The 142,785-nt window shown below is 40.6% G+C and overlaps 7 protein-coding genes across 10 annotated transcripts in view; 6 read left to right on the top strand and 1 right to left on the bottom strand.

Moving 5' to 3' along the window:
- The window catches only part of vill (villin-like), a 13,413-nt gene extending 2,804 nt beyond the window's left edge, over positions 1–10,609 (top strand). The window contains exons 3-21 of one of the 3 annotated variants that reach the window (XM_044339890.1): positions 1,308–1,391; positions 1,550–1,624; positions 1,781–1,980; positions 2,342–2,450; positions 2,796–2,906; positions 4,216–4,421; positions 4,509–4,587; positions 4,703–4,801; positions 4,999–5,152; positions 5,277–5,377; positions 5,530–5,667; positions 5,791–5,949; positions 6,193–6,372; positions 6,501–6,646; positions 7,132–7,276; positions 8,201–8,389; positions 8,721–8,789; positions 8,950–9,285; positions 9,498–10,609. In XM_044339890.1, the coding sequence (XP_044195825.1) occupies positions 1,308–1,391; positions 1,550–1,624; positions 1,781–1,980; positions 2,342–2,450; positions 2,796–2,906; positions 4,216–4,421; positions 4,509–4,587; positions 4,703–4,801; positions 4,999–5,152; positions 5,277–5,377; positions 5,530–5,667; positions 5,791–5,949; positions 6,193–6,372; positions 6,501–6,646; positions 7,132–7,276; positions 8,201–8,389; positions 8,721–8,789; positions 8,950–9,285; positions 9,498–9,611 (2,694 nt within the window). In that variant the 3' untranslated portion in view covers positions 9,612–10,609. The remainder of the gene's footprint in view (positions 1–1,307; positions 1,392–1,549; positions 1,625–1,780; positions 1,981–2,341; positions 2,451–2,795; positions 2,907–4,215; positions 4,422–4,508; positions 4,588–4,702; positions 4,802–4,998; positions 5,153–5,276; positions 5,378–5,529; positions 5,668–5,790; positions 5,950–6,192; positions 6,373–6,500; positions 6,647–7,131; positions 7,277–8,200; positions 8,390–8,720; positions 8,790–8,949; positions 9,286–9,497) is intronic. The other 2 variants (XR_006399801.1, XM_044339891.1) reach the window with 2 other exon arrangements.
- Positions 9,985–28,731, bottom strand: plcd1a (phospholipase C, delta 1a). Of its 2 annotated transcripts, none has more exons than XM_044339893.1 (15): positions 28,539–28,731; positions 22,564–22,722; positions 17,606–17,834; positions 17,252–17,381; positions 16,918–17,146; positions 16,088–16,289; positions 15,069–15,213; positions 14,814–14,966; positions 13,576–13,728; positions 13,321–13,477; positions 12,482–12,598; positions 12,183–12,361; positions 11,785–11,920; positions 11,379–11,528; positions 9,985–11,132 (listed from the first exon to the last, which is right to left on the bottom strand). In XM_044339893.1, exons 1-15 carry the CDS (start codon positions 28,567–28,569, stop codon positions 11,044–11,046), a joined length of 2,259 nt encoding a protein of 752 aa, XP_044195828.1. In that variant the 5' UTR covers positions 28,570–28,731; the 3' UTR covers positions 9,985–11,043. The 2 variants fall into 2 exon arrangements, with proteins under 2 accessions (XP_044195828.1, XP_044195827.1); XM_044339892.1 differs by lacking the exon at positions 28,539–28,731 and adding an exon at positions 25,065–25,258.
- Positions 28,732–31,295: 2,564 nt separating this feature from the next.
- On the top strand, positions 31,296–43,973 carry dlec1 (DLEC1 cilia and flagella associated protein). Its single transcript, XM_044340347.1, has 38 exons — positions 31,296–31,410; positions 31,498–31,638; positions 31,764–31,920; positions 32,082–32,195; positions 32,270–32,454; positions 32,883–33,106; positions 34,283–34,367; positions 34,468–34,555; positions 34,854–35,027; positions 35,181–35,317; positions 35,468–35,560; positions 35,760–35,850; positions 36,007–36,169; positions 36,428–36,620; positions 36,853–36,929; positions 37,116–37,278; positions 37,363–37,459; positions 37,582–37,712; positions 37,847–38,008; positions 38,123–38,253; positions 38,473–38,623; positions 38,871–38,987; positions 39,119–39,234; positions 39,348–39,533; positions 39,612–39,679; positions 39,778–39,929; positions 40,032–40,147; positions 40,247–40,317; positions 40,997–41,217; positions 41,426–41,584; positions 41,677–41,799; positions 41,935–42,029; positions 42,189–42,273; positions 42,386–42,583; positions 42,692–42,856; positions 42,981–43,131; positions 43,542–43,659; positions 43,760–43,973. The coding sequence occupies exons 1-38, from the start codon at positions 31,327–31,329 to the stop codon at positions 43,878–43,880; spliced, it is 5,103 nt and encodes a 1,700-aa protein (XP_044196282.1). The 5' UTR covers positions 31,296–31,326; the 3' UTR covers positions 43,881–43,973.
- A 4,798-nt stretch (positions 43,974–48,771) lies between these two features.
- On the top strand, positions 48,772–89,561 carry map3k22 (mitogen-activated protein kinase kinase kinase 22). Its single transcript, XM_044339706.1, has 18 exons — positions 48,772–49,182; positions 61,323–61,406; positions 62,106–62,150; positions 68,611–68,720; positions 70,482–70,519; positions 73,894–73,993; positions 74,731–74,847; positions 75,245–75,359; positions 76,994–77,127; positions 77,430–77,503; positions 79,282–79,343; positions 81,010–81,081; positions 81,642–81,806; positions 83,396–83,544; positions 83,660–83,791; positions 84,870–84,999; positions 86,337–86,514; positions 87,285–89,561. The coding sequence occupies exons 2-18, from the start codon at positions 61,388–61,390 to the stop codon at positions 87,511–87,513; spliced, it is 1,869 nt and encodes a 622-aa protein (XP_044195641.1). The 5' UTR covers positions 48,772–49,182; positions 61,323–61,387; the 3' UTR covers positions 87,514–89,561.
- Positions 89,562–91,121: 1,560 nt separating this feature from the next.
- cry-dash (cryptochrome DASH) lies at positions 91,122–97,544 on the top strand. Its single transcript, XM_044339868.1, has 14 exons — positions 91,122–91,309; positions 93,192–93,364; positions 93,725–93,818; positions 93,921–94,051; positions 94,144–94,292; positions 94,748–94,836; positions 94,954–95,027; positions 95,141–95,230; positions 95,554–95,633; positions 95,719–95,778; positions 95,908–96,065; positions 96,277–96,396; positions 96,600–96,776; positions 96,982–97,544. The coding sequence occupies exons 1-14, from the start codon at positions 91,247–91,249 to the stop codon at positions 97,087–97,089; spliced, it is 1,566 nt and encodes a 521-aa protein (XP_044195803.1). The 5' UTR covers positions 91,122–91,246; the 3' UTR covers positions 97,090–97,544.
- A 334-nt stretch (positions 97,545–97,878) lies between these two features.
- Positions 97,879–102,018, top strand: myd88 (MYD88 innate immune signal transduction adaptor). The gene is made up of 5 exons (XM_044339869.1): positions 97,879–98,428; positions 99,113–99,238; positions 100,349–100,526; positions 101,057–101,148; positions 101,263–102,018. The coding sequence occupies exons 1-5, from the start codon at positions 98,119–98,121 to the stop codon at positions 101,415–101,417; spliced, it is 861 nt and encodes a 286-aa protein (XP_044195804.1). The 5' UTR covers positions 97,879–98,118; the 3' UTR covers positions 101,418–102,018.
- A 552-nt stretch (positions 102,019–102,570) lies between these two features.
- oxsr1b (oxidative stress responsive kinase 1b) lies at positions 102,571–140,120 on the top strand. Its single transcript, XM_044339587.1, has 18 exons — positions 102,571–103,111; positions 110,062–110,174; positions 115,967–116,075; positions 122,738–122,879; positions 130,201–130,256; positions 130,527–130,636; positions 131,092–131,193; positions 131,349–131,482; positions 131,808–131,856; positions 132,764–132,829; positions 132,932–133,054; positions 136,193–136,228; positions 136,524–136,718; positions 137,022–137,077; positions 137,227–137,279; positions 137,659–137,727; positions 137,913–137,977; positions 138,651–140,120. Exons 1-18 carry the CDS (start codon positions 103,042–103,044, stop codon positions 138,723–138,725), a joined length of 1,623 nt encoding a protein of 540 aa, XP_044195522.1. The 5' UTR covers positions 102,571–103,041; the 3' UTR covers positions 138,726–140,120.
- The last annotated feature ends 2,665 nt before the right edge of the window (positions 140,121–142,785 follow it).

Here is a 142,785-nt window from a genome sequence, read left to right as displayed (position 1 = left end):
GTGATATTTTATCCCTCTAGCTGGAGCAAATATTGGAGTCTGAGGCAGCACACAGTATATGAGGCCTGGTTATTTCTCTGGAGAGTAACTGCAACAACAGTTCCTCCAGCTATTTGACAACCGCATCATGCATGCATGCATTTGCATTCATGTTATGTTACAAGCAGTATAACATCCCGACAAGCCCGTTTCCTCACAGCCTGTCACTATTAAGCCTATATTCTTGGCTCAGCTGGTGATGCACTGTATTTGCTTATCAGTGCTGTTGTTTCCGATATCTGAGTCAAGAGGCTGTGAGCACCGCTGATTGCAGAACTTGTATGTTGCTATGGCGGCAAGCTGACACTCATTAAGGGGATTAGAGGTGTCTCGCTGTCAGAGATGCAATCTTTTGAAATGGTTCACTTGTTGTTTTACAGCCATCTGTTTCCAGTGAAACGATATGGAACTTGAGGAGGTCTCAGAAATGCAATAGTTTCTGTTTGAGTACTTTAGAGAGGTTGCTATTAAATATGTGTTTTATAATGAGCTATTTAAGATTCAAACACATATCTAATCATGTGTGGCCATAAAGTTCTGTGGAAGAAATATTCAAATCATTTACCCAAAGCACTTGAGTAAATGTACTTAGTCATGTTCCACCAATGACCAAAAGTTCTTATAGTCAGTCATAGACATCACTAAGTATTCCTCTAATTTTCTGTGTTTTGCTCACCCTCCTTGATTATTTTTCACTTGGATGTTTGAGCTTCACGGTGCAGAATGATGTATGTGCAGAGTTTGACCCTAGAAGGCTGATTTCACATTTATCTGCTGAAGGAGGAAAGTTTCACTGTGCTCACTGAAAATCTGATTTTAAGGCGTGTATCTACAGTACAAACATGATTTGTGACATCACAACTAGTTAGGAAGCCAGTCGTGGTCCAGCATACAACTTACACAAGTGTGATGAAATCTGAAGCCTCCGGTGAGCGCACAAACACTAGAGAGAATAAATTTTACATTGAAGTAGGAGACTTTGTGTCCGGCATATTCATAGATTTTTTTAATGAGGGAAAAGGCGTAGATGTCATTTTAAGGATTTTAACAAGGTAACTGATTTTTGTGTGTGTGTGTGTGTGTGTGTGTGTGTGTGTGTGTGTGTCAGAAACAAATTATTATTCAAAGCTACTTCAAAGAGTATTTTTTTTTAAAACATGTCTGGAGGGGATTTTTAAATATGTCAAAGCCTGAGATAAAACAGTGTTCAATACATGTTCGAAACAAAAGCAAATCTCATTGTTTTCTGCTTTATATGTTTGTTTCAGTTCACCAGAATGATGAACGATGACAATAAAGACGCATTTAGAAATGTCAGCCAGAAGCCAGGCCTGCAGATATGGACCATCAATGTGAGTCAGCCTTAAATAAACATCATGCAATCCACACTATTGTGTATTTAGGCATTTTATTTGCTCTACTTCAAGTAGGGTGTGGCATGCTCAAATCGTATTATTTGTGGAGGATTTCATAGGATTTCAATTTGAATTGTTATTGTTCTCCTACTCAGAACATGCAGATGGTGCCTGTTCCAGCCCAAGGCTTTGGTAACTTCTTTGAGGGAGACTGTTACATTGTTCTTCATGTGAGTACAACACAGGCTGATTTCCCAAGAGGCTTCACTGGCTCAACATAAATGCAGGCATGTGATTTATGCATGCCTGTATGAGGTTTGCAAGCGTGTATCTGCATCTGAGTGCTGTTTCTGCTTCTGTGTTTTTTTTTTAATGCATACCACCAGATAAGTCAGAACAAGGGCTCAGGACAGACAGCTGACATCCACTACTGGATAGGAAACACATCTTCTCAGGATGAGCAAGGTGCAGCAGCCATCTACGTCACCCAGCTGGACGAGTACCTGGGCGGTAGGCCGGTCCAGCACAGGGAGGTGCAGGGAAATGAGTCGCCCCGATTCAGGAGCTACTTTAAAAATGGCCTGATGTGAGTCAAAGAACAGGGCTTGTATGTGAAGTAAAACAGGGTGGTGACCAAATAAAGAAGGGTTGTCACACAGATTATGTTGTAATGAGACATGAGACATGGTTTACCCCACTAATCCGTCTGTATGAAATCATTATGGCACAAATTACACTTGTTTTGTTGAGGCTTAGCAAAGAAAAACACTATTTTCCTCTCACTCTGGTTATTAACCTTCAAGTTTTCATTGTGTTAGGTAACCCTGAGGTCTAAATCAACAACACAAGAAATGTTCTTAGGTGCTATTCTGTCTCTGGCCTGCTTGTTTTATTACATTTGAACTTTGATCCTGTAATGTACACCTAACGCCAGCCTCTGTCCACAGCTACAAAAAGGGTGGAGTGGCCTCAGGTTTCCACCACGTTGACACCAATGCCTACAATGTCTTGCGATTGCTGCATGTCAAAGGGAGGAAACATGTCACAGCGTCAGAGGTATGCAGAGTAGAATATGTGGGGCTATGACAGGGATTCACGCTGTCTGCTCTGTGTCTCCCACCGGAGCTATCACAGACTTCACACAGCCACACTACAAGGGGAGCTGGCACTCCCTCTTAAACAAATTATGGCACGCTTGTTGTCATAGCTGTCAAAGTGGGTGATAATTGCCGAAGGGGTGCTATAACTGTGTGGTCTTTAATTGATATTTTCATATGTTAACAGTAGCTGTTTATCTCAGAACATTTTTTATTGATTTTATGACAGCATTTACTGTTCATTTGAAAAATGGTCAATCATTTCCATCTGGCTTGTTAAAGTTTTTTGTGTATATGTGTGCAGGTGGAGGTGTCATGGAACAGCTTTAACAATGGCGATATATTCCTGCTGGATATGGGGAAAGCCATAGTGCAGTGGAACGGAGCCCATAGCAACAGGAGAGAGAAGCTCAAGGTAATCTTCCACTCTGAATGCTTCAAAAAGAACATTTAAAGTAGAAATAGTGAAGGTAATCATTATACAGAATGGCTCCTTTTACATTCTTATAATATTGTTATATTACTTGATCATTATAACTGATGTATTAAGCAGCACTTTAAGGTTTGAAGCTGGTCGTAGTGGAGCAAATTACAAAACTTTACATACTATTGAGTATGATATTACAACAGTGCAATGTAATGCAAAGTATTGGTATCAAATTATACTTGAAGTACCAAAAGTAAAAGTGGTCATTATTCAGAATGGCCCATTTCAGAATAAATTATATTATTTTATTGAATTCTAATTATTCATGCATTTATGTGTAGGCATCATTAATGTCACAGCTGGTAAAGGTGTGACTAATTTTAAAAATACCTCAGAATGTCTAGTTTATTATATTTAGTATTAATAATCAATATCTGCAATGTAACAAAGTAACAGTAGCTGTGAAATAAATGTAGTTGAGTGAAAAGTATAATATTTGTCTTCAAATTATAGTGGAGTAGAAAAAGTAGCATAAAATGGAAATAGTCAAGTACAAGCACCTCAAAATTGTACTTAAGTACAGTATTTGATTAAATGTACTCAGTAAGATTCCACCACTGGATATGAGATAAATGTACTGTAAAGTACACAGTTACTGTGGAGTAAAAGCTACAGTATTGTCCTCCATTGTTTAAGTAGTATTATATGGAAAAATACCACAAAACTGTACCTAAGTACAGTACTTGAGTGAATGTATTTAGTTTCTTTACACCACCGCAAAGAGTCACATGTATCCAAGTGGACATATAAAATCTTAATTTTATGTGAAAAGACACAATTTACAATTGAATTTTACCACGTAGGAATGGGAAATTTTGCATTACTATAAACGTTGTAATATTCTAATCTAATGTGTTCTTCTAATCTGTAACCTAACGCAATAGCAATTCATTCAAAATGAAATCAGGGAAAGTAAAAAGCAATCATGTACACACATAGTCATTGAAAAGTAAGAACAGCAAAATTTTTGCTCTACATATTACACTTATAATGCAAAGCATAAAACAGAGAAGGGGAAGGAAGTTGGAGGGAGGATTTCCGAGGCACCACAGACGGCTGAGTATATCATTCAATCCATCCATATTTATATAATCTCTCAGTCTTAGTAATGAAGTCAGTCTTTCCGTCTTGTGGATGTCTAATGATCTCAAAGCAATCATCTGTTGTAAGTTTATCAGTCTGTAAAATGTAATTGTTTTAAAATGTGTCTGTTTTCTCCTCTCCTCTCCTTTTCCAGGCAGTCTTGTTGGCTCAGGACATCCGGGACAGAGAGAGAGCTGGCCGTGCTCAGATCGGTGTCGTGGAGGGAGGAGATGAGAAAGACTCACCAGAGCTGATGAAAATCATGACGGCGGTGCTCGGCCAGAGACATGGGCCGCTGAAGGAGGCCGTTCCTGATGACAAACCTGACCATGTGCAGAACACCACTGTCCGGCTCTACCAGTAAGAACACTTTATTGATCCATTGCTTACATCCACAACATGGTGGGGATTTGTCTATATTGTTTTTTTTCTTGTGTTTCTCCTCAGTGTTTTTGAAAACAGTGGGAATCTAGTGGTTCAAGAGGTGGCCACGCAGCCTCTAACACAAGACCTGCTTCACTCCTCTGTAAATAGCTTTTATCCTTTAAACATGTTCCATAGACACTGTTTTATAGAACATGGGTTGTATCTCTTTTTTAAATTTTTCTGTATTATCTCTTTTTCTCTCATTTCTTTGTCAGGACTGTTATATTGCAGACCAGGGAGGTTCTAGTGTGATGGTGTGGAAAGGCAAACAGGCCTCCAAGGAAGAGCGGAAAGAAGCTCTGAACAGGGCAGTGGTGAGTATACTGGATGAAGAAAGGCAGTACAGACCAGTCCTTACTCTACATAAGGCAGCTAAATCTCAGTTTCCTGAAAAGACCTCTACATATAGAACTTCACAAAATATTCTCTTTTGCCAGGGTCACCAAGCTAAATAGTAATAATTAATCAAAGTTATGAAAGATGCTCTTTGTTCACTTATCTTCTCTACCAGGGCTATATCAAAGCCAAGAATTACCCCTCCAGTACCAGAGTGGAGGTGATGGCCGAGGGTGGTGAGTCGGCGATGTTCAAACACTTGTTCAAGTCCTGGAGAGATAGAGGCCAAACGCAGGGTCTGGGTACCACCTACAGCGTGGGAAAGATAGGTAACCTCTGCGTAACACTTATTTAAACCTGAGTCAGATAACATATTTAAATTAACTTTAAATTAACTTCTCTGACAGCTGTGTATTCAAATAAGTAATTTTCATATGATCATCGTCCCTCCAGCAAAGGTAGACCAAGTGAAGTTTGATGTGATGGAGCTTCACGCTCGCCCTGAACTGGCAGCACAGCAGCGAATGGTGGACGACGCCTCTGGAGATGTTAAGGTGCAGTGTTAAATGCAGCATTATATAGACTATGTCAAAATAAAGATAAACACACAAGGCAGACTTTTTAACCTTACTATCAACACTCATTTCCAAATGAAAGCAAAAACATTAAAAATATTTTAAATTTCTGTCGATCATGTCTGTGTCAGGTGTGGCGCATTGAGAACTTGGAGCTGGCTGAAGTAAATCCAAGTACATATGGACAGTTCTATGGAGGAGATTGCTATTTGGTGCTGTACAGCTATCAAAGAGCAAACCAGCAGCAATACATACTCTACATGTGGCAGGTCAGTATCATCACAAATAAATCATTTTTCAGCTTTTTTAAAATATAATTTTGATTGAAAGCCATCTCTCTCTGTTTCTGGATACACTAAAAACGAAGAGCTGTTTTGTCTTACTTACACCAGGGCCGTCATGCCACTAAAGATGAGGTCACAGCATGTGCATACCAGGCTGTCAATGTTGATAACCAGTACAATGGAGCCCCGGTCATGGTCAGAGTGGTCATGGGAAAGGAGCCTCGCCATTTCATGGCCATTTTCAAAGGCAAACTTGTCATCTTTGAGGTGTGATTTTTCTCACTGAAAATTAATTTATGTTTACCCAAAAAATCTATATTTTATTGCTACAATAAGAAAATGTTATTATTTCTCAAGGGGTAAGTTGTCCTTCAAGAAGCCATAAAGATATTAATCCTACTTGGTGACAATATTACTAAAACTGCACTCATCAAAGCAACAATTTAATGAAAGTTGCAAGAACTGGATGTTGTTGATTTGCATGTGTGCGCATTTTATGTATACCTACAGGGTGGCACAGGACGACCCGGTGTGGTCAACCCTGAAAGCGATGCCAGGCTCTTCCAGGTGAGAGGGACCAGTGAGCTGAACACCAAGGCCATTGAAGTGATAGCGAGGGCATCATCTCTCAACACCAACGATGTTTTCGTGCTGAAGACTGATAACATAGGCTACCTGTGGTATGGAAAGGTACGCATTTTGTTATGGGACAGTATAACAGGCTGACCTGAACTCCCTTAAAAGATTAAAAATGTGCATTTATGTTTGTGTGTTTGCACTGTCACACAAATCCATGTTCGTTTGATGTCTGCTTCCAGGGTTGCAGCGGGGATGAGAGGGAGATGGGAAGAGCCATGTCTGATGTGCTTTCCAGACAGGACAAGCAGGTGGTGATGGAGAACCAGGAGCCAACTGAATTCTGGGTAGCTCTGGGAGGAAAGGCTCCCTATGCCAGTGACAAGAGGTAAACACAGACAGCTGCAACATCACTCCTTTGAATTGGGCTTTTATGCTTTTTATGCCTTATTGTGACGACCTAGAAATCTCAGGAGAAACTTGATTTCATGCGTAACAACACATCCGCTTTGTAGGATCTCTCACTCTGTAACACTTCAGCAGCCAGATGCTAAACTGGCATTCTCCCTGTTCATTTTCCCTCCCTGCTATTGGCCATGTGGCATGAAAGCAAAAATATAACCATTAACAATAACCCACAAACAAGGATTTGTTTTCAGAATGCGTCCAAAAGGCTCATTAATCATATTTTGAAACATTAATAAGCTTACATTTAAATCTGCATGGATTATTTTTACATCAAGGTCACAGGAATATGCCCAATGTCATCTGAAGCTAATGAAATAAAGCATGCACGCACACACACACACACACACACACACACACAGATCAGATTATACATTTGTAATGACGGTCAGCTCTGTGTTGTTTCAGACTGCAGAGAGAGGAGCCTCCTCACAGTCCCCGGCTGTTTGAATGCTCCAATCAGACGGGTCAGTTTCGGATGACAGAGGTGGATGACTTCGCCCAGAGTGACCTGGACGAGGAGGATGTGATGCTGCTGGACACCTGGGAGGAGGTGAGAGGTCAAGGGGCCTCAACCATCCTCTGCTAGGGCCTTGGAATTGGGAATTGAAATTTATGAAATAAAACAGCAAAAAAAATATGTAAAGAAATTAACAAGGGCCACATTTTCTGAAGACAATTTAAGTGTGCTCGCTCATGCTGAAAATTGCAGCTGTACTGTAAAGAGGTTGACATTTTGGAAAATACTCTTCTATTCTTGCTGAGAGTTAGCCTTAAGTTAGTAAGGAAGTAATAAAATTTTATATTCACAGCACCTTTCAAAACCAGAGTTACAAGGTGCTTCATAAAATGCAATACCATAAAATATAGCTGCAATTTCAGCATACATATTTCAGCATAGAGAAATAGAGATAAAGAGAACAAGACACACAGAAAATAGAATAAAAACAGGGATTTCAAGGAGTGGTCAAACATAGAGATATAAAAAAGTGGTGAGAAGATTCATATCTGTCAGTTAAATATGAAGCTACAGTACAGCCAGGAGGCAGTTAGCTTAGCTTAGCATAATGAATGGAAACGGGGGGAAACAGCTAGCCTTATTCTGGCGAACTCACCTGCAAACCTGTCATTTTTACACTTATGTTTTCATATCACCTAAAATGTTAAACAATTTCTTTAAAGCAGTTGTCTGTTGAAGATTAAGAGTTAAAAGCAGGTGAAATCAATTTAAATGTACAGTAAGTAAGTTTAAAGCCATGTAGGCAGAGAAATTGTCAGTTTGTATGGAGGTTTAAAGTAGTTAGCAGCGAGCAGTTAACTGTGAGCTGTATGACAGCACTTAAAAGTTGAAATGTCAGTCAACAAGTAAGCACTTAAACAATTGAACTGTCAGCTGAGGAGTAGATGTTTATTCATTTTCTTAATTTGAAGTTCTTCAAATTAGTTCCTCTTGTTTTCTTTCTCAATATCACCTCAGATTTTCTTGTGGGTTGGAAACCTAGCCAACCAGCATGAGACCAAGGAGGCGTGGAACAGTGCCCAGGAATACCTGAGGACCCATCCAGCAGGCCGCGACCCCGACACACCCATCATCTTAGTCAAAGAGGGACACGAGCCTCCCACCTTCACCGGCTGGTTCCATGCATGGGATCCTCATAAGTGGAGTGTGAGTTTATAGGCTCTCTCTGATCTCACTGGGAGGCAGTGGAGTGCTTTCATCAATACAATAATGCAGCATGGTGAAAGCATTTCAAATCAATAGTCCATCACATCAGCATGTCCATCTTTGTGAGTCTAGTGACTATAGAACAGAGCCACACTGGTATGAATGAACACAATGTCACATGAATACTGTGAATAATCTTGAGAACAAATCATCTCATAAATTAGGAAGAATATACAGTCACATGTGGATGATTTCGTGGATTGTTTGAAGATGATGAAGACTCTGCATGCTCACTAATTTTCAATCCTGGCTGACTTGATCTTCTCAACAGGGAGGCAACTCCTATGAGGAGATGAAAAAAAAGCTGAGTGATGATGCATCTCTCTCACAGATCACTGTTGTAAGTGATTGACTAACACTAATCCTACTACTAATTGACTAAATGTACTAATATCACATTTTTAATAACTACTAATGTCTGTAATGTGTCACTAATCTGTGACTCTTTAACAAAATCTGCCAGAAATATGATTTCACAAGCTCATTTGTCATATCTGCAGGACCTGAACAACAGTAATCTGAATAAGAGCCCTGCTGGGATGGGTGGGGGTGGTTACAGGGCTCCAGGGGGCCCCAGGAGCTCCTCTCCAGGCTACAGGGTTTATGGAGGTGACCTGTCCCCCAGACCTTCTACTCCCAATAGCCCGTCTACCCAAAGGTCACAGCCTTCTGTGTCCATGACCTTTTCCCCTTCCTCTAGCCTTACTCCATCGTCCCCAGCTGGCAGAACTGTGTCCCCCTCTCCTGGAGGCTCTGAGATGTATCTGAACCCTGACACCCTCATCAACAAGTCTCCCAGTGATCTGCCCCAGGGAGTGGACCCAAGCCAAAGGGAGGTGGGTGCAGCTTTATGGCTCTGGTGCAAATGGCACAAAAGCAACAATCTAATTATGTGATGGGTGTTATTAATCGTGTGAATGTTGCAAGGTTGGCTGTGAGTCAGTGGGAGGTGCTAAGTATGTTGTAATTAGGATTCATGTAATAACACAGAGCGTGCAGCAGAGGTCAGCCTAACCGTTGTCTGTCCTCCCCTGTTCTCTGATTGCAGGACTACTTGTCTGATGAGGACTTTGAGAACCTGCTTGGCACCACCCGCTCAGACTTCCAGCGCCTGCCAAAGTGGAGGCAGAATGACTTGAAGAAAAAAGCAGGACTTTTCTGAGAGAGATTAATTATGGGATTACATGGAAACGTTGTCAAACCTGAGAAAGTTTTCTGTAAAGCAAACTGAAAGGCAGCATTTTAGCTGTTGTTGAGAATGACAGGGCTGGTAGAAGTCTTCATCATTTCATCTACATATTTTTTAAAATTTAATGACAATGTTTTCAACCAACAGCCAAGTTATAGTGATTAAACGTGCTAAACTATTAAAGCTTCTTTACACGATTGTGATAAAAATCATACATTTAATGGGCATGACTTACTTATTAATGGTTATGCTTTATGTTTGATCACTGATCAAGTTTTCTCTGCATAATGTTGTCATTTGCCATGTGTAAATCATTATATTATGAATAAACACAAAAAGCCTTCCATCAGGAACTCTCCTCATTTTATTTGAGAAATACTGCAAATGCAGAGAAGTGACATGACATACTGAAAGCACTGACAGTCATGAGTTTGTCACAGAAAAACTGCTGTAGTTAATTGGATGATGAAAATAATCAAGTGTGATTTAAACTATTAGGGTTTGTTTGACATTAAATGTTTGACAAAGTTAATTGAGTTCAATATGTTTAGAGCAAAGTCATGTACAGTGTATTGCTTGATATGTTCCTCATATCAATAGTCAAAAAAAAGGAAGTTATAAAATATTTTAAGTCTGAAAAAAATGAAAATCACATTGACAAACATTATCTGCAGGACACTGCATTTATAATGAATGAACACACACACACAGACACATACATACTATACATGTGGCTCTCTCTCAATGGGCAAAACATATACTGTTGCTACAGACTCCAGTGATAAACATAATTATGGTATGAGACAATTTTCAAAACAATCAACAATCAAGATTTGTTCTAGTCACAAGAAAAAGGATATAAAATTAAAAAGGAGTGCTTGTTGTGTTGCTTGACAAAAACAATGTTTCCATGAGCACGAACTGTATGATCCTGATGGAAAATATCTCAAAGCCTCAGGAAACCTATAAAATGCAAATACTTTTTAGAAATAACAGCCAATATATCTTAAGCTGAGACTTACACTTTACTCTTCCAATTATTCTCCCAAATACAACAAATACGGTATAATGCCTGTCTTTAAATATTTTCCTAGACTGCTCATTCACCTCCTATTCATTCACATTTTCATTCATTCTGGCTTTGTTACTCTACAAGAGCTCTTACCAACCTGGCTGAGCAAAGGCTCATTTCTTAAAAAGCTGAAACAACAGAAATGTGTTACAGACAACTGTGAGTCAGCAGATATAGCTTGGCAGATGACCAAACGCTTTTCTCCGCGAAGAGGCGTCTGAAATATTTGATCAGAGTTATATTACTGAGCTTTAAAACTGGACAAATTCCTTTACAGTTTTAAAAAAAAAATGCTGCTGCTGGCATGAAGGGTTTCTATACACAGCCAGCCTACTAGGCGTCCAGGAGCATGAGATGCACAAAGAGGCCAGCAGAGCAGATGACATCACCTCTCTTGGTGAGCAGCGGAACATGTCGATACCCTGGAAACAGGAAGTGAGATTCAGCTTTGTCATCAAAAAACCACTATACACATAATATAGCAACAGACAAAACACAAATACTGATTCATATGAGTTACGTAGAATTGATAGCAGTTCTGGAAAATTAAAAATAACTACACTGAACTTCACTTTTTTATCCTGAAATAAGACATCTGCTGTTTAATGCACTTTTCGCATTCTTGAGTTTAAGTAGCGCTTAATGCTGTTTAAACTGGACATCCTTACCGTTCTGTACACTGGTGAGCGGTAGACAGTAATGCCCGATGTGATCATTCCCCGATGTTGTGTCGTAGTCCTCCACCACAAATTGCACCATGGCCAGCTCTGGGACATGGATTTCAAACTGGAAGTTCTGATTCCACATGGGGTTGAACCCTGCAGGGGTACAACTATCATTCAGATGGTGCAACTTGCTAATAATATTCAAATTTTCTGTCAAAGCATGTGACATTTTCTCTAGAGGGGAACTGATCATTCATGTAATAAAAAAAATCCCAATTAATGTATCTAAAAGGACATGTTTTTGTTCACCTTCACCGTCAACAGAACTCCATTTACATTTCTCCATAATTATCTGTCTGTCTGTATGAATCTATGCATTTGTATCTATGTATATGTATGCTGTGCTCACCATTGTCTTCAATGTAGTGTGTCTCCATGCTGGCGATGTCTGCTGACACGCCGTGGATCTCCACTCTCACCAGAGGGTCCACAATGGATTTCAGTTTGTCCTTGTTGAGTTTCGGTAACTGTTGAGCTGAGATCACCTGTTGTATTGGGACACCAAAAGCACACAAACAATAATGTAACAATACAAATACCGAACAAAAACACAATTACATCTAAGCACTACTTATTTCCTATTTAATCACTCCAGTCACTGATTTGATTTAAGGTAGAGATGATGGTCTGCTTACATGGTACAATAAAAAGATAAGTACATGGTAAATACAGAACTATTTCAAATCAAAATTCTAACACAAACAATTTTAAAAAATCTCAGTTCCTGTTTCAGGATTAAGACCTCACCATGACATGAAAGATCTTCTTATTTAGCCACGGCCCTCTGGTAAGTTTGTTGGGATCAAACTGAGAGGACAGGCTTCTCTGGAATTCAGGTTTCAGGATGTAGCCACATACTCCATTTGGTAGAAACCGTCCCTGGTTTAGATGCATCTCCTTGGAGGGAGTCTGGAAGTTGAGCGCCACTGAAAAGCAAGTCAAAGAGAAGAGGGAGGTGAATTATTACCAAAAATTGAATTATTATCTGCATCTAATATTAGTGATAATGAATGGCTGAATTTCTGAGTACAGTGATGGGAGCGTACCTATCTGGCAACCAACGTTCCACATGGGCACAGGGTTGTAGTTCGAGGAGTCAGTTCTGGTGCCGGCGGGGTAGATCCTACTGAGCTTGTCCATGTTGTGATGGATGAAGGCAGTGGCTACGAGAACACAGTTACAAAAGCAGATGCTTTACCATGCTTTTTATACTGTGCTCCAAGATATATTGATCAAGTGTGCTGCTGTCGTGTCATTAAATAATATATTTTTATCATCTCTTGCCAAAAAGAATGAGGTTACTGATTTCAGTTCTAGATCTAAGCTCAGCCTTAAAGTTAAAATGCAGACCTCATTTTAGATTAAAGCAAAACTGTGTTGTAGTTCTAGTGTTATGAATACGGGCCACTTTCCAATTGAAGATAAGAGTCTGAAATCACAAGATAGACTATAGCTACACTGCCAACTTAGAGATTACGTTTTGTTTCCCACATTATAAGATATGTTACGAGGTGAATGCTTCTTGTTGAGCACTGTTTAGCTTATGTAAATGGTTGGCGTAGATAATAAACACATTGATTGATTTAAAAATGGCTTTTAGGAGCCAGCTGCCGTCACACTCGAGTAACCTCGACGCACTCAGCTGAAAGTTGCCAGGTAACATGGTCACCGAAACAGGTGTTTTGGTTTAACCATTGATCGTGTTATGTGGTGACTTTCAGCAGAATGTGTTGTGGTTGTCGTGGTGACGGCTGCTGTTGAAAACACAAACAGAACATGTAGGTGTCCTCCTAAAAGTCTTAAATGTGGGTATGGGCCCACCCATAAAAACCAAATGCCCTGCCAGTTACTTTGCTGTGGCACCAGGACTGCTGTGCTGGCTTACCTGAGGTTTCAGCCAGGTTGAATGCTTTAGTCTCCTTGAAGGAAGACATCTCGTAGAAGGTCTGTTTGTCTTTGGCATGTTCAAAACCATTAAAGTGGACACTCTTGCAGTAGATAACAATGTCTGACAGCTCTTTGGCAAGCTTGATCTTCGAATTCTGAAAGGAGTTGGGAGAGGCTTGGTTTGCTTTTTGTATCTTAAATTAATCATTGCTTTTGTTATTTCTTCAGAAATATTACTAAGCACTTGACACACCTTTGTGGGTTTGGCTTTTTGTCCATTCTCTTTACAATCTGCAGCCTCATCCTCCTCAGACACAGTGTCTTCCTCCATGGTGCTGTTATTGTTGAAGGCAGCATCCAGTTTGTTCGAGCGTTTTCCCTTGATAAGGAACTTGCCCTTTAACTCCTGTAAACAAACAGCTCATTAAAGACATCATCTGACGTGCGATTTCTAAAGGCTGTAGATTTTTATTTTGCAATGGCAAAAAGTATGTGGTGACAGCGAGTAACGCCTCTCAAACAGCCAATGTCAGAAAGGAAAGTGTTGTGTAATGCACAATTATAATTTCCTTTGAGGCAGACAGTGCCACAGGCATCCATCCCATGGTTGCTACATTTGAAGACACTGTAAGTGCTGGGGAATGTCACTGAAAGATGATTTGGCACGCTAATATTTTCTCACTTTGTGGGTCACACCCAGTATTGAGGACCTTTTTCAGTTCATCCATCTGGGGGTAACAAACGTCCTTACTTTCATGAGATATAGATAATGATCAAAGATTAAAGGAGGAAAGATATAAAGAAGATGTGGAAAATAGAGAAAGAAATGGATAGTTAAATCTTAATGGAAGAATGGTTAAAGAACAGTTCAGAGTGTAAACCGCATTACCTGATTGTACCAGAAAAGGAGTAAATTAATATCACGTTTAATGTCTTAAATGAAAACCAGCTGTGTGCATTCCTTACATGCCTGCTGGAGAAACGCTAAATACCAGCCCCTGTTCACACACAAATGAAATTCCAAATGCTGAAAACCTCTCTATAAAAACAAGGTGTTCTCTCAGACACTACAGTCAGGTCTTGTCACAACTCATTAGTTAATCAACAACTGCTGTCCAAACTTTCAATAAACAAGCCAATAAAATACAAGACAAAAGAGCTTGCTTTGGTTTACGACATTATCAACACAGAGGGGAGCGGCAGCTTGAGATTGGTAAAGTTTTGATTGCATCATAGTGGTTTATTTGAATTTTTACTTTAATCTCATCAGTTTCCTTTCCCAGACAAATCTAATAGTCCAGTTACAGTGAACAGGAAAGTGAAAAAAACTGGCAGAGTGGTTAATTAACTTAAGAGGAGGAAATTTTTAGGTGTGGTCTTCCTACAGTATTAGGGGTTTGTTTGAGAGGGTACTTGTAGCGAGGCTCCACACACTGTGAATCTTTATGGACTGTAATGCATTTCAGTAGGCTTAGGTAAAGAGCCACACACCTCAGGTGAGGGGAGGTTGGTGGGCATGGTGCCCCCAAGAGGCTTTGTGACCAGCGCATCACCCAGGATGGCGATCAAGTGATGGGCCATGAGCTTCTGTTGGTCCACGCTGCAGTGATTCTCCAGGGACAGGATCACTGGGTAGTCAGATGTCTGGGAAACAGAAAAGTGAAGCTCAGAACTTTTCTATAATCATGTAATCATGAGAACAGTGATCAAAATTAAATCCTGTCCCACTGGTAATAGCTCACATACTTTGAAGGCGTAGTCTTTAATGGCTTTGATGACGTCTCTGAAGAGCACTTTGGATGTGAGCGTGTAGCCGTGGTAAATAACAGGCTCGCCGTTTGCCCCATCCCAACAGTCAAGTTCCACACAACGACAACTCTTCATCAGTGCTCTGCAAGGAAAAAAAAAACCTTCATGACCACCTGCACTGCATGCCACAGAGATCACCTTTGAATTGTCCATCTTGGCTATTTTCCACCACAGAAACTTTTCCAGGAACCCTAATAGGGATGAAACTTGACTTGGATTTTTAGCAAACAAACCTTGTGCCAGTTTTGGTTTCTGGGCAATAATTCCTGCCCTTCCCTGCTTAAGAGGTAGTACTTTCTGAAGAAAATTAGCTACCAGTTGGCAGTGCTAAATGTCTCTGACTGGTCAAACATAAACCTTGAGACCGCTGAAAGTTCTCAACATCTTTCATTAAGACTGCAAGCAGGTAGTGGTTGTTGCTAGTATCAAAAGTGGAAATTAGATCTTTATTGTTTTATAATGTTATTGACGTTTTAAAAGGTTGTATAGCTTAGCTTAGCTTCCCGGCTAGTTAAAAATAAGAGTGTGATAAACAGAGAGAGAAGAGAAATTAGAGAGCCAGTGAGCAAGAGCAACTAGATAATTTTTTAATGTTGAGTATTAAAGAAAACATTCAGAAGGTCATTAAGGTCACTACTTTGCAAAGAGGTGCCAAGCCAACAACCAAACATCACACAGTCATGCACAAATAAATGTCAAAGAACAACCCTAATTGTGTATTAATGTGTTGTGTGTGCTAAAATTGCATCTTAAATAAAGCAATTGTTCATTCATAATAATTTAGTTCCTGATTTAATTCCACAGTTTAGTTTCTGAGGCTATCTGGTCAAAAAGGAAGATATATCTTTGCAACACAAGGTAAAAAGCATAAAAATTCAAGATTGAATTTGCTAGAATGACGGGGTAAAGTTGCTCCTCTGTCCCTGATTAACCTGCTTGTTGTAAGAAGTCGTTACCGTATGTAGGCTTCCGTGCTGCTGGGTCCTCTGAGCTGGTCTTCCATCAGGTATGTGTTGTGAGAGGATGAGATGTAGTATTGGTTGAGAGGCTGGCTCATGTCCTGGTACACCTGCTTGTGGGCTGGGTTGAAGATGGAGCCCTCCTCCTGGTGGAGGTACATCAGGAAGCCGTCTTTGGTCATGTGCTTCTTTTGCTTTGCTGAAGTTATGGACGGACAAGATGAATATATGACATGAACTGTTTATGTACCTATTATATATGGATTTATGGCAAAAGTTCAGTCAGGAAGACTATCTTTGCAAGCATAAACCTGTAGTTTTATTTCTCATACCATCATGCCTTCACATCTCTCATGCATGCATCACTCATAATTTCTTTTGCTGTCATTATCCGAGGCTGTCAATTGAGCTGTCAGCTGTTAACATCAGCTGGTCACATATATCCAATAGCACAGAGACGCACCTCCATTGTCAGCCTATCATCGTGTGGCTGTCTTTTTAAATATGTTTGTCTCCACCACCTCCCCATAACTGCCAGTCTTCGCAGATTCATCAGTGCATCACTTCATCAACCTCATCAACCTTATGAGTCTCAGTGGGATTCATCAGCCACCACCACCACCAGTGTCTGGACTCCATGGGAGGATTTATCTCACTGTCGCTCGATTACAAAATCTCCCTGTAGAGTCTAAGCGCCAAAGACTGTTGACAAGACTAATTATCAATACCATCTGTACAATAAACATTTATCTTTACTTCATTCACTTGTCTCTCCTGATTGAAGTAGTGTTGTAGAAAACCCAGAAAGACCAACAGTGTTTCCATACCTGTTGCATCAGGCTCGAATTTTTCGATCAGTTTGCGAGCATACTCCACGGACACCGGCTCTCTCTGCTCGGTCAGGAGGAAGCTCTGCAAGTCCTTGTCGCTCATTAGACCCTCTGTTTGAGCGTACTTCCCATAGATCACATCTATCTCCTGCCGTTGGGTCAGCATGTCATAGAAAAGCTTGATCTCCGAGCCTTCCAAAGTGCCTGATTTGGACGTGTCACATTTCTGTCACATGTGACATGATAATTATGAGAATCAATCAACCAGATGTACTAGATTTTAAGTTTGATGAACTATAAGAAGTGAATTAATTTTCTGAGAGGGACATACCTTGAAAATTTCATCTGCGTAGGTGTCGTCCACCTCAATGTTGATCTGTCGCAGGAAGTGCTTCAGCTCCTTCAGGTTCATGCGGTTGTCCTCGTTCTTGTCTGCTTTCCGCATGCAGTTGAAGAGCCAGCTGGCATTTAGATGTAAGGATTCGATTTCAACTCATTTTAGTTTTAGCTATAAAACTCAAGCAGTTTTTGCAACATCTTAAATCTGCACTAATAATGAACAAAATAACAAATCTATGAGTGCCAAGGACACATAGCAATGTCTCCTCTCAAGACTGCAACCAAAAAACATTTGAGGAACATACTTCTAAAAACCTTTCCCATTTAAATATTTTGTCAAGGATACTGCTCGTTCTTCTGCTGTCTGTTGAGGTTTTGCATGTTGTTGATGATCTTCTCCAGGCCGCCGACCCATTGTTTCGCTTCGTCCCTATTGGCTGCCATCAGGTCGAGATTCTTCCCAGGGTTCTTAAAGATGATGGAGAAGCACCGCTCTTCATCACTGGGGTCAGTGTGTTTCTGAAACCCCTCAGACTGACGGCCTTTGCGCACTGAGTCAATGTCATCAATGGAGACTGTTTGGAAAGAAGAATTGGTTTGTTGAAAATTCTGGCATTTGAAAGGTCACCCAAGAGTTTGTTTGTTAATGGTTAGCGTTAGCAGATGTAAGCCCTCAAACACTTGAAGGCAAAAGAGAGAAGCCTAAACAAGTCTGAACAATGTTTGAGCTTGATGTGGAAATGCAAACATAGGATTTGGAATCAAGTCTCTGTCTTAAAAGTTTCACTTAGAACAGTCAAAAATGTCCAGAAAATGAGAGAAAAGCAGTCTCATACTAGTAGCCTTGACAGCAAATAATTTATAGAGCAGGAATTCTAAATTAAAGGTGCCTGCTAACTGCCTGCTCTGTCATAATAACTGTTTTAATAACGGCTTTAGTAGAAACATAGTTTTGAGTTTCATATTTGGGCACAACCATGAAGTAGTTGGCAGTCACAGTTGTCCCTTGAAGCATAACTTCAGAAATCTTCCTTAGAGAAGACACTGCTGGCGGCAGACTTTTCGTCCCGATGGGCACACCACCACAGGACGCCAGAAACGGTTTTTAAATCTTATCAACAGGAAGGGTTTTGTTTCTGTGTGGGAGGGCGGTTTGGTAGCCTTCAATCACAATGCAACAGATAAGAACATACGTTCATAACTGTTCAGCAACTGTCTACAAGCTCACGGAGTGTGTTGAAGATGGTATAAGTCTCCTCATATGGAAAGAAAGTAATCTTAAAGCAGCAATAACTGATGTTTTTTCTACTTGGGCGCAGTGGAAAACACCAACATGGACATAATATAACCTTATAAAGTTGTCGTGGCAAATGAGTTGCCTTCACACCCAGCAGACATGAAGCAACATTAGCATTCATTTGGAGTGGTGTTTTTGGAATGTAAGTCCAATAGTCCAACAACTCCTACAGAAAAATATCTGTGTGTTTAGTTGTGAAGTGCTCCACAGTGTCCAACAGATAGTTGCTAATTTGTCTGTATGCAGTTTGGTGTCTGGCAGGTAGTGTGCAGTGGGTTTATCACAGCTTCATCATTGAAAACTGCTGCCTGCTGCTGCTGGAAATAAGGTTGACAAGGGTGAGGGTGAACCAAAACAGTAAAATTGTGGGTCATAAAACCAAAACGACAAGCTAAAAGATGCTAAAACGCTCCTTAAAGCTGAGGGGAACTGCAGAGTTGGGTGATAATTTTCTGTGGGTTCGTCCCTATAAGTGACCCCAATCACATTACATGTAGTTATTTCATACATTGTTAACATAAAAATATTGCTAAGTGCAGCTTTAGAAGTATAAATAATTTATTTACTGCGACACAGATGAAAATTTTCTCTTCCAGATTTGTGATGACAAAGACGATCTAAAAGAAAAGGGGTGAAAAATGGATTGTTTGCTAAAAAAACAAAACATTTTGAAAATCTGCTGTGTGGTGCAATATCAACTTTTAACTGAATTCCTTCTTGCTAAATATCGAGGATGCAGCTACTAAACACATTACATAATAACAGCAGCTTGATCCAGAATCTTGTTTACCACTGACTGTATTTCTGAAACTGAGAAACTGTGTCTGGATAGTTAGGCTTAAATAGCCCTTTGAGACTGGCGAAGAGATGCTCTCAGACATTTTGTTGTTGCGAGCTGAACTCTTGAATTCTTTGGCAAAACAAACACATTCCATGGAGATTTGACGATGGCAAAAGAGTCTGATACACTCTGGCCTCTTTTGAGCTCCTTGCCTCATACACTGACACACACGGGCAACACATGCACTCATAAAATAATATGATTGGCATTTCTAAGGATAAAAATATTTTGTTTTAACAAAAAGATATCATATACTGAAGGTCTCTGCACACACAGCCTGTTTTTACCCATACATTGGGGGCCATCTCTATTGTTGTGCAGCTTAATGTACGGAAGAACATGCACGACCATGCATGATGTAATCACACTAAATGGCAACAACCGCCCTTGTAACAAAACACGAAAGACTACAGGCTTAGCTAAGAGGCCATATGTTGTAGCTGGGTTATAATCACAATGTTTCTACCCTTTACCACCAGAGGTTACAGAGTCTAATGAAGAGCGAGCATTGTTCTTGAGAGAATCTGAGCCTATCTAGGGGCAGAATGAATCTAAAGGTCAGACTACTTGAAGAGAAAAACACAACAGTGGGGGGGCGGTGTGGTGAAACACACCCAAGGCTGGGTGGTGCACACTCAGCTGACTGCTGGATGAACAAAATACCTTGGAAGCGCTCAGCAGAAGAAGAGTGTCTGATTAATCTGTGCATGCATGTTATCCCCAGCAAAACAGACGACTGTAGAGGAGTTTAGGGTTGTGAATTTGGACCAGTTTCAGAGAATCCCATCTGGACAGATGAAGTCCACAATGCCCAAGTCATGTCATCCGTGTCAGGCCGGCATTGCTTGAATACCAGATGAAATTTCACACAAAGAGATTATTGTGCCGGCCCCGACAAAGTTCATGTTGCTGTTTCTAAAACTCTTTTCTTCAAAGGAGGACAGTGAAGAGAATAATTCCCCCTGAGGTGGTGGCTAATAAGCCATGTCAGTATGTGTTTGTGTGTGTGTGTGTGTGTGTGTGTGTGTGTGTGTGTGTGTATGCAAACTTGACCTTCAGGTTAATCTTCAATTTGGGGTTGACTACAGTAGTGTCTTAAGAAGTGAGTTGAGAAAATATTAACAAAATAAATTTTCAGGAATGACATGCAAAACTATAACCACCTACTTATCCTATCTGTTAGACGTGTTTGAATATGAGCCCATGAATGCTGTTTAGTCAAATATTAATTAATATTATTAATGTTTGACTAGATTTATTTGTAATTATCACTTCCTTCTCTGTGACAAACAGCTGACAGGCAGTAAAATGAGGGAAGTAGCTCATGAGACATATGTGTAAACTTTATAGTGGAATACAAAGCCTCTGATGTCTACCTCATATAACCCTGGCAGTGCATGTGTGTGTGTGTGTGTGAATGCTATCGAGGCAAATGACAATCACTGATTGTGGGAACGAGGGTGGGAACTTTAATCACTGGATGCTTTTCAAAAAAGACGGAGCAATAAAACCGAGCTCACAGTCTGTTGGGACTGATGGGATGTCATCCAGAGATTTTCTGTCACTCATTTACAAAGTATGTAGGTGTGTAGGATGGGTATCAAAAATGAAGTACCAACCAAAATGTGTCCATACTAGAGCTGAAACAAATACTATTAATCAATCAGTCTACTGACAGAAAATAAAGTGGCCACTATTTTGATAGACAATTAATAGCTTAAGTCATTTTTAAGCAGAAATGCCAAAAATTTAAATTTTGATGGGCTTTTTTTTTTTTTTTTTTACAGTGTTCTGTCATCTGATAAACACAAAAATAATTAATTAATCAAGCTTAGTCGGTGTGTTTACTTTTTCTTTAATAGATTTTTAATCGTCTCTATTCTTTTTTTATAAATGAAAAGAGTTAAAACATGTTTATATTTCTAAAACTAAGGTGCAGAAAAATGTATTGTTATCAGTACCAAATTTCAAAATGTACTAAAAATTCAATAAAAACATTTAAGAAGATATTGAGTCCTCCATTCACCTCCTGACATCGAGTCAGAACCAACAGTTTGTCTCAGTGGACTTAATGAAACACTCTATTCTTAGATCCTTGATTTGTTCAAGGAAACTCCATGAAAAAAATAGAAAAATGTGAGAAACTTCAGAAAGAGCAGCACGGGAGGAACCCTCTTACAGGATAGACAAACATATGAAAGGTGTTGTGTATCTGTGTATCTTCTGTTGTGACAGAAGTAGCAGTAGTTGAATAACGATCTGGAGAAGCAGGCCAACAATATGTCATATGACTACCCGCTGATAATAATACTGTACCTTTATGCTTGATTTGACAAATGCAGCATCAGATGACTCTCATCCAAAAAGTGGTCAAAAACAATACGTGCTACCCTCCCACATGCTCTTATGTAAACGCACTTTAGAGCTGATTGGCAATTGTGGCTTGTTAAAGCCCACAGGAAAGCAATAAAACATGCAGCTTATTTCCGTAAACAAGGAAATGCCTGAAAACTAAAGTGTCCAGTTCTGCCCATCTGTAAGCACTTCTGCTTATGTTCAAAAAAAAAAAGAAAAAAAAGCATTGCCTCATGACCGGGCACATGACCGTATTGCTCGATGTCATCTGTGTGTGTGTATGCTGAGTGTACATTGAGATGGAAAGTGTCAGTATGGGGAATATAAGGCGCACTGCTCTGTCTTTCAGTGTTTGTTCAAGGCTCTGGCTCGGGGCAGAGGTTATCAGGCCTGGTAGCTGCAGAGGACACACACACATGTATTCGCACCCTGACAGTGGATCACTGCACCGGAAATCACAGGAAAATAATCTCTTTCACACACACATGGACAAACATACAGCCAGCATACACACTAGTATTTTCCAGTCTGGCCACACCACAGTATCTGTGTGAGTTGTTTCCATTTGACCAACACCTCTCACATATTCTCCACTACTGGAGGGATTTTAGGGGTGTGTTCGCGTGCGAGCTATTGTTGAGATCAGAAAGGAGAGTGGAAAAATGGAAGAAGAATGTACAGCTCATAAAACACTGGGATGAGCTACAGCCCAAGTGTAATAACTTACAGAAACTTGAACTCAGAAGGATTGTAAGCACCATCAAAACAGGTATGCCAACAAATGATTCATGTAGCAGAAGATGGCACTCACAAGTCTGATTTCTCTTGAATGCTTTGTGGGATTCCTGCCACAAGGTCTTGCAGTCTTCTTGCAGTTTGTAGAAGCGGTTTCTCTGCCAGGAGCTTGAGCGAACCTTGACCAGTTCCCCACCGACAAGCAGGAACTGTAGGTCTGCATCACCCTCCAAACCTGCGGGAGGGAATATGAAATTAAATATCTGTTTGCTTAAAAGTAAACACACAGACCAGCCAATGTCAATGTCAACTTTTGACACCGTACGTTATTCAATGCTGTAGCGAACAATTCTTTTCATTATCAATGAATCTGACAAATATTTTCTCAATTGACTGATTATTTTTGTGGTACATCAAATGACAGAAAACTAAAAAAAAAAGTAAACCAGAGCAAAGTGAGCTATTCAATGTGACATATAGTTTCCAACACTACCAGCCTGTACTACTCAGCTAGTGTACAGTGTTAAATATGGAAGATTTCACAACGGATGAGCAGTGCAACTGACTTATCATTCAGGTGATTATGACTTTCTGGGAAGGGTGTGATGAGTGATTCATAATTCTTGTAAAACATTGTATGAAACCACAACAGGACAATGTTGGCAGGTCAATGTTTAGTTTATTTGTTTTACATCTCTGCAGATTAGATGCAGGGATTACTCAGTGTATGGGTGGGGAAGAACTTTATTCACATAGCTTCTTGCATCACACAAACTTAAAATGGCCATTATATGTTCTATTAGAAAAAGGACAAATAAGTAATGTCCCTTCAGTAAGCAAAGGGCATTTGAGGATAACGACTTTCACTACAACTCGTTTGGGACTGAGTCAGGGTCGTGGGCAGAGCCACAACATTACCGAAATTTTTTTCCAAGACTGTACCACAGACTCACAGAGCCTGTTTATGAGCGTCTGGCCTCTCTGCAGGCAGCTCAAAACCGCCTCTGCTCAGGCAGGATTTCTGCCGGGGGTGCAACTCTCTCTACGTCATCTCCTTTTTTTTGGGGGGGGGGGGTGAAATCTAATTTACCGTGAAGAAAAGTTGTATATTTTTAGTCACTCACAAGCTTTATGTTGAGAAAAGAGAACGGCCACAAATAAGTTTCTGATTTTCCCAAATCATAATCGTGAGTCATACGGTTATGAATCACATAAGGGAGCTCTCTTCCTTTTTTTTAGTAGTATGTTTCAGATGCAAGGCTGCATAAGATCCTGACCTTTACAGTATACCGACAACACCCCATAAGGCAAGCTAGGGCTAGAAGATGGCAAGAGTTAAGGTTGAATAACAGGGATTAATGCCTCTGAGGTATGAGCTAATGATAAGGTTCAGAGATGCATGTTTTGCTGTTCCAATAAGTTAATAAGAGCAGTTGTGAGATGTATTTCACTTTATCTTTATTTAACTAGGATGTCCTCTTGGGATACATTATCTGACTGGGCAAAAATACAGTGTAGACTAGATTACAGAGTCCCATAAAACATTTATAACCCTCACATATATCACAATAGTGTGAGACCTCAGTGGTATAAAGGAGAGCGCCTGACTGTTTACAAACATTCCTAATGCATAAAATACATTTTGGATGCAGCATTTTAATATCTGTTACTGTAAGAGGACATTTTTTCTAAATTAACTTTGTCTTGTGAATTATTGCAGACAGGACCAGGGTGTGTACATGTACAACGAAAATGCAGTTTTGCCAAGTTCACCACAAACACAGCTGTTTGAAGCAGGAGGGGGAGAATCATTTTACAGAGGCAGGACAGGAAGTCTTCCAAGAATAGTTTTAATTGAGATTTGAAGTTTTAAAAATATACGATACACTTTTCAAATGCACAGGTGCTCCACAAGTCCAGTTTATGAATGCCATATGATAAAAGCTGACCAAAACAAACAAGCTGCTGCAATATGTTGAAAAGATGCCTGAATGGAAAGTTGAATTCTCATCACATTCTACTGTCTGAGCCAAGCTCAGTGGCTGCAGATGTGTATTATTCACTGAGGAGAGCTTTATAACACTTTGCAATTTCTTGCTCTGCTGTCCTCTCTTTCAAATTTCCTACTAAGAAAGGAAATCATGCAGATAAAATTTAAAATGTGAGATGGAAGGCGCAAAATTACTAAGAAATTGCACAGAGGTGCTCACCCTCTGTTTATTAAGCTCCTTTTGAGGTTTAAACGGTTTCCTGTACCTGTCGCTTCTTCAGAAAGACAAAGCAGACATATAATTTTGACCACAACATACCAGCCTATAAGCTGCAGCTGCTTGTGAAAGAAGAATTCATCGCTCCAGGCAACGAGGAAGCCTTCATAAAGCCTCTTTACTGCACGTTGTCAAAGCACTACATATGCTGACTCCCAGCAACAGGAAAAAGCAGATTATTCTAAGAGATTATGATTATGAAAAGATATAATCGGTGATTGCTGTCAAGATTGAAATCTCCCCACATCCAGGTAATGTAAACATTAGGTGTATACACATATGCACCTTTAGGGGGTTGGAGGGGACTCACCTAGGCGTTTTCCGTTCTCCTTTGCAACTTTTCTCACCTGCTCCTGGAAAACCTGTTCCTCGGATTTCGTCCTTTTCAGACGTTTGCGTAAGCAAGACATTGCGGACTAACTTTATTTTTACAGTAAACACATATATATCCAGTCGGTATTTAATCTGTACTCGCTGTGGAAAAGAGGCAGGCACCACGTAGCCGCCCCCAACCTCCCTTCTCTCATGGGGCGGGCCTACAAACTCATGTATTGCTTGGTTATAGCCGCTATTCGCTGCAGCTGTGACCTACGCGAGGGTAATGCACTTTGTCTGGTATTTTATTCTCACTTTCAGTCTTAAAGGGTGACTGTTAAAACATAAAGTAGCAGACTTACATCTCTGCTCTGTTGCTGCTGCTCAGTCCAGAAATGATTTTCCAGTCGTTAAAAGAAAATAAATACACATATTGCTTAACGACTTAAACTTACACTGAGCAAAGCAATGTTTTGCTCAGTTGACATGTCTATGACTAGGCCCTAAAGCATGCACAGTGCATTTTGCGTCCAAACATACTTATCAGACAAAATAGTGAAGTATTTATAAGATAAGAAGATAAGATAAGAAAGAAAGACATCTCCATGAACCATAACAGTAAGTAAAAAATAAAGTAATATAAAATAGGAATAATAGATACAATAAAATAGATCTGTGTGTGTATATAGTGTATGTATAAGCCCAACAAGCTACATGCACTCATACAGCATTTGGTTACATTATTTGGACATGTTTTTAAATACTAACAGAACGAATGAGCTGGGAAATATCGCCATCCAGTGGTATAAAAATACATGAAGTTAGTTAGTTAGTCTGATTGGCCTACTTGGAAAATAATTCATAAACTCATCAGAAAGATAACAGAGATAAACCCTGCAAAAAGTATATTATAGCATACAAATCTGTGTAAAATATGTGTAAATCACAGATAATCACCACACAGCACTTATGGCTATGGTTGCATGTATTTCTTTCATGCATGCAGGTGTAATTTCTGCATGCATGGATCTTGGCAACAGAAACATGTCACCAAATAAAACCACTGCGCCTACAATGAATATCTAGACTACAAGCTTGCTATAAAGGACAACAAATAGCAACCAGGCAACACTGACAATTAGGTTCAGATAAATGTTGGGAAGTATTTATCTGACGCCCATCCTGCACTGAAACAACAAACATTTGTCGTGGTAAAGAGCACTGATGTTTTTCCAAGATAGTCTGCATGTCTCCTCTGTGGGGACACTTCCAGATGTTTTTATTTTGATTATTCAAGGAAGTAACCCGCCCTGTGCTTTGTCACAGCTTTAGTGATGATATTTGTGTGCAAAGTCTGTTGTTTACCTTCTTTTCTGTGAAACTGCAGCATATTGGCGAGTAAAATGTTCGGTTTGAGCGACACCTGTTCTGGTCATTGTTTGAAGCTTCCTCTATGTAACAGTAACTGTCAAGTTTGCATCATCCAAAACATCAGTGTGGTCAGAAAGGCTACCGATGGTCAGCTTGTTGTCTTGTGTGTTTTGTTTTATTCTAGTGGCATTTCCTGTCCTGCCAGTGGAGCTGCCCTGAGAGTGGAGCCGGAACCAGAAGCATCCCCACAGAAGAGGTCTGCAAACAGACTGTCTTGAAGATGAAAATACCATGTAAAGTGATTGACTCTGCAAATATAATGATACATACTGATTGAATAATTATAGGCTATCAATAGCAGTATTACCTAAATCTTGACTGTATTGATTTATTCTGTTCATGTAACACACAGTGATTAACTCTTTCATATATTTATTGATTGATTCATAAACAAATTAGACTACAGTTCATTGATTCAACAAACACTCCTTATTGCTTGAAGCCTCTCCTCCCCTCTCACTGACACAAACAAATGCACTGTTCTCCATTTATCCACAATGTCTAAGTCACCATTCCTCTTTGCAGACAGACAAACTATTTAACTGTGATCAAGTGAATTTCATTTGAAAAGCTGACAGTTGATAGCCTATTTGATCACACTGATGTTTTTGGATAATGCAAATTTGCTAGTCACTGTTGTGTAGAGGAAGTTTCAAATAATGATCTCAACAGGTGTCGCTCAAAAGCATTTTACTCCCCAATATGCTGCAGTTTTACAAGAAAGACAGTAAACAATGGACTTTGCACACAAATATCATCTAAAGCTGTGACAAAGCACAGGGCAGCTTACTTCGTTGGAACTTGAAAATAAAAACATGTCTGTATCTTTCTCTCGTTACAACGGGCGTGCCACAGGGATCCATTCTGGGCCCTGTCCTGTTCACCATTTATATCAGTGAAAATTGTCTCTTCCCTGCATTGTTGCCAAAATCATCTTTACGTAGACGATAGGCTACTATTTTGTACTGTATTGCTGATTCCGTTTAGTTAGCCATCACGAAACTGCAACTCTCCTTTCATGCAATGCAACATTCTCTTAACTTAATACATCAAACAAAATTCATGGTTTTCTCAAGATCCAAAAGCATAGATTACTGTAATCTGCATATCTCTAATGTCAATGGTTCAAATATTGAAAGGGTTACAGAATACAAGTATCCAGGCATCTGGCTCAACAACAAATTTGCATTTAAGTACCTAATTGGGACTTGTTGACAAATTATGACAAAAGATTGCTTTTTTATACAGAAATAAATACAGCTTTCCTTTGATTTGTAAGAAGAGGATCAACGAATCAACTTTCCTATCAGTTCTGGATTGTGGGGATGTAATTTACAGACATGCTGCTGCCTCCACACCTTGGCCCTTAGATTAAGCTCACCACTCAGCCCTGAGGTTTATTACTGGTGATAACCACAGTACTCTCCACTCTATCCTCTATATGATAAGGTTGGTTGGTCTTCTCTGACTGAGAGACGCAATAATCATTGGTGTCTGTATATCTATAAAGCCCTGGTTGGAAAATTACTATTATACATTACATCTACTGTATGTTGCAGAGACTGGTTGGTTCTTCAAGTACCTCATGCCAGGACTGATCTTGGAAGGACTACTTTGACTACTTTTAGTATTAGTGCTACTGACTCATGGAATCTCTTGCAATATGACCTAAATCTTAATACTCTTATACATCTTGGACACTTTAGAAATGTACTTAATAACCATCCACTACCTGCCTGTAACAGTTTTAACCGATTTTGTATGTTTCTGTTTTCCATGGTAACTATGTTAACTGACTCTGTTGTTGAATCTGTATGTTTGTATTTTCCATGGTGTAATCTCGGCATCATTGTAAATGAGAGTCACCCTCATGGATTTCTCAGAGAATCTTAAATAAAAGTTGAATTGAATTGAATACAGGCTATGATGTGTCTATGTAAAGTAAATGTATGTTATAGGGTAAAACTGACCAGCTGCAGTTTTTAGATACAACAGATAAATAGGCAGTAAATCTTTGCATCTCCACTGACCAACTCACCGTGTTTCACAGCTGTGCCATTCTGCTCCATTCTGATCTCAGTCCAAATAAATCACCATGCGCAAGGCAAAAGTCCACTTTTCCTCCCAAGCAGTGCCAGCTATATGACAGCAAAAATCACAACTGTAAAACAAGTCTGTTACTCCTATGTCTCAGGAAAGGAGAAAATCCAAACTGTGTCCCCCTCTGAGCCGACCCACACAGTGCGCAGTTAATGCCAGCCCATCAGGCTCTTATGCACCCTGAGTCCACACCCACTGCAACACCGGTCTGACAAGTACGCCACTGTGCTTGCTCTTATGACTTTCATTCAGCTCCCTGCCAGTGGAAACTACACCTTTGGATGGAATGCTACAAATTATAGATTAAAATAGATACTTGAATAAAGTTCAATGTAAATCTTTATAAGATAACATTGAAGGAGCCTTTATTACTGTACATAGTGTTATTGTGTGATTTTACAAGGCATTCTGCCACCTATAGAATGGGATTTGATTTGTTTAGGGTGTTGCCATAGTCTGGTACAGACCTTCCATTTATAGCCTGAGGTGTGGTCTTGCCTCTCCCCCGTATCTTTTTACACCACACAGTTAATGTTTGGAGCCTCATCACTCCACATCACACCATGTTTACAGCCATCATTGTTGTAATACCTTAGGTCTTAACACTAACTACTGACAGTGAGTAAAGCCCTCATTCCTCGACAGAGAGTGCTTGGCTGAATGTTGATTCAAGCACCAAAATATGTGCTAAAGCAACAATTCAAAGCTAAATAGATCAGGATAGATCAGGTGGTGATTATCATGCATGCCTAGCTCATCTGTTATGAGCAAAAAATCCACTTTTTGGCCAATTATTAAAGAGGTCTTGGTATGTTTTTTTATTGGTGTCACTATAATAGTAGTATACTTGGCAGGTAAATAGTGTTTGTGCAATGCATTGGACACAGGAGCTTCTGTTCTCGGTAAGAATGTAATATACAAGGACTGAGACAGATCCCTCTTTGTGCCTCTTTATTATCAGTGTCTGCCAGCCTGTTCTGTCCTATGAACTCTCGTGCTGGGGCAGGCCTTGTGAAAAAACAGCTCTGTCTGGCAAACCACGAGGAGCTACAAAGTGGGCTAACAATTGCCTCTTTGAGATTCCCACTTGAGCACCACATGAGCTGATCAGCAGTCGGAGAATTTGTTTTGGGTGTATTTGCAATCTTGGCCTCTTAAACAAGCTGACTGTTGTGGTTTTTTCTATATGGCATTATATGTGTTGTTCCATTTAGGTTGTTCTTAGCTGCTCTTTTTGTATATGGACAATGCTTTGAAAATACTTTGCATGACTCAGTCTGATAAAAACACAAGACTCTTTAGTGCCTTCTGCATTTTACAAGTTTGCTGTCTAAGTAGTTTCATGTAAAAGGAATCACATGGGAAACAGATACGGCCACACCTCATATGTGAGTACAGTATGCGTGTGTGATTGTTATTAAACATGTTGCATCTGGTCTCATGAGGCATTCTGGTTCATATGTAGCAGTATAACAGACTGAGTATTTGAGCTGCAAGTAATCAGGTAAACATACATAACCTCAGGTAAGGCAAACTCTTCATTTAGACTATTTTAGTGAATTGAAATGATGTTTTATCATTAACTTAAATATCTTGTTTTATTCACAAATTTCAGTTTGAATATTGTTGCATGGTGGAGATGTTTTGTGTGTGTATTTTTGATGACTTATATGTCTTATTTTCTGATAGAAAACTAAAACTATATTAGCTTAATCCCTCATAAGGTGCAACATACTCACGTTTGAAGTTAGCAGCTTATTTCACACTCAGATCTTGATTTATAGAATTAATACGATTGATGATTTATTATTTTCATGACTTATGAACATAAAGCTGAACACCTACAGCTAATGGAGGAATAGCTTAATTGCCACTGCAAAGGATGTCAGTGATCGATAGGTAAAATTACTTTGCTGACCTTATTGTCCTAAATTCACTCAGTACATTAGAGCCCACCCCTCCTCTTCCTTCAGTTCTGTCCCGTCTGAAACATTCATATCCTGGTACCATAAATGCGTTAGTTGATTATTTCAGCCATGTCTCAGAAATGGACAGAAAGTCCAGATTTGAGTTAGACAATAAATTAATTACCTTACAATACTTCTGATGTTTAAGTGTCCACCAAACAGTCTCCTCGGTTTCCCATAGTACTTTAACGTTTGACAGTTTGAAATGTTTTGGATATCCTCTGCTTCCTCACTGTAGGCTATTAACATAATATTAATAACGTTTTGTGAGAAAAAAAACGTCGCTGTACTACAGGACTGTACAGAAAAAGACAAATTTTGGAAAGTGAATTATCTTCACCAGGTAGAAGGGGACTGTAAACGCCTCTACAATACAAGAACAACTGCTCAACCATCAATACGGAGTGTCAAAACGTACAAAAAAGAAATGAGAATGTTAAAACTTTGTTTGTTTCTTGTTTTGGGGACACAAAATACAATTTAAAAATGAAATATAGTGGGGTTTTGTTTTTGTTATTATTATTATCTGTGATTCCTTCCTGGTGAGCGACGGAGCAGGCGTGTTGGGCTGTCGCTATGGCAACCAGATGTACACCAACACGGCTGAAAAGCAGCGAGCACTTGAGGACTTCAGTAACATTTAACATTAAGCCACAGCTCTAAGTGTATATTTTCTCAAAGCGGCTGTCTATAGCTAATTACATCAGCTAAAAACTAAATCAGCTAAAAACATCAGCATTAGCGTTAGCTGAATCAACCATGCAGGAGGAATCCGAGACAAGAGAAAAATCCCGGTTTGATCCGTCAGTGAACAGTCACAGACCCGCGTCAGGGAAGTCGCAAGTAAGATGCACACCTGATGGCCATTTATCGGCTGCTCAAGCAAAATGACTTTCATGATAAAGCTCCTCTCTCTTCCTTGTACACTAGGACATCTCTCATGTTTTAGCAAGTATTTTCAAGGACCTTTACACGAAAGACATCATTGGGAAGGACACTCTGTCCAACCTCACGAAGACAAAGAAGGGAAGAAGCAGCTATCATGACAGATATGTTGAAGAGCTTCAACAGGTAACACTTCAATTCAAAGCTGCATACTTGGAAAAACGATAATAACACAGAAATGTAATTTTTTTATTATAATATGACTGTAGAAATTGTAATCATCTTTGTTATTGTTTTTTTTCATTATATAGATTCATTCAGAATACAGCCAATGTATAAAAGAGGCAGACATGCTGGAAAGTCATATAATTCAGGCCAGAGCTCGGGCTGCGACCATAGAAAGCCAGGCCTATGAGAGGATGAAAGAGAAGATTGGAGATGTTGATGATCACCAGGGTCTCCTTACGGGTGAGATGCAAGTATTTTTATGAATTCATACAATATATTATACTGCTGTGAAGTGCTGTGCTGTTTTACTGAAGTATTCTTTGTTGATGTCATTTATGAATATGAACTCTAACTACTATTTCTTTTGTAATTCAGCTCTATTTTGTATGTCTTTTTTTCAGTCGAATCCGCCTTTTCCTGCTGTGTAGATGGGGATCTGCTCAAAAAGAATGACCTGATTTCCCCCCAGGACTACTTACCTACACAAAAACCACGGGTGGAAGCACCAGCAGCAGGTACCTGACCCTCTTTGGGACTCATCTTAAAGTGCCAGTGTCTTTGGACTCACTATTTTACTTTTTCTTGACAGTAAGAACAAATCCTGCCAGACCTACCTTCACCTACACCATGCACGTGTCCAGGGAGCCTCAGGATGATGGTTATACTCTGATTCCCAGTCAAGAAAAGACCGTCTTAGAAATGCATGAGTCAGATCTCAGCCTGACTCTAGAATCCAGCTCATATACCCCAAAGAGGATGAAAACACCCAATGAGGTGAGGAGCCAGAAACTTATATCCTCTCAATTGGACAAAGTTATCAAGACTGATATTTAGGTCCTTTGTGTGCTACTACCACTGACACTAAAACAAATGTGCTATATCAGTATTATTCATTTTTAATGGCAGTAGTTTGTTAGAGGTGGTATTTTTTTATTAATAATGAACTTATTCAGTGTTTCTTCTAAATAGAATTTTTAATATTATAATTGATACAACAAAAATCAATATATAAACAATCAAAACAAAGACTTATTGGAATAAACCAAAAATGGAGCCAACAGAGACAAAACAGGACATAAAAACAACTATTTAGACATTCATCCAGGTTTTGAGATTTTTTTACATCTGGCAAGCTTGAGTTCCTATAAATACAGATTATAAATCATTGTTAATATCTGTCAATAATCTCCCCTGTGTTTCAGAAGCCAAACCAGACCAAACCCAGACCAAAGTGGAAAGATGAGCCAAGTGCAAAGGATCGGGCAGAAGGCTGGGAGAAACTTAAGAAGCTGAAAGAAAGGCACAGCTTCCTGCGCAATCCACGCTTCCTTCCTCCAAATGCACAGCAGGGTGGCACATCCCTCATCTGCTCCAGAGCCAAAGCGGCGAAGACAGAGCACGGGAGGAAAGGGAAGGAGGAGCAAAGGTGCAATGCCTGAAATGTGCTGAGCATGCAGGTCTTTTTTTCCATTATCCCACAGTGAATGCTCATCATTTTGTCATAGGGCAGACAATATAATAAAGGCAGGATATTGACATAGAGTATATCGACAATGTGCTATATTTGACAAAATACAATAGCCCTGGGTTACACAATACCTCTATAATATTAACTGCAAACACAAATACCCTTTACCTCAGTACATGCAGCTGGACACCTTTTGTGCTGAAGTAGAAATGTGTAACTTAATCTGACTGGCATTATGTAATTTCTCATGTGGTGCCTCGGCCATGTTGTGTTTCTGATCATATTATTTGTGGTTTAGTTAGCTTATTACAACCAAATCATCCAAAGCCTTTTAAATTGCCTTATTCACTATGTATTGTAGATAGAAGCAGTTTGCCTACACATAGTCCGATACCTAATAAGCCAGAGCGGACTTTCCCACCACTTGTATTAAAACATCTCAGAGCATTTTGCTTTGTGACTGTTACATTACATTCTTAATTAAATCAGGCCTGGTTCAAATAATGTTTGCATACAGATTGTGGGGGTCAAGTCTCTCAAATGCATTTTTGACACAGCTCTGATCCAGAGAAAAACACAGATAGAAGACCATCTGAATGCCAAACGAAGCACATCCTACAATGAGAGCAAAGTATACATTTACGACAGGCTGACTCATACTGCCTGTGGGTACAAACAGTGCTGGTCGCAACTAACTGCTGGATGATGAACTATCTGGCTGCTGTTATAATCTGCACTGAATATCTGGCACTGAATAATACTGATACGTAAATTGTGTAGGTGTGACAATTTTACAGCTGTAATTTGTTTCACTGTAGTCTTTGTCTTCAACATCCAAAGTTGTTCAATATATAAAGTAAATGTGTGTATGCAGGGATAGGCAATTTTTTTTGTCAGTTTTGTTTTTCTGTGTGAAGCATACAGTATTAGAGCAGCTCCAAGCAGAGGGCAAAAACTCCTTGGCAGATGAAGAAAGTGCAAAAATCATAAATGCTTGCTTTGTGGTTTTTCGTGTAGGACTCAATGCTGGCGCTGGTAGCTTTTTACCCAGCTCACCACTTCCTGTGTGACTATTTTTTACTGAGAGCACACAGAATACTCAGGTGTTGTGTTTGTACTCTTTCTGTCTGACAGCTCCAGTGATGATCCTGTCCCAGTCTTCTTAGCAAAACCCTCAGTAGTGTTCTTCACAGACTACAGCGTGGGACATGTGTATGAGGTAAGTTTCTGACACTGATATTTTACCTGCACTCTAATCATAGTCAGTGAAATGATAAGCAGTAAAACATCCTGTCCTGTCTTGTCTGGTCTTGTCTTAGACTACACTGGAGCTGCAAAATCTGACTTCCTCAAGCCGTCACGTCCGAGTCATCCCCCCTACCACCTCTTATTTCTCTATTGGCCTGGGTGAGCTCTTTCTTTGGCTCTGATTGGACTGTATATAGCCTTCTTATAGTAGATGCTTTGCACTGCACAGTGTGTCAGGTATCAGTGACTGTATCACAAAAGAATGCCAGAAAGTTTTGACAAATACAGTCATCTCTGGAATTCAATTGATGTTTTTTTTGGCAATCCAGTATGTGAACACCAGCACCACCTACTGTAACAAACATGTATGAAAAGATGAGTGGGATACAACTGGATATAGAGAGTTACACTAGCTCAATGTGAGACGAGGGGTTGTCATTTTGGTCTGTTTTGGCAGGGAGATTCCCCGGTGAGGGCGGTGTTGTTGCTCCAGGGATGAGTTGTAAGTACACAGTGCGCTTCGCTCCAGACTCTCTGGCGGACTACGAGGACTTCCTAGTGATAGAGACCCAGGCTGAGCGCTTGCTTGTGGTCCCCATCGAGGCCCGACGACCCCCTCCTGTACTCACCTGTGAGGCTCTGCCAACCTTATCTTCCTTTTAAGTAGCCTCTAAAAGAACACAACATTTTCATCGTAATCCTCCTTATGTCTTCTAATTAAGTAGGAAAAAATTGTATATGCTGTATATTGTTATGCCTTGTTCATATGACCTAATAATTGCAGTACCTAGAGTTCTGGACTGTGGTTATTGCCTGATTGGAGGAGTAAAGTTTGTTGAGTTCCTGTGCCAAAATGTTGGTCTCAGCGCTGGGACTTTCTGCATTATCCCAAAGAACCAGTGGCCAGCCTCCAACCTCAGGGTAAAAATCTATGTGACAAATTGCCCAAGATAAAAATACAGTTTTATCTCAGTGATTGGTAACTTTCAAATATAATATTTTTTTTATTGTAACAAAGAAGGTAACCTTCATGTGCTTGACAAATGTTCCGTTTTTATTTTCTTTATATAGTCGGTGGTGAGGACTTACTTTTCTGAGCAGCCGCCCTTTGCAGTCAGCCCGTCTCTCTTTGTGCTGCAGCCAGGAGAGGCCACTGTAGTGGAGGTGGGTCTGATGTGGAGGTAAATTAAATTTACATTTGACACTAAAAGTGATAAGCAAATACAGTGCTTTTTCATATATTATTAGATTATCATAAAACCACACACAATTTATATATACCTCTTAAAGCCTTCCTAATATACTTCCCAGTTTTTGAGACACAAAAACGTCTATCTTTGTGTGCACATGTGTGTCTTTGCAGGTTGTTTTCTTTCCCACCACTGCTGAGAGGAGTTGTCAGGTGTTCACTGTAGTATGTGACAACTGCCAGGTGAAAGACATTTCTGTTGAAGGTGAATCTTTTCAATGATCAGCTAAGTTTTGCTGCCTTATAAATGAGTCTTCAGAATTCCCTCTATTGTAAGATCAGTTGTACTTCTTTGGATGTTGACCCCCTGCACTTTCTCTTTGTGTGTGTGTGTGTGTGTTTGTGTGTGTGTGTTTCCCAGGTGAAGGCCAGCTGATTGCTCTTGAGCTTGTGTCTGTATCTGGAGAGAAGGAGCCTGCTGTGGTGGGAGAGGTGCATGACCTCACTGCAGACCACTTTGTCCGTTTCAGTCCGTGTAACCCTCACTCTGTGCAACAGAAGAAGCTTGTCATCAGAAATAATGTGTAAACCTCAGTTTTATATACCTTCCTATCACAACACTGGAACTTTTTTGTGATTATAACACCTCTCTTCTCCAACACAAATACGCACAACATCTGCATTCAGTTTGACCACAAAGTAACATAATGTGTTAGAAGTTGCTTCAACCAAGAGCTGCTGCTCTGCCACTTTTTATAGTTGCACATGAGGAAATTACTTCATTAACTGTCATATTACATCTCTCTCTCTCTCTCTCTCTCTCTGTCTTACCGGGGATGAAGCCACTTGGAGATGCCTTTTCACTGGCAGATCATGAAGCCCAACCTGCACCCTCTGCTTCCGGGGGAAACCCCGAAGCCCTCACATATTCACTTCCACCTGGCCACAGATGGTGCTTTCCATGTGAGCCCCCTAACAGGCATACTGGCCCCCTGCCAGGACCAAGAGTTTTTGTTCACCTTCTCTCCTAAGGAGGTAAATAAGACTCAGAAAACATTCTTCAGGGGTTTATTATGTCACTACTTATGCTTAAAGAACGCAGTATTTCTTATTTTTTAATGTCATCAAGCAGTACATTCATTTTCCTGAACACAACATAGATAATAGTGCTCTCAATGTCATAGTATGCTATATGTCAGAAGGAAATATTTCTCAGAAACCTTTCTCATATGTTACACATCATTCAAAATCTTTGTGTTTTCTTAAGTTGAAGGATTACCACAGTGTCTGTCATTTAGTCCTGAGAGACGTCCCCCATCTGCCACCAGAGCCCTGTGACAATGGGTAAAGTTCCTGTTTCCCTGTATGAACCATGGTACAAGTGTGTTCACTGTAAATATTCATGTGTAAAAATGACACCACAAGGTCATCACATACGAAGTGCTGACATCACATGTTAAGTTTACTAAACTGAAGCTTGGCATACTTTTCATCTAACAAATTGTTGGATTGTGTGTGTGGGAAATCTAGCGTCCTTCAGCCTGTGTGCACCGGCTCCAAGGTGAGCGATGTCATCGTCATGGATATAGAGGTCAAGGGGTCAACAGAGCCCTACCAGGTCCTACTGGAGCCCTATGCTGTTGTAATCCCTGGTGAACTTTTTATTTGCACAACCACACGGAGGCAGTTCAAGGTTATTGAAATTACTGTTTCATTGACAGACATAGTTGACACATAAAAGATACAGTTACAAATGGTGTTTTCTTGTGTGTATCAGATGTGGAACCACAGTAAAACCTGTGTCTTTTTTCAATGGGAGAGGATGAACAGCGGCTGCCACATAATAGAGGTGGAGCCCTCTGCTGGTAAAATAGGTGTGTCACACAGTACAATGATACAGACATACAGTATCCTTCCATGAAGTTTAAAATGAAGGATGAATTAATTATTTTTTCATTGTTTTATTGACTGATTGATTTGTGTTTGATGGGTCCAGAGGAGAATGAGTGCTTTGATTTTGACCTGATTGTGACCGGAGGGAAACCAGAGAGGGTCGTGACCAGTGTGGTTTGCCACATAGAGCATCACCATGAGCCTGTCACGTTAGCTGTGGAAGTCTCCTTCAAGGTGAGAATTAATCATAACACTATCACAACATTACTAAAGTGTCGAAAATCCACATTAATGCTGTGACATGTTCTTTGAGTGTAGCTTGTCTGTGAGCTGTGACCTCTTTATGTTCATCATGCGGTGTTGGTTAGGGTCCTATAGTGACCCTCAATGTGCCCAGTGTGGACTTTGGGCTCATGAGGCTTGGGGAGCAGACCCAGACCTCACTGCTCCTCACCAACATCACCCAGCTGGAGGCTTCCTGGACACTGGAGGAGAGGCATAACAGTCAGCAAGACCACCAAGACACACAGGTACAATAGACCAACATGGCAACACACCTGTGATAAGATAACATGTATTTTATAGTTAGATTCATCATTAATGTGTACATTAACTTCTATTATATTGTCTGTATTTGTCCTTAGATATTAGTAGAGCCATGCAGAGGTGTGCTGCCTCCTTTGGCTTCTTGCAGTGTGGACGTCGTCTTTAGACCACATTTCTGCCAGCAGTTTGAAACAGAGCTGGAGCTTACAGTGGAGAAGGGAACAGGATGGTGAGGCCTCTCAGCTACCTAAAACTTTATTGTTCTCTTTAAGATTTACCTCAAGATGTAGATTTTCTTGTTACCCAAGCATTGTGCCTAAAGGCAGCTGGAACTGAGAGGCTGTCAAGTGATGCAGAGTGACAACAGCCGTGATAACACTATCAGCAATAATGATCTGTGACAGAGCTCTGTTGATAACAAGTAGCACTACCTGTGTGTTCTTTGCAGTCACCTGTCAGTGCGAGCAGATGTGCAGTCTCCTCAGGTGTGTCTGCTAAACTGTGAGCTGGTCTTCTCTGGACTCTACACTGGAGTTCCTGCCAAGGGGGCAGTCACTCTTTTCAATCAGACCCTGCTGCCTTCACACTTCACCTGGATGGTGCGTGGAACTACTTTTAACATTCATCACCACTTCATTTACTTTATGAACATGAAATGATGTAGGAAACAAAGCCCTGACCTGTAACAATGTTTGTGATTATGTAAGGTTGTTTGATTACATGTTATTAATGGGAAAATGTGGGTTTTTTTTTCATATCTTCCCCATAAATAAGATGGACAAAAATTGGGATCTCTTTCAACATAATTATTACTTGGTGAAGTCATGTTGACATTTTCTCCTGCAGGCTCAGCTTCAGGGTCCACAGGCTTCACTGTGTTCAGCCAGTTTTGATCCTTCATCTGGTACTCTGGGACCTAACACTAGCATGGAGATCACTGTCACCTTTACATCTCACAGAGATGTAAGTACCAGTCTACATACTTGAAGCTCATATGATTTGTCACCAAAGACAAAAAGGTTTGAATGTATCTCATCTTTAATCTACTGTCACAAAATCTTGTTTACTTTGCTTTATCCTTCCTCCAACTGCAGCTGACTGAGGTGGCCGCTCTCTGTGAGGTCCAGGGGATGAACTCTCCCCTTGTTCTTGGCATCGTGGCTTCCAAAACCAAGAAACTCAGTGTGTCATTTTCTCTGCCCAGTGTCTGGTAGTTACGTTGGCAAAAACCTTGTATAAGAACACCTTGCAACACCATCTGCTCCATAATTGTTCAGTAAGTCAGTTGGCACACAAAATGTAATTGCTGTTCTTTCCCTGTAGCTCTCCCGCTGATGATCAGAGCCCCTCGGCGCTGGAGCTCAACTTTGGACATGATGTCATTTTGAAGAGGGCCATTACCAAGCAGTTATTGATAACCAATCAAACCGCTATCCCTGCACCTTTCACCATAGAGGCAGAGTATTTCACTTCTCATGCCTCAAAGCCAAATAACCAGTCAGACAAAAGGTAAAGCAGCTAACTCACTGACCTAAAGAATGATTTTACTATATTGTAGATATGACACAGGTTGCATTTTAAACGCAGATGTACATACATCAAGAAGCCCCTTCACTCTGTTCAAGCTAAGAAAGTAGAAGAAAAAGCACATCAGGGTATGCTTATCTTTTTATTTGGGCTCACATTTTTAATATGAAGTAGTATAAGGGCAGACGTGGAGGTTCTGAATCTGTATTTCTGTATCCATTGGCAGAGTTTGTGAGCAGCCTGCTGGCTCATGGAAAAGGTGCAGCATTCTTTGTCCTGCCAAACACGGGGACACTGGGACCATTTGAGACTCAGACTGTGGATGTGACCGCTTACAGTGACATGTGGGGGGAATACAGAGATCACCTCATATGCAGAGTATGATTCTTGTACTTAAGGATTAGAAATGACTATAGACCTGTTTCCTCTTAATTTTTTCAGATGAAGTTGAACCTTTCCCTCTCTGTTTTTCTCCTGCAGGTGGGCGACCTTGAGCCCACGCTCATTCCCATGCAGATGACAGTGAAAGGCTGTCCGCTCTACTTCCAGATGACAGGCCCGCGTCCAGATGACCAGAACCAGGGACCAATCATACGGTCTGTTTATTTTTCTATTTTTTGGCTTTAAAAAGAGGTTGCAAACATTCGAGTAGTAACAGAGACCTTTTGGTCTGACATTCCCGTGCACATCATTAGGTTTGGTACTCACCTGTCTGGAGGTGACACAGTGTCTCGTTCTCTTCGCATCAACAATCCCACCATGTTTGGTAAGTATAATCATAAAAGACTTGGTCTGGATTAAGAACATTACTGACAGGAATAAGATGAACAAAATGTATTTTAACGCTGGTGCTTTAGTTGGTTTTACTCCTGATTTATTAGAAAAGGTTTTGGAAGAAAGAACCAGGAGGAGTGTTCAAACCAAACTGCAGTTTAAAGGTCTACCCCCCTGTATTGTCTTTTAGTAGTCTAAGAAAGTATGTTGAGTGTCTGGTTACAAATGTCCAAATGCTCCATAGAAGGAGTTAGGTGTTTTGTGCTCACAGTTGTGAAACTTATGAATGACACCTGACAAGTGCTTGTTTTCTGAGATATTAGTTGTTTTGTATTTTTAAAATAATTTTTAAGGTTTGGTTTCATATTTATTGCCTATTTTGTTGTTTTAAGGATATTACTAATGATCTGCCTTTCATATATTAATTAATACATTGTATTTACATTGCTTTTTGTTCATTTTAGTGGCTAGACAGGCTCCTGAGTTACACTGTGTCCTCTCAGAATATGTGTTAGTTTGTGAGTTAGTGTTATTACTGCAGTGTAATTTGTCTTTCACGTGTTTCTGCTGTGACGTCCCTGACTTGTGTCTCTTTTGTTGTCAATGTGTATGTGGAGCCAAACTAGTTTAGTTAATAAAGTTATCTAATCTAAATCTTTGTTTCCTGCCAGATATTCGTATGGACTGGGAGACCTATAACGTAGATCAGAACGATCGTAAGCTGGTGGATGTTTTGGTGGCATACGGGGGCGCCTTGCCCCTCAAGGACGCTGATGGCAATGAAATGATGAGCAGAGCAATGAGGCTTTCTGACGGGAACATTCAAACAGCCTGGGAACGAACTCACACCTCAAGCTCTGAGGGAACGAGTGGCTCTTGCCAAAGTGTGACAGTGAGTACATTAACACCACAACACAGACACACAAACAAGTTCAATGGCATACAATAATTTTATTACGAGGTGGCCTCTGGGAAATTCATATGGCTGTGCCAGTAAATGGACCCACATGAAATGTATATTTTATCATTTTATTGGCTTAAAACCAGCTTACGTCTATCATTTTATTGGCTTAAAACCAGCTTACGTCTATCAATTTCAGGATGTGGAAGGGGAGGAATATTTAACCAAGAATGCCTGTGAGGAAGAGGAAACCTGTCTTTATCCTTGTCATGCCAAGAAAAAACTCTTCTCTGTCCACATTCGACCTCATGTGGGCAGCCTGTCCGATTACCCATACTGCATCACGCCGCAGCAAATAGTACGTTACTAAAATTTTAGCCACACATGTATTTTACCACTGAGACACATCTGAATAAGTATCTGTTTTCTTCCTGGTAAATGTGTCTTAAGGTGATTCCAGCAAAAAGCAGCGGCACCATCCATGTATCTTTCACCCCTTTGACTCTTTCCCGGTCAGCTTGTGAGTCCAAATGTGTGGGCTTGGCTCTTGGCTTCATGAGTCTAGACTCAGAGGTAACATGCTAAATATACTAAAAAGTGTGTTTTACTGTCAAAACTGAGTAAAGGCAAAAAGTAGATGACTCTAATGCAGCATATATTTTGTATTAAACAATTCTAGTATTGTGTTGTTGTCGTTTTGTGTTACAGATGGCTGCCTGTGTTCCAGGTAAAGTTGGAAGGGTTCAGGGTTTGGATTTGGAGCCTGTCAGAATGGATCTACTAGCAGTCGTTAAGCCTGCAGTGTAAGCAGTTGCAATCATACTATTTATGTCCCCAAAACCCCTGATGCATCCAACTCAATTTATGTTTCCTAAATTAAAATCAGCTGAGGTCAGGCAAAAGCAGCTCAGAGGTGGTCTGATTAAGTTGCATATCTTCCTCTTGGCTCCCTGTTGCTGCAGGCTGTTAGTGCAGATGGAGGAGGACAAGGGGGTGCTGGAGTTTCATGCCATGGCCGGTGATTTACTATTGGGAGAATTGGAGGAGGTCAGTACAAGAAATGTACAACACTAATCAGCAGTGTTCAGACACACTGAAGCGCACGTATGAGGTATTGATCCCGAGGGCTTACGGTATTTCTGGTTGTTTTGTTCCGCAGCTGTTAATGCGAGAAGTTGAAGTCATACGGACATTTCAGCTGAGAAATACCTCTGAGATGGCCCTGCACTTCAGGCTGGAAACTCAGCCTCCATTTTTAGTGCTCAAGCCGCAGCCCCGAGCCCGTAGTGGCACCTCCAGCCACCCGCCTACTGGTGACAGTCAGCCTCTGGTGCTGCAACCCCAACATAACATGAAGGTGTGATGAGGAGGGCTGATTTTGATCTAAAAGGATTTTCCATTATCTTGTTATACTTGATAGCAACTTTATTGACTGTAACTCTTATTCTTGTCTTTTAAATACCAGGTGGAAGTGGCCTTCAACTGTTCCCTGCCTCTTGTGCTCAAAGCAGACCGGCAGGCAGATGAGGACGTTCCCCCTGGGGTGACGTTAGTCCACAGTGCAAGTGGGCAGAAGAAGCTGACGTTCCAGCAAAACCTCCTGATTCACTATAGCAACAATAGCCTGCAGGTCAGTGACTGTAGAAATGAATGTATAGAAGGAGAAAGTAAAATAACACTGTGTAATCATTTGTAGGTAATTGCAAAACTTTCACATCTCAAAAAGTTAATTTCATCTTGTGGGCTCTGTTCAGGCAGTGCCTCTCCGTGCCCATGTGAATCTTCCAACACTGAGTCTGTCCTCTGACAGCATCAACTTTGGGTTCTGCTACGTGGGGCAGACGCAGACCAGAGATGTAAACCTCCACAGCCATGGAGACTACACTTACTGGAGATCAGTTATAAGTAACCATGGAACCATCTTCTGTTTTTCCGCACTTAATTCCTTTAGGGTTTGTTTAGGTCTTAAGCTGAAGTGTACATGGCTTTACCAGCTGGAGTTATGTAATTTATTTACACATACAGGACTTTAGAATGCTGGTTATTATACATAGTTGGCATCTCTCATTGTTTAATGTATTAATGGGAAGGTGTCAGACTCTTCTGCCATATTATAGCCAGTTTGAGGCTTTTTCAGACTGTATAATGTCAAAGGATTCCCTTTCTTTTATATAACAAGAATTGGCAGAAAATAATGTCAGTGATTTCACTCTAGTTTCAATTCTCGGTGGCAATTAATATTAATATTCCCTCACAGACACTTGTCACATGGACCATGCCTGTGTGTTTCACTATATGTATGTATTTGTGTATAGATTCAGATGAAGGGGACTCCCATGTCTTCAGAATGACACCAGACTCTGGGCTCCTCAGGTCCAAGGAGCTCCATGTTACTAGCTGCAGCCAGCGTCTACAGATCAGCTTCACTGCCAGGTAACAAACCACAACCTAATATTAAAATGTCTGTGAAGGTAAAAAAATAACATGCCATGGTTTCAGATTTCTGAATTTTATGAGTTTGTGTGTGTTGTAGTGAGGACAGAGAGTTCAAGGCCACAGTGGTAATTCACGCTCCTCTGTTGGATACTCCCCTCACTGTGCAGCTCCAGGGGACAGGATCCTTTGATACACTGTACAGATCATCTACTATATAACCTGCTCTTCTTAAATTAACATATGTATGGTAATTTTGTAATATTTCAAACGTTGACTTTGTTAGGATAAATGTGAATAAATATACAGAACAACTTGGCAGGTCTCTGTCATTTTAATACATATAAAAGTGCTGCCTCGCTTTTAATGATCAATAAATTAGGAATTCATTACTGGTTCTCTATCTAGACTATCAATGTTTGTAAAGATGTTGACACTTAATATACAGTAGATGTTATAAGATCCTCGCTGAATTTCAGTAACTCAATACTCTGTCTGTTTAAATATTAATGAATGATTTATGCAGTTAAATATTCATGTGGCTTGATGTATAATCATCATCCTGCTATTTTACATGCATATTATATCGAGGTATTACTACCAAGGGTACAATAGCAGTAGCTTAGAGCATGTGGGTGTAAAGGTTATCAAAACTCAGATATTTAATGTAGTTTCACTGCAATTTAATTTCACAATTAATCATCAAATGACTTGTGTTAAATGATGCTTTAGTGGGATTTCAAAACACATTCTCTAATGACCAAAACCATATTGAAAAACAGCAGCAGCTCCCACTCCAGTCCCAATGCACATGGACACCATGCGATAGGCCCCGGAGACAATATCCATAACAGGAAACCACAAAGGATGGATACTAGAAAAGCCTGTTTCATCACTGATATTGCATGTATTTTGCTAGTGGGATTTTATCAGATGAGTCTTGTATTTTTTTTAACTAATGAACGAACAGCAGTTTACAAAAACCTTCAGCCTTCTGTTTGTGTTCATTCAGTAGTTATCACCTGACAGGCAGTTGAGAGGATGACCCCGAGCGATTGTTCCTCTTTAAGGATTCACCTTCTCCACTGGGATTTGTCCACAATACACAGCCAGATGCACACGAACAGACAGTGAGACAAAACATCAGAGCCAGCCTGAGGACTGAATAGGAAATCCATCATTTACTGTAAAGTTTGATCTGTAAAAAAAAAAAAAAAAAAAAAAAATCACTTCCCTGGTATTTTTAGGTTTTCCTCTGGAGCTCACCTGACTGCTAAAATCCCCATTGATTTGAAAAAAGTCGATATCAGCCACAGCTCACCCAGAGGGGGGGAGGATGGATTTTTCTTGAAGACCCTTTTAGCAAAGCATAAAGATCAAAAAAAGACAGCCACAAGCATAAACACAAGTAGGCAAACATGTGCTTCTACACATACACACATCTGACCAGGTTGTTCCAGTGCTGCAGGGAAGGCAAAGGCTGGTTCGATACTGGAAACTCCCGGGACTGCTCTGGCCCTCAGGGAAGCCTTCAGACCTGTGACTAATCAGCACAGGTGCTGCCCCATCACTCACCTGGCTGGAGTTCCCTACGGCTGAATGTATGTGAACTGCTGCTAGAGATTCTTTCATCTCAGTTCAATACAGTGTCACTGTGCACTACTTGAATTCACCTAACTCATGGATGGACCGAATATAAACTCCATTATTTAAAGTGTCGAGGAGATATAGTAGTTTCAGGGGATTCAGCCTACTTATGATAACTTTTTTCATTGTAAATATGCAGGATTTATGCAGCAATGTGCTCCAAAAACAAGTCAGAATCTGTACGTGCAGATCTCTATGAGAGGTGGCGGTGCTGTTAGCATGAAGTCATGGAGACAAACAGATGTGAAACAGATGTGAAAACACAGAACACACGTGATGCTGTGACAAATGAATATCTCCTATACATGTGCACCGTGGAGGTGGAGCATTAACTCTGTGCTCTTGATAACCACGATGCGAAAAAGCTGTTTGATTACTGTTCATAAAATCTGACTGTGAAGGCATCCTACTTTCCTCTGGAGACCCCAAATCATTCCGACACATTCTGCGAGGTGATGTTGCAAAAACCACAAGAAACTGTCAAACACATACACACACAAACACACACATACACACATACACACACACACACACACACACAGTCTGTTATTGATCTTAACAGCTGCCTGTGGTGCTCATCTACAGCACAGTTCAGCAGACTTCTGACATCTACAAGCACTGCAAATCCACAGAGAGATGCAAATGTCCAATTGATATTCATTGCACTCAAGCAGTCTTACACAGAGCAAGGGCATGTCTGATCACAATAAAACAGAGCTGTGTGGAACTAATGGGAAGAGAGCAATGGGGCCAAGGTCAGTGGTGCATTTGTTATTCTTGTACTCTGGTATTTTATGCCTAAAAGAGGAGACAGGACTGCCTGGTGTTGTATTTTTGTGCCCATTATAAGTAATTTTTTAAACACAGGTAGCCTATTTTTCTAGCTTACAGTATAATACAAAGGCACAGCAGTATGACAAGAAATCCAAATTATGCTACTATATATTCAGTCATTCCCTTAGTTACAGTACATATATAATGCACTGCTGCTTTGCATGGCCTTGTCCCTGATGGCCACACACACATACACACACATTGTCACTGTCCATTAGTCTGGAGCTGACGTCGACACGTTTGCTGATTGAATACAAAATGCCCTCCAGGCTGGCAGAAAAGAGGTTCAGTTGCACCAAAATGTTGCAGATATTTACAGGTTTCTTACACATATGCAAGACCTCAGTCAGTGCTTCTGTTCCTAATGCCTCCTGTAGACAGTGAAAAGATAGGAAATTTCATAATTAATAGTGGTCATTATGAGAGGATTAAGTAATTAGTGAAACATTAAACTAGCCACAAGACAGAGCAGTCAGAAAGTGGCCATCAGGCACATTAGCTTCACATATTATAGGTGAACACACGCTGCCGATGATTAGTGTCTAAGTTATATTAAAAACTCCAACATTTGAGGTGTCCTGACAAGTCATCTAGAGTACGTGTCTGCTTGTCCTCAGTAGTTACATCTTGTATGAATAGCATATGAAATGAAAATGAAAAGCAGAATGCAGAGTGCTTTTGCTAAGGCTTTACTGGTAACTCTTCATTACTGAAAGGCCCTCAGTTCAATGACTTCAGCATTTACAGTAACACACAGTGAGCTGAGATAAGACATGGGGCCAGTCCTCAAAAATTAAAGGGTAGTTTCAAAGGTTTTTTTAAAACAATAGTCAACTGGCCAACATTGCAAGAAGTTTTGCTGGCTGCAATCATTCCATTGTAAACCTATCCTTTAAACAAAAACGTCCTCAAAGTTTTCACAGTTAGAAAGTCTATAACCTAAAGTACCATTGCTTCTTAGGATCCTCTTTTCAGTTTCACTACAGTTGTCCTCGAGACATTAACAATTATGTCACAATGAACTGATAGACGAGAGCATCATAATCGGTCAAATGTGTGTCTGTTGTGATAGTTAAGACGGGAGGAGCAGGGGGACAAACTAGTAGTAGAGCAAGTCAAGGCCACCAATCCAAGGTTTGACTACTACTCAGGCAGAGCTGGAAACTCCCTCAGGGGCCTCAAAGGCACCAGGTTCACTGTGTGGAAATTAGTTTCAGTTAAATTAATTAACTGATTAATATAATCCAAAATGGAAAGAGCCTCAAAGCGACTCTTGCATTTTTACCTTACCTTGCATCTCTGTTTTGCACAGCGACCCTGCGTCGAGATCCAGTTTGAATACCTTTACATTAATATTCCAGTTATGCTTTCATTGTGCATATTTTAAAATAAATGATCAATTTATAACCAAAATTAAGTTGAGAGGGCTCAATAGAGGAACTTCATTATTTACACCCTTTTCCTACTGTGACGTGTTAAAACGTCTTCTGTGGAAAAAGGCTTATTATATGACGGATGTCAACTTTACATTTGGTGCTACTCTTTTTTGTTTGCACTCTTTTTTTGTGATACTTCTTTATTGAGATTTTGGCATAATTATACAGGGATGGGGTTATGAGTTTGATAGACTGTAGAGAAAGTAAATTAACGTAATCTCAAATGTCCAGACATGAATCAAAACAGAACTGACAAGCAGACAAAAATCAAGAAATAAGAATTTTCTTGTAATCATAAACTTGTAAGATCCTGTTGCCCATGAGGCCAAAGCAATCACTCTTGTGCACAACTGCAAGTTAATCAGACCTTGAAGTTCTTCCACATGTTTTTTTTTCATATAATGATGCCTTCACAATATCATATCAGAGGCAGAACTTTATTTATTACTCTATTTTTTCCTTTTTTTTATCAGCATATACAGTACTGTGCAAAGGCTTTAGGCACTTTAGATGTTTAGATTCTGTCAACTGGGAGGCGTTTGATCAGTCCCAAATTTATTCTGCAGCATAACAACGACCCCAAACATACAGCCAGAGCCATAAAGAAATATCTTCACTAATAATAAGAACAAGAAGTCCTGCAGCAGATGGTTTGGCCCCCATAGAGCCCTGATCTCAACATCACGGAGTCAGTCTGGGATTACATGAAGAGACAGAAACAACTTAGACGCCTAAACTCACAGAAGAACTGTGGCAACTTCTCCAAGATGCAGGAACAACTGACCTGCCAAGTACCTGAAAAACTGTGTGCAGCTGTATGAGCAGTGCTGTTTTATAGACAAAGCGTGGTCACATCAAATATTGATTTCATTTAGGTTTCTTCTGTTTACTCAACTTTACATGACGTTAATTAGCCTAATAAATAAAAACTATTAATGGAATTACTTTTGAAAGCATCCTTACTTTACTTTCAGTGCCTCAAACTTTTGCACAGGAGTGTAAAATACAAGGATCTGCTGTGATATTCAAGTCTCCTAAGTGAAATAGAATAGAATAAAATAGAATAGAGTCTCTTGGATCAGGTGTTGTATTTGCTCCAGGTGTCCACGGGGAGGCGCTACACGCTACAGTTTGGCGCCGCTGCCTTGGAAACGCACCACCGGAGCGCGCGTCACCACTTCCTGGAGCTCACGTTGTTGCTGACATCAGAGGCGCAGCTCCGGGGGAAACTCAGCTCCTCTCTGTAGTGTGTGTGGAGACAAGCTAAGCGCAGGGTGGAAAAAACTTTACTCTTGAAACATTAGCCGATGCAGTTTATTCCTGTCTGCAAACACGTCCGTCAGCTCTGGATTATGCACCTGGAAGGAGAGAAGATCTTTCTGCCTGAACAGAGCCTGTATTTCTAATTTCTGCTCTTCAGCACAGAGCGCAGTTTCCGGATATCAAGCCCCACTGTTTTGGATAGATTTGCTCTGCATCAGTTGGGATTTTTTCCCCCTCTCTCTTTCTTTCTGTCGTTTATCTGTGATAACTTACACTCCTTTATCAATTTACCTTCATAAATCCTGCAGCCACAACTAGAACATGGAGACACATAGATAACAAGGTAAGAGTCCAGCCTGGATTATTTTTCCAGTTTCTAATATCACTGCTTTTATACAATTTCCTGTTATAACAAATGCAATGCCAGGACATTAAAACAGACTTGCAGCCTTATTAATTTGGTCATGTACAGTTGAAATTGCTTTTTTCTTTTTTTTTAATAAGACATAAGCATGTGCAGTATGGTTGCTGGTGGCGTGAACAAGCCATCTTGCATGTGTGAACTGTGTAAACTTGAACAACCCCAAATTATTTCAGTGTAAGAGTTACTTCAGGGAATTTGAATTTGTAAAGGCCTCATTTTTGCAGCAAGAAGGTATGATTTGTGGATATATTCATGTTTTATTACCAGAATAAAGATTTGCATTTGACTATTGGTGGTTACTTTGAGAGCCAAAGTCCTTTGTTGATGTTGTACACGTTTTTAATTACGGTTTGTGCTTTATTTATCATCAGTGAAGCATAATTGCACGTCTTGAGGTGCGAGTGATTTCTGGAAAGTCACTGTCATCCTGTGCCTGTGGACTCGTTCAGTCTGTTTCCTTTTTTTCTTTTGCTGTTAGTCTTCCAGACCTCTGTGATTCTGTGGTCAGTTTAACTGCTGTTTTCACTGGAGGAAGGAATCCTCTTCAAATCCTTTGCATGTTTTCTTTTTCTTTTTTTGCCTCAAAATTTGTCTCCCTGGTTTTCTTAAATCTCCAATAGGTGTTCTATTGGGTTGAGATCTGTTGACTGCAAAGGCCATAGCATATGATCATTTTCATACTCATCAAACCATTCAGTGACCCCTCGTGCCCTATGGATGGGGGCATTGCCATCTTGGAAGAGACCACTCCCATTAGGATAGGAATGTTTCATCATAGGCTGAAGGTGATCACTCAGAACAACTTTGTATTGATTTGCAGTGACCCTTCCCTCTAAGGACACAAGTGGATCCAAACCATGCCAGCAAAATTCCCCCCACAGCATAACAGAGCCACCAGATCCCCTCACTGTTGGGGTCAAGTATTCAGGCCTGTACCGTTCTCTTGGTGAATGCCACACAAACACTCGCCCACTTGTCAAGAATATGGTGGTGATGACTCATATGACCCTATCACTTTTTTCCACATCTCTGTAGACCAGCGCCTATGGTTTTGCACCACTGAACTCTCAAATGTGCTTCATCTTCATAATGAGGGGTTTATGCACTGCAACCCTACTATAATATCCCTCTCTATGTAATTGTCGACGGACTGTTCTTGCTGACACAGTCCGATCATGTCCTGCGTTGACAATCTCAGTCACCTGAGGAAGAGTTGCTCTTCTGTTTTTCCTTACATAATCACACTAATGCACGAGCTTCACGGTCATCAAATGCATGCTGTCGACCACAATTTCCGACCCTGTTTACTGATGTCTTTCCCATAGATCTAAATGCAGACGTCACTTTAGTCACTGTTCCTATTGAAGCACTGGCCAGTTGAGCAGTCTTTGTGATTGAAGCTCCTGCCATCCGTGCCCCAACAATGAACCCTCTTTCAAAGTGACTTAGATCTTTTCCTGTTGCCATCTTGATACAAAATCAGAATCAACTGGGCCTGCTCAGCATTTTTATATATGCCACAGAACATGATTGGATATTAATTGCTTAATTGTACCATGTCGTGCACCTGTGTAGAACTATCTGCATTTGTTATGTTTCTACACTCATTTATTCAGGTTTTTCCTTTAATTTGTCACCTGTCTGTATATCCCTGAAATGGCAGACCTCTGAGACAATCCACCAAATCAGATTTTAATGAGGCCATTGTGTTTGGTTCATCAAATCAAATCAACTAGAACTGCACTCTCAGAGCAGAGGCCTGAGTAGCAACTGACGGATGGGTTTATCAGCACATTGGCGAGCCCTGAGGGGGTCAGAAATAGCCTTAAAGTGAGAGTCAAACTGTCAAATGGAAACCGCCCACAGATATGCTTGGTGTGCCCCAAGCAAAACAATCCATTTGGTTGATAACGGGACTGAATCCCACAGTAAACGCCAGCCAGAGACAGAAGCGATGGGTTAATAATTGTGTCTTAATGGGACTTATGAGGAAACAGGTTTGAAACTGTTTATCGCTCCTGTCACATCCTAAGCTTTCAGTTTTATAGGTCAAATTGGTACAAGGTGGATATTGTTTGTAGCCTGCTGAAGGAGAGTTTCAAGGTTCTGAAAAAGTTTTGATTGATTGTAGACATTTGTGGCCTGTGTTCATCTATTAACTTCTCTTAACATACCTCTGTTCAGAGCTGGCTTCTTCGCAAGTAAATAGTGTCTACAGCATAGGGAACGCAACCTCTTCATCCTCACGCTCTCTGCTCAGCGAGAAGTGTTAAGTCATGCAATCATGTGCTGAATTCACAGAAGTAGGACCATACGCCAGATGCCCACTGCCTGAGGGCTGAGGGGCCAAAGGTTACCCTGACTCATATAGGCAGACTGATTATTTTCCCACAAGAGCCCTGTTTTTGAGGTTGCCTAACTACACCAGACAACAAAACAAGTTTGTCATTAGGTGTTCAACTGGTCTGACACAGAATAATCATCACATACTGTAAATATTCTGTAGAATTTTAGACAGCAGAGATGTTGTGCTCAATGGTGGTTTGTATGTCTTCCATACATTTTGTCATTTATTGAAACATGAATGGATAAATACTTGCTTTGCATATGCAATCAAATGACACTATATGATCCTCCAAATTGAGTTTAAAGTGTTCTGATTTAGAGTTCATCTGGGATAAATTAGTTTCACTGAAGCCAAAACCTGTTAAAACCAAGCTATTAAATCTACGGAAGTTTCTGTACAAATATAAGCGCGCAGTGTTGAGGTATAGAGTCAAAGACAGGTACAAAAGTTTTCTAAAGTATTGAAAGTTTGCAGCATAGCAGGCTTCCTCACTGGGACATAAATTAAGGTGTTTGAGACTAAGCAAAACTCTTTGACTCCTGCCTGTCAGGAACTGGACAAAAAAGGTTTTGGTGAGGTTACTGAGAAGCCAGGGTAATAGAACTTCAGAGATCCTCTTCAGAAGTTGAAAAAAATAGCAGCCAAAAAAATGAACTCCTTGGCCTGATTGGCAAGCACTGAATGTAGTTAAAACCAAACACCAGCCACCTATATTATACCATTCCTACAGCAATCAGGATCTGAAAGATATGTGAAGACAGAGAGAACAATGGGCAGAGACAAGTAAACCTTGAAGAATGTGTTGTATGCATGTACGCCTTGAAGAAAACCTTGGCAAAGATTCACCTTTCAGTTTGACAAAGTCAAAGAAAACACTGGAGATGATTCAGGACAAGTTTGAATGTCCTAGTCGAAACCAGATTTGATCATGAAAAATCTGTCAATTGACCAGGTGATCAAAGTTTTCAAACACTCCAAATAGAGTGACCTAATGTGCAAGGAATAATGATTGACACTGCACAAATACAGGTGTGTGTAAAGCTGGTTGCGGCACGCCCAAGATGACATAAAGCAGTAACTGCTGACAGTGCTGCTTCTGTATAGTGCAGAGTTAGGGGTCTGGTTACATATGTAAAATTTCAGTTCTTTATTTTCAGGAAATTTGCAAAAACTTGTTATTCCTTTCTCATAATGAAGTTTTTTGTGAAGACTAAAGGCAGAAAATACAGCCTTGATCAATTTTAAATCAAGCCAACAGCAAAACAAAATGTGGAAAAGTCAAAGGGTCTGAATGCTTTCTGAAGCCAGTCTGAGTCGCCTTTCGTTATCTGTAAGAGTTCAGTAAGGTCCAGCCCCCTCCTCTCCACAAACCAAGAGGAAGTTGTCTTGATTGAGCTTTGTCTGCACGGCTTGTCTGACCGTAAGGACAATGCCATCAGTGGCAGCAGAGCCTGAGTCTGCAAGGACAGCCGGAAACACACTTCCAGACTGGACTCGTACAATAACACTGAGGACAAGTTTGTGTACAAAGTTACCGTAAATGGTCAGACGCCATTGCTTTTGATGTCTGGTGGTGCGCATGTATTCAAATATGAATACATAAATAAAGGCCAGATTGTGGTTTGTTGCAGAGATGTTAAATGAAATCAACAGGGGGGACTCTTGAAATTAAATCATGAAATTGCTTTTGGATTTTTCATTGTCACACTCACTCAGCCTCTCGAGTATCAAAAGCCCAGGACCGAGACACTCTTCATGGATAAACTGCTTGGTGGCAAAACAGAAATACTTTCTTGCCTCTTTCTGAACCACAGCTGTTTGACATTCTGTCTCGTGAAATGGGTTTAAGTCTATGAGCTGTCTCTGCATGGCTGCATTTGGGTGGAGAAACACAATGAATGAATGTGCTTGTAATAGCATGTCACCGCATAATGGAAAAGACAGCTTGCTCTACAGATTGTACTTTGATTCCTCTCGGGAGTGACAGTATGGTTCTCGTGATCCGGGGAGTGGATATATTGTGGACGGCAGGAGAATCACTTTTTCTATTTGGCTATTTTTAGCTAGTGTTGTGTGGTTGATCATAATGGTAGATAGATCTACTTATCTCTGAGCTAATAGAGCCATCACGTTCACTGAGGAGAATCCTTTTACACTGGATTGGCATCAGTGGATTGAGTTGTATGTCCAGCTACACCATTCATATGACTCCTTTTTGTCCTGATTATACCAACTACTTTCTCCTATTGTGTCCTTGGAAGTTTATTGGTTAAAAACTGTGCTGATAATATATACTAATTATACAGTATATTGAATATATTTGGGTTGTTGGTCGGACAAACAAGCAATGTAAAGGTTTCTCATTAGGCTCTTGGAAATTGGAGATGAGTATTTTTTCCCATTCTATAGACTAAATTTCAAAAGGGGTGAATATCTTTTGAAATGTTTTGATGCTAGCACTGGTACAGTATCCGACTTACCTTGTTTCATTTAATAAAAAGAAGCCAAACAAATCAAAAATTTGACAAATAGTTGTTTAACACCTTAAGTCATTATTTAATCAAAAATAGCAAGGATTTACTGGTTCCAGCTTCTCAAATGTGAATGTTTTCTATATTTTAGTCTCTATGATATTAAAGTAGACAAAAAACAAGCTGTTGGAAAATGTCTACTTGAGCTTTTGGAAAGTTTTTACTATTTTCTGACATTTTATGCACAAAATGATCAATCAATATCAAGAATAATCTTTATTTACGGTCCTACAGTTAACACTCACTTTCAGTACTTGACAGTTTTTGATACTCACTGCTACAGACGCTCTTTTGTCAGTGCCAAAAAAGTTTTATGTTACCCTAATGTTAATAAAAAATAATTGACAGATTAATCAATAATGACAATGATTGTTAGTTGCTCCCCTTTGTGTTCCCTTGAGAAATTGGCACTCCAATATCAGTCTTTTAATTGAGCATGCATTTACAGTTGAAACTGCGAACTGAAGCCACAAAGGTGTAATTAATGGCTTTAAATCAAAAGGGAAATTCTGTTATTTGAAAAGCATAGATTTAGTGCCAGATTACAGGAAGAATTCTCCTGTTATGTTGTAGGAAGGTGTTGTTAAACCTTGTGTTCCATTGAAGAGCTTGGATCTCTTCTCAGCAATAACTCCTGCGAGACAAAGCAAAGGGGAGAGCCAAGATTATGATAGATGAGTGCCGAGGCCCCACGTGGAGTGACGCCCGCCTGACGTCCTTGAGTGTGTCCCTGCATAGACCACCAGCAGCAGACCCAGTACGGAGGAGGACATACAGTATTGTCTTACTTCCCAGAATCAGCCAGCATAACACTTGTGACTCATGCAGGGTGGCCACAGCACAGTCTTGGCAGGCGTTCAGCGGACAGGACACCCCCGCCACTGACCTTTTTAAAAAGCGTAAGTCACCTAAGTAGCCGTGCCTCACTAATCACCCTTCACTTCCTGCCCATGTTGCAATTCAGACAGCCTACCGGGTATTGTGACCAGCTCACCGTCTCCTTAAATGATTCCAGGCCTATGATGCATTATTAGTGATCAACAGTGCAGATTTATGCTGTTTATTTTGGATACAGCCTACCAGAGCTTGCATTGCTGTCATCACCGCTGTTGAAATTGGTTAGACGCAAAAAAACCAACCCGGACCCTTCTTTGTCTAGAACTAAAGGGCTATTTCTAAGTTACCTTTTTTAGCTAAGGTCTTAGAAAAAGTGGTTACTAAGCAGCTTACAGCTTACATCGGTTGTATTCAACAGAAACAGCTCTTAGTCTTAAATAATCTGTTAATGCAGGGTGATACAGGAGAATGTTTTGTATTGGTACTGTTAGAGCTCAGTGCTGGTTTTGATACTGTAGACCACTGTATATTGATTGAGAGGCTCAGGCAGTGGGTAGGTATCTCTGAATCAGCTTTGGATTGGTTCTCCTTGTACCTGTGACAGGACCTTCTCTGTCACAGTTCATAATTATGCCTCATCAACTGAGTTTTTGTTTTGTGGTGTTCCCCAAGGTTCTGATCTGGGCCTGTTGCTGTTTGCATTATACTTGCTTCCAATTGGGCAGTAATTTTAAAGGTATCTCCTTCCATATTTATGTGGACGATATTCAATTATACATTTCGTTTAAGCCTCGAAATGTTTCAAAATGGTCTGTTCTGCTGAACTGCCTCAACTCTATAAAATATTGGATGGCAGATAATTTTCTATTGCGAAACACTGATAAAACAGAAGTTCTCATTTCTGCCTCTGATGATGTCTCAAAGGTGATGGAAATTCTTTGCTCTTAATCTTCTATTAAACCCACCCTCCGTTATTTGGGCATTTCTATGTGCCAGGCTTCGAGTCTTGACCAGCATGTAAATTGTTTGGTTTGTGCCTGTTTCTACCAGCTGACAAACATTGCTAAACTCAGTATGTCCATAACTGCAATGGAGATGATTACACATGCGTTCTTAGCAAGATATCCCTGAACTGCTTACAAGTGGTCCAAAATGCTGCTGCCAAGCTCCTGATCAAGTACCCCAAAAGGTGTCAAGTAACACCAATCCTGATGTCTGTACACTGGTTTCCCATCAAATTCAGAATACAGTTCAAGATCCTTGTAATCACATTCAGAGCCTTGCATGATCAGGCACCTGCCTACATTAAATAACTACTGCAGCCATATAATACCAGTAGGAATCTTAGGTCCTCGGATCAGGGTTTGTTGGTTGTCCTTCGCTCCAGGCTCAAGACAAAAGGCTTTGCTTTTGAGATTGTAGCTCCTAAACTTTGGAAGTCTCTCACATTGGACTTAAGATCTGTGGATACTGTGGACACCTTTAAAAAGCAGCTCAAGACCCATTTGTTATACTTGCTTTTGTTTAATTTGTTTTGTTTATTTCTGTTTTTGTTTCTGTGTTTTAGCTGGATGTCTTAATTTAATGTTTGTTGCCTCTTGTTTGCTTTTTTTAATTTGCTTTTTGTTAGTTTTTATTATGAAGTACTTTATGACATCTGCTTTGGAAAGATGCTATATAAATAAACATTGTCATTATTATTATTATCATTGAGCTATATTGTTAAGTCAGCAGCACATGAATTCTAGTTATTAAAAGGACCATTTCCTACAGAGCAATTGCACTTAACGTCACAGCTAACTTTTTCACAATGTGTGTTTTCAAAATGCGTGTTCCAGACATCCATTGGTTCCCATTCATTTCTGTACAATATGAAGACAGCAGACTCATGAAACTTGTTCATGTCGAAACTTGATTACACAAGATGTGTAATCAAGTTTCTCCTACTTCACTGTGAAGTCCATACTGGGGCTTTTCACGCTGAACAGCCCAGACTTTAGACCCCCAACTTTAGCCTAGGGCTTGCTGGCCCTCCGCTTCGGAGCAGGGTTAGCCCCGAGTTTGTGGGGTTATCCCCTGAAAATTGACTAAACACGGGGCTAAAAGATGCCAGTGTGAAACTGGGCTAAAGTAAACAGTGGAGTAGTCATGTGTCATTCTACACTGTAAACATCAGTCATTTGTTTCAACAGACATTTAACCCAGAGCTAGTGGAAGTACAGTGTGCATCGTATAGCCCGGGGCTTAGGTTAACCCTGGGTTAACAATGTTTGTATGAAAAGGGGTTAAATATGCAGCAAAAAACAAACACTTCTCAGTGTATGTGCACTGGAGGCTTCAGGTTTCCATACACATTTGTGTAAGTTCAGTACTGGACCATGATTGGCTCCAAGCTAGTTGTGATGTCACAGATCATCAGCTCATAAGTACATGCCTTAAACTCTGATTTTCGGTGAGCACAGAGAAACTTTCCATTGATGAATATAAAAGCAGCTTTCTAGTGTCAAAGTTTGCATGTACTGCATGTACTGTACACCATTCTGCACAGTGAGGTTCAAACATCTAAGTAAAAGAACAAGAAGCAAAACACATCTTTGGGGGGGGGGGGGGACTTTAAGGTGATACTTTAAACTTCCAAACACAGTATTATAGTTCTGTAAACTTGCTGCCAGACATGCAGTTTAAACTACCATGCCACTGATGTCCATGAATATGCAGGTTTTCCAATAAGGGGAGACGCTTTTCAAATCAAGTCAGTCTCACAAGTGGTTCAAATGAAAATCAACATTCTTATCGCCTAAGTGAAGCACAGTACTGATTATGTGCATGTCTTCCATCATCATAGTGCTTTGACCTCAGTGCATCATGTCCTCGATCAAACTTTCACAGCTGTCTTGTCTCACAGCTGTCTTGTCCTCTCCACCTACTCAACTCTTTGGTTCTCTTTATGGATTATCTATTTTGGCATTTGATGACTGTTGCACACAAGCTGTGTTGTGTGCAAAATGGAAAACCAGTGAGCTTGTTGCAAAGTTTAGAAGTTGACCTCTGAAATGGCGCTTTCTTTGGGACTCCACAAGAGTGATGTCAGAGATGAGGTCATATTCAGGCCACCAGGCAGCTGGAGAGCAGACCCTCCACTTCTCTAGTCTGAAGAGGGGGAGTTTCCCTGGGAGACTTACAGCCAACACCGCACTGTTTACTTGTTTTAGAGAGTGATGTAACAGCTGAGGCAAGTTGAAACAAGTTAGTGCATATGTGTATATACATATACATGCTTGTCTGCATAGTTTTGGCTCTGATTTCTGTTCAATCATTCCAATAAAAATGAAATTGCAGTGCGTGGTTTGAGTGTGGCTCTGCTTTGTCTGGCCCTCGCCTGAAATCCCATCCTCTGCTGTCCTCTTTTTAATTAACTTCCTCTGTCATTTCTGCACAGTCCTCATACTGTGACAAAGGAGAGGCCTCTGCCAGTGAAACATTGGCCCGACTGCTGATGTTATCCATATCAGACAGTGAAGTGCGTCACAGCGTTGAAGCACTTCTGGATGTGTTGAAGCCATGGTGTAGGTTTGTCTCGCGATTCAGCTCAGAAGATGATTGAGTGGAGAGACAGCCTTTTCTTGGAGGATGTGTGGCTGCAGAGCAACAAGAGCGAGTGGCGATTAGCATTTGATCTTCAACAAGAGGGGCTGTCACATTGCCTGCCTGCCAAGAAGTGTGTGGAGAATTGGGCTGGCGATCAGTGGGCACCACTAGCCTGGCATCATGCTGGGCAGAGGGGCGAAACAGATGGGCCATCTGGTGACTTGCTGGCACAAGACGGGGGCTGTTCTGTTCCCGTGCGGACGTGTGTGTTTGTGTGTGTGTAGCATCAACAGACCGGGCGACGTGGTATTGGGAGACCACCTGTCTTGTGGCTGTTCTTCATCTCTTTCATGTGTGGTCAGCAGCACCGTACTAGCACAGCCTGATGTAGAGCTTTGCTGTGACATATCACATCTCCTTCCCTCTGCAATTCACTCAGCGCTTTCTTAAATCAAAGGTGTATCAGCTGTAAAAAAGCCACAGTATCTGCCACACTGTCCTGTAGTTCTTTATTATCTCTTCCTAATATAAGTTTGCCCACATATACTGTGACATATTTAGAACATCCTGTTCCCAGAAGGTGGTCACCCTTGAAACATTTGTGCCCGGACTGCATATTTGTGCTTTGAAGTTTCAGCTTTCCAATGCTTCAGCTCTTGTGATTTGTGCCACTGACTGTATGTTCCCATGTTCAAATTCTGTTGGCACCCTGTAAATCTGCCCTTCAGGCTGTAAATTGCTCTACTGGCCGTCTTTATTGCTTTTATGAAAAGTTTTCAGGCTGACACAAAGAGAAAGTCTTTGTGTTTCTGCAGATAGGCTGCAACATTTGTCTGTGCTGAATGTTTGGGGTAAAAGACACATACTGTACACAGTGGCGAGGCTTTAAAAAACACATAGAACATGAACGCTGGAGAAAACAAAAAATAAATGAAGCTTAAAGGAAAAAAAAGACAAACTATCCAGGGAGTGTTGCCATTAATCTCTCTGGAGGCTCCTTAGTCTTTTTCCAGAGAGTTTGTGTTGGAATTTGTCGGTGCTCTTACTCCCACAAACTGAATCTGACTGAAAACTGAAAGTTTATCTACCCTAACTCCTTAATTAATACAACATATCTATTATCTTTTCTGTTACATATTTGTAATAGAAATGCATGTTTTCCCCTTTATATAATATATTTTTCTATATGTTTACCCTGCAATCTTCAAATAGATGCGTGTCCCAGTTATTAACTTTGGTTTGTTATATTGATACTCACTCCCATTGTAACTGAGCTGCCTTTAATTTGGACTATCAATCACATCTAGAAGTATATTTCCTCAAAAACAAATAATAGAAAATGGTCACAGCAGTAGAACTGAGACATTTTAGTCAAACTGCAGTGTTGATAACAAATGTTGGTCCTATCAATGGTGCTGAAACACTGACAGTGTGAGACTGTAGCCACTGACAACAGTAGCTGGGATTCTGTTTTGTCTGTGTGCTGCAACAAGCAGTCATTAGCAGCTAGTGCTCAGATCACTCAGCCATGACAACCTGTTACCCGTCTTTAATAAAAGGCAAAACTATACAAGAGGGCTATATTTTTATTACAATATTCTCACTTTTCTTTTACTGATCAGGATTTCTTTTTTGCAGTTGATTTTTGGTTTCAATTTATTTTTATTCACTTCTAAATTATTATCATTATTTTTTTGTTTGATTCTTGGGAGGTGTGTCCAATTATGACATATTTCCAAAGTAATTGGTGCTTATTTCCATGTGTGCAGTGACATTTTGCAGGTCTTAAATTTAAATGTATGTACCACCTTTCTGAGGGGTTTCTGAAACCTTCAGCTTCCCTCTAGTTTACCTGACATGCCTCAGTGATTGATGCTGTGTTGGGGACCACACCAGCTTATAACCAACACACATTTTAATACCACAACATACTGTACTGCAGCTGCTTCACTAGTTCCTGTTCCCCTTTTTTTAAATCTGTATTCAAAGAAAGAAAAATGTTTCCCACATTGTGCATGTGAGAAAGAGAACCATCCACAAGTAGCCTATTACAGGATGTGACCATCATCTGTAAGATAAATTTCATTGACCTGCAGTATGAAATGAGAGTTTAGTTTATATAAACAACCTAAGATGGATTTTGGGAAGTGTTACTCTGCAAAACAGCTGCTTTTCCTCCTCTTCATTTATTATCATAACTGTCACCTCTCCTTTTCTGCACTGCACTCAATAACTTAGGGCATGAAGAAGCCTCTAGCTTTTTCTTCAAAGTGCTCATGGTCTTTACCTGAGGCAGCCGGTTGGGCAAACACCCACGCCTGCTTCGTTGCTACACTGTGGGAGGGCATGAGGCTCCTCCATCATCAAACACTGAGGAATTCCTCCACAGCTGCTGGCTTGTGGTTCTCGGAATGGCAATAAAGAGACTTAAGGGCATTCACAGGAATTAGATGAACTGAGTTACCAGCATTAAATGCACCACTTGGCTGTCGTGTTGTTATTTGTCTGCCAGGAGTTTTTAAAAAAGGATATGTCAATCTCAAGAGACCATTCCTGGTTAAATAAAGATTAAATGAATAACAGAAACGGCGATACCAATGTTGGGGGGAAAAAAGCTTTGTGTTGAAACTACCACCTGCGTCCTGTTTTGCCATAGTTTTTGTGCAATCAGAGAAATATTATGTGTATCACGCTGAAGGAAAATGGCACAGCTCTTGGATGTTGAAACTGGATTGTTTTTACTTTTTTGTTTGCAGGGTGAAGTCTTCGCTTGCAGAGAGAAGTTGAGCTCTGTGCTCGAGTTCAACAGGGCCACTTCCTGATGATGACAGTAAACATGGGTGAGTAGTATTCGAAAGCAGTTTGCTGTGCAGTACATACATACAGAAATCCTGCACGAACACTGGGAACCACACATACACACACCTCTCACACTTCCTATGGCAGGAACAGTACAGAGAACAATAATACATGTAAGAGAGAGGAAAAGTGTGAGAAGGCTGTGAACAGCTCCAGATGGCACGTTTTGTACACACATTTTTATTGTTGTTAATAAAAATGTTTTCCTTCATTTTTCTTTAACTTTGTTCACATACAGAAACACAAATCTACCCCAGACATTCAAAATATACATGATTCCAGTGTTGCACATTTATTTATATTCACACCCACTAGGCCTGTGAACACACATATGCACTCCTACATCTATGCAAAACCAGCCACCCGCACACACACACACACTTACTGAGTTCTTCCATACAGTGCTACTCTAACAATAGACTCTCTCCTGTAGTATATTTGCATGTGCACAGGGCCTGTAGTCCTGTAAGAGCTGTCAGACTCAGCCTGTTGCTAACTGACCTCTATAAACAAAGCTCAAAATATCGGATCAATATCTTTTTGTCTGGTCTTTCCATACAAAACCAAACACGATGTGCTGAGCATCATAACTAGAGCACAGAGTTCACCACTGGCCATTTATTTTTGACCTCTTTCCACTGTGATCCAAAACCATGTTGCCTTTTTTTTTTTTTCCACAGATGACGGTCTCCAAAATGGACCCGGACAGCACAGGAACTCACAAGGTAAACTTTAATCCTTTCAAATGAAAAGTCAGCATCGCTTAAAGCAGTGATCTTCACTATTTTTTTTCATGTGAGCCAAACTGGCAGGACATAGTTAATAGTAGAGCCAGTTCTATCATGAAATACCAAAATCCCCCCCCTAACCCTTAAATAAATCTGCCTACTAATTTTGTCATCCCACGACATACAATATGTAATGCAGCCAATAAAGTCTGAATTAAAAACAAGCTTACCTTAATACTGCGATGAGCAGAAGCAGTCATGCGTTTCCTTGACTTTCTTCATGTTATATTTGTAGTTTGTTGTTGCAAACTTTGTGAATTATGTGTTTTGGCTGCATTATCATAATTATTAGCTGCAATGCAAGCTGCCAATTAAAGTTTTGGCGAGCCCCATGAGCCGCAATGAGTAACACTGGCTTAAATGAATAATTTGACATTTGGGGGAACACACTTATTTGCTTTCATGCTGAATATGATATGCAAAGATAGATATCACTCTTATGTAGGGCTGCAACTAACAATTATTTTCTTTATTGATAAATCTGTTGATTATTTTCTTGATTAATCAATTAGTTATTTGGTCTATGAAATGGCAGAAATTGGTGAAAAATGTCAATTAATGTTTCCCACAACCCAAGGTAACGTCTTCAAATGTCCCAACCCAAAAGATTGTCATAGAAGACTAAAGAACCCAGAAAATATTCACATTTGAGAAGCTGAAATCTGAGAATCTGGAAATTTTCTTCTTAAAAAATGACTCAAAACCATTAATTGATTATCAAAATAGTTGGTGATTGATTTAATAGTTGGTAATAGTAAGTTTAATTGTTGCAGCTCTACTGTTATGTCTGTGCGTTTATTGGGGAGCTGGAGCCAGGAGGTGATTAGCTTAGGTTAGCATGATGACTGGAAGCAGGGGTGGGGGAAAGCTAGCATTAGCCTAGCGCTGTCAAAACCTCAAAAATATGCTCAAGAGATTTTCCCCCTCCTCAGTAACTCTTATGTCACAACCCTCTAGTCTAGTCTGTCTATTTTGGATAAACTTTACTCTGCCACTCAGCTTTAGAGGTTTTGTGGATGTATTTGTGAATGAGCCAGACTTGCTGTTTGCCCTGCAGCCATTGTTTTTGCTAAGCTAAGCTAATTGCTGGCTCTAGCTCCATACTTAACAGACATGATAGGAGTATAAATAACTCTAGACAAAACAGAATATCAGTGTATTCATACCAACCATTTTTGACTTTTATGAATAACTGGCTCTGTTTTTATTAAATTCTTTTTTGGTTCTGGATTGTTCGCCAGACAAAATAAGCAATTAAGAGATGTCATCCCGGGCTTTGGTAAATTACAATGGACATTTTTATGTATTTTTGGACATTTTGTAAGTAAGCAGATCAAGTATAAGTACATGAATTGATAATGAACACAATTATTAGTTGGAGCCCTACTTTCCAAGCCAAATCCTGTCTCTACAAAACAAAACAAAACAAAAACCTCTGCATACTTTCTTTTCATTTACAACAGAATGACTTTTCTTTTTTCGGTTGAGGTTACAAAGTGACCAGGGAGGAAAAGCTCTTTTCCTTTGTGTCCATCTTCAGTGTCTTTCCCAACACGTTGAACTGTTCCTTTAACATGAATTCAATATACACAAAGCCCTCTTTAAGAGCTCATTACCTTCTTATTATAGCATGGTGGTAATACAATACACACAGCCTGAGAGAGGGAATGTCACAGCCTTCAGACACTGAATGGAAATGTTTGCACATTCCCCAATGAAAAGACTTTCAGCAGAAACCTTGTACAGTACAAACATTAATTGCACAACTATTGTCACACACCCACAATACCCTGCATTACATCAGAGCCATTATTCCTAGTGAAAGATTAACTTAGGAGTTTAAGCATTACCCACATTAGGAGTTAAATTGGCTGCATCACAGTTTTGACAAACAGCAAGGTGTGTAGGGATGAGAGTTTAGAGTGTGCCTCACTTAGTATAGCTGCTGTGAGTGCATCTATGTGTGTGTGTGTGTGAGTTGTGCGTCAGAGCTTGGCCCATGCTGCTGCTGCAGAGTGAGGACACGTTTGGCTCCAGCTGCTAATCCTGCCGGATGCCTTTGCCATGATGTGTCTCTCGGCACCAGGAAATCCCCTCAATGTCTTCATTCAGGCAGCCTGCCTCACACACACACACAGTCGCTGCCTCGCTAGCCCTCGCGTACACTTTGTTAGCTTGCAAGTTGCGGCTCTTTTATGGCCAGTGCTATTCTTTAAACACTCCTGGGGCAGCAGCAAAATTTATGTATCTTGAGCACCAAACTCTTTTGGCTGTTCTGGTCTCTTGAGAACTGTCAGCTTGAGCACAGCCACAGTTTACAGAACTAACTTGGACAGAGGTTCCTGCTTCATTTCACCCACTGCCACTTTCACAGTTCCAGCTTTTGCCTGAGAAAAAAAAGATGCAGAGTGATGATGCAATGCCCAGAAATCAGCCTCCATTGTGTAATGTTGCTCGCTCTGCTTGGCTTCCTGGAATTCCCCCTTTTCTTATTCTGGTCACATTTTACCCAAGATACAAGAAGCACAGGAAATGAACTGCAGGTATCCCATCGTAGATCTACAATCCACATACTATAAGAAAAGAAAAAAATCTCCCCAGTTCAGTCACATTGACATGAGGTTCCTAAAGTTCCTGTAGTCGGTTTGTGAGGCTGCTCCTGGCAGGGATGTATGGTTGGTGTGTGAGCTGGTTGCTTTCCACTGTGCTGGTGGTTAGCCTTGGCTGGCCTCAGCCTGGCAGCAGCCATGGACCGGGCCAGAGTGATGTAATACCTTCATTTATAGGCGGCCGTTACAGCCGGCTCTGTATGCCACCACGCATTTCTCACACTCTCACTGCCCCCTTCGCCAACTCACCCTCCCACTCGTCCCTCTCTGCTATTATACATAGGGCCTTACAGGCCTCAAACACACGCACACACGCATGCAAGCCTCCGTTGTTTGTTTTGTATCCTTGACTGCGAGAGCACAGAGTAGTCTGGAGCTGTGAGCCGTTAGAGGCAGGACTGAAATAACACTTGTCACCAGAGAGAGAAGCGGCAATAGTGAGAAATAAAGATGGAGAAGAGTGACCCAAAACATTTGTTTTGCAGTATTTGTTTTTTCTTCAAAGTAATGCTGAAGTTGACTGGTTGATTAATAGACATCAATTTTGACATGAGTCATGTAATTAAGCAAAAATACCAACCCTGATTTTTATAGATAACTGGCTGTGCTTGATTAAATATCTTTTGGTTTCGGATTGTTTGTTGGACAAAACAAGCAATTAAAAGACGCCATCCAGGGTTCTGGTAAATTGTGACAGACATCATGGACTATTTTTGGACATTTTATAAAAAGGCAGATTAACTTTAAGTAGTGTAATGTTATTTGTTTTCCTGGTGTGGTTACAAAGTGGCCATGGAGAAAAGCACTCGTCCCTCGTGTCCATCTCTGACTGATTCAATCAAAAATCCATTAATTTCCTGATGTGGAATAACGTGGTTAGCCCAGCTACATGTTCAGGACAGAGTCAGTGACTCAGTTCCTTCCTATTCTGAGGGGACAGTCAAGCAGTTAGTCATCCGCTGCTGCTGACAGCTTATATTATAACTAGTGGGGCCTCCTCTGTGAGTCCTAACAGAGAATTTCAGTTGTAATGTCATCACTGTGCAGTTAAGGAAAGTCTGTGGTTTTGTCTGTTTTCAGGTATGTGAGTAGTTTATATTCATAGGTTTGATTTCATTCTTTTCTCTGTTGTTTCATCTGTCTTATCTCTTAAACAAGTAAAGGGAGGAAGACGACTAAGTCTGTCTCACACCCACCTGTTCTTATCACCACCAAGCAACCCACACATAGTTATAAAGTTGTTCGTGTATAAAGGCATGCGCTAACGAGGCACATTCTCAGCATACCACTGCATTTGAAAGGAAACTGACAGTTCAATTCAATTACACTAACTTCTCTGTTACTCTCAGTCAAATAAACCACGTCACCTGATTTATTATCATTCATGTCACTATACTTTCTCTCTGTTTTTACTGTTTTGCGCTCTGGGCTGAGATTTTGTGAGTGTAACTTGTTCTTATCGCTCTGCTTTATTTAGCTTCTCAGTAAGTGGAGGGAGGTGTGCCGGTCAGTGGAGACGTCACTTCACTTCTGCTGCTATATTGGGATTTTTCTAACAAGCCTCAGTGGCTACCTACTGATGTGTTGCTACCACTTTATGTTAGCTAAGCTTGCTGGCTGGGCCGGAGGTGACAGTTGGTGGCCCCTAAGAAAGCTGGTAGCTTTCCAGAGAAAAGTAGTTCAGAGTCTAAAGCAGAATGTTTATAAAGGTTAAGCCAGGAAATCTTCCAAGTAATGCAGGATTTGATGGGTCAGTCACCTACATTTAATGGTAATGGTATGGTAGCAACGCAGATAGGTTTAATTTTGTTTATGGTGCTCACAGCATTGAAAGATGACAAGAGAAATTTGTCCTAGCAAATTAACACTTTAAAATCCCAGGCTTTGGTGATGAACCTTACATTTAATTGTCACTGTTGTTTGCTGCTGTCTCTGTCCAGGTGTATTACAGGTGATTTAAACCAATTTGGGCAAATTTTTTTGAGGCATTTTAGAAAATAACATAAATAAACAATTCTGAGAAACAATTAATTGTTGAAGTCACTTTTAATCAATGAAAATACTTGTTAGTTGCAGCCCTGATGGCAGCTCTACATAAACATATACTGTAACTGGGATTTATTGACCTTTAAATGTTGATCAGATTGAATATCTGCAATTGGCAATGTAAATAGGTATGCCAGTAGTGTGTTTACATGCGTGTAGTAAATACATGCTTGTCCATATTTGGATCTGTAAACCCATGTGTGTGTGTGTGTGTGTGTGTGTGTGTGTGTGTTGTGACCCCTGGTTGAACCTAATGGACTGGCCCACAGTCGGTGAACAGCTGGCCACCAGAGCGGTACAGTGGGAACCAGATCAAATGCCATCTCAGCCCCTATCTGCTCTCTGTGCTACTAACACACACTCATAACACATAACCGCTCACTATGTGAATGACAGACCCATTGGTCTTTCTCACACACACACACACACAGATCGCTTTTACTTTAAGAATGTGGTCTTTCTTGCAGGTGTTGTTTGTGTTGCACAGCACACACCTGGTTTCCCTGTGAATGGCTCATGTGTGTGTGTGTTTTTATAATAAATTCACCCAGGGCTTCATCTGAGAGGCAGGCTTGAGTGGGGGTCAACGACCTCTTCTTTATATTGTAATCACCGCACTCACATAATTGGTTCTATTAAAGTCTCTTGATATGATAATGTCTGACACACTCATCTGCGCGATTGCCCTTTTTACACATGAAAGAGTGTGTTGGTGAGTGTGTGTGTGTGTGTGTGTGTGTGGGTGGGTGGCAGAAAGTACAACGTGAGAGGAGAGAGTTGAGGAATGGAGAACCAGCTAGATGCTGAGTGGCACTCTCTTGTACTTTTGGGTTTGCTAAATGAATTTTAAGGATTTTATAATGAAAAGTATAGTTGGGACACTTTTTCCCACGTAAGTAGAAAATTATGAATTTGAAACACACTTGACTTGCTCTTGTTCAGCCTCTGATTTCTCCATCAAAGTCAGTAAGCTCAGTACATGTTCAGCTCCACAGACTGAAGCCACTTTGACTTTAAATGTCGGTGTTTGACAAAAGACAAAATCTTTGTGTGAGGAGCAAGTTCAACTAAAGAATTATACTCTTGAAATTGCTCTATATGTATATAAGGGAATATATAAGTGCTTGATAACGAAGCTTGAGTCTACACATTCGTGACCACATTGGCCCCTGCAACAGCCACTCGTACACACTATTGCATTATTAAACACTTTTGCTCTCTCACAGCTTCGCATGCAGAGCACATAGTTTGGGAGGTTTATCTGTATTAGAATTCCTCGCCTCAAATAAATATTGATACAGATTAGGTATGACTCACACAGGCGTTGTGCAGATTTGTTCTTTGGTATTTTTCTGGTATTTTCTCTTTTCCTAAATAATGTTGTGATGATGTTCAAGAGACGTGTCTGGATTGTTTCCATTTGTGGAAACCCCATAGATGTTGTCATTGCAGGAAGTAGCAGACCAGGTGTTGCCTCATTGCCTGGTCTGAGTAAAGCCAAGTGACAACAGTCCACATGACAAATGATCGAACAGCCCTCCTACTGTCTTCGACTATCAACACCCATTCGTGACATTCTAAATGTCACTTTGTGGTCAGGCGTTATTTCGCTGTAACTATGTGAAGGAGTTTATATAGCTACAAGTCATCAAACAGTGGAGAGATCTCTTTCAGTTCCCTAATTCAGCCGAAAAAGATTGAGATTGACTTCGCAGGACTGATGCATACCTTTTGGTCTGTAGATGACGAGGAAGCGCTCAACTCCATCATGAAGGACCTGGCAGCTCTGGGTCGCTGCTATACTCAGCACAACAGCCACAAGCCCAAGAACAGGACATTACTCTACAAACAGGTATGTACGGCATCCAGTCACACTGCTCCACTTAAAGGGGAACTGCATCCAAAATCTATCTTTTGAGCACTGATATAACCCTCTTAGTTCCTCTTGTAGGCTTGAATGTTGGCTTTTAAATGTTTCCATTTAATTGAGAGCAACAGTATATGTCAGTTACAATAGATTCTTATCATTCTATCAAGGTTTTTTGGCCAAATTCTGTCATATGTTTCAAATGGTCATATTTTTCCCACAATATGTCTTAATACACAACTTGTATTGGAATTGCAATTGTCTTGGGAGTCCTTGCAACATATTCAAAAGAAACCAATGAAGGATTGGGACATACTGAGTTTACCAACGCACAGATAAGAAGTAGATGATAGTGCAGGGATGTTTTCAAACTTTCTCTGGCTGGAAAATGTTGTCTCAATGTAAGATTTTACTGTAGCTGACATGACTGTAATCTGATATCACATTCTCAGTTCCTCATGAACGGGCACACAATTGACTTTTTACAGTCACTTTTTCATGCCAACAGAAGAGGTGTCTTTTTTTGGCAAGTATCACTTTAGAATGGTCACGTAATTCTGCTTAATTACACTTTGTTAACCACACACAGGAGAAGCACAGGGGTGTCTTTAACCTTTACTGGGTTTACACACAAAACCTCCACCGCACTTCCTTTTTCGATTGTGTTATGCTGGACTGACAGCTGCTGGCTGCCAAAGTCAGGTGAAGGTTGTGCTTTATTTTTGATAAGGATATAAATGAAAGAAGCTTAATTGTGAGTCTTTATTCAAGCACATTACAAATACTAATGTGACATTCATGAGCATGGGAATGTCAGACTCCTCTCAACAAAACAGAGATGATACTTATTGGTGTTTTGTACTTCATTTGACCAAGTTGCATGCTGCAGGTGAACATGGCCTGAACCATTATTGGTCTACTGTAACAATGGCAAACCAGATCTGACTTAAAGATATGACACCCATCTTTACTAGCAAAAATATCACCACTACTACTACTGTTACTAGTAGTTTTCAGTTGTCTTATGTCCTTTGTTTATTAAATGGCCGCAGTTTTCAAACTACAAATAGTTGAGAATGATAAAATGACAGATTTTGGATAGCTAATCACTCTCCTTCATGGTTTTTGTACACGAAAAGCTTCAGTGCTTCCAGGATTTAATTCCTCTCAATCACCTTGTGCCTCTTCAGAAGTCGTTTCCTTGTGCGTTTGTTCCCTCGGTGGAATGATAATTGGCAAATCCTCTTAAAGCACCAATGTTTATGATGAGACATAAACAAACAGTGATGAGCAAAGAGAGTTTCCGCTCAGAGTGCTGCAGTCCTCTGTGATTTGGGGTAAACCCCTGCTTTTTAACCAATAGCCTGCACTGATACAATGTCAGTGTTAGTTTATCACCATAACCTCACGCAGACTTGCAGGCTCCTCCAGATTCCTGCTCCCTTGGGTAATGGCTTTATAAATAGAAATCTTAGATTGTGTCATGCCATCTTTGGAGTCAAGTTGAAGGATAGTGTTATCTTTGCGTTGCACAGCTTGACAAAATGCACGAGACGCTGCAAACACTGAAGCACCTTTATTGTCAAATGTAAAACATTTATCATTATAATACTGTTTGACACTTAGATTCCTTGTGCAGCTTATCGTTTTCATTTCTTCAACAGTTCAAATCCCACATAAAACCATGAATCATTTTAACTTTCCACTTCCATAACTCCCCTCTGTTGTTGTTTTTCCTCTCAACAGGATTTAAGAGTCAAGCTGGAGCATGAGAGAGAAAAACGGTATGTTGGAACCTCCGTATTGTTTTTTCTACTCCTCTATCCAAGCCTTAACTCTTCAGTTCGGATCTTTTTTTTTTTTTTGTTATGCTTTGCCATGCCTGGGATTTTGTGTCTAGGGGAAATCACAGTTACATGCCAGACTAGCATAAAGAGAGGGAAAATTCCTTCTTTGACATTTAGCCGAAGCCTTGTGTTTCAGACTCGGACAGGCTCTTTGAGAGAGGAAAAAGGCCCGAGAGAGGGAATGAGCAAAAAAAAAAAAAAGACAGAGGGAGCGCCAAGTGTCCAGTCTTCCAGGCACACCCCATATTAATACTCCATCTTCTGTGTTTTCTTGTGCTTTTCTTCTGTCCTCAACATCCTTCACCCTGCAGTCGCCTGTCCTCCCTCAAAAGGCAGAGTGTGGTTACAGTAACTCTGTCTGGAGACAGTCACAAGCGTTTTTTCCACCAAGGTGCCTTACAGTTTGTTTACCACGTTGGAGCACTTTGAAAGCCGAGGCGCCCAGTATAAATAACCCAGCTTTTGAACGGGAGAGGCTTTATTTGGTCCTCAGTGCTGAGTGAGACCGAGTCTCTCGGGTCCTTGTCTGGCCTTTAGCATTGCATCCTGGGACAGGTCCAAGTTCATAGACAGATATTGTCCCAGTGAAACCCTCGTTTCACAAACCCGCAGAGAGACTGAACTCGGAACTCCTGAAGTGAGGGAAATAACAAACACAGAGTGTACTGTTACAGTGGAAAAAAAAAAAACACCAGGGAGAAACTGACCAGAACCTACAAGAATAATTGCCTTGATTCATCAGAATATAGAGCAAGGCAACAGGCATTGGTTCAGTGAGGTTGTGATTAGAAAGCCACAGGCTCATAGGAGTGAGAAAGAAAGGAGAAACGGCACGCTCCTCCAGCAGAACAGGACTTCACACTGGGCCTCTCCACTTTTTCACAGCCCTAATTGGCTACTGCGGAGGAAGAGTCGAGTTTTTCATGTTTCTGCCTCCCTCTGTTTCTCCGTCTCACGGCCTTGTCTTTCTCACAAGCTCCCCTCACACCGCACTGCTCTCTTGGAACAGACGCACAACAAGCTCGCTCTGGAAGACACCATTTATAGATGTCAAAGGCATCTCTTTTTGTATTCATTTTTTTTGATTCACTCTGTCAATTCACACTTTCTTTCACTTTCCCTTCTCGTCTCATGTTGTTAGCTAGTTCTCTCCATGTTATCCTTGTCTGAGTTTTGACCACTTTCACTTTGAATTTGGCCTGTTGTGGAAATCAGTAGGATATCCTGAGTTTGTTACCTCATGGGATGAAATAATATCACATCGTAACATTAGTATTATAATATTTAAAGCAGCTCTAAAGCAGATGTTCGCTAAAAAGTTAGCCGTGTTGACTTAAAAGGTCAGAACTTGTCAGTAATGTGGTTACAGCTTGATGTTGCTACCCCAAAATGGCCAAAAAAAACAGTTATTGTAGGTTTAATGTTTCGTTTTCTAGGGACGTAGCACATAGCAATGACCGAAGCCACATACGACAGCTTTTATAAAAATACACTGAGCTCGATAAGAACACATATAAAGCAACAAAAACAGTCATACAAAAATCCAAAGGAAGGTTTAATTAAATTTTCAATGCGCTCACTCTTGAGAACATTCTTGAAAACTCAGAAGTGATATCTTATTGGCCGCGTATCGAAAAACTATCATTATTGCGATTTCCGTCCAAGTTGCAGCACCAGTGTGAATTACATTTGATACTTTAGCAGTGTCCACGGGAGTCCCTGAGTCAGGAGAACCGTGTTGTCTGTCCACAATGGAATCTAATTGGACGGTCTCTCTTTTCATTGGCAAGCACTGAACGTTTGGGGCAGGAAATAGGAGCTGTGTCTCTCTCGTCCCCTGGCTCTGCCTCAGGGTCTCCTGCCAGAGAGTGAAGGAACCGAGCCAGAGTTTTTTTTTTTTTTTTTTTTTTTTTCTGTGTGTATATGATTGTGATTGTGTCGATGAGAGAAAGAGATCGAGTGTGCTGGGATGTGTGAAAGCCTTTTTTTTTTTTTCACTCCACAAATCTGTGTGTTTTTTTGTGGAGCGTGTGTCCACATGCTTTCACAGAGGAAGGAAAGCCATATCTTTTCGAGCAGCATCCTCATACCCCCCCCCCCCCCCCCCCCCCCCCCCCCCTCTCCCTCTCCCTCTCCCCTCCTCCACATCCCTCCAGCTCTTTATCAGACACATCATCGCTGAGTATAAACAGAGACGGAGAGCGTTTAGCTGTGCTTCTGCTCGCCTCTGATCTGCAGGCCTCCCTCTTCCCAGAATCCTCTCCTCAAATGAGGGAGCCAATGAGCAGTCATTAAGATAGGCAGAGCCTTGGCCTCTGATGAGGAAATGATGGGATGAAAACAAGTCCTTTTATCAGGATACTATAAAGAGATAGTGGGCTGCTGATTCTTCAAAAGCAAGTGAGGATAGATTGAAAAGAGAGGAGAGTAAATGCAGGAGAGAATCTTTTTCCCTTTCTTTCCCTTTATTTTCTTAGGCTGTCGCTTTTATTTTCTCTCTCGCAGTCTGTAAATATCTCCGCGTCTCTGTATCTTTCACTCTGTCACTCATTTAAAGAGGAGGGAAAGACACACATCCTGCTGCTTTTGCTGCCGCTCCAGATTTTTTCCCCTTTCCTCTCAGGAAGTTTCCCATCTGCCTTTGTGCTGGCTTAGTTGAGAGGCCCAGTGGTGTTGAAACAGTGGCCGATGCACACACTGATTGGGAAGCACACTCATGCATGCAGAGTTTTACAAACACACACGCATCCATATATACACTCACTACAAACACTCGCTGATAAGCTCGGACTCAGACAGACAGACAAAGTGAGCACACTCATAGTCATACACGTAGGCATACAGTAGATAAGAACTGACATATATACACATCTAAGAGGGGTTGCTCTGTTTTCATTGCATTGATTAATGCCCTGTTAGCATCTTGTTGGCTCGGCTCGCTCCTCTCCTTGACCCCGTTGACCTGTGCCTTTTTTTTTTAATCCTGTTACCATAGAAACACTGTTACATCTAGTAAAAAACATATGTTAGAAATAAGGAAAAAAACCTGGATCCATCACATCTATTACTGCATTTCTACTCCTCTTTTCTGCTCCACTGCGTCATAGTGTTGTGAGTATATTAATTAAATGATAATTAACTAGTAAACAGGAAACAGTTATGGCTGCCAGGCGATCATTTACTCTGCCAAAGTCGTACATCAGAGCAGAGTTTCTGAGTCTTAGTAGTCTGTGCTCATAAATGTTGCAGCTAGACACCACGCTCGCTTCCTTTTGCGACCTCTGACCCCGCTGGTGTTCTCTGCTTCCCAGAATCATCCCGTTCCAGAGGCCGCTCAAGATCAAGGAGCTACTGCAGAAAGTTACAGAGGCCTTTGGACAGCAGATGGACATGTTCTTTATGGAGAAAGAGGTACAGAAACAACAAGAGGAAACGCGGTTAAGATATTTCGCTGCTGTTGTGAATCTAAATAAGAATGTCGTAAGATATAGAAAGTGACTCATATCCACGTGGCATGTGTGTATATTCTCTAAGGTGCATAAAACCACATATTCAGCTGTATCTTAAGAACTCATGAAGAAAAAGCCTCATGCATAAGTTTGTCCTTGTAAATAGGTTCGCAACTAACGATTATTTTCATTATCGATCTAATAATAATTTGATGATTATTTTCTTGATTAATCGATTTGTCGTTTTGTCTACAAAATGTCATAAAATGCAAAAAAAAAAGCCTGTTATAATTTCCCAGAATCAAAGATGATGTCTTCAAATGTCTTATTTTATCTAAGCAACAGTCAAAAACCCAAAGATATTCAGTTTATTATCATGTATGACAAAGAAAAGCATTTAATTATCACATTTGAGAAGCTGAAACCAGCAATTTTTTGGCATATTCACTTTAAAAATCACTGAAACAATGATGAAACGATCAGAATAGTTGCTGATTAACTTCCTGTCAATCAACTGATTGGTTAATCGACTACTTGTTGCAGCTCTTCTTGTAAAATCTAACGTAAGTTAGATTAAAAGGGCATGACAGCAACAACATCCATAGTACGTCATGCATGCACTGATGCTTTTACATGCTATTATTATGGAACAATGGGGAACAAAAAGGTCACGCGCTGTATGTTTTCTTGTCCTTTCAGTTGCTTCTGCCCCTAAAGACACAGGAGGACCTGGATCAGGCGGTGCTGACGTTGGGCTGCAGCTCGGGGATCAACGGGCTGCTCAGGATACTGCTGAAGACCCCCAAGAACAATCATGTGAGTCCCCCCAAACAACGTGCGCTATGCTAAGTGCATCATTAACAAAGCAGCATTTCTACTAACACAAAACATGTCTTACAGAGCTTCAGTCATTTAGATTTGTCACTGTGTAAATTGTAACCATAGCAACCGTGAGAAGGAATAGCTGAAAGTTAGTCACTTTCTGACAATAGTACAGCTGTATGAAGTCATTCTTTTTTTGAAACCTTATGAGTCAACTGGACCAGAGATACTGCTGAAACCTGCAACAGAGGAAACAAACTTCCTCCACCAACCTGATGTAATCGGACAATGATGTAATGCTATACTTACTTCCTGCTCTCCCTCTCACTAGCTCTCAACTTTCTCCTGACCCCCCCCCTCCCCCTCCCCCCCGTGTGTTTTCTCCTCGCAGTACCTACAGGTGAACAGCAGGGACAAACAGAGCGAGATGAGGTCGTCGCGGTCGCTGGGAGATCTGAAGGGCTCCCTGCTCAAGGGCTCAGAGAGGGTGCGCAAACACTCGACAGGTGAGTCAGCTCGTGGGAACACACGCAGGAATGTAAGGACTGGGGAGATCAGAATGCCATTACAGCTCTATGAAGACTTTTTTTTAGATGTACAGTAATTCCTACAGATCTTCATGTCTGCTCATGCCTGATTGAACACAGTGGAAGGAAAAAGGGAGGAGGCAGAAAAACAGCAAGCACAGCCAAATCCTGCTGATGTCAGGGCTTCTTGTCCACCTGCTAAAGCCTCGAGGGTGACTTGTCAGTGTCAATTTACAACACGGTGATGCCATAGTCATAGGAATGTTAATAGCGAGATGAGGGACATGCTTTGTCTGAATGGAAAATGCAAATTGAAGGTGAAAGTGACAACTGTTAACAGCTAGAGAGAGACATTGTCAAAGCAAGGATGAGTTCCTGCTCTCTTGCCAAACAGCTGTCTGCGGCGTGCATCATCACCTTGATTTGTTTGATTCGAAAGTTGTTGTGTTAAAAGTGTTGATCCTCGGATGTTAAAGCGAGCGTACGTGACATAAATGCAGCTTGTGTTAAGACGGACTAAAGTCCTTTTTCTTGTCATGTTACACTCCACGGCTAGATAACGCGGTACACTCACAGTTCTGTTGTCCCTCCTGGCTTGTTTGGTAACACAGCGTGAAGGTTTATTTTGCTCTGTGCAATACTGAGCTTTCTCCCTGCCTCTCATGTCTGAATCTTTTTTTCATTCCCTTTATATCAGGTCTCCCCAGAAAGGTCAACATTTCAGTCATATCTCAACCCTCAGAAACTACCGGCGCTCTCTCTCTCTCTGCATTTGCATTTTCGCATAGCAGTTGTAAACACTTTATGATCGCTGTCAACGCCAATCTTTCTCACGTAGCTCCAATAACATCAGAGCTGTCACCATCCCGACTCGTATAAATTGTATAGAATTACCTCGCTCTCTATCAATTCCCCCGTCAGCTACAAGTCAGAGAAGGGAGGGAGAGGCTGAGAGATAGAAGCGGAGGGAGTGGTGGCAGATGAGAGGTGACAGGAGAGCGGTGACAGTGGATGGTTGAGTGAAGATGTGATGTGAGCCCCGGTACCTCAATGATGTACAGCAGCAGGAGGGAGGAGAAGGAAAGGGGGGGGGGGGAGGAGAGGCGGGGGAGAAAGGAGGAGAGGAAAGAAATTAAATCATGAAGAAAAAGGAGCTGAAAATTTGGCTTTCAGTTAAAAACTAGACTGTTGATTCTGATATTTTCCTATACATCTCTGCTCCTTTATACTTCTTCGGTATCCCTGTCAGCACAGCCAGTGACAGTCAGACTTTCAGTGAGTCTTCTTACTGTGTCAAGGACGAGTTCTCAGTCTCCGCTGCAGCTCAGCCGGGGGAGCGTTTGTCACAGTAATTGAGGTTATAGGTGGCAGCAGTGTGGTTTAGTAAATCATCTCTCGTTGTCCTGGCACAGTTGAACTTGTACCCATGAATAACACCGTGACGCCGTTTTCTCCCCCCTGTTTTTCATCTCTTCATCATCTTTCCCTCCGTTCCCTCTCGCCTTCACCTTTCAATTTCTCCTTTTGTTCTCCGGATTAACATCTATTCTCCCTTCTGTGCAACTTAACTCATCCGTTCTCTTTCTTTTCCTCACTACCTATCACCTTCCCAGGTTCCCTCCACACAGGTCGGACGTCCCCGCCCCCAGGTAGCGTCCCTGAGGAGCAGCAGCAGATTGCACGCCAGGGCTCCTACACCAGCATCCACAGTGAAGGAGAGTTCATCCCGGAGACCCAGGACCAGAATGTAAGAGCCTCCACCAAAGAAAAAAGACTTTTATCCACTCAGACAGTTAAATATCATCATTATAAAACCAGGTTCTGGGTAAATATGTATCCATAGTAGTACCTGTAGTATGTACCCATCAACTGGTATCAACATATAACATTTAACATCAACATATAACATTTATATGCAGCTTTTAAACAGAGCTGTCCAGTACTCATGCTGCAGTGGTACACACTGCTGTCTATACTGCTGTATACTCTCCCCCACATGATTGCATGCTGTGTGACCGTCGATCCCCCCTGTGTTATTATATCTGTCAGATGCTGGATCCCTTTGGGAGTGCAGACAACTCTCTGTCGAGCAGCTGTCAATCAATAGATCAAGCACTGGACAGGTGAGTCATCATGCAGCGTGTGATTTACGACCGTCGTCCGTGTGGATTTTTTATTTATGATGTACACGTTCACACTGTGAGGCTATTGTGTGCAAGTCTCGGTCTGCATCATCTTGTTTGTGCCCTTTAACTTACTTGGATGTGAACTTGTATGTTGCAAACACAGACACACACACACACACACACACACACACACACAGAAGCAAAGTTTATAAATGGTGTTAAAGGTCAGCAAAGCTCTCTGACTCTCTGACCCTGCCTTCTGCCCATCAGGTTTATGCAGATTTGCTCTCGGTCGTCCTTTCATAACTCATCATTGTACAGTGTATGAAACTCTTAATTGGTCCTCTCCCATCATCGACATTGGCTGCAGTTTAATTTTAAATGTATACACTTCAATTGCCCTCACTATTTAAAGCAGTTCATTCCTTTCTCCTCCAATTATCAATTGAGAAACTCTATACAGCTCTTTTTTCTGTTCCTGTAGTCACTATAGCTATAGTAAGAAAGCCTTTATGTTTAAAGCTCCATCTGATTGGAATAATCTACCTGTAAATATATCTTTCCACTCATTCAAAAATGCCCTGTCTTCTTATTATGGAATCAGTCATACCTATCTATAATACCTATAATAACACCTCTATAATTATGTTTTACTGACATTAATACATTTTTGTGAATGAATGATCCGTTTGCTCTGCTTGGAGTATGATCCCCTGATTTTGTATGTCTTATGGACTGTCACATTTGGTATCATTTCATTATCTTATAGTTATTTCTAGTTTCTGTTAAATGTTTTCTCTACTTGTGCTTATATTGTATTAATGTCATTTAGGACCCCCTCGAAAACGAGATGTTACCTCTCAAGGGGGTTATTCCTGATAAAGACTTTCCAAAGAAAGGTCACTTTGCTGTTGCCATAGCAACATAACTCTTATCTGGACGCCTGGATTCCACCGTTATCACGAGAGAGAGAGAGAGAGAGAGAGAGAGAGAGAGAAACAGAGACTGTGTGGGAGATGTGAAAGAGTGAGCAAGAACATGCCACTTGAGAGGCAAAATTTGAGCCAGAAATTGAGAAGCAGTTTAAGAGTGAGAGTGAAGTGGAAGGGCTGAGGAGTGAAAAAGAATGAAATTGAAACAAAAGGGAAAAGAAAAGTGAGCGAGTGTGAGGTTGAGAGAGAGAGAGAGAGAGAGCGAGAGAGAGAAGGGCGGAAACAGCTCTACCTGCACGAGGCTTATCTGGACTCCAGGCTGCAGAACAATGGCAGGAAACGAGTGCATGGAACTTTTCCCTGCGAGCGGGCATGCGTGCCCCTTATCCAGGGTCTCGTGGCCCCGCGCCGCCCTGCGGTCAGCAGAGACGTCACTCTCTGTCGGGTCGTCAGGCCAGGGCTGGCTACAGACAGCCAGGGAGGGTGGGAGGTGGGAGGGGGTTTAATGTACATACACATATTTAATGATAAAATATTTGTTCCGCTGCCAGTTGAGCAGCTCTGAGCACAGCACACGCATTCACTTTCTCATTGTTAGTGTAGTGAGGTTTTAGCCAGCGCCCAGCTTATCTTTTCTAATTCAAGACTTTGTTGTTTTACATCAATCAAGACTGAAAGCTTGGTAGTTTGAATGCAAAAGTCATTTTGAAGCATTTTGTGGCGATTCAGAAGTTTTAGGCCAGCAGCGTAGCCAGACTCTGTTTGAAGATATGGGGGAATTACAGACTGAAATAGCGAATCATTTTTCAGCTTTTCCTCTCCCCTGTTCTCTTGTCATTTCAGTCCTCCGTTCTCGCAGAACAACCGCGACAATAATTACCTGAACCTCAACTATGAATACAAAGGTAAGTGAGGAGAAACCTGCAGCTGTGCGTCTGTTATCGTCTCTCCACTTCTAAAAATGCTTTCTTTGCTCAACTCAAACACTGCAGAAAGATAAAGAGAGGTGCAAAAAGCTTTTTTTTTTTTTGTTCTGTGGTAATTATAGCCACAAAATCAGTTTCACAGAAAAAAAAGAACTAAAGCTCTGTTCCTATTAGCCCCCGATTACTTAAAATGCTTCCTCATTGCAAATGCTCTCTAGAGATTACTAATGAGGAGGGAGATGATATTATTTGATGGTTCTATCTGGGAGTATATATATATACTTGAAATGAGGAATAGGGTATTGCGAAGATATTTAATATCTTGGTTGTACGTCTTGTGAAGCTGAGTGTCTCATAAGGTGATGAAGGGAGTGTGATAGTATCATAACTCTTCCTGCTTTATCTTCCACTCGCTCTCCTCTGTGTACCCTTTGTCCATCTCCTTTTCCCTTTTGTCTCTCCCCTTTTTGCCTTTTTTTTTTTTTGTTCAAACTCCAGTTCCTAATAGACATCGCTGTTTTCCTGCCTTTTCATGATCACTTCCCTACTCCATCCCCTCTCCTCTTGATACCCCCCTACTCGTCTACTCCTCGTCCCCGGGGTCCCTGTCTGTCCCTTTTCCTTCAGAACGCAGATCAAATAGAGCAGGATGATAGATAAGGCCACACTAATCCTCATGAACAGAGGATACAGCAGCTCTCCCAATCTGGTCATTTCTTTTTCTCCTGCGCCACCCCAGTGCTGTAACTTAAAGAGGGAGTGCGGCACATAGTGTACACAGACTGGGAGAACTGGAGCTTCGTATAGCTGCAGCAGTACTTGAAGACTCACTCGGGCACGCATGCATGCACGTGCTTGCACACACACACACATAAACGTACGTTCCCCTCCCAGATGTAAAGCTGTGTGGCCCTTCCTGCTGAGGGCTACAGTATTTGTTTACCATTCCCTGTGAGTAGATTTTTCCTCTCCATCCCGCACTGCCAAACACAAAAAATAACTCCCGTCTCCATGGGATACGGCCACAAAAACAGCACGAGGGGAGGCAGTCATCTGACAGAACAGCTGCTTTCAATTGCAAGTGGCTCCGCTGCTCTCCATTTAGTGTGTGTGCGCGTGTGTGTGTGTGTGTGTGTGTGTGTGTGAGAGAGAGTGTCAGCGCTCGCCTGCGTCAGCAGTGCTCCCCACCTGCCTTTAGTTACTGCTCCACTGGGTTCAGAGCTAAGGCTAAGCTAGCACACATGAGCTGTTTTCAGCTCTCTTGGCTGCAGTGAAGCGATACAACAGCTCTGTTCCGTGTGTGAAAAGCTGTCTTCCTTTCCGCTGCTTTTGCGCTCGACTTTGATTTGACATGCCAAGATGAGCGAAAGCAATGTAATGTCTTTCAGATGTGATCCGATGAAATGTGAAATTCTGTTATCCTTATTAGGCATCGATATGTTTGTGCACACGTGCTTCTCACTGTTTCCGAGCAATCAAACCTGCATTTATGAACTTGAGGAATGAATAGAGACAACTGTAAATGAAGAAGTATTGTGACTGCAAATTGAGAATTCAGTTGTAATGTGAGAGTAGTTGTTGAGTTTTCAATTACAGTATATTGGACTTTCTATCTGACAGCTTTGCCTCATTCCTCCCCCTTTAGGTCGCCATGGGAAAGGAGGGACTTTCCCTCGCCAGTTCCAGTTGCCCAATCGCAGCAAGGATTATGGAGACCGTAAGAAACCGGCTTTGCTAGAGCGATAACAACAACACTATTGTTGCTCAGATTAAACAGATTTGCTGCTATGTTATAGGACAACACACACAGACACACATCTACCAGTTTTTTTTTTTTTTTTACTTGAGGTTTCTGATATTGGATCTCATTCTTTACCGTGCCTCCTACTCACATTCACCGTTGACCATTTTGGCATTTTTTACACCCTGTGTAGATTTGGTACATGAAGTGCTGGCTTGCTGTTCCAGGCAGCTGCTAGTAATTGCTTACTCAGAGGCTAACCTTGGCTAGCAATGATTTACATTTCCCTGTGGTGAACCTGAACTTGTATAAAAACACAGCGCCCTGCTTCCTGTCTGAGGGGAAGTGGGACGGAGTGGCAAGAGGCACTCTGCTCTGGCTGGCCCTCTTGGCCAAGAGCTCACTTTATGCACGACACCTGTAAAGTAATGTGTAAAAACTATAAAATTCATCTGCAGTACAAACAAAAGATGCAGTGATCTGTGTGTGTTAAGTCATTCAAATATGTCTCATTGTTCTTGTATATGTGTTTTTAGGTCGCAGGACACTTCCGAGGAGCTTCATGCCGCAGGAGAACCTCTTCCAGCTGGTTCCCTCCAGTCGCACACGCAGTTATAATGGAGACAGTACGCTGCAGTACAGCGACCTTCGCTCACTCGGTCGCACCAGTGACAAAAGCTGCCAGCGTGGTACAGCCAAATGTGAGTTATTTCTCTTAAATCTCAAAACTCTTGAAGTGGAGGGAGAGGAAAAGGAAATATTCTTCCTGAAACATACACACTTTAAAATTAGCTGCATTTTTGTGAATTGGTGTTGTATCTGTATGATTCCTGTGGATAATCTGCCAAATAAACCCTTATTTCATAGATAAATTCAGAAAGTTCAGACTTTCCCCTGCTTGTCAAGAGTAGGGTTGATAATTGTGCCTCAATATGTTTATGGTACTGACTGCCTGTATCACAGAGTATTGATAAGTGTCAAGTATCGAATAAATGTAAAGAATTCTCATCATCATTTCCCAGAGCCCAAAGTGATCTCTTTAGATTGCTTGTTTTATCTGATCAACAGCCAACCAACACCCCAAAAATATTCAATTCGCAATGATATAAAACAGAGAAAAGCAGCAAAAGCTCACATATGAGAAGTCAGAACCATAAATGCTCAACATGTTTGCTTTAAAAAACGACTGAAATGACTAATTATCTACCAGAACAGCTGCTGATGAAATATCTGTTGATTGACTATTCAGTTCAGCTCTACTTGCATCTAATGTCTGGTTAAATTTGTGATCTTGTTTACTTTTTCTTTGATCAGATCTTGATGTAAGTCAAGGTCTTGTGAAGCAGCTCATTTTTAGGCTAAATTCAACATTTACAGTAAGAACTCGGGCCTCTATTGCTAAATGAAAACAGACAAACATTTACACAAACTGTAATTTATATGGAAAATGGATTTACATCAGCAAATTGATGATACATAACAGTGTGAGAGAATGTGAGGGTAGTATTTTCCTTTTGAAAAGTCAAACTGTGTTATTTCAAGAGTTTTAAATGCGTTACGCCATTGTGGATACAGACAAAACACGGATTATTTCTTTTCCAGCAAACACTCTATGGGTGTCAAAACAGAGTCTTCATTCCTCATAATGGATAGGAAGAGGCAACAGAAATAATTTACAGTGATACTGTATGTCACAGAAGACAGAATTGCCCTCTTATCATCCTGAACACTGTCTCAGATTGAGCCATGTCACAGGCTTACTAATCACATCTGTCCTCATTCAGTTTACAGGCGCCGTTGCCCAGAAACTGCCTTTGTCATGATGCGAAATCTCAGCTCAGCAGTCTGTGGTTGACGTGTCAGTCTCCGGTGTCCTTCTCACCCACACACAACCGAACTGCCTAACCCAGCCACAAAGAACTCTGTTAATACCAAAACAAAGTCTCAGAGTCTGAGCCTGCGTAGATGAGAGTTGTTGAGATGATCTTTCTAGGTTTTGACAACTTTCTGTAGGCTGATTGTGGTTTGACTCAGATATCTTGGGTTTCCCCCATCTGAGAGGGTCTGCGGGTGGAAATTATTTAAATACCCTGCGGTGGATTTGACGTCTAGTCTTGGTGAAGTTACTGTGCGAGTTATATTCGGGTTTTGCGGTGGATTTTGACACATGCTTTAGAGTTAGTGTTTGCTCCGATCAGTATATCACAGTGGATCTGTCTGCCTCTGGGGGCTTAGTAACAAAAAGTAAATTACTGGTGGGTTTTCATCATCTGGTGTTTTGTTTCTGCAGCACCGCGGGCGCCAGTCAACTGGCGACAAGGAAAGCTCCTGGGGCGTGGGGCGTTCGGGGAGGTCTACCTCTGCTATGACGCCGACACAGGCCGCGAGCTGGCTGCCAAGCAGGTGCCCTTTGATCCCGACTGTCAAGAAACCAGCAAGGTGAGCGCAAGAAAAATCTCACATCTGTTTGGAATAAATCACTGACTCTCAGGTATTTGTGGTATTTTATAATTGAAGATAAAATATTTGGATCACGTTCTGGTTCTCTCTGCAGGAGGTGAATGCTCTGGAGTGTGAGATTCAGCTGCTGAAGAATTTGCGTCATGAGAGGATCGTTCAGTACTACGGTTGCCTTCGGGACCTCGAACAGAAGAAACTCACCATTTTTGTGGAGTTTATGCCTGGGGTGAGTATTCTGCAGGGTCATGTCATTTGAATATGTTTAGTCCTTTAAAGTCACATCGTAGTACGTCCTTAAAGCTTGAAATACCTCAACGGATAACGTCTCAGAATGTCATAATGTCAGTTGTTTTTGAAAGTACACAGAAATTTTTAAGACAAACATCAAATCAAATCTTTACTAGCCACATCTGCTAAAAACCATTTCAGAAATGTCACCAGCTGTCAAAAAACATGTCCTCATTGGTTGATGTCAGCACAACAACTCCGTTTATGAGATCATTTTCTCAGTAAATGAGCATGTTAATGAGCTGCTGTCGCCTGTGAACCCTGTCCCTGCGGCTGTTTTTAATATTTCCTGGGCTATTTTTTTTTTTTTTTTTTTTTTTTTTCTGAGTAGCATTGAGTGTCTTAGTCACACATTGTCTTGTATTTGGAAATGTTTATGTTTCGCTGGAGTTTGCTGGCAGAGGCAAGAGGGGAGGTGACAAAGCCAAGTTTGTGGCTGCGCCGCTGTGGCTGACCGATAACACTTCAGTGACCCCGCGGCGGGGGTGGGGGGTGGGAGGTGGGGGCGGCGAGTGTCCCTCCGAGAGCCAGAGAGCTGTAGAGGTGTCTTGTTGGCAGCTGAAAGTGAGGAGGGAGAAGCGGGATGGGGAAGGTTCTTGTTTTCGTTCTGAGAGTTTAAAAGTGCGTCACAGGTGTTACGGGATCGGGTATTTGCGCTTGTGATTTCCTTACGAGGAACTGAAAACAGGAAATGCAGCACATTGAAGGTGTTTGGACTTGAAATTGGGGAGATTTTCTTTCTGCACATCGTATGTTTATATATACTCGCTTTTTGTACTTAAAAATTGGCTCCGACGCTTGCTTTCACAAAAAACAGAATCTACTTCAGCTGGAAATGTTCCTCCATCTCCGACGTGCACATTACTCCAAAGCAGAACCTCTACAATTTCACACACTACAGCTGTGACAATGATATTATTCTACAGCCAATATAAACATTTAAAATGCATTTCCCAACCTTTCCACTCATTCCCTCAACGGCTTTCGGTTTTCACTCGCTCATGTTGTGTCTCCAGGGCTCAATAAAGGACCAGCTAAAAGCCTACGGAGCCCTGACGGAGAAGGTGACAAGGAGATACACCAGACAAATCCTCCAAGGAGTCTCCTACCTGCACAGCAACATGATTGTACACCGAGACATCAAAGGTAAATGAAACGGCAAGCAAAGGTCAGGATAGGATTTTAATTGGATTTGTAACCGGAGCACACCCACACTTGAGACGCGGACTTAGCTGACAGTGTGTAAACAGAAAATCAGACTTTCTTTATGTTCTATATTACAGCAACTGGTGCTGAGAAAACTACAGTTTCATTCATCTTCTTCCCGTTGACATTCCCTCATTTGGTTATTCATCGTCTGCAGAAGGAGCCTGGAAAAAATTGGGCTATTTTGAACTCCCCTTTGGGATATATTAGGCTTCATGCTGGTGAAATCGGACAGTCTAAAAATGTTCAACACCGGATGGAAAGGCTTTAGTTTGGTTGTCTGCAGCTTTGGGAGTCGCTGCTTCGTTCAGCCACAGCCAAGAAGGGGAAATATACTGTCTAGTGTGGAAAAAAGATAGTAGGTCTCACAGGACACAGGCAGACTCTATGAGAGTTTATGTGGGTGGGATTTTCCACTTAGAAATGCTCTTCATGTGTAATATACAGTGTATGCTCATCTCACCACACAAGACTTCTTCTGTACGCAGTAAAAGAGCTGTCAGCACATGCGGTTTTTGGAAAGCACTTGGCATCGCAGCAAGACATTAGACTGTAAAGTTTCTGTAAATTAAATGTTCCGAAGGGCCAAACAAAAACCTTAAATGCAGTTAGTGTGATTTATTGGAGAGTCTCACCTCCTCGCAAGAAACTCAGAGAGGCAGGGGGGAACAGGCTGAAGAAAGTGAGAAGTTAAGGGTTAAAGTTACACTCCGAGTCTCTCAATCTCTTTTTCTGCTCGCATTGGGTGTGGAGGGGTGAGTGGCGAGTGGTGTACATTAGTCACTGATCAAACAAGCGGTGCGCCTGAAGGAAATGGGATAGACACAGCTACATGTTGGAAAATTACGAAGAAAGGAGGAGAAAGGGTGTAAGGTTTTGATCTGACCCGTGTAGAGCAGACGGTTTATTCAGTGTTTTATTTCCTGATGTGAGTGAGGCATTTTCCCAATGTGACAAAAGAAAAAGTGTTTCTCGAGTTGAGTCAGTGTAGTATTTATATAAAAATGGCTAAAAAAGTTATACTTTGACGTTTTAATAATAAGTCTGCCAGTGTTCCTTCACCACAGACTTGTCAAGCATTAGGAAAAGTTTACCTTTCCCCTCAGGTTGTTCAGTCAGTTTGAAGTGTAGCCACACTGTGAGCAGCCGACTACATTAACTGAACCTCCGAACTGTCAGAGTGTCCCTCAAACTGTCAGAGTGTCCCATAAAGGATACCGACAGTCCTCGGGAGACTCTTGAATAATTCTGAACCTCATTTTGTTTCGTTCCACCAGGTGCTAACATCCTGAGAGACTCCTCAGGGAACGTGAAGCTGGGAGACTTTGGAGCCAGCAAACGTATCCAGACCATCTGCATGTCTGGTACAGGCATCAAATCTGTCACTGGCACCCCCTACTGGATGAGCCCTGAAGTCATCAACGGGGAGGGATACGGCCGGAAAGCTGATGTATGGTAAGAACAAGATCAGATGAAACTGTAATGAGGCCCAAAGGGGGTATGAGACTGCTGCAGCACAAAAATAGATTACAAACACAAGACTAGACTGTAGCAATAAAAAAAACATAAAGTTATCTCTGTAGAAAGTTAGAGTTATAAAATTATATGTGAATTATATGTTTATTTCTGGAAAGTAACATGAATACTAACTCACATTTTTTTTATAACAAAACAGAAATACTTTTAATACAGGAGTGAATACAAGAACATAACCACTTCTATAATAGAATACAATCCAACACAGAAACACTTCAATACATTTGGGAAGTGTGTACTGCTCACTTTTTTTGACAGTTTTAAAATAAGTGTGACCTTTTACCACCCACACTTTCACACTTTGGACATTAGCAAGATGTACGGACATCTAGTACTATGTAAAGGTACATGAATAGATTAGAGTCTCGCCTTTAATGTCATCGTGATCATCTTCAGCAAAAAATACCCTGTTGTAAAACCCCAAAAACCTTAAAAATATTTTGACAATGACAATGTGATAAAACTTCCAAAAAAAGGTCTGGTAAAGGATTAACTTTCATTTTTGTGGCCATTGATCGCACTATATAAGGTGTTAAAGTTTCAAGCACCACTAAGTTCTATAAATAATATAAACATGAATACACATGAACATGACATTAAACTATGTGTAAACTAATATTTGATGCCAATATGATGAATCTCTGTGTTCTGACAATCAATCAACTTGACTGTATGTCGTTTGTCTTCAGGAGTGTTGCCTGTACTGTTGTGGAGATGCTGACCCAGAAACCTCCTTGGGCTGAGTTCGAAGCCATGGCAGCCATTTTCAAGATCGCTACCCAGCCTACAAAGCCCTCGCTTCCCGACGGCGTGTCTGACACGTGCAGGGACTTCCTGCGGCAGGTGTTCGTGGAGGAGAAGTGGCGGCCCACTGCGGACTTTCTGCTCAGCCACCCGTTCGTCCAGGGCAGCTTCTGAGGCCTGCGGATCCCCCTCCCCTTCCCTGCCTGCGAGGCCTCCTTTGGCCCCGGCGCCTCCCCTCCTCTCCGGCCCGCCCCGTCCCCAGGGCCCCCCAAGTCACCAGGCTCCAGGGCTCAGCACCACTCCGACTTCCTGCCCTGTCATCTATCACCAGTGTCTGCCTTGTCAGGACCGAAGCAACCCCTGCATCGCTCACCAACTAGCTCAACCCGGATTATTCACTGAGAGGCCAGGTTGACTGCTGTCAGACCTCCAGAGTCCTCCAAGGCATCGCAGTGTGCTCCCTCAGGAGGGGACTGACAAGAAAGCACTTAGCAGTCTCACACGCTAGAGACTGCTGTCCTTTCCCAAGCGGAGGAAAAAAAAAAAAAAGGCCCGAGTTAGAGAGAGCAGTGATGTTTCAAGCTTTCTGGGTCTCACTTTACACTCATCTACTGCCGCAGAATAGTGTCTAGGATTGGCCGGACACTGCGTAATCGTGATTGAGTGGTGACATCGATCACATCCTGATAGTACTGTAAGTCACTCATCAGCCTAAGTTAGCGATGAGTGAAATCAAGATGGTAGACTATTTTTATATGACAGACAATAACACATACAAAGATCATCGTCTTAGAAGATGACTTTCTACCGTCACTTAAATGTATTTTCGTCAACGCCTTACAATAAGAGTTTGTAAGCAAGAATGTCTTTTTTTTTAGCATCTTAGAGGGTTACCCTACTTTCATAGCACTCACAACCCCATTTAGAAGGATTGTCAACGTTGCACTTTTGATATCATGCATTGAGACATTTCCAACATGCAAGATAATCAACTGAGGAGATATTTTTCTATTTGATGCCTTTTATATGATTTGATAAGGAGAATTGTTTAGTTTGTTCCAATGTCAAGAAAAAAAAAAAAGAACCAAACTTTTGCATTATAGTGTGCAATGTTAATGTCTATTAAGCAATACCAACACTACTGTTGGAGTCTGTGACATCCATTCCAGCTTCCCATGCAGTGAGCCTTGTTCCATTCAGAAGTGGCCAAAGAGAATTTAAAGAGAAAAAAAAAAAAAGAGGCTGAATGAAAAAGCTGCCAAGACAAACTTTCAATACATTCAGGCTAAGTTCATGTACAGTATTATTAGTCATGTTGGATTTTTTTTTGTCACCTCAGAACCCTATAGCCTTTTCTATGTTATGGCAGCTTTGTGCACAGTAGACTGCACAGACCAAATCCGATGCATTGACATGACATTGTGTTGCTATGAGAAGCATTACGAGAAATTACATTGAAGGAAGCGTCTCTTTACACATTCATTTGTGTTGTAATATGAATTAAATCACACCATTGCCTTTACTTTGCTTTCCACACTTTATATGAAATGAACGGTTCACTCGATGACCACTCGACAGCACACCTCGCTCTGTGTAACGTCACGTGAGATGAAAATGTCAGACGCCAAAAAAAAAACACGGTCAAGTTGGAAAGATGGAGCCAAAATGCTTCATTCATTCATGCTAAAGTGGAGATGATACGTGTGGGGAAACCTGGGGAGATTGATAACGGAGGTGCTGTAAGACATTGGCACTTGGAACAGGAATGATCAAATCTGTTTTTTTTTTTGACCCTTGTCAGTGCCTTACCTGAATCTGCTTGTTAACACAAATGTTCACTGCCAAAGCGGAAGGCTTCTTAATGAGGTGAGCAGCTGTTCTGTAGCGAGCACGCGCAGGATTTGCTGAAGTTCTTTTTATATGGAAAAAAAAAGATTATACTGTAAATACATATTGTTCTGCACTTTTTGTATGAAATTTCTTTACATTATATACAAATCTATTTGATGAAATAGCTACGTTATACAGTAGATTGTACTGTGATTTAGACAGAAGTATGTATGATTGTCTCTTTGAGAGCTGATAGGCAGTATGAAAAGGCTGGAAGGCTTTCGAGTGGGACAGAATTTGTTTTGTCTTAATGACAAAGCCTTGAAACATGAAATGTATCAAGTCATCGATCTTTTGTATATTTAACTTAATAAATCAAAGGTCTAAGACTATTTTCCTGTGTGATTTCATTGTGTTATTGTGTGATCAAATTGTCCTGGACTATGCCATGATGAGTTGGTGCCGTTTCATTTAAGTTGATTTTGTTTATTTATATGATAGATTTTTGTTTTAAAAACCCTGATACTATCAAGTAATGCTAATTGGGGAAAACATGCATTTAATATAATTGTCACTTTAAAAAAAAAAAGGAAAAATGTGGGGGAAAAAAATAGCCTACAGATATTTTCAGTAAATTTATTGACAAATCCGAATTTACAACAAGGATACAGAGAAAACAGGATAACAGCTGTGTGATGGAAATGTTACAAAAGGTAGAAATAAAAGAAAGTGTTGCTCCAGGGTTTAGCTCATATGAGAGACAGTTTTTCACATATAGTTACAGATTTTATTGCCTTGCAGATCAGACTGCAAGGCAATAAAAAAATGCAAGTTTCAGGGTTTCTAAATTACTAAAAGTGGGTTTGAATACATTGGAGTTTGGTTTTTGATTTGAGAACCAGCTGGTGTGAATATTATAGTTCCCAAATATCAAGAGAAGGCTTACAATGTACACAATATCACAGTCTTTGAATTTCCTGCCCCAAACAAAACTTCTTTAAAATCAACATTTATGCTTCTTCTTTCAAGAAAATATTTAGGGTTGCTATTTATAATTTTTACATCATTATGAAACTTGAACCGTCATCCCACCGATATATTTAACATACAGGAACTATTGACTGGGCTTCCTGGGAACTCCAAGAATAAACCACTGTAAGAAACAAACATAGCAAAATGTTAACTTCTTTCTTGTCAAAACATTAGTTATGTAATTAATGTCATCTGAAAAACAAAACAGATTGTTATTATTATTTTAGGAGTTAGTTAATTTACATATTGTGTAAAACATAAATATATACTTTTCTTCAATACAAATTGCAGCTTTTACCCCAAGACAGTCTTTCCAAAAAGCCTTCAAAATGACTGACAAAGTGCCTTAATCCCCTGATAGTGTGTGATACATTAAATTGGGACCCATGACAAACATGTACTCAATAAATAGTTCTATCTATTAAGACTGCATAGGTGGAATTGGATGCTTTCGATCAGGGTCCCCCAAGACCCAGTACATTAGTTTTTTTTTTTTTAATTTTTTTTTAAGCACTAATTAAGACAGAAACAGAAAACAATGATAGGAAGTCATTAGGAACAAATTGTTTGACAAGTCATGACAAATTGGAATGACAGAATAAATCACCTGTGAGATATGACCATTCCCCAGTCGGTATGCGTAAGGTAACTTTTCCTTTTTGTTTTTGCTTCATCTCAGCTATTTGTATGCTAATCCCTGTGGACAATTATAATAAAATAAAATAAAAATAATTAATGATTTAATTAACTCATTTAATTATCTTGAATTCGAACTTTATTGGACTTTTTTGTAAGTAATTTTTGAAATACATTTATTTATAGGCCCGTGATTAAAAACACGGTGGAAGTGACTTTAGGTAAGCTTGACGCTGTTAGAAAACCACCTTATAAAACCTGGTGTTTTGTAACAGCGTGTGTGAAAACGTGACTGACAGTCAACACAGAGCAGAGCAGGCAGACAGACCGGGGACCAACCTCTCTGAGACGGAGAGGTGTTTTATCTGTTTCTGATACAACTGCTGCTGCTTTTTGGGAAACGACAAGTATGTCTACCTCTCGTACGATCATATGTTTGCTGAGAAACGACCTGCGAATCCACGACAATGAGGTAAGATAAGAATGTATCGCGAGTCCAGTGATCTTATAAAACCTAGCGTCAAACCTGCTATTTGACGCTAACTTTAAACTTTAGAGCACATAATAAACATAAAAGTAAGTACGTTCACTGAAGTTATGCGCTTAAGTTTTGCATTAGCTGTATTAAAGTCATTACGACAACGTTTTGGACATGTTATGTATGTTTACCCGGTGGTGTGTACGTGGTAACCCCAGACCCGGGATTCGCCGCAAAAGATCTCGCGAGAATTATCATTTCAACCCAAGCCACGATCTTTTCATAAACCTAACTCAGTGCTTTTTGTGCCGAAACCTAACCAGACCTTAACCACAGCGTTGTCACACCATAAAACATAATTATTTTGTATAACGTGCACAATGAAGAAACAACGCGTACAAGTCTCGCGAGATTTTCGCAAATTTAGGGTAACCATCTAGACACGACCACCGATATCAAGCTGCTTTTGTTCCACCAGCGGCATGAACAACAACACTTCCGGCCCAAACCTCGATAATACAAGCCTGGTTTTTAATTTTATAATAGTTTAATTTCATTTCATAAATTTTAATTTAAATATTTAATTTCACCGCAAAAACATCACACATCATGTGTCAAAATACTTTTCTTGACTTGCACTCTATCCCCACTCTGTCATTTAATTCGATTTAAATTAAATTAAAATTTACTGTTACATTCCTTTTTTAACCCAACTTTATTGAAAACTGTCAAATAAACAAAGTGCCAGGCAATTCAATTATGATATAATAATAATAATAATAATAATAAAACAAAAACATTCAGTTAAAGGATTGTGCAAGAAGCTTTTTACATTCAATACAAACAAAACAATACACAGGAGGAGAAAAAGTAAATAAAGGGGTACAGATTAATATTCAAGTAATATTAGTCAAATTATTAATTTTAAGTTGTTTTTTTAAAGATTCCCTCAGACATGTTTTAAGATGTATACAAAATATCCTTCTTTGAATCATAATTTGAGTCTGATGTGATTTTTCCATTTAAAAAAAAGTTCAATTATCTTGTTAAAATGCTTAAAAGGGCATCTAATCCTTCTCCCTCATTAAAACTTCCAGGATATATGAATATGTAAATATATTTCATATCTGAAGTTTAACTGTTGGACACAAGATGTCTCCTATTTCACTCAGTGTTTGTGCACTGTGTCAAGTTTCCACATCACACTTGTGTAAATTGAATACTGGACCGGCTTCCAAACTGTTTGTGAAGTCACAAATCCTGCTTGTGGGCCCCTCTATCACCTCTTAAAATTGGATTTTCAGTGAGCAAAGAGAAACTTTCCACTTTCTGCAGATTAATGTGAAAACAGCCTTCTAGTGTCAAACTCTGCACACACATCATTCTGCACAGTGAAGCTCAAACAACCAACTGTTGAAACAACAAGAAGAAAAACATATCTTTGAGTGGAGGGAGACTTTAAACTTTACTAGAAAGTTTTTATGTATATGGAATTTGCCAAAAAAATGATAAGTAGTTGAGTGTTGCATGCATTTAGTCATCCTGTATGATAGTGACATCAAACTTGTCAACATGTTCTTCCAACTTCTGGTTAGACTACAAGACCGAATTTTTCCAAATAAAATTGACATTTGTTATAATGTGTTTTCAGCTGGACACACTTGGACAATCACAACATATTTTTAGGAGATTCTGTGTTAAAGGAAAATGTTTTCAGTGTCCCTTTGTGATAAATTTCTGTTGTCATTAATTGGTTTTGTTTAATCAATGCTGTATTTGCAGTTCTATAATTAAAAGTACTATTTTACATGAATGTGTTTGTCCAAGAGATTCAATTCAGCATGAACCATATACTCACTGGTCTTTTCACACACAGCTTTTCTACTGGGCTCAAAGAAATGCAGAGCACATAGTCCCGCTGTACTGCTTCGACCCCAGACATTATGTAGGAACTTACAACTACAACCTACCAAAGACGGGACCTTTCCGCCTGCGCTTCTTACTGGACAGCATCAGAGATCTCAGAAACACACTGCGCAACAAGGGCAGGTAAATTAATCCTCCTGTACATGCTCTTAATTCATGTATCCTCTACTGCTTTACTTTTACATTTGCTCTTCAGGTCTATCTTTGTTGTAGCAGGTATAAAGATGACCATGAACTTATGTATAATGTTGATGCAGACCTTTTTCCTCAGCTCTCTGAGATTTTATTGATGCAGATGTAACAGGACCAGGACACACCTGGGCTTATAGGATGTCATGTTTACATTAACATGTCTGCTGCACACACTGTTCCCATAACTAAGTCTGGTCAGCCAGGGGGAAGTTGCTATCCCTCTACCCAGGATGCAGCTTGCCTGGCATGGTGTTAACTGGAGCTTACTTTGTATGTTTGTGTGTGTCACAGTAACCTTGTAGTGAGACGGGGTAAGCCAGAGGACGTAGTAGCCGACCTCATCAAGCAACTGGGCTCTGTCAGCACTGTGGCTTTCCAGGAAGAGGTAGTTTTAGTCTCTTCTCTTTATAGCGTTAATTATGACCACTTTTTTTTACACTTTCCAGTGATTTTGACACAGCTGATCCATCATGTGATCATGTTCCAGGTAACTTCAGAGGAACTGAATGTGGAGAAAAAAGTAAAGGATGTCTGTGCACAGATGAAGGTCAAAGTTCACAGCTGCTGGGGGACGACACTGTACCACAGAGATGATCTCCCGTTTCACCACATATCCAGGTGAGAGGACAACGCCAGAGACAAAGGTTTTATGAGCGATATCAGTTGAGAAGTGCTAGAAATGATTTGAAACCTTTCATTATACTTGTTAGGCTGCCTGATGTGTACACTCAGTTCAGGAAGGCAGTGGAGACTCAGAGCAGGGTGCGGCCTGTGTTCCCAACCCCCGAGCAGCTAAAACCTCTCCCCTCAGGACTGGAGGAAGGAGCCATTCCTACCGCAGAGGACCTGCAACAGACAGGTGAACGCCTGAATGTCTTATCTGCTCAATCTGAACGCTTTGATTCATATAGTATCTTGTGCACGTTCTCTTTCATTTTCTGTGAAATTGCAAAAATGATCAAACTTTGTCTGCATTTCTATCACCAGCACAAATCTGTGTAAATTTGTTTTATGAGCTTATTTAATTGACTTTTGTGTAAATGGCTTTACATATTGCTGGCATATAATTGCTCATTTTATGCAGTAGCATGCCTCTATTAAGTTAATCCATTCTGCTGCTGTTTTCAGAATTCAATAGGCAAACTTCTGAGCACAGACTTCCTTATTAAGTGCCACCGAGCCAGCAGACTGGTTTTATATCCATGAACATGATTAAGCTTCTATGTTTATGTGTGTCTTAATGTACATCAGGGGTTGTGTAACATGTATTAAGGAGTCTGATGCTAAAATACTTTTCCTGTTATATTCTCATAGAGCCTGTGGCTGATCCTCGCTCAGCTTTTCCCTGTGCTGGTGGGGAAAGCCAGGCTTTGGGCAGAGTGAAACACTACTTCTGGGACACTGTGAGTACAACTTCCCTTTCACATGGACATTAGTTGCTGTTTATAAAGTAGCAAAAATCTCATATACTATGTCGTACTATGTCGGTGTACTTAAGATATGTTTTCTGTTTTCCATAGGATGCAGTTGCAACTTACAAGGAAACGCGTAACGGCTTGATCGGTGTAGACTATTCCACTAAATTTGCACCTTGGTGAGTGTTATTGTATCATTTCCTCTACTGCTGAATGCTTATCAGTGAATCATGTTCTCTGTAAGTTGTATCTCTGAATACATGTCTAATGGTGCTGTTCTGGCATTCTGCAGGCTGGCCATGGGTTGCATTTCACCCAGGTATATTTATCATCAGATCCAGCAGTACGAGAGGGAGCGGACAGCCAATCAAAGCACATATTGGTGAGTCTGAACACAGAAAAGAGATACAAAACAATAGATTCTGTAAAATAGTACCATATCAGTGAGGTAGGTACAAAAGCACAAACTTTCATCCAAATTTTCAATTGTTTAATTGTATTTTTATTGCATTAGGTTTCATGTTTTTGTGTTTTTATGCTGCCTTGCTGCCAAAAAAAAAATCCTCTTGTGGGACAATAAAAATCTGAACTGAAAGCTCACCAGGTTCTGGTGCTGTCTGTGTAGTTGATAATATGAAGCTATTCAGTCACAGATATATGTAAATTTGTCTTTATTTTCTGAAGATCTTCACTGCTTTCTTGCAGGGTTATTTTTGAACTCTTGTGGAGGGATTATTTCAAATTTGTGGCTGTCAAGTATGGGGACAGACTGTTTCAGATCGAAGGTAAGAATGAGTTGAAGTTTTCAACTTATTTTCTTTACACACAATAAATGAATGTAAAGCTTATATCATGGTGTTTCTACATCAGGACTTCAAGACAAATCTGTGCCATGGAAAACGGACATGAAGCTTTTCGATGCATGGAAAGGTTTGCACCATTTTGTTCACAGATATTCTTTATTAAAAATCAATCTGTGTCTTTTAAAATGTGCGTTAAAAGTGAATGTGCACTATATGTGTCTGTTGCTGAATGTATGTATATCATTTGTGATCACAGAGGGACGCACAGGAGTGCCCTTCGTGGATGCCAACATGAGAGAGTTGGCAATGACAGGCTTCATGTCCAACAGGGGGCGGCAAAATGTCGCCAGCTTCCTCACAAAGGACCTGGGCCTGGACTGGAGGATGGGAGCTGAGTGGTTTGAGTACCTTCTAGTGAGTAGTAGCCAAAGTTTTAAGTCAGTCTGGAAGTTTTGAAAAGTGATATATATATTTATATATATTTTTAAGATGCTGTTTCATTACTGAAATTGCAGAATAACATGTTTTTAAAGTCCTGAACTTAGCACATCAGCCCTATTTTATCTATAAATGATGATACTCACAAGTTTGTCTTTCTACCATTTTTTAAAATTTTCTTCCAAAGGTTGATCATGATGTGTGCAGCAACTATGGCAACTGGCTCTACAGCGCTGGTATAGGAAATGACCCCAGAGAGAACAGGAAGTTCAACATGATTAAGCAAGGCCTTGATTATGATAACAATGTAAGTTTGTGCAGCGTGAATTGTTAGTTTCACTTCTCTTTGAAATTAGTGTGGAGCATGCCATTGTTTGTACTACAACACAAAATTTCTGAGTCACAGTCTGTGCAGGTGAGGGCTTTGCTGTCACATGAGTGATGAAACCGTTATAAATAGAAAGTTTCAATTTTGTTCATCGAGTTATTTGTTATTGCTGTCTGCCATAGGGTGACTATGTGCGACAGTGGCTTCCAGAGCTGCAGAAAATCAGAGGATCTGATGTTCACACACCCTGGACCCTCAGCTCTGCTGCGCTGTCACATGCTCAAGTGTCCCTCGGCGAAACATACCCCACCCCTATCATCATAGCGCCTGAATGGAGCAGACACGGGAACAAGAAACCGGTGGGTTTTCAGAGAAAAGGGAAGTGGATAGTATGATGGTGTGCTTTTATCCCACACAGGAACTCCAATTGTAATTCTGCACTGTATGAAACCTCACAGTCTTCTTTTATACCACCACAGTCAGAGCTAACAAATGTTTTTCTTTTGTTCATGAGATGAATTGAAGGTTAATGTCAGGATTTTTATTTATTTTTTTTTTTCACAGAGTGGTACAGGACCTTCCCCGAGAGGAAAAAAAGGCCCATCTCACACTCCCAAACAGCATCGTGACAGAGGCATAGATTTCTATTTCTCTAGAAGCAAAAATCTGTGATCTACCTCAAAACAAAACTAACACATGGATAACGCACAGAGGATGGAAGCTCCAATGATACAAACCTGGACAGTAATGTGTTGATTGGGGAAAGTTGTCAGACGATGGTTTGAGGAGTGGTTTGCATGTTCCTACTTTTGCATCAACAGTTGAACTTCATGAGACATCTCTAGATTATGCCATCGTTTCTCTGGAAATTAGGTCTCATAAAGCTCCTTTCCTGAATGCGCCACTACATTTCCTGTTATATTGCTGCAATTGTGGAAGCCACACTGTGGGTTTGTTTCTACACCAGCTAATTAGTTAGAATGATCTTTCTTGTGAAGATTTTTTTGTGCAGATTTGTTTTTCTTGCAATTTTCTTATGTCTGTTTGGATATACAGCTGTTTTTACTTGATTCAATTTCAAGGTTTGCCTAACTGTGGCAGTTACGAAATAAAATTGCAAAATGGGAGAGTTTTTGCTGATTGATTTTGTTACGAAATGCAGTAAATTACATTTTCTCAGTGTAAATTTGAATCTTGACTGCTGTTTATTTATTTTTTTGCTGTTTATTCTATATTATCAAAGGAGGGGCGGGAGAGAAATGCTACATGGAGCAGTTATGAATGCAGAAGAGAAAAGGCAACAGAAACAGCTCAACAACCATCTCTACCTTTTTACCAACATTTTCCTACTGCTGCCCACATTTGCTAAATCACTAGACGATGAAAAGGTGTTGTTTCGTTTCTGGTCACTAATGCCATGACGACAGACAGACAGAATATTAAGAGGAAGTCATGTAATTGGAGAACTTTCTGCCCAGTGTTTTCAGGAGGTGGACCCGTAGAACTTCTCCTCCCACGGGTGACGCGGTGGGCAGTAAACATCATTTGACATCACTTCCGTGTTCTCAGGTAGACTGTGGACACTATTGTAACTTGCTATTTTAAACGACGTCGTCTGTTACTATGTCTCCTTTTTTTGTGATTTAACTAAAAAAAAAAAAAGCCCGATCGCTCCAAGAAAGTTTCTGGAAACTTTCGAAAATGTCTGACGCCGATTCAGAAGGTGACATGAGGTCGACTCCTCTCATTGCGCTCAATGTGAGTTTTAGGAAAAAGTTGGGACTTTATCTGAACCCCAGAAATACAGTGGCCGCGGACTGGATGGCTGTTGCAGAGGTCATGGGCTTCTCTTATCTGGAGATCAAAAACTACGAATCTTCAAATAACGCCACCCTGAAGGTTCTGGAGGACTGGCAGGCTCGGTCTTCAGATGCGACGGTGGGAAAGTTGTTGTCAATCCTAAAGGAGGTGGAGAGAAAGGACATCGTGGAAGATCTCCGTCCTTTGATAGGTGCGTTCAAGTAGTTTGGAGTTTGTTTGGGTATATAAATAATGAACACCGACCAGTTACGAAACGAGGCTTGTTTTCGTCGCCCATCCTGTTCATGTGCATCAGGAAATGATTCATAGATAACGGAAGTTAAGTCATTATTGATGTATTATTAAAGCATAGGTTCAAAGTTTTTTAAATCTGTCTTAAAACAACAGTCAGGTGCCCAAATGAACATGGAAACAGGTTTTTATTGCTGCAATCATTCCTCCTGTGCATACTGACCATTAGATCCCTTCATAATGTACTTACAATGTAAATGATGGGGAAGTCCTCCATCTGTGCAAAAATGTATTTAAAAGTTTATCTGAAGCTAATCTGAACCATCAGTCGTTCAAATGAGCCAATTCAAGTAGATATCTTTCAACGTGCTCAACAGGGAAACACAAAGAGGGAATCTAATGCTAAAAATACTGTAAATGTGTCAGATATCCGCTTGATATGACTAACTCAGACTGCTGAAGCCTCATATCAGCTTCAGATCAACTTTCAAATGCATTTTTGCACAAAATGATTGTGGACACGCTGTGGATTTTGTCTCCTATCATTTTCATCATCCACATGCTATAACTTGTCCACAAACTCATTGTGTGCAGACTTACTTATCTTTGTGTGATGTGTATGTAATATTTTTTGTTGCATCAGATGAAGATGTCAGGAGGTATTGGGAGCAACAGAAGAAGAGGAAGGCTGAGCCCCCAGTTCAGGTTCATGAGGTGGACAGCTGTGTCTCTCGTCCCACTGGTATCACCCTGGAGGATGACCCTGAAGGTCAGTATGCTAGACAACACTAGTAGTTTTTTGTTTTTTTTTAAAGATACTGAATAAGAAATACAAGGTAATGCTGGTATAATTACATCACAGCAGAAGCACATGGGTCAGCCCAAGTCAATTCATCATAGGCCTCTTTAACTGAAGACACTTCACAGGTGCAGATAATCACATTAATTACGGCTGAGTTCCATTTAGCTGCTTCGGTTTCAGGGTCCTCGTGTTGTACGTGCTTGCTCTCTGTCACACTGTCACAGCTTTCTGGGACACTTGATTAGAACAGAGCCATTGCTAATGTTATTAGCTGCACCTGTACTATTCCTACTATGACAAGTCAAAATGTCTGCTGTTAAAAATGCCCTTTGCTTCTTTTAACAAGGTTTACGACATTGTTACGAAAGAAAGAGGGGTACTGCTTGCAGGTTACCCAGTCCTTCCAAATCCAGAATATATTCTGTAATTTTGGTCAGAATTAATATGAAATTAAACTTTGTAGCAACGTCAGACGACACTTTGAGCTGTTGAAATGGAATAAATAGGATAAAATAATGTGAATGTTACAAATTATTTATATTAATTATTATATAGCTAAAAGTTGCTTCCAGCTTGTTCTGCATGATTTATATGTGTGTGTGTGTGCACAGCTGTTGTCTATTCAACACCAAGAGAGCAGATTATGAGTATGCATAAATGCATGTTAATTAAAAATAGTAAAAATAATAATAATAACACTAGTTTGGTATTTTAAAAAAAATGAAAGTGTAACTTTGTAATGCAGTTTAAAAGCCAGTATGTTTGCACAAGTCAAACTGCAGATATCTATTTATCTGTGGTAAGGTATCGCACAGTAAAAGCCTAACTTGTCCACTAATCTGACAGGTCATCTCAAGTTTTTCTCACTCATGTTTGCAGCAACCTGCACAGTCTTTTGGTTTCCTTATTATGCTTATGTTGTACTTCTGTGGAATACATTTCATTTCAGTGGAATACTATTTTTTCCTAGTTTATTATATGTACTTGTCCCGACTTGCAAGCTGTTGTGCAGTACTGTCCTTGTAAGACTAAACAAAGTTCTATTATTGAATTTAACTGGAACTGAATTGGATCCAGGTGCTCCTGAACTGTTTGATGCCTTCATCTGCTACTGCGAGAGCGACATTGAGTTTGTCCATGATATGATCCGGGAGTTGGAACAGACGGAGTACAAGCTGAAACTGTGTGTGTTTGACAGAAATGTCCTCCCAGGCTCCTGTGTTTGGACCATCACAAGTGAACTCATTGAGAGGAGGTGGGAAACAAACATATGATAACAATGTTGCTATGTTATGTTGATTTGTTCTTTACTTTATCCAGACAATTTTTCTAAGAAGACACTGATTACATCTAGCCAAGTCTGATGCTTAAACTCAAATTAGTTCAACACAACATGGCAGCCAAAGCAATGATATGGAGCCAGTATATCATATGTAAAATGTTTGATTTCTGTGCTTTTTAAGTATTGATTGCATGCAATACAATTTTGCATTTTGACATATTTCTGATGCAACATAGACTTCTGCTTGCACAGTCATCAAGACTGACGTGGACCAGTTCTTTTTAATATCACACCCAAATATATTTTAATGTCTGTGGGTATATCATTAGTCTTAGTGGATGTCTTAATGGAAAGTTCACTGATAAAAAGAAGTAATTGCAGGAAGCTGTACCCACCTTATTAGTTTCATTTTACATAGAGCAAGAAACCACAGAGCAAGTTTTCTGTGAAAATCTCCCTCACTTTACCACAATTCAATATACCATATGTGACCCTCTGTGCAGGTGCAAGAGGATGGTGGTTGTGATCTCAGATGAATACCTTGACAGTGATGCCTGTGACTTTCAGACCAAGTTTGCTCTCAGCCTCTGTCCTGGTAAGTTAAATCATTCTTACGATAAACAGCTCTATCTTTCTTTTTCTGACATATGTTTGCGTGTACATGTTTCCTAGTTTGTAACTAACCTGTCATCCCTTTTTGCCATTACAGGAGCTCGAAGTAAACGGCTTATCCCAGTGGTGTACAAGTCAATGACAAAACCGTTCCCCAGCATCTTACGCTTCCTCACCAAATGCGACTACACCCGGCCTTGCACGCAGGCCTGGTTCTGGGTACGGCTGGCCAAAGCTCTTTCACTGCCATAATCATGGACCTCCTTAAAATCATGGAGTTAAAAGTTGCCTTATTATTCCATCAAAATGTGTCAGGCAATGCCCAAACATCACAGGTTCAACTTTGTGCTATTTCTTCGTGATCTTCATCCTACTGGTTTCTGAATGTAGTTCTCATTCACTCTGTGTATTTGTTAGTAGAAGCAAGCAGTGTTTGAATGCTACTATACTGTATGAGTTTCCTTTGAAAATGACAGTGATTTCTGAATATTATCATCATGAAACTCAAATTGCAAACACTGCACACAGCTGTTATTATGCCAATCAAATTTCAAGAATACCCTATGTTGTATTTATTGAACGACATTGGTATCTTGTGATTCAGCATGTAGTAAATGCTCTGTAAAAAGCTTTTGCACGGGCCACTTCCTCTTTTGAAACAACTTCTAGATGAGATAAAAGTTTAAGAGGAAGAGATATTGTGATACTTTCGAAAGCTCAGTTTTACTGATTGCTGACATCTGCCTCTCTCACTTTCTCTGTTATCGTGATATCCTCACATTTGATTCTCTATTTTTGTATGTGCTCTTTTTTTATGCCTGTTTAATAAAACGTGAATTTATTCTTCCTTTTATTAAATGGTCTGAGTGAAATATGCTATAAATAAGTTTAATGCAGCATTTACTGGCAGCTTTCTTTTATTTAAAAAGCGTATGTAGTCATGAAAGCGCAGTAATTCTCCAGCAAGTGTCGTGATTGTGCAAATCCCACATGTCATTCCGTTCACCACCAGTGGTGGCGCTACTGAATGCTGTGAAGAGGGAACATTTACATTTTGCAGTTAACATGTTAGCACCCAATCACAAATCAGAGAACGTGGTGCTGTCCAATCACAGGACAGGATGTTCCTGGAGAATTACGCCCCCTTTTCATACGGCTTGATTCGTACTGTTTTTATGCCCTGATTTCAGCCTCGCAGGTAGCACTTCAAAGGCTGTTTAACGCCTTCACGTGCTCTATCAATCAAATTGTTTTGGCTAGGAAAGACTTGGGAGTTATTAGAGTAGGACATGCTAATCTTAGCGAAAGAAACATGTTTTGTCCTCTGCATGACAGGAATGTAATACCTGAAAGACTTGGTAAAGGGTAAAGAGACATATACACAACCACAGCCGGCCATGAAAAGTGTGGCGGAACATAAGCTAATTTGTGCATGTCCTTTTCAACATTTAAACAATCTTTGCAGTATTTAAAATATGTCGACATTATGTATAAATACCTTGAGCTATATGTAAAAGTATTTGGAGACTAACGGTTTAGCTTCTGTCTCGGTCTATGTCTCGCATTGCCTTTAAACGGTAGCTGTAAACCAACCAGTGTATTTCCGTCGTTACTGACAACAGAGCAGTGCGGTCTAACGTGTCACACCCAACATGTCCGATGGGAAGGTCCACATTTGCTCAGTAGGAATGCGGTGGGCGGGGCTGCTAGGCTAGTGTCAAACTTTGGGAATGACAGGAGTGCTGCAGGATTCGCAAAGAAGGGGAAGTGTCGCCCTTGTTGGTGCTGTTTGGACTACTTTGACATCTTTTTACGCACAGTCCTTGGATTCACCACCTTTTTTACAGATAGTACGGCCTCAACAGACTCCTCAGCCATGTCGGAGGACCTGAGCTCCCAACCGTGGTCCATCAACAAAGATGATTATGAGCTACACGAGGTGATTGGTATGTGATCCGTAGCTTGTTAGCTTAACGTATTTGTTAACCGACAGTCTGTGAATTGCTGGCCGTTTGCTCACTAAAAGGGGGGGTTTAATACCGCTAGCATAAGCCCTAACGGCTTTGAAGTATGAAAATGAGCAGAAGGCATCTTCTTTTTTTTGAGCAAGGGTTGAGTTCATCGCGTGTGGTAACCAGGCTATCCTAGCCGGGCGGTGTTTTGACTTGGAGTCAGTGGAATGTTTCAAGGGAGAGCGACTACTCCGTCCGCCGGGGCTATGCCGAAGTAGTAACCGAGCATTATAACGTTACAGACTATTTGCTGGAAATGAACCGCTTTTATTGACCGGTTGGTTATCCGTGTGACCAGCTAGTTCAATAATTGCATTAATATGCTCTAACTAGAGGGAATGCTATGTATAATTTTACATAAATATGAACTACATCGTTAATATGTAGTATATCAGTGTGTGTAGTTAAGACAGAATCCATCCTACACAGTAGAATTGACATTATAAATAACATATTCACAAATTCATCCATTTTTATATAGGAAAGACACATTATTGCGTTGTTAACCTCAAAGAAAAATGTCAGCCTCATAACGTAATCGTACATAAACCATCTTAAATTTATATTGAATGTGTTCACGCCCATTTCCAATTAGCATATACTTCAGCATAGGACTTTTTCCGAAAACACTCTTGTTGCCAATGCAGAGAGCAGAGATTGTACTTCACGGTCCTTCCCAGAGTAGGGTATTGTTTTGAACAGTTTACTGCCTGAATTAATCCAGTTATGCAGAACTCTTTGTAGAGGAGTAATCAGTATTATGGGGTATCAAAGCATGTCACTCACAGAAAACTGGAAAAGTCATTTAACAATTTGCTGGGTAACATCACCAGTAATACTTTGTTTTACCTAGTCTGGGATTTAACCATTTCATAAAGTAGTTGCTTTGTATGTATGCCCAATTTTCTCTTTCCACTCCAGTGTGACACCTTTTCTCTGCAGTGTCAAGCCTCGAGGAGTCCTGAGAATGGCTTTGCAGGTTGGCCGGCCTGAGGAATGGCAGCTTTTACTTGTGAAGTTATGAAATGCCCCACCCCACAAATAGCTGACCCTGTCCTACCTTTGGCTGACTTTGTGAAGAGGCAGAAGGAGAATAAGAAGGAGTGTGTAACATATAAGCAAAGTATTGTCCTCCTAAATCACTTAGTTTGTGCCTCTGGTTTACTTTACCCAAGCGCTGCATGCTTCCTGTAGGGGGAATCTGTGTGTTTATAGAGGGCCCATTCTGCAGGCCCTAAATTAACCTTTTTGTATATTTTTCAAAGAGTTGAATTTAACCCATTTCTACATTTCCCCTTAAATTTCTTGGAAAATTTGAACTGGGGCACCACACAAGATAACGCCCTACAATTTTAGCACACTGAGATAAAGCCCCTCTTGTATAGAAACCAGTTCTGTGGCATTTTCCTACGTAATGTGTCACTCAAATTGTCAACATCGGTTTGAAACTGGTATGGCTATTTCAGGGTCGGACCGCAGCATGTATGCATACTTACTTAACTTAGAGTTGAGACAAGTGATTGATGATGATTATCGACTTATCTTCGGAAATGAATTGCACAGTTAGCCTAGTTTCTCCTCCTTGTTTTATAAATTATTTGTGGTCCTTGAGTGTGAAAGAGTTGGTCGACATTGTACATCATCTAAATTAGCAGAACCCTTTGTGTGAATCTGTGTCCTCGGTTTCCCTGTGAACACAAGTTAAACAAGGAGACTCCTCCTGTTTGGCATCTGTTTCTGTTCATATTAAACCTTGCCAACAGTCCCGTTGAGCACTCTCTCTCTCTCTCCACTCAGACAGTCATTGCTTGATTACTCTACTACCAACACGGCTTTTTAAAAGTCAAATGGTCTCAGTTGGCACAATTTCCTCTTTTAGGTCTACTATTAGATCAGTGGTTTGTTAAAATCAATGTCAGCTTTCCATGTTTTATTAAGGATCTTGTTAAGGTCAAGATAAGGAAAAACTATACACAAGCACACTGATGAACTCTTCCTGTTCTTGTTGTGGAGACTGCGGGATTACATTGAATTGAAACCCCTCTTTTACTCAAGTTACCATCTTGACATTTTCCCTCAGGGTTTCCCTCAACATGCCGCCAGTCTTAACACTGTAGGAATTTAACATGAAAAAGGTACGAGATAGAAGCCTCAGTATTTTGAATTCCCAAACAAATGGCTTGAGTTTTAAAGTTTGTAGTGTGGGCGCACGTTTGGATGGCATGTGCTCGAGCTTGCGCCATCAGTTAGGAGTGGGCTCTTGTGGTGTTTTGGGGTGTGTATTTGGGGGGAGGGCGTGTAAATACAAGTACCAAAGTATTACAGTTTACAGTGTGTATTTGAAAGTTTATATAAATAGATGTTTTAATTTAGATATTTTGCTGATTACAGTGCCAGGTCAGTTGTGTGTCTCTTGATCATTACTTTAGGCATCAACAGGTAGCCACCAGTCAATAATGCAGGCAGGAAGGGGTACTGTATAATGGCTGAGCAAGGCTGCCTACAGCTCTGCTGCTCAGCTGGAAATGGGTGTTCTGAGGATGGCCCTGCACACCCAGCATGCCCAGCAGAGCTATTGTTTTGGTACCCTCTCCATGGAAAAATGACTTGTTATTACATGGTTCATATCCACTCTTTTCACCTCAGTGAGCACTGGATCATACTTAAACCCACAGGAAAAAAAAGTACAGCTTGCACTCTCACTCCGGATCAGACTTTGGGTCATTCGTGTTGGCAAAACTGTATCGGAAACTTTCTGCTCCCACTGTTTGTATCCACCGGCAACCATGTTTCCTCCCTGTTGCATGTCCTGTCCCTCCGATGGTTTTTCGAAAACTAATGATTGGGTTCAAGGGAACTTACCACAACAGCACGCAACCCTCTGCCTCACATTTCTCTCAATTAATGTTCACTTCAAGGTTTCAGCCACGTTAATTCATCTCCAGATATTGGAGGAGTGAGTGCACACAGGGGAGGCCGTGTCCGCTCATGCGATTGCAAGTCATGTGTGACATCTCTCATTGTACCTTTTGAATAATGTGTGGAATGTCAGCCAGGTATGCGGAGGAAATGTAATAAAAAAAATGGCTGACGTCAGGCAGAAAACTGTCCTGGCGAGGGCAGGAAAGACAAGCTGCTGCCACACCGCTGGTCACGACTAATGAAGAGGGGCATTGACACAGCCCCCATGTACTGACCATTAAGACACTAATTCAAGGCCAAGCTAATCTGATAAGATATTATTGTACAGGCACAATGTACCTTTTGCGCTTAATGAACTAGAACAATGAATGTTCTGTCTCGACCTTACTGAGCCCTTTTTGACCAATATTTTCACCTTTTCATCAGGGAAATGATGGCCCCATAATGTGAGGTATCATTTTATTCAGAGTCTGTATCTCATGAGTAACAGTCCATAATGACTCTTTAATGAAACCTTGATATTAAAATGGCCTCTTGGTATTTTCATGGTCTTTAAACAGCTTTAATAAGCATAATGTGGCTGTTTTGTCTGAAGGGAGCCTATTATTCTGTTTATTATACTCCTCTGTGTTTTGCTATCATGCTTATTTATTAGACTTCAGAGAGATGCACTAGAATAGGAGGAATGCAAACATTCTGTGCTCGGATGTCGACTCCCAAAAGAGCAAACATGGTAGCCTAATGAATAATGGCGAGCCCTCACAAGAGTATGGAGGCTTAAACAGTTAAGTCCGTCATGACGAAAAAGCTCTACTCTTGCATGTCGCGTCCACACATTGCAAGTTGTAGTATGATGCCCATAAAGTGTTCAATGTCAGCTGATTTGTTTTGAGGAAACATGCTTACAGAAAACATTGGCTGCTTTTCCAAAGATCATCATTGTTTTGTCAATGTTTTCTCCCTCAGAAAGGTTTTTTTTCACACTGCCTGCAACTTTTTTTCATTGTCTAGAGAGGACGTATCCCTTTACATCTAGCGATTTAACAGATTGCTGTACATTTAATTAAAACTAAATATGAAGAAGGATTTTACATTCTGACAAAAGCCTAATTATCTAAACTGAAATTATGGAGTGAAGCTTAACTTAAAGAATGAAATTTAAATTGAGACAGTAACTGGAGGCCTTGGTATGTGTTAAACTCAGCCACATTAGGGAAAAAAGAATTAGGGGTCAGTACTAGTTTTTGACTAATTAGCGGGATAATTATAGATGTTAATTACTGGAAACAGAAAGGAATGATCTGTGGTATATCTACTGAGAAAAAGCTTTCTTAGGTTTGTAGATGTTTTCTTTAGATGTCTGAGTTTATATCAGAAGGAAAAAAAAAACAAGGAAAAAAGAACATCTCCATAAACTGCACTTACTTAAGTGATATTTATATCCAGGCTTTTTGTAATTACAGTCATCTCAAAATGTTAACAACACTATGAAAAATGAAATAAAACACAAAAAGAAATTACACATGGAAACAAAATGGAAATCACCAAACCAAAAAGCTTACATAACTCTGTCGGCCACGTCAACGCGCCACATCTTCAGCTGGCAGCTGGATCATCTTCATTTGATTTTGCCTAATGTGGTAACTTAATATATAGATTTAATTTAGCCATCCACTTTCAAAACAAGCTAAATCAATTTTTTTTTTCTGTGCAACTGGAAATAAACGATATAGACACAAGAACTTTGGAAGTAGTTTTTTAATTTGTATTTGTAAAAAAGCCGAGTCCTATTTTATCCATAATCTGTTCGTTCATTAATTAATTTACAAAAGAAAGAAGAAAAAAAAACCACCTACTGCTTGATATGCAGCCTTTATGTCTGTGCCAGACGGTTTATTAGATTAGATGTTGGCCTGAGTTTCTGAAAGCCCTGGCACTACTGCAGTGCCTCTCATTTGCTCTTTTGTGTGCTTCCTCACATTCTGATGGTAAGGATAGTGATGATGTCAGTGAGAGTCGCTGTGAGGAGACGTGACATGTGCGGTGTATTTTATTTTGTACCATTTTGTACGACTTGTGTCTGTAATGCCTTATAGTAAAGTCTGTTTTATTACTCTGTGTACATCATAGAGTAATTACCTGATATGCAGCTTTGCTTAGAACCTCAAAGGCCTCATGAAATATTGAATAAACATGTAACTGGATATAAACGGTACGAGACGTGAATGCTCAGCTGGATAACCTTGTGCTCAGCTTGGAAGTGGCAAATAACAAAAAGAGTATCAGGTCTGTATTAACTCAAGGTCCCAACTGGCAGCTAGATTGGGCTTCTGTTGGTCTAAATGGCTCAGAGAGCCTCGGTGCCCTTTGACCTTCCCTGCTGCAAACCCAACAATCTCCTCCTTTTTCCATCCTCTCTACACACCAAGCACACATGCTCTCCATCTTGTCCAGCCACCCCTGACGACTGGCTGTTTGTTTGTGTGGAGGAATTTACACTCCACTGTGTACAGGGCAACTGGCTCCCTGTGGTCCAGCCCAGGCTGAGTGAGCTCCCCATCACTGGCTCACCTCCAGGGGTTTGTTTGGTATTGGTGGAGGTGGAGGTGGTGGTGACGGTGGTGGTGGTGGGGGGCTGGAGGATATATTTACAGCATGTTCAGCCCCTTGGTTTTGAGCAATGGCAGAGCAATCCGCGATTACTTGTCGATAGATGGCACCCACCGCAGCTGTTCGAAGACGTTCAGATATATTTGTGATGATTAAAGTGAACCTAACTGTCAATCTGGCATTGTCAATGTCAGTGGATTATTGGAGAGCAAGCGTTTCTGCTTAATGTCGCGTTGAATGGCTTTATCCTGTATTATTCTCTGCTTTTCTCATATACCCTGAAGTCATAATTATCTAGAATGAAAACAGTTAAATAAAAAGTGGTCACGTCTTGAGGGACAGCTTTACTTTTTAATTAAAATCAGGGAACTGTTTTTTTTTTTTTCTTTAATACGGCCTCCCACCTTTTTTTAAAACCTCCATACAGTGCTGGCTCAATGAAAACTCTAAACAATGAGCACTTTGTTAATATTTGGGCATGGCTAAGATGAGGGTAAAGGAGGTTAGGAAAAGCTTACTGGAGGGTGGACTAACACACTCTTCCACCCACCAAAGCATCTTGCCAGAGGAGAAAGTGCTCCTAGCATCGCTCAGCGTCACGTATACACCGGAGTTCTTGTGGAAACAGCCGCGTGTATGTTTGTGCATGACATTAAATAAGAACATTGAGGGGGCCGTGAAATAACCTCACAGGATACAGGAACAACAGGCGCACCTCTCCTGGGGAGGCTTTTACTGAGACGATTACATGTTATTCAAAAGAAAGATTAGCCCACTGTTGTAGGATTTGAGCTTCAATCAGATTGTAATCTATGTGTTGTTTGCTATTGCATCAAATAGTAGTTGTGGTAGTATAACATAGCATAGATTTCCCACTGTTGCACTGCAGTGTTCTGCAAAAGTCGTAAAAGCATGGAAAACCGTATTGTTTGAGTCAGCTGTGAACAAAATCTTTAAATTGTGCCAAGGATATAAAGTCCAGAAATAAAAGAGACATTTCCAAACTGCATACCTTGGTCCTGTCTGAGATGAGTCCCCAGAGATGTGCTTGGTTTAGCAGAGTCACCAGCCTCAATCAGACCTGCTTCATCAGGCAGGATTTGGAAAAGCTCATTCATAATTGATGACAGTTAAGCTGTACCGAAAAGAAATCGGATGAACTGTCGAAGCAGAACTCTGTTAAACCTTCTTGAACTCGGGAGAACTTTATAGTAATGGATAAAAGTTAGGTTTATTATCCTACAGTCCAGTAGTTTTTGAATGTAGACAGTCTGCACATCCTAAAGATGTGACCATAACCTGGATTGTGTGTGTTTTATGTGCCAAAGCTGGGTTGTTTCTCTCTGTTTTAGGGAGTGGAGCCACCGCAGTGGTTCAAGCAGCCTACTGTATACCACGCAAGGAGAAGGTGGCCATCAAACGCATCAACCTAGAGAAGTGCCAGACTAGTATGGACGAACTCTTGGTAAGACACACACACACAAAAACACACAAACTGCTCATTAAATGCACGTTAAATTGAACATTTTTGTAACCTTGTTACTTTTCATGTGTGATCAAAGGGAACTACTCCCTTCCAGCACGAGATTGCATTTAGGGCTTTGTCTCTGTGGTCTGTACGTGTGGATAGAGTTAGTTCCACCTCTGCTTTTCATTACTGGTTTTCTCCCAGCCCTCTTCCAATCATCCCTGTCACTTCAAACACTATTCTGGTTGTTCTCCGAAGGAAACTCCGCTCACTGCCAGGAAACTATTAGACCACCGTGGGACATCTTCCTGAAGGCTGTATTGTGTCTTCATACCCTCAATGCAATCTTGCTCTGCTGCTCAGCACATCATTTACTGTACGACATGTGGTTTACAATTTAGCTGAAGAGGTGGAAGGATTATATCCCTGTACGTAGAGATGATTATGTGTTCATTTGTGGTTAGTGGTCTTTGAAGATGGTGAAGCTTCTCACACAAAATATGTATTTGTCAAACCATCTATTTAATTTGTGGGTTACTTTACAGAAGTATGAGAATTAGAATTATATTTTGAATGAAAAGATTAGAAGATGTCACACTATGTTTAGGCACATTCAAGGGCAAAATTTGTGTGTTAACTGTCAGTTAGCCTTATGATCCAGAGCATCCACAGATACTAGACCTCAGTTTTTGGTCTGACACTGTTAAATGAACTGTTATTAACTTAGCCCAGAGGCGTGATTGATGGATTTTTCCAGTCTTCTCTCGTAGTTCCATCCAAAAGTCTGTGAAAGTAACCTGTAGGCAATAAATATTGTGTAAACTTATATGTGTCCATGAAAGATTATGGCTAGCGATCACTGGCAGGTTTCTCATTCTCATTACTCGCTGGCAAACTGAGGAGGAACCCTTCCCCACCCAACCCCCCAACTTCTGGAGGATGAATCAGGGGAATGTTGCTCCCGGATTCTCAGAGCAGGCGGTCACATGGAATACAGCGAGGTCAGATTTCCTGCCTGTGGTTTCCCTCCCCACCCAACCTCCCCCCAAGCCTGCTGGGTGCCCGGTTAAATGGCGAGGAAGCATTAAATTGAACCCAGATTGCCTTTTTTTTTTTTTTTTTTTCCTTTTTTTTTTTTTAAAGAAGCAGCTTTGAAAGAGGTTGCCACAAGTTTTTAAAGAAGCCTGCAGGTCTTTAACCTTTTTACTGTGAAATACTTGAATGTCAGAAAAGCAATAATCTGTCATGTCTACGTGTCTCCATATGCTGTGGTATGTTGTAGTTATTCCTGGCACAGTGATTTGATGGACAGGCGCTTTTGAGGTACTGGAAAGCTGGATCAGATGAAGAGGCGGTTTGTTTACAATTTGAGCATGGTGCAGTTGGAATATCCTCTTGCATAATTACAGCTATTGCTTTTACTTGTTTATTAAAAATTATGATCAACTATATTGTCTATAAAGTGTTTCTGTGGCAATGGATGGTTTACTATATAGCACAAATCCATTTTTGGCTTTGAAATACCTTAAAATACCTTGAGTTTTCTCAGGGTGACCTGAGAAACATATTGAGTTTGGAGGTTAAAATAGTTATTTCTGGGATAGCAGGTTTGAATTGAGCTCAATCGAGTGATTCAGAGACATATTTGTATCCTTGGCATTAAGTTTACCTTTTAACAATGAAGGCCCATCAATTGCAGGTTGGCAGCTTCTCCATTCCTCAATAGCTTTGCATTTGGGTGCGCGCTGTTGAGTGATTGGGTCACAGTGAGTGTGTGTTAGGCTCTGAGCAACCGATAGTGACGCAACATTGCTTCTATAGTGGCTTCTCTGTGTGTCTGCCATCAGTGTGATTCTGTGGCACCAGTTTGTGACCCAGCACTGTATTCAAATCGTAACAATAGGTCATTTATTTATTTTTTTTGCTCAGTTTCAAGGTTCTTAGACACGCCAAAATGCTGAAAAGATCAGACCTAATGTAGAAAAATACAAAATGTCACAGATGAGTGTTATTTCCTGGAGAATCTATGTTGACAGATCATTTGTTGGCTACACCTACTCAAAAGAACTTTGGCTCAGATTCTGCATGAGGTCAACGTACATTTATAGACCCATCACAAGATGGAATAGGTCAGTTTCAGTTCTATTTATTAGATGAGCAAATGTTACATCACTCATGTTCCAAAGAAATTGCATTTGAGGAGTATCTAGCTTCCCCTGTTTTACCAATTTCTGGTGAACATGTGACTACGGGATAGCGTGTAATGTCAAGGAGATATCAGTCACAAGCTACTGACTGTATGAACCAATGCTATAAGGGAAAGTTTGAAAGGTGTGGTCTGATGATGTTATTGATTTGAGTTTTTAACCTATGGTCTGCTTGCTGATCCTCCTGTTAATCTGTGCTTTTTATCCTGGACATAAGTTTGAGATATGGACATGATTAATATGTAAATCTTAAGTTTAATAAATGCCAAACTAACTCATGCAAATGTAGAGAATATTATGGTAATGGTATGCAACTTATAAATGTAACACAGATGGTCATTATCACAATTCACTTGACAATGATGTCCTACACAGGTCAGCATATGCACTTCTTCTTATGTATATTTGAAATTCAAATTTAATGAGCAAAGTATTGGTGCTGTGTGCCTTGGATCATACTGTGGCCTTGGAAAATAAAACCATTTGTGATGCAGGTGGTTTTGTGAGGTGTCTGTGGTGATTTGCAGGTCGGATTAATTGAATAAATCTGCTTCGGTTTAGGATGAGATCATTGCAACACCCACAACCGTACACAAAGACCACAAGAGCTAATTCCCTTTATCAGTTCATAGTTCTCTTTCTAAAATGATTAGTAAACAGGAAGTTAATCGAATACAATTTTGACAATTATTAATTGTATGTAAAGTCATTTATTAAGTAGAACCACCAAATATTTGATGATTTGAAGACATCACATTGGGATCAGGAAACTAGGAAATTAAATGAGAAATGTTTCATTGAAGAGATGACACTGTGTTTTAGGATTGGTATATGCTGATGTCCTGATCAAAGTGTTTTTCTCAGTGGTTTCCCTGACTGGTTGGACGAGCTTTATCTCTTAATAAAGATCTCCATGTAGCTTATGTTAGGACTGAGGAAGTATTTTACCCATCTGTTCCACATGCTTGCATCAGTGACTAATAAGTTCACACAAGAGACGTTACATAAACTACATGCATGATGTACCTTTACAGGAATGAGTGTGACAGATGCTGCGCAGCAGTTGCCGGTGTCATCATGCATGAATACTTAAAAATGTGTTTACTTTCCAGTCAGCATTGAGACGTCTGCAAAATATTTTCACAGAGGAAAATTTCCTCAAATGTCAAAGGTTACACGTTGGAGGCTGCACAGATAGAAGTAGTGTAAAAGGTTTTGAGCCATGAGAACATCTCCAGTATCGTTGCTGCAGCATAGGTTTACAGTGACCTAATCCCCACAACAAAGAGTCTCTCTGATTCTCACATTGTCTGCTGGAAAAGATGGGAAAACCTGCCAGCTGCCAGACCACGATATCCTCCCTGTTATCCCATTGTTTTTCTTCTCTGGGGTTACCCTGGCCCGCAGAGCTGTGGTGACCTGCCTCTTCCACTGTGCTGAGAACAGAGGGGGGGTGTTCTGCTCAACTGAAGCCAGTTAACAGCCAACAGGCTATATCATTTATTGTTCTCTCTCAGCCTGTAGTATCTAGAGAAAGAATGATAGCCGAGGCAACTGACAGAGCTTGTCATCTGGCCCGACAGACTGGAAGTTATTAGACTGCTTGATAATGAAAAACAGCTTTGGTTCAAAAGCAGACTGGTATGTGGGCTCACCTGTTGGTCAAAAGACTGTTGTTGGTCAAGCTGAACCTTGTGCACTGAAGATTTCTCAGGTTCTTTCTGACAATCCACAGGACAACTGTCCTCTGTGGATTTGTGTGTATTTAAACATGTCTATACCTGTCACGGGCCAGTGGGTTTGTTTCATGCACAATCTGTATCCACCCTTATTATGACTCAGTTCACGTCCTTCTTCCCTTTTTGTCAAGTGCTTTCTAATGGCATCATGATGTCACCTGCCTGCCCTAGCCTCTCTTGGCGGAGGCGCTCACTGAAGGCCACAGGCTCAATAGTGATGACTCTGCTGCTGGTAATGCACATTGTGTTAGCTAAGCATTTATGCTAATGGAACATTAGGCTTTGATTGCTTGCTGTCTGACCCAGAAGCGTCTATTGATTGATCACTTTTATCAAATGTTTTCAGGTTGAGTTTTAAGGTTTCTCAGTTGACAGGCTTGTGGTTCACCAGTCATGGTATGACATTCAATAGCTGTATTAAATAATGCTTAAATATTGGGGAATAGGCTTGTTTGTGGGGAAACCTGCAATCAAATGAGATAGCCGATATCGATTTCACCTCTGTGCAACCACCACAGATATGCTTAGTATCAAGAAAAGGGGGGATGGCTGGCTTTGCTCCATCAAAAGTAAAGAAAAGAAAAAAATAATAAGCTTCTGTTTGCCAAAGTATTCCTTTAAATGTAAAAAATAATATTCTCATGAAACATTGCTATCGTAAAATATACTCCCATGTCATTCATGATTAGATTTGTCATTCATGATTTTATGCTTTACTTTGTCAAACATGATAGTAAACTCATTATCTTTTGGTTTTTGTTTGTCGGGGGGACAAAACAAGACATATGAAGACGTCACAGTTGACTCTGGGAAACTATAACGGGCATTTTTCACTATTTTCTGACAATTTACAGACAAAATGATTAATCAACAAAATAATTGGCATATCAGTCGATAATGAAAATAATAGTTGTAGCTCTGTTGTTACTGATCATTTCAAAACTTATTTACAGTATTATTCTTGAATAGTTCTGGTTGTATTGCTGTCCTAATATTCCTCACATCTCACTTCAGGTAGCTCCTTAGCAGTCATATGCCTAACGATTTCAGCAAGTACAGAGGTGCTGTGGTTTAGCTGAACTCCAGTAACAGGTTCAGACATTTGTCAAGTATTCAAGTGCCACAAAACAAGCAAAACCACTGTGATTCAGCGGTCCCACCTCTGACGCCAGCTAGATCTTTTTTCTTAGGAAGCTTGTCTATCCTCAAATGACTTTGGGACTGGTGCTGAAGTGATGGATTAGACCTCTGTGCCAGCATTACCTCAGCGTCGCTTGCTTTCCAAACACACACACACACACAAACACAAAGAAAGAGAGCTTTGCAGCTGTATAAAGGGCTGAGCAACGGCTGTTTTTTTTCACTTCTACATGGATATGCATTATATTAACCTAGCCTATTTCTCTCCCGACTACTGACGTCATTAAGTATTGCACTAAATTTCAAAAATAGCTGCAGCATCAAAGGCATAGGCATTTATTGTGACCACATTCAGTTGATTTCCTCCCGGCTGTTCCACACCTTTAGTGGGGGGCAAATAAGAATAATAAACTAGTAGGTACTATGTGTGTCTGGGATGAAAATATAAAGAAGATTTCTGTTAGCTTGTTTATTTCAGCACCATGGTTATTTGATGCCTCAGCAATAGGATTAATGAATAACAATAATAATTAACAACATCACATTGGCTCTGATATGAAAACTCAACCAATCTCCAACCAAATGATGATGTGGAGTGTTTACAGATTACATCAGCTTCATTGTGTTAATGGCAAATGAGTCGTGAAAACTGCCCTCTCTCTAGTCAAGCATTTAAGTCTCATTTCGTGTTTTCCTCCAACAGAAAGAGATTCAGGCCATGAGCCAATGCCACCACCCAAACATCGTGTCTTACTACACCTCATTCGTGGTGAAGGACGAGCTGTGGCTGGTCATGAAGCTGCTCAGTGGCGGTAAGTACATTTCTTCCTCCATCATCTGTCCAGTCTCTTATTACACTCAACTCCTACCTTTTAATCTGAATGTTTAGATCTCGTTCATATAAATAAACTGGAAGTATACGGCTGGTCTTAAGTCATATCAAGGAGGCCCAGAAATTTTTGGCAGTGCCCTCGTGATGATGAGAGAGGGACAGTATGAAGAGTAGGGCTAGTTGCTGCTGGTGATGTTAACTGTGATTGTAGGGAATGTGACAGCACTGATCCTCATTGTGTCCCCCGTGAGCTGCAGCTCTTTCCGGCTTTAACTCAGTACCGTGCAGAAGCTAATGACAGAGCAGAGGTAATAACAGCCCGCAGGCCGGCGTCATGGCATCCATGTGGCAGAGCCGCAATTAACTAGTGAGAGGAGCACGAGGAGGAGGCCACCATGGAGAAAAAGTCCTCAAAATGCAACAATTGCATCTGCTTCTGATTACATTGTTGCTTTTAGTTTCCCCAGGAACATATAAAATCAATTAGCATCTTACTGAAGTTACTAATAGTAACTATCGGAGTATTTGTGGCTCTGGATGAACCTGTGAGCTCTACAGGAAGAAGTGCTTTTACAGCAGACATGTGGGAGCAAATATTTGTCAAGCAAGAAACAGAGGGCTCCTCTAACTCAGAGGTGACGACAGCATGATGAGAGTCATCTATTTACAAAGAGGCAAGAAATTGCCACTCGTCTCTCTATTAATCCTGCTTTCAGTCTCACACACTCAATTATACAAGTACAAGTGTACACAGATACATGTGCACACTAAACATTTACACTCTGTCTCTACCCTTGTTCCCCTCTGGCCCCCAGTATACAAGGTCCCACTGTAATGGATAGTGCCCAGGTGGCATGCCTGGCTCCCTCGGATACACTCGAGTCATGAGCCGCTTGGCAGCCGACTCGCAGCTGGGCCCGAGGCACAGTGCCCGCCAAGCGACGCCTGAGCAGACGGCCAGCCTCACAGCAGGAGCAGACACCACTTAAGATGGCCTCTCGCGTTCCCCTTATCCCGGTTGAACAGAGGCTCTTGATGTGGAGTTTTATTGTGCAGAGTAATTAAATGATGGCCATAGTGATGTCTGCCATGGAGACGGAGCTCAAATGAGGTCGGGTTTATAGACCATCACTCCACAGGGCAGAGCATACCAGCCCCAAGGAAAGCCAACTCCTGTCTGCTCCTCTGGCTTGATGGAGCGTAAGAAACCCCCCTCCGACTTTCCCCTGTCTTCTGGCTTCTGCTGTTGAAAGACTGACAACAGCTTGACCGTTTTCCAATTCTTAGTGGTATGTCACTGTCGGCTATTGGTATGCCAGTGCACTTATAGATGGTATGTCATATGTTACATTGGCAGACACCACTGTTCACTCACTAGCAGAGTAAAGTACACCCTGTTCCCCAGGGCGTACTTCAGCAGTTGCCAAGGGGTATGTGGAAAGATTGTGGAGTTGCTAAGCTAATTTTAATATATATATATCTATATCTATATATAGATATAGATATATATATGAATTATGATTTGGTAGAAATTAAATTCATCCACATATTTGTCTTTAGGAGATAAATAAATAGGATTACAAATTGGTGTGAGGCTAATATTTAATGTATTTATTGTCACTGTAATCAATAAACTACCAGCTACAACAGGCCGACTGCACAGGACACACTTCCCGCTGCCCTCTTCAACTGTAACACCACGTGATTCAATTTAGAGTTTGTGAAAACTAGCTAGCAAGCGAGCAGATGCGTCAAAATAGGAAGGTAAAAGTAATGGATATATTGGTTGAAACATCCGGCTTCTGACACTCCCAAATAGTAGAAGTTTGAATGCCAACCTGAACAAACCCACTGAAAAAGAAAGTGGGAACACTAGCCTTCGACAATTCAAGGATCACTATGTCTTGTATAAGAAAATTATTGTAGCAGATATCCATTTTTTATATAATTGATGGTGTGAAAGGACATCTATATTAAAACTGAATCAAATACACACATTTGGAACATGACAAGTGGTGTCAATTAGACATTATTAAACTCTTTAACCACTTTTTCAAAATTGTAAAGTAATGGTTTTTAGGTGTAATCCAGATCCCAGTACAGCATTCTAGACCATGTTGTATTTTTTTACCCAGAAAAGCAAAACTCCAAAAGGCCTTATCTTTGCAGAGACTGCCCTCCTCTCTGGCAAAGCCATTCAAGGTCAAACCAGTAGACCTGAGCTCTGAGGTAGGTACGCTGAAGGCACAGGGCTTTTCAGGAAATTACTGTCCGGAATGTGACATGTGAACAACTGTTTCGTTGCGGTGCCGCATAACCTGTCACTTACCGAATTCACATTGGAGAGACATCAACTGAAAACCCACAGGGACAGAATATGAGTCATGCTAAAGCAAGCAGAGGAATGTGTTCCCAGGAGATTAATGTGAAGCCTTTTACTGACCTACAATCACTGCTGCAGAGCTCAATTGGATGCCATTCAGAGTGGAAACCAGCTAAAAGAGGATTGTCATTGACTGTTTGAATCTGTTTGACTTTTTCAAGTTTGGGGGCCACAATGTGGCCCTCAACTGTCAACAAAATGCAGACAGAGATTTGATTAGGACTCCATGCTGGTTTATGTCATTAAAGGGGACCTATTATGCTTTTCCTTTTTTCAGTCATATACATAATGTTACAATGTTGGATGTTCATATTAAACATGGCCAAAGTGTCAATGACGTAAACGTATGTTGAAATTATCCCTCTGAGCAAAAAGCACCGGCTTCAGACTGCTCTGAACGCTTGGTTTCCAATGTTTTTTCTACTTTCAGCCCAAGCCGATGTCGGCTCATGACAGATTTCTTGTATATGTTCTTGTATGTGTGGTCATCTGCTCCACACACAGCGCACAAGTTCACTCCTCCGCTCCACTAACTTTATGGCATTTTTCCATGATTTTGCGGGTGTTCACGCTGAGCCATGACTCAAGTCAACCTGGCACGCCGTGAGTGTTTTTCCGTCACACAGCACGGCAAAGTAAAATAAGTTGTTTGCCTGTTACAGATGTGCTGGTCATCTGCAGCTCTTCATCAAACATCATCATCACTGTGGCTGTTTCTGCTTGTACTCTTCCTCCCTGCATTATTTCTAACTGATCTGCTGAACAAAGAGCTCCAAATATCTCCGTAGGTTGTTGTGTCGACCGGTTTTTAGCACAGCTATCAAAATTCTCCTAATTTGGTGAGAAAGACATTTCATTTCCTGTAAATTCTTCACAATAAAATTTCTCTTGTTATTTAGTCATCATAATACATTTTTAATACACTTTAAATATGAAGCAGTAAAGCAGGAAATGTTAGGTTTGCATCGGCGGTAACTTAACGCAATTCTGATACGGCTGCCCCTTAGCAGGCTTTCCAGAAAGCTGGCCAATCAGAACAGTGTGGGCTCATTGGGAAGGGGGCCTTAAAGAGACTAAAACTGCCTGTTAACAGACAGAGGCTGAACTGAGGGGCTGCATAAAGGGCCAGTATATGATTTAGTTTTTTGAACTGTAAATCATGCAAAGCTACTCTGGTGGAGTGCCGGATAAAAATATAGAGCTGGAAATGAGCATAATACATCCCCTTTAAAAATCTCCTTAGTTTACTTCTGTTTCATACTCTTCTCCTTGTAAAATTGTGGAACCTATAAAATGCTTTGATGGAGGCTTCCCTCAGACTGAGCCAACGATCCTCTCTCCTACACCTTATTTCTACACCACCCACGCCTCTACCACAGCCCCTCCCGTGCCCCACCCTCCCTCCCTCTCCTCCTCCTCCTGCAACTTCGCTTGGCATTCCCCATCGGCCTTTAGCACAGTTGGCACCCGCTCTCATCCCCTCGGTTCACCCCCCTTCTCTCTCCCTACTCTCTCATCCTCTCCCTCAGTCTCAAACCTCATGCTCTGACCAAGAGAATGGAGGGGATGATGTTGCTTGGTGAAGTAGAGTTAAGTGGAGTTATCTTAAAGTGCCAGCTTTTAGACCTTCACAGTTTTTGTGTGCAATCCGAAGAAGGGGAGAGATTTAGCTAATCCAGCATGTAACTGAAATGATGATTTAAAAATTTCCTTTGCTTTTGCAAGCTCTACAGTGCACTTCACTCCACTGTCAAGACTTAATATATTCCCTGTCATTTGTATAAAATCTTCCTCTGAGGGCTTGGACATGCCAACAGGTGTCATTTGTCTTGGAAGCCACAGTCTCTCCCATGCAAAATGAACCTTCAGATTGTTCACTTGTAAGTCAGCGTGTTAAAACAGACTAATGAGGCACGAAGAGTTCAATCAGTTGAATTTGAAAGCAGCTGACAAGGCTGGCATTTAGTGATCCTCCAAAGCCTACATTCATGCTGTGTGTGTGCACTTAAAAATCCCCTTCAAAAAAGTGCCACCTCAGCTTAAAGTAAGCCTGTCAATCTGCAGTATTCTCTGGAAAAGCGTTAACTACACACTATTTGTTTGTCTTGCTTCCTTAATTTATCTTTGCCAACTTTTTCTGTTCCTTTAATTCTGTTTAGCTAAAGCAGAGCTGTAACTAAGTAACCTGAATGAGCAAGGACCTTGTCTAACACATTAACTTCTAGGTCATTTTCTCATGTAATCACACCTTCATTTGTTGGCTCATGAGGACTTTCCCTCACTTGAATGTGGCTCCTGTTTATGCCCTCCTTCCCTATGCACCTTCCTCATTGTCACCTGTCACTTCTTGTCACTTCCTCTCCTCCCTCCAGTCGTTTCAGACAAGAAGATGAACATCAGACCGAGCGCAAACGCATTGAGAGTGGAGGGGAACCGTGTGTGGAGAACAGAGGAGAAAGAAAAAATCAGTCTGCCTTTTCTCGCTGAGCTTCAAAGAGTTGTCACATCACAGAAGCGAGGCTGCACTCTTCTTACACTCTCCTCTTGCTTCTTGCCATTTTCGCTCGCTCACACGCTCACATATACATCCGCTATCTCGTACACTCTGACACACATCTAGGTTGCTCTTCCTGCCTTCCTCATCTGTCCTCTCTTTGAATGGGTTTGTCTCTTTTCCTCACTGCTGAATCACATTTTCTGCCACGCACTGTCACCGCACGAGGAACCCGTTGAACTCTCTCCCTCCCTCTCTCTTCTTACTCTGCCTCTCGCTGTCTCGCTGTGTCTAAGACTCTCTGCAACAACACTGTCTAGTCTCAGGTGGCCCGTCATCTCTGGCTCCTCTGGGTAATGCAGTGAGAGCTGGAGTGAGTGCTGCAGTCGAGAACATCATGGAGTGATTGAGCAAATAAATATCTTTGCACCCCTAGCTGGGTACAGTTGCGAAAAACACAATCAGTTTGGTCCTGGAATTGTGTCATGGACAGTGTTTCGGGACCTTGAAAAGGCCATTTCCAGCTTTTGTTTGCAAGTGCTGCTCAGTGTGTGTGTGTGTGTGTGTGTGTGTGTGTGTGTGTGTGGAGAGGGAGGGACAGATAGACAGTGTGTCAGTGTGATGTTTGTGTTTGTGTATCACTGCAGCACAATACAGCTTGTCAGGCAAGTGGCATTCTTTTTGCTTCTCTGCTTTGTCCCCGTTCACCAGTGTCGCCCAATTTTCTGTCATACCGAATACAAATACTTTTGCAACCTCTTTTCAGAGAGATGCTCTTTATTCTGTGGAAAGTCGCACAAAGGAAATCGTACACTCACAGCAGTCTGACTTTTCATCCAGAGGGCTCCTTTTATGCAGCAGGAGCCAGGCTGAGAGAGGCATGATGACCTGTCTTTTTGGTCTTAACTGGGCCAGGTCAGTGAGCAGAGCGACACTGGCTCTCCATTCAACCGAGGCGCATAAAGACAGACAACAGCTTGACTTATAACCTCAAATGTCCATAACCTGCAGTCGCTCCCCACTCTTCCAAAGTAATTAAAGGGAGATGCACTCTAAAATTTCATTCTTATTTCTAATACTGAAGTGCTCAGTTCAAATTAACAAATTAACTGCAGAGACTGTGATGATGATGTCATCTAGAGTCAAATCCTGGTGCTGCTCTGTAGACAGCAAATAATTAAATGACTCTGACAGTAGCCATGGTGATTTTAACTGAACACATTTTCTGATTACCAGCTGTGAGCTCTGCATTCAAATCAAAGTTATTTGGATGGAGAACCTCAAACAAAAATGGTATGATGTCATGGAGATGTTTATGTTTTAAGGGCTTTGTCTTAATGCAGCTAAATCATTTGTTTTTTCTTTCAATACTAGAACTGAAGAAAATGTGTTTGTGTACCCATAATTTAATTTGTCCAAACATTTTAAGATTATACACAAATTATCTTGACTGATTGTCTGCCAATCCACCAGGAAGTATGTGTTTTCATAAATAAGTTTCGGTTTAGAGCAAGCTTAGCAAATGATAAAGGCTAGCCTGAGGTGACTTTCTCATAGATGCAGGAGCTTGATTATCTATCAAGACCAGAAACAAGACTTTTTTTGCACCCAGTGATTTCCAAAGAGGTCAGCTGCTGGACAGTTTTTTTTTTATCCTTAGACATTGTGGTTGACAATAACAAATGTAGTTTTCAACAAAGAGAACTGAAGCATGAAATTGTAGCCTAGCCTTTTTATCAACCGCTGTCCTGTGTTTGGTTGTCAGGCTCAGTGCTGGACGTCATCAAGCATATCATCTCGCGAGGCGAGCACAAGACAGGCGTCCTGGATGAAGCCAGCATAGCCACCGTGTTGAAAGACGTGCTTGAGGGCCTGGAGTACCTCCACAAGAACGGACAGATCCACAGGTAACAAGAATCATGCCCCTCCACACTGATACTGTAATAAAACTGACACATGACTTTTCTTCACTACTAAATACAGAGGCTTTATTGGACTTCACCTTGAGGGTTTATGGTGCAGAAATATTTTACCTCCCCCCCCGACTTCCTCCTTTCTGCTGCTTTTGTCATAGATGTCATACTAATACTATGTCGCCCTCCTCTGCATTTATATGAACACAGTCATTCAAATACAAAACGTTACGCAAACTTAATACTGATTAACTTGACCACAGCTTCCCACAATAAAACAGATTACTGTGTGTAAGATGAATTTCAGATTACATTTTCATTTTAATGAATAAAACATTTGCTTGAGTCAACCATAATTTAATGCATTAAAATACACTAATACCCAATATGAATAGTCTATTAATCAATAAGATGCCTTAACATGCATAGTTTTATTATTGTACTTATTAGCATAAATTGTATATATATCATCATAGGATTGTATCATTATACACCCCCTATCATTATTGTACTCTTTCATTCGTCAGTGATTTTCCGTCATAGTCAAAACATTCAGTGAAACATTCAGTGGCATCCTCTGCAACTTAATTCATGGTATTAATCTATGGTTTATTGCAAAGTGCAATACGTGGGAGTGATTGTATTCCTCATCAGATCAAATGCATGACTGTACCATGGAAATGGCATTTTGCAGACAGCCACATTAACTCTTAAAGTCCACTGGAATCTGTATAGTGATGAGGCAGTATACTTACCCAATGGGACAGCGACAAGTGTTCGAGAAGAAGAGGCAGAAATCAGAGGGTCACGTGGTATGCCCACCCGAGATGGTCACATAGGAGAAGAGGGACTGAGACACTTCCAAAAAACTCTCAGAAAAATATGATATTATTGTTTAATTTCATTTGTCTCTCAAAAAAGTCTCGTAACCTGTCTCAAAATCAGTGAACTAGAGGGTCAAGGGGCAAGATTTGGATGCCTTTCTCAAATTCTCTATTACATGGGAGCCTGGAAATAAAAGCAGTGGACTGGTACGAAGCTGACAGAATGACAGATCTAGACTGAGACACATCATCCTTCGGTTTCTGCGAAATAAGGTAAAATCTGCGGTGCTGGCAGCAGCAAGAAAAAAAAAAAGCAGGTGATATAGAGAAACGCTAGGATCTTCTTTTTCCAAGACTACACCCAGGATATACAGGAGAAATGCAGGAAGTATGATGAGGTGAGGCGGATGCTGCAGAAACACAAGATTGAATATGCTCTGCAATACCCGGATATAATGACCTTCACATTGAACAAGCAGCAATACGAAATAGCGCTCGCCTTACGAAAGAATAAGAATATAGTTGGAATACAAGCAGGTCAGGAAGAACATAAACTTTTCTTGTATGCTGATGACATTTTGTTGGTCTCTAGTAACCCTGAAACAGCAGCATCAGAGATTAATTTAGTAATAGAATCTTTTTCTGAGATATCGGGATATACTTAACAATCAATTGGACAGAATCAGAAGCCATGCCACTATCTAAATTATGCCCTCCATTAATTAGAGACATATGGCTGTTTAGATGGAAGCCATATGGCCTGACATATCTGAGGATTAAACTAACACTGGGTCTGAATAAGATTATGGAATCCAATATATTTCCTATCATTCAAAATAATCAAGCTATGTAAGAGAACTGGACTAAAATGACAAACCAGAATTTTGGAGATTCTTACAAATAAGGCACTGTATATTGGCCAATGTAAAATCTAAACTAAATCAACAAATTGGGATTCAGAGTTATTCCATACAAAAAGGGGAGTGCCTCAATATTTTATGAGTATATTAAGGATGCACACCCACCATGATTAGAAGGCCTAAAAATGCGTTGGGGGGAAAAAGATGTTGGGGAGGAGAATTATGAATTATGCTTTTATGGCTTACCACTAAAGAATCAGTCTGCTCACTTTCTACCCTATCTTGCATCCAGTTTTAAAGTGAGAAGCACTTAGCCACACCTGTATGATACAAGCCTCCACAGCGTGTTTTAATAAGGCTCCAACAACTTAAACACAAAAAAACTGTTGCAAGAAATCTGTCAGTAGACTACCACTTCCAGGCTGATAATCTTTAAAGAGTTACTGTATGAATATGCATCAGTGGAATGTGTCAATGGCAGATTTGCATGCCACAAGAAATGTGATCCCGAAAGCTCTGCTCTAAGCCAGTTCAAGACCCGGCTAAGTCCCTGCACTCAAGCTGTTACAATAAACTCAGTCGACACACCGGCTGTAGAAACCATCACACTACCTCCTCTGTATTTAATATTCATCACTCACTTTTTCATACGTCACCTCCCGCTGGCAAACGCATAGCACGGGACAGGCTACATGTGTAAATAATGCATAGCTTTTAGGCTTGGTTAAGTGCTCGGCAGCTTTCAGAGTAGCATGCCAATGAGAAGCTGAAACAGAGAGAGGGGCTTGATTGAAGACTATGGCTGGAGGGTTGGATGAAGGATGCATTGTGTGTAGACGTGTAGATGAAGCTAACAGGCAATGATATCATCGGGTCATTAGCCTTGCAATTAGAAAAGTGCTTTATTTTGCCTATAGAAACTATAGGTAGAGATTTAAGGAATTACACCAAACATTGTTTAAATTACTTTGTTAATTAAGAGGAAATTCTACTGCAGTATGCCGCTGCGGCAGCATTTAAGTATCCGCTTTCAGCAAAATGTGATAGGGTTATCGGTCAGTGCCAGAGAGACGGAATTGTTTTACCTTAGTAAAACCTGCCTTAAACTCTGTGCCCTGTCTAAGGAGACATTAGGGGATCACTTATAGATCATTCATTAATCACTTCTGTCCAACCCCATTCCCTGAGGTGTGACGTGAAAAAGAAAACGTGAGGTAATCTCTCAGCACTGAAAATCATCGACATCCTGAGAGAGAGTCCTGAGTCAGTTGATCGGTGTCAAGGGATGTAAACGTGCACGCATGGCTGTGCGAGCTCTCCCGGTGTAAGCTGGATCATATGAGTCGGAGCCCCAGGGCAGGGGTGATGGAGAGAGTCAAGGGGGTGAGGCTTTGACGAAGAGGGAGAGAAAGAGAGAAAGTGTCACATGATACGTTCCATCCAGCCCCGGACGGCCAAAAAGCAATTAGAGTCTTGCGGCCTGGGCTGTAGGCTCAACTGGAGACATTTACCACAAGACGGTGAACTGCTCCACCTCCCCGTTCACAGCAGCTCGGAAAGTCAGCGATGCAAAGGTGACGCTTGTTATCCAACTTGAGCAACAGGTAGACTCCACGCACATGACATGAGAGGAATGCCAGTTATTCTTCATTTTGTATGTTGAATCTGTTGAAAGCACCCTTGACAGCAGTGATCTTACTCTTGTGGTGAGCTCTTTGTCTGCATGTCGTACCTCATTCATCTCTGAAACCTCACGTCTTCTGAGGGAACACTCGAAGGCTTTGTCCAGTATATTACTCTGTGTGTGGTTTTTTAATGTTCAGGTAATGGTTGTAGTTATGCCGCCTCTGGGAGCAGTGAGGCTCTTGTAATGGATTAAAGCTAAACCGACAAGAATGTAACATTAAAAATTTGATTTGGAAAAACTGATGAGTATGAGATTGAGCAATATGGAGAAAGCAATCAAAATACAGAAGCAGAGACAAGATATCGTTGTGGTCAAAAAGGGGCACAATTAAAAGAGAGAGGATAGAGTAGGTATTTCATCTCAATAGGAAACCCACAGGGCGTCTCATAAACCCTCTTTTACAGCCTTGTCAGGGGCACTGTGAGCCTGGCACCAGGATGTGATGTCAGAGGAGGTGACCCGGTGGAGCTGCAAGGTGCGAGGGCTGCCAGATGAGAAGGATAAATCTTGTTGACAGTTTCATACCGTGGCTGTTCCCGCCTAGCTACTGCCTGGTTAACATTTCAACAGGTCATAAATGTGAAGAGTCCTTTTCATTTTTCAGTATTTTGTGGTTACATAATAACTGTTAGCCTATAGAAACATTCCCGATGAGCTGTAAAGTGCTTTAAGATGTGGAAATAAGCAAAAGATGTGGAAGTTTGGGGTTTCAATCTTCTTGAAAATCCGGCCCACCTATTATTACATCTTTGTGTTACATGGCTGGATGACTGGTAGGAGTTGGGACTTAAACTGCAGGTTGGCTTTTTTCCTCTCCACCACAGTATTTCTTTGAACTTGCATGGTGCATTGTGTCACCACCTCCTCCCTCCCTCCTCCTCTTCCTCTCCCGTGAATGTTAATGACTGTCTGCACTCTGCAGCCTTTTTTCTTCTCGGAGCATTACAATCTGCTGCAGTGAACCATAGCCTCCATGGTTCTTGAATGAGTGCAGGGAGGGGACACAATCAGACTGATAACTCTTTGTGAATGATGCAGCGTCACGGGTGGCCTTTTTTTTTATCAGGGGTGGAGTGTATTCAATTCAAAATGCGCATTACAAAAATATTCACGTTATTTGTCACAGCTTAGTTTGAAAGTTCAACAAGCCGAACAGCAGCATGTCATGACTGTAGAGATGATGATGTCGTATAGAGACAAACATAGACAATTAAGCATTGGGCTCATTTCTTCTTTCAAAGCTTTAAGCCTTATTTTCAGATAACCTTCATTTTGATGTAGAATGTCAAATAAAGTCACTCACTAATCAGCGGGGAAAAAAAGGTCTTCTGATTTCCCTAATCTGAAAATCAAATTATCAGTTCAAGTCAGGATGCTTTGATTTACAGATTAGGGAGACGGTTGTTTATTAATTAATATTGATTTGTACTGTCTAAAAGTATTGGAATAGTTCTGTTTTAATTATGCATTTGGGCCAATTAATTTGTCCCTTTAACAAAAAGTACAAATAAAGAAAGGCATGCGTCAACTTTCCGGCACATTTTCAGATGTAAAAGAAGCATAATCTTCTATTGTGACTCAATTTTCCTGGACGTGAAGTGAGATAATAAACTTGGAAGTCTTACATAGCCAGAGTGGTTTTATTGGCTTAGACTGAACCCGTAATAATGTACATCATTAGCTTAGACTAAACCCTGAATCACAAGCAGTAGAAGATGATATTGGACCCACTCAGAGAGGGACAGTAGTCTTGTAAACGAAGAAAAAGTATTTTGGGATACTCCCTGACTAGCCTTTTCAACCTCAGGTGGTCCACTCTTCACCTCCTCTCCAATCCTTAAAAAGCAACATCTCAAATTACCGGCCGTAAATCATCCCTGTTGTACGAGCATGCGCTTGATTACGCAGGAGTAGTGAGCGCAAGAAACGGTAAGATACTGTGACCTGATATCACCTAGCTGTTATGTCAGGGCAGCAAAAGTGACAGCGGGACAAGCCAGAGAGCCGCTGAGCACAGACGTCTGTACGGCAGCAGACATTTTTTCGTTTTTTTTTTTCCTTTTTTAAAGCCACTAGCGAAGGCTGTCATCTCTGCTCTTCATCCACCCTTTTCCCATCGTCTGCATCTTCCCCAGCGTGGCGGTTACGTAATTGAACTCGTCTGAGTGCATAAGCACATCAATGTTTGCTACATGTAGTACGCAGACAGCTCTTTCTGTCTGAGCTGATTACTGAAAACACATGGTTTAGAGATGGCATTGATACAGTGAGCTAATACCCTGCTGTGGACTATCCCTGTCTGGTTCTGGATAGTTTTATTATCCCGGCAGTCATTTTCAACCTATGGTCCTAATATGTCACATATGCTGCATTCCTCCCTCCTTGGCTCACTGTTCGCCACTCCCTTGCCCCTGTCGCTATGAGATCTATTGCCTGTGTGGTATTTTAGCGGAGCACTCTTAGAGAAAGAGGCCTCTACACTCAAGGATTTAAACTGTGACCTGTAAACTCTTGAGTGCTTCTACCTCATTGTGTGTTTTGAGTAGGTTGCTTGTAAAGATTGTGCATACAGATTCAGTAAGCAGAGGAGTAGGGTCTGCCTCAGGAGGAAGGGTTTGACAGTCGGTCTAGAGGAAGAGATTTTTAGCGATCCAGTGAAAGTTGCAGCGTGAATTTCAAGTTGTAAGCATGTTGTAAGCACCAGAATCTTTTAAAACACCACAATTATCCCTGCAGCATCCCTGCACATGTGTTTATAGCCTATAAGGACTGTATAATATTCCCAAGTGAGTCTTTGTTCCTTGGACGCTGTATCATGACTCATCTACTCACACCAATACTCCAAAGACCAGTCTATTTTCACATTCATTGAGACTAGTTTGCTGGAATGATCCAACAGCATGTACAGTATCTCTCAGCAAAAGCTGCAAGCATTTTACTCCAGTGCCCCCATCTGGTAGCAGGGGGAACTGCTCAGGTTTTGAGACGGTCTCATCTGAATCATTTGTCTGCCTGCCATTATCGTTTTAGGAGGTGTCTCGGGGTCATTTGTGTTAACCAAATCTGTTGGAAGTTGTTAAAGGCTGAAGATGTTCTGGGGTCGGACCACTTTGGTGTTCTTTGTCCCATCAAAGCCTCTTCTGCCATCATTCTCTTTAAAATGTACATTCCCTTTCTAAAAGGCTGGACAGCAGAAAGAGCTGACTGTTGTCCTCTGTGACACTGTTGCCATCCATACTTTTAAAATTTATTTCTTCGCCTTTTCACTCGACCCTTCGACTTTATCTCTGAAAGTCTGTTGCTATGACAACTCTGTCTGGCTGGTGAGATGACGGTATTCATTCTGTGTGGCAGTCCGTGCAGTTGTGTGCGAGTGCACACGAGCGCACGCACGAGCACGGAGGCAGACAGGCAGCCAGACAGCTGTCCCTGCTGAATCCTCTTATCACCACCAGGGGAGGCCGAACAAGGATGAACAAATTAACTACAGACTGTGTGTGTCTCTGTTAACGCCTTAAAAAACACAGAGGTGCCGGAAAGATTAAAGTTTTGAGGCTATTTGGTGTACCAAGATGTATAAAATCCCAAGTTTTATTGAGATATAAGTCAGGAGTCGAGTATAGAGGAGACTCTAAGCTGACATTAAATCAGTGATATAATTAAATTGGGTGATCATGAACAGCCATGTATAGCTTCTAATTTTAAAGCCTTATCCAATTTGTTATCTGTCTCAAAAAGTGTATGGAGCCTTCAGGTTGTCACCACAATAACTGTATATACTTTTACAGCAATAATTATTAAATTAATTTCTACCTGTTTTACAATATCTTTTAATGTGTTCACCGTTTAATCTGCCTGAGCTATTTCAGTCACCTTTTCTTTGACAGCTCCTTGTGAAAGGTATTTGTTTAACGTGCAAATTCTTCTCTCTCGATTTCTTACAGAGATCTCAAGGCTGGCAACATTCTTCTCGGGGATGACGGTTCAGTGCAAATTGCAGGTATTTGGCCAGAAGGCAACTTGCTACGGCCTTACAGCACTTGTCACTAGTGACCCAGATTAGGTGTGAAGATGTTTAAAACTTCCCTCACCTCTACTGCCACCTCATTTGCCCCTGTTAGACAGCTGACTCTGTTCCAACATCTTAGTGTATTAAACTGCAGGAGGCCTGTTAGGCAGAAGAAAATTAACTTTCTTGACATCACCATTATTGACTTACTGCTTCAGGTCTCATTGTATCGTTTTTTTTCTCTCCTTTCCCTTCTGTCAGACTTTGGTGTCAGTGCCTTTCTAGCCACAGGTGGTGACATGACTCGAAATAAAGTGCGCAAGACGTTTGTGGGAACACCGTGCTGGATGGCCCCAGAGGTCATGGAGCAGGTCTGTCCTCTTTGGCATGATGCCAGGTGGTAACCATAGCAACAGAAAACTCTCCAAACACAAATTATTAATCTCATCAGCTCACAGCAGGCAAAAACACACATTCAGAGCAGATTTTTCATATGCATTAGGTTTATTTTACTGAATACTGGCACTTTTTTAATAAATCCTACACCTGCAGCTACAACTTGTCATCTCTGATATCAGTAAACACATGGCTGGGGCTTGAACTAGCTGATTATGTGTGATTTAAAACGATGAAAAGGCTCTTGCGTCTGCATTAGAAATACACTGTGGGAAATTGCAAATGAGCCCCTTTCACATCCTAAGAACTTTCTGGCTTTTTTACTGCAATAGTGAGCCTCATGTTTCTGTGAACACACTTCATGTTTTAGATAAGTGACTGCATCACTTAAACTTTCGGTAAAAGCTGAATATGATTTCTGCTTCCACAGGTGAGGGGTTATGATTTCAAAGCAGATATTTGGAGTTTTGGGATCACAGCCATTGAGCTCGCTACAGGGGCCGCACCTTATCACAAGTACCCGCCAATGAAGGTGAGAACACTGAGGAACAATCTGAGTTACCTAGAAATGTTAAGTTAATGACATAGAACAAATGCAAAATCAGGTCGTCTGATTCGCTCTAAGTACAACTTCTGAGGTTTTGTGCCCTTATGATATTTGAGACTAAGTGTTTCTGGTGTGTTCAGGTCTTGATGCTGACGCTGCAGAATGACCCTCCGACCCTGGAGACTGGAATCACAGACAAGGAGATGGTAAAGAAATATGGAAAATCCTTCAGGAAGATGATCTCCCTGTGTCTACAGAAGGACCCGGAGAAAAGGTGTTTATAGTAAAGCCTTTACATGAAGTTTCATACCACACATAATGCCACACAGTGGCTTCCAGTAGGTATATTTAATTAAACACATCTGCACTGTGCTAATTATGTGCTAATTAAATTTAAAAAGCATGTGATGTGTGCAGCTGTAGACAGTCAATTTACACTTAGTGGAACTGATTTACACTGCCTAGAACATGTTAAGCAACTCAGCATGTAACTACTTTTATTGCCCTGACTACAATAATTTGTAAACATCATTGGGAGTATCACAGCTGTTACAGTCAGATGAACAGAACTAATTCATCGTCATTCTGCTGTTTTTCAGGCCAACATCCTCGGAGTTGTTGAAGCATAAATTCTTTCAGAAAGCAAAGGTAGGTGTTTGAGCTCCCTCTGGGCCTGAGACTTAATCAGTCACACCATGAGTCATCAGCATCCCTGTTTCAGACATTGGTTGAGCTTATTGATGAGTAAAGGTCTGCGCCTACAGCAGTGATTGTGTCTGAATGGCCTTACTTTGGCTTCTGTCTAAAATTAAGCTGCATTTTATGAGCATAGATTGGTTTTTTTAGCTCTAGAGGTTTTGAATTGACCGAAGAAGGGTTTATGGAAGAGAGAAGACGAAAAAATAATGCATCAAGAAATAAGAATAAACCAATAATGTCTCTCTCCCTGAGGTGTTTGCGTGAGTCAGGCTACTTCTTACTTGGCTCGACTTGTCCGTGTGTCCGACCCAAGCTGAGGTCATTGCAGCATTCCTCACGTTATTGGCCATGCAGAGCTGTTTCTAACAAAGGCAGGGATAAGCAGTCTAACTCCAGCCTCCGGCTGCCCAGTGCCCTAGCAACCGGAACAACGAGAGTGCTGGCTCAGCATGTTACACAGGCCCAATACAACCTGGTTGGTTTGCTGGACATGACCCTGGGACAAGAACCGCAATACTCTGTGTTAACAGCAGAGGGCAGGCTTCGTTATTTTTTTTAGAACATATATCAGAACTTTGTGTGTGTGAGTCTGCAGGGGGGATTTAAATAGCTATATGTTAAATCTTCAAAAATGTACTGGGAACAAGAGCTTAAATGGAGTATCTGCCATTTGAAGAAAAAAAATCATATTTACAGTAGGATTACTGTGTGTAAAGTAAAGTATATTATATGTTCCATTTCAATTTTAGAATCACATAAGACATCCTTGAGTATAAGAAATTAACCTGAACAGACTTTGTAGACACTATGTAGAATTTTATGAGTGACACCCTTCATTTCTTTCCTCCTCTGACAGACCCATGAATATTTACATGAGAAGTTACTTCAGAGAGCGCCCACAATAACAGAGAGGTCGAAAAGGGTAGGTCAACAAAGACTTACTGTATATGTAATCAAATAATGTAGATTTGGTTATATCTAAAAAAATAAAATAACAAGATGAGCTCTGCTTTGTGCACATCAGGTACGTCGAGTGCCAGGTTCCAGTGGTCGGCTGCATAAAACGGAGGACGGCGAATGGGAGTGGAGTGATGATGAGCTGGATGAAGAAAGTGAAGAAGGCAAAGCAGCTGTTGCTGCCTTAAGGGTGAGATGAATCCACAAGTTGTTTATCTTTCATATACACATTAACACTGAAGTTATGCTCCAGTTGTCTTTGTCTTTTAATCTCTGTACACTGTTTAAATTGTCACTCTCATGTCTGTGCAGTAGCATGTTTGTCCACTGTCTCTCCACTGAGTCTCCCGTATGTGTGTATGTTCTGTCTGATGGCCAAGGAGCAGCAGGTGAAGCCTGTTGGCGCCCCCAGGCGACAAGTGCGCTTCTCCCTCCCACTCGAGCTGCCTGCGTCCAGGGTTGTTCACTTGCCTCCACAATACAGATGGCATTCCCCTAACAAGGAAGGACTCTCGCTGCACATGTTAGCCAGGGAGCACGTGACAGCCAGAGAGGGCAGGAAAGGCCTTGTAGGGTGACGAGAAGGTGGAGAAAAGAGCAGATAACCTTGGTCGTGAGAGTGAGGGTTGTGCACATGTGTTAGGAAAAGCCTGTGGATACAGGGTACAAGCACTCAGATACAAAAGTATATCAGGCCTATCTTGACAGATGGTTAAATACCCATTTTATGGTCTTTGTCAGAACTTAATTTTGCCATAGTAAATCGGTGCACAGATAAGCTCTTATCCTCCAGATAGTAGCGACTGTTCTGTCGTTATATAACTTTACACTAACCTATCAGACGACAACTAGTAATTACCAGACAAAGTTATACAACAGGCTTGTTTAGAGGAAAGGTTCACATCATCATCTCTAAGCTGAGGTCTGAGCATGCCACAGAATGTGAGTGGAATTTGACCCACAAGTTAACCTCGTCAGAACCCATTAGTCAGTGAGTTACTTTGAGTGTCTTCTTAAACAAGGAGATACTTTGTGTCATGAAGGAACCAAATCAGTTGTTTTCTCCAAAGTATTGCAGAGATTTTAGGGTAGTTTGTGCCAGTTAAGATTTATATGATTAAGATATTTCCATTACACGCATAAGCAAATTTTCAGCAATATATTTGTTTTATAAAATTTAGACAATGGGGAAGTGGCAGATACTGTACCACCCAATTCCTGGTGGCTGTTTAAAAGTTCATAATTTCAAATGAATATAGGGGACGTTGGCTCTTTGTTACCAAGTAAAAGAGAGCATTATTTATTCAAAGGAGTGAGAGTTACCTTTCCTGGAAGCCATCTGTATTTCCGTTTCTCTTTCTAAATTACTTTTTATTTATACTGACCAATCAAATCACATTTAATCAATACAGGGCAAATTACTTATCAACCCTGTAAATGATCTTCAATGAGAGCACTAATGATCATCAAGAAATTCAAATTTGATCTCAGTTGCTTTTATGCTGCTTTGTTATTGGCGACATGTCGGCAAACCGAACTTTAAATGCTCACACTGACTCTATGGGTGAAATGATTCTCAGTAGATTAAACAATGCATGTTTTTTTATGCTAAAGATCAATAATTTTATACATTGGGGTCCGGCTAAGTCTTTTTTCCACATACTGTAACTGTGTCATATCTGTCTGTGCTGTAAGGATTAATATAGTCTCCTCAGTAACAGCCTGAACAGTCACTTTGTCTGAATCAGATAACAGACTCCTGAGTTGATGAGATTTCTGACATCTGTCCAGACGCCACATCACTGTCCTCTCAGTCGAGTCAGTTTGGCTTCATTTGGGCCCTGCAAGGTTTTTGTCTGATTCTACGTTTCTGGGAGTCGGTTTGGACTTTTTTTGCTTGTTTGTTTTTCCTTTCACAGCCAAGCAGTTTTTAACCATGTAACAGTGTGACTTCCTTCTGACCTACGCTGCTTCTAAGCCTTTCAGAGCTAAAACTAAAAGGAGAAATCAAACTCTATAATGTGTGGTAACGTTTTATTTTACATGTCCTTTGATTCTATACTAATTTCCTAGAAATATTCAGAGTAATTTGCAGGTATTTAGCGGTTCATTTTTAGGACATTTTACAGAGAGGGTTGTGCAATTTAGTATAAATTATAAGAAAAAGCAAAAAAGTTTTAAGTTAGTTTAGTTGGAAACTGCCAATTCATTATACACGGATGCATACATAGTTGCTAATTTGCAAAAATTCTTATTAAATTACATCCTTAACAATTCTACAGAAAATATTTAGTTCTCAGTGTGTAGTATTTATGTGTCAAACTCCATATTAGCATATTAGTTTCTTAAAAACTATAATGAGCACATTTTCCTTATAATACCAAATGACATAACTAGTTTTAGGAAGTTATTGAAGAAACCTAGTATGGAAATATATCATTTGACACACAAAATTACACGGTAAAAAGAATTTTGGAACCCAGATATAATGAATGGGCACTGACCAACTCAACCAACTTCACACTTTTTCTGTTTTTTCTTATAATTTGTACCAAATTGCATCACCCTCTCTGTAAAATGTTCTAAAAATGAACGTTTAAATACCTGCAATTTACTCTGTAAATTTCCAGGAAATCAGTGTAAAATTAAGGGACGTGTAAAATAAAGCGTTACCAAATGCATATTTTCACTCGTTTACATACAACTCAATTACCAAAGTGGGCGATATAGTTAAAAAGTTCTATCACAGTGTATGTAACTTTATATCATTACATATACAGTATAGTGACATAGTACATTTTCTGATAATTGCGAAACTGTTTATGGATAAAGTAACAAGATGAGAATGTCTGTTTTTTTAGCTAATCAAGCGAATTAAACACCTGAAAAATGACGGCATTCATCTCATTGATTCAAAAATCCTGTAAATCCAATATTGCTATAAAACAGTTAATGCTACATTTTTGCAATATCGCTTAAAATACAACCACATAGATACTTCTGTAGACACAGTGCAGCAAAATCTCATATCTCTACCATCATCTCACTGAATATCAATAAGTTCAGTATTATTAGCATGTGACATATTTGTTCCCACTGTAATGGTAATACTTTAACCACCTGAAAGGAGATGATGATAAATCAGCTGAATGAGAAAAGTAAACGAGTGAGCCCTTTTAATCCGTTTCCCCTCTCTCGCTTTCTATGTGTTCTTTGCATCTATACGTGCTGGTGTTTTGTTTTTTTTGTTTGTTTGGTTTTTTTTTGCTTTGCTGAAGGCACTTACAGGAAATCCTCTGAGCGTTATCTTGTTTTTATCTGTTAACAGTCACCAAGAGTGAAGGAGGGATCACAGAATTCAGAGGTGAGTTTAACAGCTTTTTTCTTCCTCTTCTTCTAATCTAAAATAGCTATTTTTATGTAATTTATCAAACATACTTTATGGTTTTAGCCTTCAAAGTCTGACTGGAGTTAATGTAGTAAGGGGACCTTGATTTAAGATTATTTTGTCAAACTACAAACTGATTTTTGTTGAGCTGTGTATCAGATCTGTACAACACTGTCAGTTTGTTCACTTAGTAAGTCTTTCATAAGCGACACAAGCTAGTTGAACACTGATATGAGAGGATGAGCAGGGTTTCATGAAATTTCTCCTTCAGGTTTTCCAGACTCCTGAGCCTTTAAGTAGTCAACTCCAGCCTCCTGTCGCAGGTCAGGCAGAACTACCTCAGGCTGCAGGCCAGGTTCCACTGCAGCCCACACCAGTCAACACTCAATCCGCATCCCAGGCTGCATCTCCCACACCAGGCGTACCTGCTGCTGCTGCTGGTGCCGCTGCTGCTGTTCTCACACAGGTCAGTCACACCTAGCTCTGTCTCATATCTGTCCCTCTGCTCCTGTAGATATGCTAATTATTCTTTTATTGCTGGAAAGATCTTTTTTTTTGGCATTATGCCTTTATTTGAGAGTCAGTGTAGTGAGACAGGAAACAGGGGAAGAGAGAGAGGAGTGTGACATGCAACAAGGGGCCGTGGGAACTGTGGATGTTGCGGTTATATGGTATGCGCCTTAACCATTAGGCCACCAGGATGCCTTACTAGTTATTTTTAAAGCTTTCATTCTACTTAAAATAAATGTCTTTATTTGTGTTTCAACAGGTTCCAGCTGCCTCAGGCGATGTTAAGGCTCCCATTAGTTTGGTATTAAGGTTAAGGTATGTTTCCTCATCACCACTTAAAAATCAGTTAACCAAGAGGTGATTTTTCTGACTATGTTCCACTATTTTGATCTTTGTTGTGTTATATATACTGCCATTTCAGTTTTATGCCTCTGATGTAGTTTCTCTCTTCTTCATCTTTTCAGAAATTCAAAGAAGGAGCTAAACGACATCCGCTTTGAATTCATGCCAGGGAGAGGTAAGTAGAAAAACTGTTTCATCAGTCACAATCCAACCTCTGTATGCTGGTGTCACCAATTTCTTTAAAAAATGTCCTGAGCTTAAGGCTTCTTGCTGAGAATGTCACATTTTGGGTGATCAGTAAAAGAAGCCGACAATTTATATCTCATGTTTTTTTAAACTTCCTTCAATGCTTCAACCCAAATGAAAAAGCACACTGAGTCCTGCACTCTTGAAAACCCAGAGAAATTAGGTTAAATATCTGTTTTAAGAACGGTATGTGCTGAGCACACCGTTCAGTAAACACCATTAATATAAACCCTGTTAATATTTCCTTTTTAGAAAATAAACAGTTTTGGTCCACCTGTCACAGTCTGTCTCTTATGCCGTCTTTTCAGACACAGCAGATGGTGTGTCCCAGGAGCTGGTGTCAGCAGGCCTAGTGGATGGGAGGGACTTAGTAATAGGTCAGTGATAAAATCACTCCACTGTATTCTTCTTTTCCTCACCTGAGGGTTAAAAATTGTTGATCATGTGCTTAAAAAGCCCAACATTTTTCTTTCTGAACATACACACACACACATACACACACACACATGCACACACACACATTGTTGTTTTCATCGGACTGAAACATCTTTTTTCTTTTCAGTTGCTGCAAATTTGCAGAAAATAGTTGATGAGCCTCAAGCCAATAAAAATGTCACTTTCAAACTGGTGAGTGCTACACCTTCATCTGTATAAACTCTAGTATTTTTATTAAGAAAGCACTGATATAGATGTCTTCAGATTCATGCTTGTTAAATCTAAATGTATCATCCTTCCTTAATCTTCTGAGTAGTATATCTTTGTTTATACCAGAACCCTCAGCTAAAGGAGAAATATCCTCTATTTATGATCAACTGTCAAACTTACAGAACTACTGTAGATATTTTCAGACATTTCTCTGAAGTCAAACTCACTAAAATGTATCAGAATTAATCTGTTACTGGTGCAGATCCTTCCCCACCCCCCTTGCTCATATGTTTTTGTCCTAAATAATCAAATTTTGTCAGCATGTAAAACTGCTGATAATATTTGCGATCTCAGGCAAGATCAGCCACCCAACTAGTACCAAATATACAGCGTTAATCTTTGTAATGCTGCTAGCACATAGGTTAATCTAATTGAACTGTAAAATCCCTCAACCCACTAGTCACATTTTGTAGTTGAAGGAAGTGATGCAGTACCTTAAAGGATAGTTTCACATTTATAAAGTCTTCAAACAGCCCATCTGTAGATTGTGACAGTTTGTGGTCGCTGTAATTGTTCTTCACGTCCATAACTAGCCATGAACTTTTTTTCTGTTATACCAACTAGTTTTGCTCACTGGATATTATTGTGTTTGCAGGCTTCTGGAATTGAGGGATCTGAAATACCAGATGACGTCAAATTGATGGGCTTTGCTCAGCTCAGCATTAGTTAAACTGTTGTTCTACCTGGGACCGTGACTTGCCTAAAAAATGTGAAAATAATAAAAAAAAATAGTTTAATGCATTTTTTTTTCTTTCTATGGCTGTAAAGAAACCACTACTGCCAAAGAAAACAGTACCGTTTGGTCAACCATAGGATCATACAACGCCACCTTGAATGAATTAGGTGGTCAGCTGAAGTATCAGAACGTACAATGTAAGGATCACTCAAAAAAAGTTTACAGTGTATATGTAGAAGGATGCAAGTATCTACAACAAACAGTTTTCATTGAACATCCTGGTCTCCCTCATTCTGTTCTTTTTTTTTTTCTCTCTAATATATGATGCATTTGCACAATCTGAACTAACGCCCTTGAATCCTGATAAGTATAACAATGCCTTATATTCATCAGAACTACTGAATGCACGTTTTGGGGAGGTCCCCAGTTACAGTATGGAGCATTATGTTGTCTGAAATGTACAAATGTGGTTTCAGTTGCTAATGTCAAACTTTTTACTCTACTCTGAAGGAGCTTACGAAGCCAACTAGAATCAGAACTTGCAAGATGCACTTCTTTACTTGAGCTAAACCGTTTTCACACAGATATATGCTGATGTGATGTGATACACCTCTCAGGTGGCCAAATACAAATTAATTTTCCAGAATGATGTGAACTCTCCCAACAATAACAACCTCTAAAGGATAGGGCTATTGTTAGTATGCATTTTTCGCTAGTTTCAACAAATCTCTCCCTCAGCTCCAGGCCCATTTGTTCCTGTTTTAGCAAACAGGTGTGAAATTTACTGGGGGACTACTTTTAGCTGCAGATTAATACCAATTTGGTGAGTATCTTCGACACTGTGACGCTATAGTGCCAATATTATTGTAATGAAGGAACAGTCAGTACAACTGTGTAACTCACTGATGCGGTTTTAAAAGTTTTTGGACAACAATGAAGCCCTATAACACAGATGTTGACAGGATTTGTTGACAATAATAATAAAAAAAATATAGAATATTACCAGACTTATCCTTTTTAAGTGTCGATACCAGCAGCAACGTTAGAGAGGAAAGTCTCCTTATGATACTGTAAGTGAGAGGCTGGTTCTGAAACATTATACATGTATGTAGATTGACCAATACTTTAAGTGATTTAAAATTCAACTTATCGGCTGTGTTATAAAAGCGACATGATTAAGGAAGAGGAGTGCAAGATACTATTGACTTTCAAATTGTCCTATTAAATATGAAATAGTTGTAAAAAGTTTTAGAACAGCTGAAACCACGTGTGTTTTATGAGCAGATGTGTCTGTTATTAGTTTGTGTCTATTTGGAATCAGTTTCTCAAATTCTTAAAAAAAAAAAAAAAAAAAAAAAAAGACTTAAGTGCATATTTGTTTTATGTGGATGAAACATAAGTACTTGATTTAACTTCTAGTATGTAAATAATTACATTTGGCTTTGATTTGTTTTTATACTGGGTGTTTCACTCTTGGCCTTTTTTCTGTCCTATGACACGATTGTGGGTTGTAGCGCTGCGTGAAGGAAGACAACACTGCAAATTTGGCTTTGAATTCTCTCGTTTTGCAGGACATACTGTCACTTTACTGTATGTCATTTACCTTTCCTCATAAAAAAAAAGAATTCAGCTTTTCACTTTTTGCCTTTGAGAATATGTTTTTCATGAGGAGCCACAGCTGTCCTGATGCACTGCTTAACGCCTGTCCACCTTAAATTTCCTCAAATTAGTAACAGCAAATTTGTCTCCCGCTCTTAATAATAACAAGCGGAGGCTGTTTACAGAAGTTATTTAAACCCACATCTGAAGTTATACATCTGTTTTGTCACTTGCAAGAACATTTTTTTTTAAACAGCTGAAATGAGGATTTTTACATCCTTCACTGTTGGAAAGCTCAGCTGTGATTGTAGACATTTTGAAAGATTTAGAAATGTATCTTGGTTCAGATGGGGATAAAAGCCGTCATCAGCGCAGATGTCACATCCTTTCAGCCACGTTCTGGATGTTTATGTGCATTATTGACATGGTTTGATGATGAATGTGCATCTCGCAGTGGGAGGTTCATTTAACACTCTGCTTTAATGTGTAGATCTGAAGCGCCAGCAGGTTTTACTGTTTAATTTGGTGATGTGATAATGTCATAACCCTCCAGATGCCATATTGAATGAAATGCATTTTTGTGCTTGCAGATAAAATGTTAAAGAGGAAATCTTTGTATTTTGACTTTAAACATGTTAAATTTTACGCTAGCCTTAAATTGAAAATGACCAACTGTTTTCTTTTTCTTTTTTTTTTTCTTTTTTGACATAATGTCAAGGTTTAGATTCAGATTTTCAGTGTCTTTGAAATGTAGTTCTTGTTACATGTGAAGATACTGTACCTGAAATAAAGATATACAGGTGTGTCGACCCTGTGTTCTCCTCAAAGGGGGGAGCGACAAAGTCAGCGACCCCATGTTACTCGAAGTTTTTAAACTGCAGTATTTGGTGCCATTCTCCTGGCATAGTCTGCAGCTGACAGCAGACAAGGACAGGATAGGTGTGTATGAACGCTGAGAGAAATGTGTGTGTGCGTGTGTGTGTGTGTGTGTGTGTGTGTGTGTGTAGATTGAGCCCTGCTTCTAACAGAGTTGAAGATCTAATGGCTTTGTTCTCATCCTTTCTCAACTTCTTCTGTCCTGCTTACATGTAGTTAAACAGAGCTGTAGCAACTGAACAGATGACCGGCAAAACCACTTTTGCCCAGGCAATAAATCATCAAGGCTGTAATATATTTGAATTTTCCTCCTGTTTTCAGTTTTTCATTTCTTTCATTTGCTCTATTTTTGATCGTTTTGGAGTTCAAAGCATGTTTCTCTTGATTATTTTTAATCAATAAAGAATGAGCATATCAGCCTCCTCTTTGCACTTTTTTCACCAATAGTAATTCTTATTTAAAAGCTGTATTATTATTATTATTTACAGTCCTGTCACCCAGAAACTCCTTAGCCTATGTCAAGTTTCTGTTTCTAAACTAAGGTGCAAGAGAGAGATTTAAAATAATCATCAGAATCTGGGCAGCATAGGCCAAGATATCCTGACTTTTAGTCCGTAAAAACTCAGGATCCTACATGATACAGACTCAACACATAATGCAACTCATTGTCTTTCCAATTCTGTGCCCCTATTTTGTAATACAGGTTTTTTTCAATTGTGGTCTCCGAGCCCAAACTGAAATGACCATGACACTGACTGTTTGCTCTTTGTTTCGTACAGTTAGTCTGACGTAGTGTTGACATACTGTAATCAAGGTTGTTTCTTCAGAGTTCAGAGTCAAAGCACCTGTACAACTGTTTTTTACAGACTTAGTTGTAATGTTTATGAGTAAACTGACTTTTATGTGTAAAATCAATCCACTTCAACAAATCTACTAATTACACTAAGATACATCTCTTTCTAACTTAGCACAATATTGCCCAAAAAAATAGAGACCCAACTGTATGTTGGTCTTCTTGTTGTTGTAGTGGAGGATTACATGGATGGATCACTTATCTTATAAGTGCTGTCCACGTGGGACCTCATGACCCCAGGTGGTCTTTGGCCTCCGTGGTCAGCAGGTATGTTGTATTTCATGTAAGCTTGTTATTTATCAACTAATGAGTGTTTTCTGACGGTTGATATGGTGGCCCTGAGGTGCAAATTTTTGAAACTGACACAATGGAGGGAAAATCATCACATCTCAGCCCCTCTTAGGTAGGCTAAAAAAAGGGGGGGAAGGTAGAGTAAGGTGTGTTTGTTTTTCTTCATTTTTCCATCAAGCTGCACTTCCTCACTCCTTCTAGAGACTTACTTAGTTTCTGCTAAGACCTATGACCTATTACCTGTGCAGTGATATATGTGTAAAGTCCAAAATCTTATTAAAAAAAGGAAACACTTTGTATGCACACGCTGTATCACAAAGTACTATGTCAAGGCCTCAGCCAATTCATTTTCATCTGATCATTCCAAACATTACCACTAGCTTGTTATTATATTCACAAAATGAACAATAGTTAGTTTTATTATTATATGAGCAT

Source organism: Thunnus albacares, chromosome 21, assembly GCF_914725855.1.
Source record: "Thunnus albacares chromosome 21, fThuAlb1.1, whole genome shotgun sequence".
Lineage (NCBI taxonomy): Eukaryota > Metazoa > Chordata > Actinopteri > Scombriformes > Scombridae > Thunnus > Thunnus albacares.
Note: the sequence above shows the minus strand (reverse complement) of the source record. Positions and strands in the feature narration are given on the sequence as shown.

Coding starts and splice junctions, on each gene's coding strand:
- dlec1 (XM_044340347.1), top strand. CDS start 31,327: ATGCAGGAGGAATCCGAGACAAGAGAAAAATCCCGGTTTGATCCGTCA. Junction 31,921..32,081: donor TCACCAGGGTCTCCTTACGG/GTGAGATGCAAG, acceptor TCTTTTTTTCAG/TCGAATCCGCCTTTTCCTGC. Junction 35,851..36,006: donor GAAAGACATTTCTGTTGAAG/GTGAATCTTTTC, acceptor TGTGTTTCCCAG/GTGAAGGCCAGCTGATTGCT.
- plcd1a (XM_044339892.1), bottom strand. CDS start 25,164: ATGTCTTGCTTACGCAAACGTCTGAAAAGGACGAAATCCGAGGAACAG. Junction 17,835..22,563: donor ATTCAAGAGAAATCAGACTT/GTGAGTGCCATC, acceptor CTTTCCAAACAG/TCTCCATTGATGACATTGAC. Junction 13,729..14,813: donor CCAACCTCCCCTCACCTGAG/GTGTGTGGCTCT, acceptor GTTTGTTTACAG/GAGTTAAAGGGCAAGTTCCT.
- map3k22 (XM_044339706.1), top strand. Junction 62,151..68,610: donor ACAGCACAGGAACTCACAAG/GTAAACTTTAAT, acceptor TTTGGTCTGTAG/ATGACGAGGAAGCGCTCAAC. Junction 85,000..86,336: donor TGTACACCGAGACATCAAAG/GTAAATGAAACG, acceptor TCGTTCCACCAG/GTGCTAACATCCTGAGAGAC.
- cry-dash (XM_044339868.1), top strand. CDS start 91,247: ATGTCTACCTCTCGTACGATCATATGTTTGCTGAGAAACGACCTGCGA. Junction 91,310..93,191: donor TGCGAATCCACGACAATGAG/GTAAGATAAGAA, acceptor TTTCACACACAG/CTTTTCTACTGGGCTCAAAG. Junction 94,837..94,953: donor AACACTACTTCTGGGACACT/GTGAGTACAACT, acceptor TGTTTTCCATAG/GATGCAGTTGCAACTTACAA.
- oxsr1b (XM_044339587.1), top strand. CDS start 103,042: ATGTCGGAGGACCTGAGCTCCCAACCGTGGTCCATCAACAAAGATGAT. Junction 130,637..131,091: donor CCCCAGAGGTCATGGAGCAG/GTCTGTCCTCTT, acceptor CTGCTTCCACAG/GTGAGGGGTTATGATTTCAA. Junction 136,229..136,523: donor AGGGATCACAGAATTCAGAG/GTGAGTTTAACA, acceptor TTTCTCCTTCAG/GTTTTCCAGACTCCTGAGCC.
- myd88 (XM_044339869.1), top strand. CDS start 98,119: ATGTCTGACGCCGATTCAGAAGGTGACATGAGGTCGACTCCTCTCATT. Junction 100,527..101,056: donor AGTGAACTCATTGAGAGGAG/GTGGGAAACAAA, acceptor CCCTCTGTGCAG/GTGCAAGAGGATGGTGGTTG. Junction 101,149..101,262: donor TGCTCTCAGCCTCTGTCCTG/GTAAGTTAAATC, acceptor TTGCCATTACAG/GAGCTCGAAGTAAACGGCTT.